The sequence below is a fragment of the Protopterus annectens genome, chromosome 12.part0 (genome assembly GCF_019279795.1).
Source record: "Protopterus annectens isolate FY-2018-M chromosome 12.part0, PAN1.0, whole genome shotgun sequence".
Lineage (NCBI taxonomy): Eukaryota > Metazoa > Chordata > Ceratodontiformes > Protopteridae > Protopterus > Protopterus annectens.
Window position 1 is genome coordinate 104,061,707 of NC_056746.1, and position 144,179 is coordinate 104,205,885.

Sequence of the window (144,179 nt, forward strand, 5' to 3'; positions counted from 1 at the left end):
AAGAGGGGGCACCCTCCAGGGGTGGCTGAGACAACCGGTGCTCGATGCTTAGATGTAGCCGTGGGTGCAGAGGAGGATAACGGTCATTTATGGGGAGGAGAAGCTGTTTCTGCTGATGTGGTTGTCTGGGTAGACAACACCTTCCTCATGAGGTCGAAAGCCCCCAGGTCCCGAGTCGAGGTATCCCCCAGTTCCGAAGAAATGGGAAGAATCCCCGAAACAGGCACCGAAGGTATCGACCCCGAGGACGGAACAGAGTCGATCCGCGCCGAGGCCCCGAGAGGGAGCGTCGGAACCGAAACATCGGTCCGACTCTCGGTCCTGGAACCAAGGATGGATCTTCGGCTCCGAGACTCCGGTACCGGATCGGACGGAGTCGAGGTGAACGGAGCCGACCGAGAAAGGGACGGTTCTGCAACCGAGGGCTCCACAATCAGCAGCTCAGCTTCTTCCGGCTCCGAAGACTAGACAGGTCTCGGAGGAGGAACAGATGGAGATAGTGGAAGGCCTTCAAGTCTCGACACCAATTGAGAGGAGACCGAGATGAGCTTGGATAAGGCCGTATTCTCCATTAACTTCTGCACCACGCGGTCTACATCGGTGTCGGAGAGAGGTCTGGAAGAACGAGTCGAAGGGATCGAAGACGGAGCCGACCTCAACAGAGTCGGTGGAGGGAGCTCCATCACCGGTTCCAAGACTCGAGGCTCGGAAACTGGCAACAGTTGAACACTCGGCCCCGAAGTCTGTGGAACCGGTGATCTAACTTTACTCGAAGAGCTCGGAGCCGATGACCTGGGCTCAGACGTCTTCGATTCCTTCGAGGATTTGGATGCCTGGTCTGAAGCATCCAGAGCCTCCTGAAAGGTAGGTTTTAATAACCCTCTGTCCATGAGTTTCCTGCGCCTATCTGTCATGACCCTCCCACTGAAAGAGTGACAAATTGAGCAGTCCTCTTGCAAGTGGAGAGGGCCAAGACAGTAGACACAGGAACTATGGTTGTCAGTAACTGACATCTTTTACCCACACTGGCAATGCTTAAAACCAGATTTAGCCTTCTCAGACATCTTACAGTTAAAGAGAGAAAAGTCAAGTCCAGTAAATAAGACAAGTCCAGAGAAAATGTCGAATCCGATATAAAATTGTCAATCCAGTTGTCAATCCAAGTAAGGGGTGGTAGGCCCCGAAAAACTCTGATAAGTTTAATTAAACTTAACGGAACCGAGAGATTCTAACCTTACCACACACACATACACTATGTCACTTAAACTTCTTTTAAAATAATTTTATCTGAAAAATATAACAATAAAGTCTTAAATCTTATCTGTAGGTGCTCGAGCTCGACCCAGTGATGCGAACGCAGCAGCGGCCTAGATCTGAGGTAAAGGCAGAGGGGGATTGTGGGTATTAGGTTGTCTCGAGCTTCTTCTCGATGCAGAGCTTGCAAGCGGCTGACACGGAGCCGAGGATCGGCTCCGAACCCATATGTAAGAACAAACGGCGAGATCGAACACTATCACATCAATTATTGTATTAACACTGTCAATTAATCAGTTGTATTTTCCAGCTATAAAAACGCTGGTTATTTCTATTGTCTTTGTTACACTTGAAAAAGCCTGGTAAGACCAGGCGAAAGCGCTCGTGTTTATCCTTTTTCTGTTCATTGGTTATTAAAGCTTTTTGCTGCATTTTGGACTCCACTGGATTCTTATTTACTGAGCTATCGAGTTTCGATTACAGTAACTCAACTTTTGGCTTAAAAATTTATTGGTATACTTTTTTCATTACTTGTCCTTGTGGTTTGGATCAGAAAGGTCTTTCACTGACTTTTTCATGTAGTACACAGCCCGGGATGTCATCTGGTCCCATGGATGCTGTATTCTTGGCTTTAGAGAGTGCGTTTTGTACCTGTGTGGCTGTTATTACTGGAATTTGGCAATCTTCCGGTATTGAGATGGGCCATTTAAGGGGTGAGAGAGGGGTGAAGTTGGCACTGAATTGATCTGCCAGGATATTGGCAATATCCTTCGGATCAGTATATTTAATGCCATTCTGTTTTAGCTCAGAGCAGATCTGAGCATTGCCATTTCGATTCTTGACAGTTATAGAATGCTTTGTGGTTGTCTTTGGAATCTTTGGCAATTTTATTTTCGTAACTAGCTTTGGAGGATTTTATGAGGCATCTCAGTTTCTTACTGAGGCTAGTAAGGGAGTTTTTTGCATCCTGGGATTTTCCTCTTCTGCAAAAGTTTCTTCCTTTTGTTGTAGTGACTAATAAAGGTGTGAGGCGATGCCCATGTAGCTGCAGCACAAATATCATCCATAGACATCCTAGCCTGAAAAGCAGTAGCGGTAGACACCGATCGTGTAGAATGAGCCTTCATTTTAAAGGGCAATTCCTTGCCATTTGAAGTATAAATGAAGGAAATGCAACTAGAAATCCATCTGGACAGAGTTACTTTAGAAACTGGAGCCACAAGTCTATTGTCTGAGAACGAGACAAAGAGTTGATCTGATTTCCTAATATCTTTAGTTCTATGTAAACAGAAACACAATTGTCTGAACATCTAGCTGATGAAACTTAAATTCTGCCCTGTTAGAGAATTCAGCGAAAAACACAGGCAGCTCAAAGGACTGGTTGAGGTTGACCACCGAAGCAACCTTTGGCATAAAGGAAGGATTAGGTCTTAGAGAAACGCTATTCTTGTGAAATACCAAGTAAGGGGGCCGAACCAATAATGCTTGGAGCTAGGAGACCCACCTAGACGAAGTGATGGTTATCAAAATGATTGTCTTCCAAGACAAAAATTTAATGTCACAAGTAGCTGCGGGCTCAAAGGGAGGCGAGGTAAGCCACTAACACAAAACTGAGGTCCCATGGCATTACAGGATCAAAGACTGGAGGTCAAAGTAGCATAGTCCCTTTCAGAAAAGCCCTATAAAGCCTGTGCGTCATTAGATTGGGTTCATTAGTAACATGAAAAGTAGAAATGGCTGCCAACTGCACTTTGATAGCTGCCGCAGCTGATCCCTGGCTGAACAGTTGAGAAAGAAATTCTAAAACTGATGGAATGGGAGTTGTATAGGGATCAATCTGCCTTTCGAGAGCCAAAATGGAGAATCTCTTCCACTTACTGGAATAAAACGTCCTAGTAGAAGGCTTGTGGGCAGAAGACAGAATATGAACCACCTCCGGGGAAAAATCATGAAGCCTGACTAGGAACGTTACTGGAGCAGTCAAGCTGGCAACTTGAGGGTCTGAATGGAGGGATGGAACTGCCCTGACCTACTAATCAGCAGATCTGGATCTGGGTCTAGAATCCATGGATCATCCATTAGATAAGGTTGGAGAAATGGAAACCAGATCTGATGAGGCCAGTGTGGTGCAATCAGTATCATCTTGCTTCCCAAGGATTGTGCTTTCTGAATAACCTTCATTATCAGTGGGACTGGCAGGAAGGCATAGAGAAGACCGGAGGGCCAATCATGAACTAGAGCATCCCTGGGTGCCTCCCACTTTGGGGGGGGGGATAAGGGTGAAGTAGCTGCTGCATTTGGCATTGGGAGGTTGGCAAATAGGTTACAGCAGGCTGACCCCACCTGCGGAAAATCTACTCCACCACTTGCTCGTTCAGGGACCACTCGTGAGGCATCAGAATAGCTCTGCTCAGCCTGTCTGCAATTACGTTGGACTTCCATGGTATGTGCATTGCCACTAGAAAGTGTCAGGAAGACACTGCCCACTGCCACACTCGAACTGCCTCTTTGCAAAGGGGATATGACCTGGTTCCTCACTGTTCAGATACCATACCACTGATATGTTGTCTGAATTGATTGCAATTGTCCCATGAGGAAGAAAGCCCTGAAGTGCTTGCAACGCTAATAGCACTGCTCTCATCTCCAAGACATTGACATGTAAATGGGTCTCGTACTCTTTGCCACATGCCTTGGACTGTCCTGTCGAGATACTGCCCTCCCACCCGATCTGGGAGGCATCCGTGGTCACCATGGCAACTGGAGAAGAGGACCGAAAGGCATGCCAGAGTTGAGATTGCTGGTCTGAAGCCACCAGCGCAGATCCTGCTTGCACTTGTCTATAATCAGAATAAGATAGGAGAGCGGGAGATGCTGTAAAGACCACTGGGCAAAAAGCAGCCACTGAAGAAGCCTCATGTGTAGTCTTCACAAGAGGAACTAGCATAATTGTGGCAGCCGTGGTCCCTAATAACTTGAGGACCATTTTTGCCTTGACCTTCTTCAATGGTAGCAAAGCGTAGACCTGCTGCTGTAAAACCTGAATTCTCTCTTCTGGTAGGAAGGCCCTCTTGAGCACAGTGTCTAATTTGGCACCAATAAAGGTAACACGTTGCGGGGGCAACAAAGCAGACTTTTCCCAATTCAGAGTAATTCCCAGACTTTTGCACAGTGCAATAGTGGTGCCCCTGGTCTGTAGCAGTAGATGCCTGGTGGTGGCAGACAGAAGTCGGTCGCCCAGGTATGGAAACACTTGGAATCCCTGAAGTCTCAAGTGAGCCGTTACCACTGCCATGCATTTGGTGAACACCCTGGGGGCTGTAGTGAGACCAAAGGGCAGGGTGTGAAACTGAAATTATTTGCTCCCAGCCAGAAGCATAAGTGACTTCTGGATGCCTTGACCATCTTGAAAAGGTAGTAAGCATCCTTGAGGTCGATGGAGCACATCCACACATCGTTCCCTAATAACGGGAGAATTGACTGTAACGTGACCATGTGGAACATGGACTTCTCTATATGAAGGTTCAAACGGCCGAGATCCAAGATGGGTTTCAGGTCCCCTGTTCTTTTCTGCACCAAAAAGAATCTGGAGTAAGTCCCTAATTCTACTTGGTCTGCGGGGACAGGCTGGATGGCTCCCTTTGACAGCAACTATTGTACTTCTAAAACTGCGGAATCCCTGTGACTGGGTGGAACACCTGGGATTCCTGTGTTTGGAGGGGGATAAGAAAGAAGGGGAATATGATAACCCCTGGAAATTCTCTCAAATACCCACTCGTCTTGGGTGATGTCTCACCAGGCTTCTGGGTATAAAGAAATGTGACCCCCGACTGGCTCCAGAGACGCACAGTCTGGCCTCCCCTCAGGAGCGCTGGTAGGGAGAACCACGAAAGGCATCGCGGTCCCCCTGGTTACGCGGGCCTCCTCTGCCTCTAGGGTGGCGTCTACCTGAATTTCCACCCCCTCACCTGCCTCTGGAGGGGGAATCACTCTGTGCATCTTGGAAAAACCTCTGAGACTTTCTGAACCACATTTTTCCACCCTTCTGGCCCTTGAGATAAGGTCTAGAATACATGGAAAAACGAACTACCACGGCAGACAGGGTGTTTTTCCTTCCTGCTCACACCTAGTGAGTATGTCCCTCACCTTGGTTCCAAATAAGGATGAACCATCAAAGGGGCGTTGGTGAAAGTAGACTTGAAAGCCTCTGCGAAGCTGCACAGGTGCATCCAGGAGTGTCTCCCAAGACAGACTCCAGAACCCGTAGCCCTGCTTGCTCCATCGGCTGCATACGAGATTAGCCTCATGGAGGAGTTGGTAATGGAATTTAGGGTAGACATCTGAGCACTGACCTTTTGAACCACAGCATCAGAAACCTTACCCTGTAGAGAATCTCCCAGCTCTTTTAGGAGATCTCTCTCGAGCCGTGTAAAATGCGAAAAATAGTTCAGCGACCGGAGTGTAAAGGCCGCTGAGGAAAACGCACACTTCCCATACCTGTCCATGGCCCTAGACTTCTTGTTAGGGGGATGGATGGTAGATGAAGTTTCAGCAAGTTCCTTCTTGGTGGCTGCTGCCACCACCATGGCATCTACTGGAACGCCTTTCGTAAGAAAATCCTTGTCTGGAGGAGTGGACAAAAACTTGTTAGGACTATTAGGGACCGGTTCCACAGTGTCTGGAGTTTCCCACACCTTCTGACAAACAAGATCCAGTAGCTCATCAAATGGGGGAGAAACCCAAGAGGCGGAGGGTTGAGACCAGAAGGCCTTCAGGAACACAGACTCCTCAGAAGGGGATTTGGAGGGCCAGTCGCCTCTCTGCCTCAAGATTTCCAGGATATCTGAGAAAGAGATATCTTCAGAAGACAACTTGGAGGACCCGACTCCTCAAGGTCGGTGTCAGACGTGAGAAACTCATCTTGCGAGTCAACATGCTTCCTCTTGCACACTCTTTCTGGAGGGCTCCTCAGGCAAAAGCTCTGGGGAGACCTCAGAAAGTTGGGGACCACTCATGGTAGTATCCTGAAGTCTTGGGTCTCCGCTGTCCATGGACAGAGGGTGACCAGTGACTGATAGCGTTGCTGGAGGGGGCAGAGTGTCGGTGCCGTAAGATGCAGCTGATGACCTGGCCAGCACGCTCCTCATGACCTCGAAAGCTGAACCCCTGGCTCTGAAGGTCAATTGACCATGGAAGATACAGTAGTAGCCCTTGGAGACGAAGAGATGAGATCCAAAGCCGATGTCAGACCCAAGCTCACCCGAGCTGAAGCACCAAAAGGAAGGCTAGGAGCTGAAGATCGATCTGAGACCTCCCTCTCAGGTCCGACCAGTAAGCCAAGAATCCTGGACCCCGTGGACAGCGCCGATGAGGTCGGAGCAGAGATCGGAACAGAGAGGCCAAAGGGGGCTACTGGAACTGACTTCATGGCATCTGACAGAACTGACAGCTCTGGCTCCGAAAGCCAAAAAAGGCTCGGAGAAGGAACAGCCAAAGAGGAGGGGAGGATGGGCTCCAGGGCCGACTGGGCCATAACCAAAAACAATTTAGCCAGCACCAATGACTGGAGCAGTTTCTGCACCACTCTATCGACATCATCATCAGAGAGGGTCCTAGAGGATAAGGTTGGAGATCTGGAACTCCCTACATAGGGAGAACTATGAGACGGAGAAACCGGTCAAGGAACTGGAGACCGGGGCTCCGAACTAGAATATCTGTCACCGGCTCCAAGATACTGGGAGCCGATGTCAACATAGTCTGTGTACTGCCTTCTGTCGGCACCAAAGCAAATGGAGCTGAAGAAGTAACAGTAGTTTTAGCAATTTTCTCTGGCAGCTCCGAGGGAACTGATGGAGCCGGAGAGCGCTTTTTTGTAGATTTTTTTCTCTGATTTCTTGTCCGGTTTGGAAGGAGAGCATCTGGAACTAGAAGATCTCTCCAAGTCTTCTTCAAAGAAATGTTTCAGTAGTCCTTTTAAGATGATCTCATTCTTCCTCTCTTGCAGTACACGGGGACTGAAAGAGGTAGAACAAGCAGGATTCTTGGAGATGAATAGCCCCCAAGCAGTACACGCAAACTGAGTGCCCATGAGTTAATGACATCTTGTTACTACATTCTACACACTTTTTAAAGCCCGAAGGCCTGTGTTCCTTGGGATCCTTAGACATGCTGACAAGAAAACTCCACACACCACACAGGGGAACACAGGAACACCCTTGCACCAAAATCAAGCACAGAAGAGCGGGAAACTAGAGCCTCTAACTGAAACAGCCTGACCATGGACAACCACAAGGATGACTAGGTCCTCTAATTTAAACAGGCCTAGCCCAGGAAACAACAGACTAACACCACAGAAACAACAAAACACCAACAAATAGGAAAAACTACAACTGGACAGTAGGGAGAACAAGGTCCGCTGACTAAAAAAACGGTCCTAGCCCGTGGAGACAAGGGGCGGATGGGATACGTAACAAACAAAATATTCCCCTGCACGTCAGGAACTGCACGGCTCTAAGTGAATATCTCCAAAAACAAGAAATGAGCCAGCAGCAAGTAGATAGTGTCAAAAAAAGAGTAGTTTAATAAAAACTACCCCAACAGCATAATGGCATCCAAAAACAAACCGGTTTCGGCAGTGGTTAGAAACCTAGCCTTCTTCAGTGTACAACAAGGAGCCAAGACAGAAATGCTGTATTTAAACAGATAAAGCCATGCTGATTGGTTACAAAATAATGAGCATGTGCTGATAATCAAACAGCATAAAATAACAAAAAGTTTTTTGTATGACTGTAAATACATTCGAAAATAGATCATTTAAAGGGCTTGAGTACATACATATCATGATTGGCTATTTATGTATATATTAGTAAAACATATACATAATTCAATATACCAAATATAGAACACCAATTATACATGATCCAATGTTGAACAGAATATGCATGTATGCAAAATGCATAACAAATCAGAGTACATACTACAATATTGGCATAAATTAATCCAATATAAATATAAAATTATATATGTGTATTCTGAATATTGGAACACCATATGTTCAACAAGCATGTATAATATATTCAATTTATAAACAATCATTTAACCCAGGGCTAAATAATGCTCCTAGTTTCGTAATCCATTTCTTTTCTTTAAGATTGAGTTTATTGTGCCAACCACTCTTGATGGTTCTGTCACCAATGATTTTGTCAATAATAGTAAAATGAAATTTAGCAGTGCTGTGTGTAAGAGTGTGTTTGTATAGTGCATTGGTAGTCTTGTGGCATCTAATGTCACTGAGATGCTCAGAGATACGTAATTTAACTGGTCTTGACGTCTGTCCTACATAAAATGAGTGGCAGGTACAACATGCCAGATAAACGGCCCAATCTGTGTTACAGTTGGCAAAAAATCTAATGTCAAAAACAGTATTGGTATTCCTACTGGTAAACTCCTTAGTTTTCAACATGTGCTTACAATTGACACAGTGGCCACATGGAAATGAACCAATAAGCCTATCACCCAAAATTGTAGTTTGATATACTTGTGGTAAGGTGGACTCATAGTGATGTTTGTAATGATTAAAGTGACCAGCCAAATTCTTTCCCTTACGAAAAGAAAAGAGGCACTTATCAGGAACAATGTTTTTAATTCTGACATCAGCCTCCAAAATGTTCCAGTTGTCCCTGATAATCCTAATAAAGTTGTTGGTATTTCTACCGAATGTTGTAGTGAGTCTGAGTTTGTTTGTCTTAGTATGTTTCTTTTTGTATGTTAGTAAATTTGGTCTATGTAGACCCATAGCATAATTCTGAGCCATGGTCACATATCCTGAACAATAGCCACGCTCAATGAATCTGTTATACAAATCCTGAGCATGATTGACATAAGTAATATTCTCAGAACAATTCCGCCTAATCCTAATGAATTGCGATTTAGGGATGTTCTTTGCAATATGTTTTGGATGAAAGCCGGATGCGTGGAGAATCGTATTATATTGGGGGAATTTTCTATGGGTTTCAGTTGTCAAGGTATTATCATTATTCCTAGTTACCAAAACATCCAAAAATGTAATGGATTCCCGATCATAGGTAATAGTGAATTGTATTCCCCATATATTATCATTCAGGTATTCCATAAATTCCTGAAGATATGAAATATCCGATCTCCACACCATCCAGCAATCATCCAAATATCTGCGCCAGATATCAATTTCTGGCAAAAACAAATTATGAGTATCGTCATAGATCATAATTTGTTCAATATAGGCCATAAACAGATCAGCATAAATAGGGGCAAAAGATGCCCCCATAGCTGTACCTCTGATCTGTAGATAACATTCGTGGTTGTAGAAAAAAACATTCTTAGTCAAAACATGCTCAGTTAGATTCAACAGGAGAGTATTAAAACCAGGTTGATATAATTTAGATTCATTGAGCCAAAATTCAATAGCATCAAGTCCACCCCAATGTGGAATATTGGTGTAAAGTGAACTTACGTCCAAGGTACATAGTAACCAATCTGTACCCAACTGCATATCATTTACAATACTCAAAAATTGAGTGGTGTCCTGTATTCGTGATCTTACATATAGTAACAATGGCTTTAGATGCATAGTTAGGAATTCAGAAAGAGGTTCAGTTATCGACCCCATACCTGATACAATCGGCCTTCCAGGTGGATGTGAAAGATCCTTATGTATTTTTGGTAGAAAGTAAATATGTTGTCTAGTAGGATCAGTGATGGTTAAATGATAACACTGATCCTACCAGCAGAAACAATACACACAAGGTAGCTATGAAAATAGCTTTTTTGATCAACAATTTGTTTAAATTTAGAAGAAAAATTATACTTAGCCACGGCCAAGAGCGATACCACGTCTGAGCATAACAAGCGGCAAATGAGATCTGGGATGGGCGCGTTGCAGTATGGGATACCTCTTAGCCATGAGCCAGTTGAAGACTTTGAGCTAGAGTATAGCAGAGTCGGAGCAGAGGTTCAGCTCCAAACCCCAAGGGTAAGAATGTAGGAGAGATTGGACTACATAACATCAGTGATTCCAAAAACACTATCAGGTCACTCCCAGATGAAAGGTTAGGGGGGAGGATTGATGAAGAATGAAATGGACAAAACAGATGCATTGTATATCTGAAGTTGTCATTTACATTGATTCTTCAATGTATGGGCCACAGTCCCCAGCTACACAAACCTTGGGTAGCCCTCATGGAAGGATATTCCAGAGTACCGTGGAAATACACGCAGCTCTTCCTCTAGAGATCAAATCCAACTTGTAACGAGCAATAAAGATATGGGTACTGGACCAAGTGACTGCATCATATATATCAACAGAAGTTCTGGATCAGAAAGCAGATGGAATAGCCATGGATCTAGTGGTGTGAGCTTTTGGAGGTCTGGGCAAAGACAGACCTCACTGGCTGTAAACAAATGGTATGCAATCTGTTAATCATTTTACCAAGGTAACTTTAGAAACTCTTTTCCCAACCTATTAGGGGCAAAGGAAATAAACAGATGATCATTTTTTTCTAAAAAACACCTTTGTTCTATGGCGATAAAAATGGAGCATTCTATGCACATCTAAGAGATAAAGAATGCATTCACCTTTGTTAGAAAAATTAGAAAAGAACACAGGTAAATTGATGACTTGATTGATGTTCATCTCTGAAGGTACTTTGGCCAGAAATGACGGATCAATACACAAGGTGACCATCTTTGTGGAAAACCAAGTACGGGGGGACTTTGAGGAGAGTGCTTAAGAGTTCAGAAACTCACCTCACTAAAGAAATGGCCACTAAAAAAAAACATTTTCCAGGACAAACTTGAAATTGGACATGGCTGAGGGGTCAAAAGGAGACAAGAGTCAAACTCTGCAGTAACAGCATACGATCACAAGGTGGAGTAGGGTCTTTAACTGGAAGTCTAAGCAGAAAAGTACCTTTAAGGAATGCTTTGCACATTTTAGAAGAAATAAGAAGGGGAAGTACTATCAGTATGACAATTCAAAATGGCTGCTAAGTGAACTTTGATAGTGGAAAAACCAGCCCTTTCTTGAAAAACTGAAGAAAGAAAATCAGGAACAGGTGCATAAAAAGGATCAAAGTCTCTCTGATAGGCCCAATAAGAAAATCTTCCATTTACTCTTGTAAATTTTTCTAGTGGAGTCTTTGTGGGATGATAGCAAAACTGAAGTTCCACGGAGGAAAGCCTGGGTTGTCTAACCATTAATGGAACTAAAGAAACCATGCTGTCAACTTGAGGCATGCAGTGTCGAGATAGGTCATCCCTGAGGGATGTGAAATTAGATATGGACCGGGGTCCAGAATCCAAGGTGGATGTAGAAGATGAGACCACAGGAAGGGAAACACACTTGACAAGACCAAAAGGGGTCAAAGAGGATAACCTTGCTCTTCAACCAAAATGCTTTCTGAAGAAATTTGGGAAGGATAAACAAAGGAGACCAGAAGGCCAATCATGGACTACAGCAGCTCTTGGCGATTCCTCCAGGGGTGGGGCATATCAGGGCAAAGAACCTGTTGCACTTATTGTGGGGAGAGATGAATACTCACAGCAAGGCTGACCCCATAGCCAGAAGATCCTCTCAGCCACTGATGGATTGAAAGATCACTCAGGCATCAGAACGGACCTGCTGAGTTTATCTGTTAGGATGATGGATTTTCCCCAGTACGTGTTGCCAAAAGAAAGTGGTTGAAGGAGACCGACCACTGCCACAGTCTCAACAAAGACAATAGGACCTGCATCCCCCGAACGACGTACCAAACTACCAACATGTCTGTTTGGCTAGCAATCGTCCTTGGTGGAAGAAAGCACTGAAAGGCCTGCAGTGCTAGGAAAACTGTCCTCATCTCCAGGACACTGACATAGTCTCTTCTGGAGATCACATGCTTCAGACTGTCCATCCCATGAAATGCCCACCCACCCCAATTGGGAGGTGTCTATGGTCACTGTGGCTAATGGGGGTGGAAAAACAAAAGGATATCCCTGACAAATTTTGCCTGTACCTGCCAATGCAGGGAATCCTTGCAAACCTGAGAACGTTTAATCAGGTAGGACAGAGGCTGAAGAACTGGCCACTGGATAGGTACAGTCCATTGAAGAGCAGGCATGTGGAATTGAGTCAAGATCACGGTAATAGCAGCCGCCACGGATCCTAAAGCCTGAACTAGTTTTGCTGGGGGAGAAAAAAGTCTGTCTCAACTGCAATCTTATGGACTGTATTTTGTTTAATGAAAGGAAGCCCAACTAACTGGTGGTGTCCAGGCGAGTTCCTATAAAGTCCAAGACTTGAACGGGCTGTAAATGGGACTCTGCACAATTGACTTATGATTCCTAAAGACAGGCATAATTGGAGTAAGCAGTTCCTTACCTTCATGGGCATGCTTGGTTGGGGTGGTGAGAAGCCAGTCTTCTGGGTAAGGAAAACTCCTGAATCCAAGCAGTGTCAGGTGAGCTGCTACAACTGCCTTGGCATCTTGAAGGCTGTGGTGAGACTAAAGAGCGGGGCTCTGAACTGGTAATGACTGACCCCTAGCCAAAAGCACAGGAATCAATGGGAGCATATGTTCATTTTGATGTGGTAGTATGCATCCTGAAGATCGATAAAGCACATCCAAACATCCTTCTGTAGAAAAGGTACAATGGACTGAACTGTGACCATCTAGAAGTTGGAGTTATTTACATACTGATTTAGACAGTTGAGATCCAGAATGGGTCTCAGGTCCCCTATTTTCTACAGCACTAGAAAGAGCAGTGAGTAAATTCTAAATCCTCCCTGGTCTGGCTGGACCTCTTGGATGACTCTTGTTTAGCAGCTTTTGAATTTCTAAGGCTGTTAATTCCCACTGACTGGGTTGAACTTTGGGGAGCCTTTTCTGTTTGGTGGGGTTTGCAGAAAAGGAATGAAATAGCCTCTGGATATAACTTTTTGCACCAAAGCATCTCTTGTTACTGATGCCCAGACTTGTGGGTGCAGATACAAGCATACCCGCCCCCCTGACTGGCTTCAGAGAAGAGCAGTTGGGCAACCATTCAGGAGTGCTCCTAGGGCTTATCTGAAAAGGAAATTTAAACTCTTGGTTTTGCAGGCCTCATCTGCTGCGAAGGCGGCATGTTCCATTAGAACATCCCTCCCTGCCTCTGGGGGAAGTTTCCCCATGCAAGTCCTGGAAGGGACTTTCAGAACCACATCTTTTTAGTTCTACACTGGTTCCTGGAAAAGTATCTCTGCGGAGTAAAAAAAAAAAACATATTCCCAAAGCAGATGAGGTCTTGCCGTCTTGCTCGCTACGGCAGAGTATTTCTTTTACTGTAGAGCCAGAGGAGGAAGATCCATCAACTGAAGCACTGCAATCTTGCAGTAGTGTTTTATTCTTCTGTTAAGTGCAAACTTGCAGTTTTAAAAGTACTGTATTTTATTTTTTCTGTTACCTAATTGTTTCACTGAATAGTGTGCTGGGTGTCTCTCTGCAGTTAGTTTCCCACCCACCCTCTCTGTTCTTGTCTTGGTGTTAGTGGCTCTGGAATTGTCCACCCCTCCTGTAAGTCTGAACACTCCTCCTGGGTCCATCTCATTTGCTCATTTAACCAAGTACAGGGAGATCATATTCTGAGTCGTGTGTTCACTCTACTTAATACAGTGAGAAGATTTGAGATGGCAAACCCACTGGTTCTTCCTTCCTCTTTCTCCTTGCACTTTATTAACAAAAACTGCACTTTATTCATCTGCTTTTACTCTATTTGTGTTTCCTCCTACTTTATTTTGCTTTTGCCCATTCTTAAAAGTACTCAATTTTATTTATTCTGCTTGGCAGTAGCCTGATTATTGCAACTGTTATTCTAAATCTTTTGGTTTAAGCACTTGGGATTCATACCAGTCGTTTTACATTAAGAAGGTTTGTGGTCTGCACTGTTGTGGCAGGACAGGTAGCTTACATCCTTCTAAGCTGGAAATTGCTGATTGAAGTCTCAGTGTCTGCTATTCTAAATGTGTATTAGTTCTGGTTTAAGCACTTGGACTTCAGGTCAGTTACTCTACATTAAGAAGGTTTGTGGTTTGCACTCTTGTGGGAAGAGAGGCTGGATTCTGCCCTTCTGAGCTGGGAATTTCTGTTCACAGGCTTATTGTGCCTGCTTATTTGAACTGTTGATTCAGGCCTGCTGAATCTAGCTTTGTTTGTATAACCTGGGCACTGATCCAGGCCGTCTTTTTTGGAGAGGATTCCCCTGCACCCTAGTGGCAGGAGTGTGCAGTTAGAACTTGTCTGATTGAAGACTGCTGGAACAGGGCTCAGTTTTGAACTTACTTCTGGTTTATTGGGTAACTTGTTTAAACCAGTTTGTTCGTTTTCTATTATTTTAGATGTATGTGTTGTTGTTGGTCTTTCGGCTTTTTCCCAGTAAAGGGTCGCCACAGCGGAACTCCGGTCCGCTAATGATTGGTAGTAGATTTTTACAAAACGCCGAGGTGCCAGCTCGACGCCCAACCTTCAACGAAGGTATGCCCATTTACGCACGCATGTCTTTCGAATGCTACCCAACCGCGGGGAGGTCATGCAGACTCAACACAGAAGGCAATCCCAAGCCAAGCCGATAATCGAACGGGAGAACCTCTTGCTGTGAGGTAACAATGCTACCGCCGTACCACTGCGGCACTCTCTCTCTCTCTCTCTAAATATATATATATATATATATATATATATATATATATATATATATATATAAATTGCACTTTATTCATCTGCTTTTACTGTATTTGTGTTTCTTCCTACTTTATTACTAGGGGCATTGACTACAACTCTGATCTGAGATATATAACAATAAGTATCCTTTTCCGTGCATTTAAAGTTTTTTTTTTATTGTATCTGCTTTATTTTCTTAAAAAAAAAAATAAGAAAATATACTTGTTTCCCACCTTTCTAAGCTAGTATAGTCCAGTTTTCAGGTTAGTGCTGAATTCATGGCTGTGTTACAAGTCTCTGTGTTTGCCCACACCTTACTTGGATAGAAGGAAGTTTCTCTATTCACCTGTGAGAGAGGGGAGCTTTGAGCAGTCTATCTGTCCCGGGAGGAGTGGTATCAGCCCAGAAATTAGTACTTTATTGGACATTTTGGGCTAACTTCTATCTCTAATTTCCCTGCTATAAAAACCGCATTTGCCCAGTTTTGCGCACTGGGCAATGCCAGTTAGCCAGGGTACAACTATTCCCGGCTCCACAAAGTCTCCTCTTCAATTTTTCCCCTTGGAACTACACAAACTTTCAACTTAAGCACTCAAACCATTCATTTCTCAGCCCAACACTTGCTCAAAACTCATAGCAAGCAATAATAAACCCTAGCACTAGACTCCCCTATACTGTACAGAAGGACAAGGCTCGCTATTCGACCTTACCAGCCAATCAGTAAAACAGTTCACTGTACCTATCCAGGCATGTCCAAAGGGAAGTTTCACGTGTACTCTCCAGTCCAACTGCTGAATCAGGGCATTTTGAGGCAATGTTACAACCGCCTCATGTACACAAACAACCCTCTCCTCCTACCACCAAACACTAATACATGCGAGAGATGCAATTATACAACCCAACTGGAGGCTAAGCTCTCTCAACCCAAGACTGGATCAGACAGTCAAGAGGAGAAGGGAAATACTTGTATCACATCACCAGTCTCATATACACCCATTAAACCAGCACTGGCAAAAAACACACAAATACATGAAAACATACTCGGAGGCTCTAAATAAAAATCTGCAAAAGCAAGAGACCTCCAAAGCAGACATCCAAGCAACCTACACCCCCCAACACAAACCATGAAGCACATACTTCACAAAACTAGTGTGCCACCCAATCACAACCCTTAAGGCAAAATAACATACCCAACACACTAGTAATAGATGACTCTATAGTCAGGCACACTGACGTCCCCCACACTAGGCTGAACAAGGAGAAGGGTACTGTTAGCTGCCAGTCGGGTGCCAGGATCCGCCACATAACACAAACACTCAGGTCACTCCAGAACAAGTACAAATATGACTCTGTCATTGTCCATGTTAGCATGAATGACCTGAGCTGTACCTCCCTGGACTACATGGAGAGACATGGAAGAGCTCTCTGACCACGTTGCCCAGGCCGGTATGACCCTGACCCTGAGTAGCATCCTGCTCTCACCAAGAATGATACCACAGTATAAAGAAAAAATCATCAATTTCAATAATTGGCTAAGTTTATGGTGTCATTCAAAGGGGATCCAGTCTCTGTCCCCCTGGGATGACATGCTCAACAAGCCACGCTGCTTTGCTAGAGATGGCTTGCACCTGTCACCCTTAGGCTTTTAAATACTGGCCAAGGCTCTTACCAACCCCATAGTGCCGTTTTTAGGCAAGGCTCAAAAGACAAACCCACCGCCATAAATAGCACAAGTAACAAAAAACTGAGGGCAATGCTACTCAATGCCAGAAGTCTAAACCTCAAAATGCACACACTCGAGGCACTTTTCATTATGGAGAAAATCAATATATGTGCAGTAACAGAAACCTGGTTTAAGGCTCCAGAGAGCACCCCAGCACTACCAGGCTACAACTCATACCATACATTTCGGCCACAGAACCCGGATGAAACACAAAAGGTGGGGGCGTATCCATATTCATCAAGGATACCCACACCTCCAGGTAAGTGACACAGCACGATGCTTCAGAGATCATCCACGTGCAACTAACAACAGGCAAAACTGCAATTCAAATTGTACCATCCACCATGTCCCAGGACCCCCATTCCACGTTTCTGGAAAAACTAGGAAACATAAAGGTCCTACCAAACACCCTAATATTGGATGATTTCAATTACCCAAACATTAACTGGGAGAACTACTCAAGTACTAACTCCCTTGCCCAACATTTCCTAGAATTTATAAATTCAAACGCCCTGAATCAACTAGTCAACACTCCTAGCAGAGGTGTCAATATATTGGACCTGGTCATCACCAACATGGGCAACCGGTGTTCCACACTGGGGGTCAACCCCTTGCTGGTTAGATCTAACCATAAACAAATCACTCTGGATATCCACATTCTGCCCCCACTCCCGGTCAAGGAAACCCCCGTGAAAAACTTTTCAAAAGCAAACTTCACGTTACTTAAGACCAAGGTGGAAAGTTTCAAAGCCCTCATGCTAAAGGATAATGCTGTCAAAGCTGCAAAATCTTTTACTAATGCATTCTATGGGCACCTACAAGAATGCATGGATCATGCTATCCCAAGCAAAACCAAGACTCACTCCTCCAAGAAAAGGAAACCAATCTGGTGGACCCCTGCCATAAACAAACTATACAACAGAAGGAGGAAACTAGTACAGAAGAGTAAAGTCCCAAGAAGGGAAGACATCCCTGATCAGTATCAGCAAGAAACTATGATCCCTCATAAAATCATCCAAGGCTAGCTTTGAAAGAAAAATTGCCAAGGACTCTAAAGATAACCACAAGGCATTCTTTAGCTATGTCAAGAATCTAAGTGGCAATGCTCAGATTTGCTCGGAGTTAGTGCAGAATGGCACAAAATACAATGAATCAATGATATCGCCAACATCCTGGCAGACCGGTTCAGTGCAAACTTCACCACCCTCTCACCCCTAAAAGTGCCCATAACCATACCAGAAGAATGCAGAGCTCCTGAAATCACAAATACTTAGGTTAAAACAGCCTTCTCCAAAGCCAAAAACTCAGCATCAATGGGACCGGACGGTGTCCCAGGCTGCATTCTACATGAACTGGAAGACTAACTAACCCCTCACCTAAACACACTGTTTAAACACAGCCTCTCCACAGGCTACGTACCCATAGAGTTGGGCATTGCAATGGCTATTCCGCTCCACAAAGGTGGAGCCACAACAGAACTATCGCCCTATAAGCCTGACTAGCATGGTCTGCAAAGTTATGGAGTGAATCATCATGGAACTCATTAACAGAGATATTGGGGACCTTCAAACACTGGACCCTACCCAGTTTGGCTTTGTTAAGGGCAGAGCATGCCTCCTAAACCTAGTGGACTTCTTTGAGACAGTTACCAAGGCTATACACGAGGGAAAGCTGGTATACACAGCCTACCTAGACCTCGCTAAGGCCTTCGCCACCATTCCCCATTGTTGTATCCTAGACAAGCTCACCAGCCTGAACATAAACCCCTATGTCACAAGATGGGTTGCCAACTGGCTCACGGACAGAGCCCACATGGTGAGAGTTGCGGGAGCTAGGTCCGACTCTAAACCAGTTAGAAGTGGCATTCCCCAGGGCTCAGTCCTAGGATCCCTCCTGTTTGGCATATACTTCTCAGATGTACAGGCAAGCACAGGAAGACTATGGCTGACCAAGTTCGCAGACGACTGCAAACTAGGGGCTGTAATTGACTCTGGCTGACAGACATCCTCCCAAAGGGTCTTACTGAGACGGATATCTGGTGTCAAAATCATGGCCTCAAGCTAAATGCCAAAAAGTGCATAGTCATGCTCTTTGGAGAAAACAAAGTACCCACAAACTACCACAAAGGTGGTAGTCCCCTACATACGGAAGACATAATAAGGGATCTGGGGACCCAGATAGATAGTAATCTCTCCTTTGATAATCACATTGCCAAAGTGGTTAGAAAATCCTTCTATGTGTCCCACCTAATCACAAAAGGGTTCACATCCAGATCAAATTAAGTCATTGTGCCCCTCTACTCATTAGACCCATCATAGAGTACAACGCCCCATTTGGGATGTACCTTACAAGACACCTGCAACAGCTGCCACAGAAGTACCTCACCAAGAGAACCACTGGCCTCAAACAGTTGTCCTATGCAGCTCGACTGAAGAAACTCTAGCTGTACTTGATTGCATACCGCCTACTCAGAAGTGATCTCTGCCTGACATACAAGGCCATGTCCAACCCAGAATTGATGGACATGCTCCACCTAAAGAAAACCATATCCCTTCGAGCCACACGCTCTAGGGATCCAAACCTCACCACAGCAGGACATGTTGAAGGGAAAGATTCCTGCCCCAGAGACTTCCCATGCTTTGGAACAAGATTCCAATCTACATTAGGCAGAGCTCCTCACTAACACTCTTCAAGAGATACCTTGATGAGTGAATGGGAAACAAAGTTTACCCCGGGGATCACTTCAGTGGCTCTGCTGGACAGAGGCACAGGAAAATAATCTAAGGGGGTGGCGAAAGCCAACACATTCTGGCTAGGCTTATAAATGCCTTCGGGCAGATAGCCTAGTACCTACCTATGAACCTATTAATGAAAGAAGACCTGAAAGGATCTGCAAAGTTGCATAACTGCATCCAGGCATGTCTCTTGACAGCTATGCCTGAACTCACTGCCTGTGGAGGAACGTTCCATTGCATGAGATCTCTTCCTCTTGAATGCGTCGGAAATAGACTGAAGAGCGGCCAGCTGCGAAGATAGCTGTTTATACTCTTCAATCGACGAACACAGAAGAGACTTGGAGAGTTCCTTAATCAAGCCCCCTGCAATCTGGTGAAATGTGCCAAATAATTAAGTGAATGTAAAGAAAAGGATAGGTGAAGCATAAACGAGCTTTCCAAACCTGTCCACAGCCCTAGAGTCTCTGTTAGGAGGATGGAAAGAGCTCTGTTCTGCTAGCTCTTTCTTAGTAGATGCCGCCACAAAGTGCAGTTATGTACACATGCCATAAATGTAGATGCTCGAGTGTATTCACTGTTGCAGTCATCACACCTAGGTCATCTGCCTGCATATGTAGCCCTCAGTCGGCCTGAATACCAGAGACTTAGTATTTCTGCATCGGAGGCTGTCACTCCAGGAATGACATAAGGTTGTCAGGGGTATAAAAACAGGCAGCTGATGCCATTAAATTAGTTTTTCTTGCCCCAAATATCAGGAGCCCCCCTAATAGGGAGCTAGGCTATGGTGGGGAAAACACCACCAGTAAAAAGTAAACAATAATACCAATACCCCAGAAAGGGTTAGTAATAGCCATAGACAGGAGGGAGAGAGAGAAACGGGGATGGAGGGAGGGAAACCAGGACTGCAACTGTGAATACACTCCCAACATCTACATTTATGGTAAGTGTACACAACTGTACTATGTTCTTCGTGTTTCACTGTTGCAGTCATCACACTTGGGTGGAATCCCAAAGTTGAAGAAGGGTGGAGGCAGTCAAGAAGAGTTAGGACTGGCTAGTATGCCTTGCAAGACTGCTGTAGCAAATCCTGCCTTGGATTTGGAAAAGATAGGCAGGTGGTAATGCTTGAAGGTGCGCACAGAACTCCAGGTAGCAGCCTCCAGGATGTCCCTGGTAAGGACTCCCCTGAGAAACGCTGTAAAGGTAGATGTTACCCTAGTGGAATGTGTTCTGACCCTCTGAGGGTTTAGTTTCCCATGGTGCTTGTAGCAGAAATGGATGCAGTGTGCTATCCATTTGGAAATAGTTGTTTAGAAATGGCCTTGCCCTCTGCCCCTGTTGCAAAGCCGACTAGTAGCTGGTCAGATTTTCTGAAGGGCTTAGTCCCATCACGGTAGAGTCTGAGCTGTCTGTGCACATCCAAGGAGTGCAGGACCCTTTCCCCTTTACTTTGAGGATTAAAGAAGGCTGGCAAATGGATGGATTGAGAGCCACACTGGACACTTTAGGCATAAAGGAAAGGTTAGTCCTGCAGGAAACCCTGTCAGCATGGAAAATAATGAAGGGTTCCACAGCCATCAGTGCTTGTTGCTCAGACACTCTTCTAGCTGAAGTGATGGCTAGAAGCAAGGCTGTTTTCTAAGAGAGGAATTTTAACTCTATTGATGCAGCAGGTTCAAAGGGGGTAAGCGTGAGCTTTTCCAGTACAAAGTTAAGGTCCCAAGCAGGGGTGGGTGCTTTCCTTGGTGACATTAAGTTGTTTGCCCCTCTCAGGAACTGTTTGATAAGAGGGTGCGAGAAGAGAGGTGGGCTCAGTGTTCTTATTAGCAGAAATGGCTGAGGCATGTATCTTAATGGAGGAGAAATACAGGCCTTTGTGGAGTAGATCTGCTAAGTAATCCAGGATAAGAGGCAGAGAGGGCAGTGTTGTGTCCTCTCCTTTAGACTGAATCCATGAGAAGAACCTTTTCCACTTATCAGCATAGGATTTTATTGTACTGGGTCTTCTGGCTTCAAAAATTACATCCAGCACCTGTTTGCTTAAGGTCACGGGGGAGGGGGGGGGGGGAATTCAACGAATAAGCCAGGCTGCAAGATTTAGGGTTTGCAGTTGTGTATGCAGAATCTGTCCCTCTCGAGAGAGGAGGAGGATTAGATTCTGGTGTAGGTGCCAGGATGGCACCGATGTCAGGCTGCGCAAGAATGGGTACCAGTGCTTGGATGGCCAGTCCAGGGCAATCAGAATTGTCCTTGGTCTGTCCTGTTTTATCTTGAGTAATACTCTTGAAAGGAGCAGCAGAGGGGCAAAGGCATAGATTGAGAGATTTACCCACTGAAAAGATAGGGCATCCACTTTCCAGGCCCTGCTGTGAGGATTCCTGGTGCAGAATTTGCTGAGCTGGTGGTTGTAGGGGGTGGCAAAGAGATCTACCTCTGGGGTCCCCCATTTCTGCATCAGAAGGTTGAAGGTGCTGTGCTCCAATTGCCACTTGTGTGGGTCTAGGAGATTTCTGCTTAAGTCGTCTGCCAGTAAGTTTTGCTTGCCTGGCAGGAGTTGAGCTTGCAGATGGGACTTGCATGTCCAAGGCCGTATTCCACAGGGCCATGGCTAGCCTGCAGAGTGGGTAGGAATGCCCCCCCCCCGCTTGTTGATGTACCACATAACCGTGGTGTTGTCTGTTTTTATTAACAGTTGTCCTGGAAAGATTAGGGATCTGAAAGCTGTCGGGGCATTCTGTACAGCTAGCATCTCTTTTTGGTTGATGTGCAGATGAATTTGATTTGGGCTCCAGTGGCCCTGAATACATATTCCCGTCCAAGTGTGCCCCCCAGGCATAGTCTGACGCATCTGTGGTTAGGGTCTGGGCGGCTTAGGGTTGAATAACTGGCAGTCTCTTGTTGTGGTTGCATGCTTCTGAACTCTGTCCTTATGGTACGAGGAATGACTGTTTCCAGGTCCTGAGAATGTTGGCACCAAAGACTTAAGTACCATTGGAGTTTCCTCATATGCAGTCTTGCATATGGAATCAGCAGTATACACGAGGCCATGAACCCTAGGGCTTGCAGTATTTTTCTTGCAGACAGCTGGGTTCTGGTGGCCATCTGTTTGAAATAATCTGTCAGATAGACTTGTTTTACTGAGGTGAGGAATGCCATCTTGGAAGTTGTGTCCAAGCTTGCTCCCAGGAATACAATCTTTTGACTGGATACCAGTTTTGATTTCTTTTCGTTGATAGTGTACTCCAAGGAAGTGAGAAGGTTTTTCACAAATGTCAGATGCTGCAGCAGCAATTCCGGACTGTCCGCCTGATTCAGGCAGTCGTCCAAGTATGGGTAAATTTGGATATTCCTCTGCCTGCAGTATGCAATGGCTGGAGCCAGGCATTTTGTGAACACTCTGGGTGCAGTAGATAAGCCAAAGGGAAGTGCACAGAACTGATGACGCATAGACCCTGCCCTGAAACACAAGATACTTCCTGCATGATTCCCTTATGGGGATATGCAGATAGGCTTCTATGAAGTCTAGGGTGACTAACCACACATCCTTGGCTAGCATAGGAAGAAGCTGTTGCAGGGTAAGCATTTTGAATTTTGATACCACCAGAAAGGTGTTGAGAATGGAAAGCTCCAGGATTGGGCGCCAACAGCCCTCTTTCCTGGGTACCAGGAAGAGTCTGGAGTAGAATCCTTGACCCCTCTGTTCTACTGGAACTGGCTGAATAGCTGATATTGAGAAGGTAAAGTACCTGGCTTTGAGCCTCTGCCCACTGGTTTGGAGGAAGGTCTGGAAACCCACTTGGGGTTGGCAGTGAATGGAAATAAAATTTGTACCCCTGGGATACAATGCTGAGGACCCACCGGTTCTGAATGATGGACATCCAGTTTTTTGCATGAAGGGCAAGTTTTCCTCCTAAAGGCACAAGCAATTGGGCAGGGCTGGGGAGAGGAGTAAAAACGTCATTGCGAGCTTTTTCCATAAGGAGGTGGCTTACCACTCCCTGCTTTACAAGTGGGGGCAATCCACTGCTTAGATCTCTGCATACCCTGAGACTGAAGTCTGGGTGCTCTGTTTCCCCTGGGTCTGGTTTGAGAAGGCCAGGAGGGGGCTGGAAAGGACCAGTGTTTGGAAGGGCAATGCCTACTGAATCTAGGGGGTTGAGCATGTAAGAATTCTTTAACAGTCTGCATAGACTTAGCTTTTTCTTCCACTTTTTTAAGAACCTCTTCTGCTTTGGTGCCAAACAGTCCTTATTCAAAGGAGCGTCTAGTAACTTTGATTTGACATGGTCTGGCAAGGTCTGCTCCTTCAGCCAAGCAGGTCTTCTTAGTACACAGCCAGTAAGGGCGTCAAAGCTACACTGCAAAGTATGCTTGTTGACTTGGCTTGCAGAGTGCATAAGTTCCTGCAATTCTTTATTTTCTGCACAGTCTGAAAAGGTTGCCGCTTTTTGTTTAATAAGTTCCATAATATGTTGTTGGTACTTTAGCATGTGAAACTGACAATTCAATGTCCTAATAGCAAGAGTTGCAGAGGTATACACCTTCTTACCCCATCTGTCCAAAGCTCTGGAATCCCTGTCCGAAGGGGTGGGATTCTTGGCTGTAGTAGCCTTGATACCTTTAGGCCCCTGGGAAATGATCTCTGGGTCAGCAGTAGATTCTTGAAAAGAAATGTGTGTCAGGTACTTTGCAGTACCTGTCTGGTTTCCTAGGGCCAGGAGGTAAAGTGTCAGGAGTAAGACTAGATTCCATAAAAACATCATCCACAACATCCAGGACAGGAGGTATTGCTAAAGCCCTGTGGCGAGGCAGCTCTAGAATTCTCAGAGTCTCTTTTTGGACTGAGGATAGTCTTGGCATTCCCAGTGGAAATGCTCTCATAAGGTATGTAAGGTTTCACCAAAAGAAAAAATCTTCTGGAGGGGAGGCAGAGGGAATGGATTCCTCTGCATCTGAATCCTCATAAGCAGATAAGGGCATGTTTTCATAATCAGAAATTTCAGAGTCATCTCACTCCTGGTCTATAGAAGCTGAAGGGGACTGGACTCTGTCTCTTAGCAGGGAAGGCTGACTTCCCCTAATAAGCGTAATAAGGTCTTCAGCCATTCTAAGCATTTGTTTTTGTGGTATGGGAGCAGGTGCATGCGCTTTGGTAGTCAGTTTTCTAGGCGTAGTGCGTACTCTGGGTCTAAGAAACTCGGTAGTTTTGGTTAAAAAAGAAGTCGTCTGTCTGAGTCCAACATCGGTTGAGCGAATAACTGCCTTAGAAGCCGGTGCCTGCTAGGTGGCTCTGGACCCATCCAAGGTAGAGAGATCCGCAGGTTCCACAGTCGATGAGTCTCGTGGCATACCGGACTTCAAATGGGTCTCAGTAGAGGCCTGTGAATCCATTGAAGCGGGCATCAGGGGCTGCAAAAGCACCTCACTGAGTACCGGCGGACTGGTGACTAGCTTAACGGAAGCGTCGTCGGCAGTTTTGGACCTATGCGGTCTATCTCTGTCTTTATCTTTACGTTTTTTCAAAATATCTGTAGTAGGATGGCTTACCAAAGCCATTTCAGAATACGGAGATCGAGAGCGAAAGAATTTAGCGACAAAGAGAGCCTGATGAATGGTTTGGGTGTTAAATAAGGCACAAAACTGACAGTGAGGGAAGTCGTGGTCTGGGCCTAAACAGGTGACTCAGTAAGAATGAAAATCTCTGTGAGGTATTTTGCTTTCCACAGGCAAGACAATTGTTAACTTTTTCTGATATCGGTTCGAGCAAGAAAAAAGGATCCACAATGAGGTACTTAGCTTTAGAAAACTTCAAGATTATTACATTTGTAAACGAAAATTCAGGTAGCAGCCAGCCGGCACTTGCGAACTGCTTTGTGCTCCTCGGCAAGAAAGACTGATGTAATGGCGTTGACTGCCTGTTTTTATACACCTGACATCAGTCCTGCAGCAACAGCATCCAACGCAGAAATACTAAGTCTCTGGTATTCGGGCCGACTGAAGACTATCTGTAGGCAGATAACCCAAGTGTAATGACTGCAACAGTGAAACATGAAAAACATCCATGGCATCCACAGGAATTCCCTTACTCCAATGAAGTCTGTCTTTAGGCAGAGTGAGAAATTTACTGGGGAGGCGAGGGATGGACTCTACTGTATCTTGTTCCTTCCATGCCCAGCGAGAGACAACATCAATAGGTTATCCACCAGAGGAGTAACCCAAGATGTAGATGGGTGGACCAGAAGGCATCTAGGAACACTTGGACTCCTCGTGGGAAGGGGGATCAGAAGACCATCCACCTTTCTGACCAAGGACCTCTAGAATGTCTCCAAAGGAGGCGTCTTCTGGTGGAGACCTTGGGGACCCCCTCCCCTTCATCGAAGTCAGTGTCTTTGGTTAAAGATTCCAGAGGGAAATCTATATGCCTCCTTTTGCAAAATCGCTATTGGGGGACCTCCTCAGTGGGATGATGTGGAGAGGTATTGGAAGACAGGGGAAGTTCCTGCAGAGGAACTGCTTGAAAGCTCAAACTGGCTGGCTGTCTCTGGAGAATAGGTTGAGGAGGCTCAGAACTTGCCTACAAAGGAAGCAGGGTGGTAGGATCTGAGGAGATAAGAGTACACTGGACTCTCAGGTGATAGCCCTCTCCACCAACTCAAAGGCAAAAAGGACTGGGGCAAGCCTTTGCTGGTCTCATCGAAGCCGAAGATTCAGGCATTGCCGAGCCCCGACCTTGCATGGGCTGTTCCTGCCTCAAGGGAGGAGTTGGACCCGAGCTACCCATTGCCAAAATGAAGTGACAGCACTGAAAACTTTGAAGCCAAAACCATTATCCCAGATCTGGTGCCAAAGCTTTGACTCTAAGATGTGTCCTGCCCTACTGGTATTGGTGCCAAACAAGTCATGGATACAGTCTGAGTCCGAGATCTATCAGTCTTCGGATCCAACACATTGACCCCTAGAATACTCAGATCTAAGGGCTCCAAAATCTCTGGCTGGATCAGAGAAGGAGGTACAACTGGAAGAGGTACAGGCTGAATGCTCACAGATCTGATGGGAGATGGAGCTGTACACCCCCATTTGAATCAGAGTCCTGAGGAACATCCTCAGCATCTTACCCACACCTGGCTTGGAACGGCTCTGGCAGGACTGGATAAGAGGATGATGTGGAAGGGGGACGTGGCATTCCCTTTGGATTTTCTTGTAATAAGGGTGATTGCAGCTGTGGGGAAACAGGGGCTCTAAGCCCAAGGAAATCGAAGCACTCCCAATGTCGGATCCGATCTTTTAGCTAGTTTAGCTGGAGGCTCCAAGGCTGAAGCAGGTTTCGGAGATATGGCAAGAGAGCATTTTCTATGCTATCTGGACTGTGAAGGATTTCTGTTCCTTACTGGGGGGTTTGAGCAACTGAGACAGAAGCAGTAGAGGAGGAAGCATATGTAGGCAGCAACCCTTTTAACATACATCAGTTTGCTGTAACAAATCGCTTAAGGCCACAGAATTGAAGCCACACAAATCTGACGGGTGGAGTCAAGGTGGGCCACACTTCAACATACACACTCCATATGGGAATCCGAATTGAGTACGTATGCCCAAAGGACTGTTCTTTTTAAAACCTGTTGCCTTTTCAGCCATATCGAGAAGGTAAAAAAAAATACCCTATGAATGGGTGGGAAAAAATTTCACAGGAGGGAAGAAAAAGAAGGTCCATACATCTGATTAGGCAAACGAGATCAGGGGTAATTCAAGCAGGAAATGAGAATTGTCGGTAGGGCAGGAATCAGAACTCTTGGATCCAATGCTTTGGTATAAAGCGCGGAGGTCAGATCCAACCGGGTCAGACAATTCACGTGCTGAATCAGATGAAAAAAAGACAACATCAGATCAGACCCTTTCACTGGTCCAAAACAAGGAACTTTCAATGGCTACCATCTTTTTAGTCTGTAGGTATGTTAAAGCTCCTCCTAATGGAGTCTGAGTCAGAGTTACAATACTGACATTTGTGGAAAAGGTAATGCTGGTGTTGATACTGTTTTGTTACTTGATGAACATGCACTCAATGTCTGTTACACATGCAAACAAAATAACTTCATTAAAGGCAGCAAGGATCGCGATTCCCAGGCGTGCAAAAGCTCAAGAAAAGAAATGGTGGGCAAGGCTGGGGGCACAGTGACATAATTTATGTACCTGGCACATCAGTCACTTCAAAGAAAATACAGCAATATCCTTAAGTACGGGATCTTCAAAGTTTCTTTTTTAATTTTTTTTTTTAATTAAGAATTCTGACTGATGAAAGAATCCTAACAAGAATGCAAATAAAACAGTGTACCTGCCTTTACAAGATTGTTCATTTATAATGCTCTGTTTCAAAGTTTTTATTTATAAAACATATTTATAAACTCTTTCCCAGAATACATTTAACAAGTGAACAGCTTTGTTGCTAAGCACATCTACATAAGCACAATGAAGAGGATTTAAGTATTCAAAATAATCTATGGGAATTCATGAATCGTATATGTTCCTAAAGTGAAAACATGATCAAATACAATCCTGTTGAGGAAACAGATGCAAAATAGTTATCAATTTTCAGTTTCACACACATTTGCTAACTCTTGCTTTGAAATATGCCTCAAAGTAAAAAATTCTCTTCAAATTGACTGTTACTATATCCCTTAAAAACTAGCTTTCAAGCATTCTGGTTCAAACATTTCCCTTATGTTCTTCCCATATTACGGAAACGTATAACTCCCTGAAATAGAACTCTGAGACCTGCAATGGAAAATTCAGTTGATTTGTGCTACATTTAAACAGAACATTATTCTACAAGAAATTAATCTTGCAATAAACTTTCTGGTTTAGGGTAACCAAAAAGCAAAAAGTCTGGTTCATAAAGCCTGTATAGTTTTCTTCGCCATTCAATAGGAATTTTTGCAAACCAGTCTTCTTCCCAGCTGCTGGCTGTCCTATTTCGGTAGCTGGGTGGGAACTGCACCTTATTTTCCAGATTTAAAAGCTGAAGCAAGTACTCCGCATCTTCAGTCAAAGTCTCTAGCTTTCCAATAAAGTCATAGTTTATCTGACACGGATGGCAAAGGCGGTAAACCTGTCTCCAGTGTTCATTAAAAGGAACCCTACGTTCAGTCTCAGGATCCAATAAATACTGGACAAATGCATTAAAGGAAGGTTTATTTCCTGTGGCAAATGCTTCACTGACAGAGGCAGGTGGTTCTGTTACATTTGAATAAAGTTTCAATATTTGCATTCCAAATTCTTTGTAAAAACCTTCATTTTCCAGTTCAAATTTACTACGAAAAGCTGATATCAGTCTGACAAAGGGGTCACGAGTAAACAGAAACTTTGTGTACTTCTTCAATTTGATTTTCATAAGATGTTTTGAGAACTTCCCATAACGTTTCCAGAACTTGTTAAAGGTGAAGTGAGAACTTGTATTGTGGACATTCTCCCTTGGAATATCTAGGGGATTACTGTAGGGTTTGCCATTATTTTGTACACTCTGGCTCAACACAATGAGTATCCGCTTCCAGTTAGTACATGCCACCTTGGGTACGTAACAATAGATAATACCATGCCGATCATCCACTATCAGGTGATCCAACTCTTTGTTGGGTATGTCTTCAAATGAGCGATTTTTGCCGGAAAACTGGAGAGTAGAATTTCTGCATAAACTATGCAGCATCTGCTTTCTCTCATTCTGAAGCTTCATGTAGTCCATATTTATACGTGTGCTACGAGTAGCCCAGTCATAACCACGTATGATCTCTTCTAGTTGTCCTGATGCTTGCTTGTTGGACAACTGTGGAGTCCTTTGGTTGTCATTTTTATTCACAGTCTGGTTCTGAACTAAAACTTTACTAAAAATTTTATCTGTAAATTCATCTACACCTGACATAAATGTCTTTATGTTAGAACCATGAAATGTTTGCTCTGCAGCAGAAAGGCTAGCAAAGTGCGACAAAGACTGTTGCTTTGAACTGACACTGTGAAAGTAGAGTTGTGCAGCTCCAACATCATCCCAGTAGAAAATAATCAACAAAATCATGAAAAGGGACCCAAGTATGAGGAAAAATCGGAACATCTTCAGTTTGGTCATTCTGTTTGGTCCAGGAGGCAATTCTTCAACGTCATTTTAACCCCACTAATATCACGATGTCAGAGCAAGCGGCCTAAGACCTAAAAGACAAAACAAATGCATAAACATTTTTACAGTTAAATATATCTGCAACAGTACTTGTTGCTATAAAACATTTTAATGCCAGCACTTCTGTTAAGCTGTGAGGAAATCTAATAAGCTGAGGGAATATTACTACAAATGCAAAACAAACTATGTAAACAATGTGAGATGGGACAACATAACATTAATTATTTAAAAGCTACAAGCAAAAGCTCTGGCACTGTATTTGCCTTTTCAGTAAAGTGGAACATGCAAACGAATTGTGCAAAAAGGTGCACAGCTGTTTTTGCCACTGTAAAAAACATTCTAGTTTGAAAGTGAAAGCAAACTTTGCTATACAGACACCTGTGATGTTGCAAAGTTTAATGCTGCTTGGAGATGTTGAGTTGCATTACAAGATGATGCCTTATTATGCCAATTAGCAAGTGGCAAGTTGAAAATTCTTTCTCCACTGAATTTATAATCATGGAAATAAAGGCATCCTCTAAAATTCAAATTAAAGCTACAGGAAATCCTTGTTTTGGGATTTGTAGGCTGATTAATTCAAAAGTTAAGGTGTTCCGGGCTGACAAGTATTAATGCGGGGAACAACTTTGGAGAGAGCTCAGGCTGTATTATACCACCTTTAGAGAAATACCTTGTGACCCTATTGGACAATGAACATTCTCAAACAGAGTATTAATGTACAGTTATCTCCTGGTTAGAAAAAAAATCGGTCATTCCAAGGTAGAATATAAAGCTGCTGTGAAGCACAAACATAAAAAAAGCAAACTGACGCTACTTTTTACACTCTCTAAATGCAGCTTTGCTATTTACTGAGCTTAAAATAAAAATTAACAAAAAGTAAAAAGTAAGGTGTTTGTGTGACTAAATGAGAAAGAAAGAAACAGACTAAGACAGAAACAGTGTGAGACACCGAGTGCACAGCTGTTATCTTCGCTCAAGAATTCTGGATATGTGGAAAAAGATGTGAAATGTGGTATGCTTGTTAAATACTTTACTCCGCCGTCATTAGGCGGATCATTGAATATAATGATCCCTCTGGCTTGTATCTGTCCAGATACATGCAACACCTACACAGATACCTTACTAAAAGGATACACGGGCTAAACAACAGGTCCTGCATGGATCGACTCAAAGATCTGTCACTATACTTGGCATCCTACAGACTGCCAAGAGCTGTGTCAGGCAGACCAGGCATCTTCCAACCCCTAAACAATGAATTTACTGCTCATCAAGTCAAATGGCATCAGAACTACTCACTATGTCTAGTGATCCAAAACTCTTCCACCACACCAACAGAACGGTTTAGCGGGACAGATGCATCTATCAGAGGATACCACTGCTCAGGAACAAACTCTCCATCCACATAAAACAAAGTTCATCCCTGGCCATATTAAAGCATAGCTTAGATCTAAGGAAGAAAAATAGAAGATTTACCCCAGGACTGCTTCCTGTAACACTAATGGACAGAAACAGCTCCTAAGTGCTTTACGCCATGCATGGGTCCCCTCAGATTTTCTAAGGTATGACTGCAGTTATTCTCATTAGGGATAATATATAATTTCGACCATGGCTTGGGTAAGGCCAATCTATAACCAAATAGGACAGGCTATTTCAAGCACAAAAAAGGAAACTGGCTAGGCTTGCAATGGGCCACAAGGGCAACTAGCCCAGTACTTATCTATGAACCTATAAATATATTCCCAGTTCACTTAAAAATTAAACAGAGGAACAGGTTTTCCAGCATCAACTTTCTAGACTATAAAAAGTATGAAACTAATGTTTGGCTGTTCTGAATCTTCAGTAATGTCCCCCCCCCCCCCAAAAAAAAAAAAAAAAAATTCAAACACTTAAAAGAACAGAAAAAAATTACAGACAGCTGAGGGGCATGGAGAATGTAATGCCTCACACTGTACGATTTTTTCATTCATTTAATCACAATGAGAAACCTATGTCCCAAATTCCGAGAGAGAGACGTCGCTCCGGTGGACGGCCGCGGTGCTGCAAGAGACGTCGCTCCGGTGGACGGCCGCGGTGCTGCAAGAGACGTCGCTCCGGTGGACGGCCGCGGTGCTGCAAGAGACGTCGCCCGGTGGACGGCCGCGGTGCTGCAAGAGACGTCGCTCCGGTGGACGGCCGCGGTGCTGCAAGAGACGTCGCTCCGGTGGACGGCCGCGGTGCTGCAAGAGACGTCGCTCCGGTGGACGGCCGCGGTGCAAGAGACGTCGCTCCGGTGGACGGCCGCGGTGCTGCAAGAGACGCCGCCCGTGGACGGCAGCGGTGCTGCAAGAGACGCCGCCGGTGGACGGCCGCGGTGCAAGAGACGTCGCTCCGGTGGACGGCCGCGGTGCAAGAGACGTCGCTCCGGTGGACGGCCGCGGTGCAAGAGACGTCGCTCCGGTGGACGGCCGCGGTGCAAGAGACGTGCTCAGGTGTTAGGCCTATCTATAAAAATAGGCTTACAAAGAGTTACTGACTGTGTAAGAAATTTACTCTGGTGTAAGGCCTACCTGTAAAACTAGCTTATATAAAAGAGTGAGCACTTACATCAAGAGTAAGTCTTCTGGAATCAGGCCCCTAGTGTACTCAGAAGAATGTAGCTGCAACTTCTGGGCAAACTGGGTGTACATACATTAAATACTTACACAACTTATATTTTGGACATAAAATACATCCTCCAACAATTACATATGCCACAGCAAGTTTTAATCATTAAGGAGAGGAACTATTTTACATCAAAAATATAAACAATGCACACAGTAAAACAAAAAAAAATGCAAAGTAATTTAACAGACATGCTATTACCTAAATATAATAACGCCTCTCAAGGTAGTCATTATGAGGGAAAAATAGACCTTCCAATGATACAGAGACGAAGCACGTCATTACTGCAAGGATAACACCCACCTTTTTGGGCATTACTGCTTGTGTAAGAACTCTAACAATTACATTTTACTATTAAAATCCAGACATGGAAAAATCCCATTGTATTTTTTTTCAAAATGTATTTATATACGACTATCATTAGAAACATTAGAAAGTTTCATTTGTTTCTATGTCTGACTAAAGCAAAGTTTATTAAGTATTAAAAATCAGTTGAGACAAAAGCTTATTTCGTTTCACTGTGCTGTCTGGGTTATTGGGGTGTCAACTTCTTGCGTTCCGTGGACCTTTCACAGGAGCTCTCCTTGTGGCCCCCCTATCTGTCAGGAGTGCCATCCTTGATCTGTCTTTAGAGGCTGCCTTGACTAGTTCGGAGGGTCTTCCTCGTTCCGTCTAGGTGCCAAGGGGTGTGCAGATCTAAAGGCTGCCATGGGTTGCTCAGACTTGCCCTGTAAAAACTAAATTGATTAAATTGGCAGCTGTGCATGTCCCAGCAATTACTGCACTCAAAGAGCAGCAATTACAGTGGTGCAGCAGTAGCGTTGTTGCCTCACAGCAAGAGGTTCTCTGGTTTGATTCTCGGCTGGAGTGCCTTCAGTGCACAGTCTGCATGTCCTCTCTGCATTCGTGTGGGTTTTCTCCAGCTGCTCCGGTTTCCTTCCACATTACAAAGACATGCATCTGGAGCCTCTGCTAAAAAAATTGGCTTTGTTCCAAGTCGGACTTTCTTGGTAAACAAATGTTAAATATTTATTTTATTTTTATTTAAAGAGTTTAAAACAGTTGCCCTGCAAAAACAATCAAATGATTAAAAATCTTATCTGGGAAGGTCTCAGTGAGTTCAGAAATCTCAGTGTATAACAAAGTATCACTCAGAGTTCGATTCTTCTTCATAACTGTGTAAATAGCACAGCCATTCCACAGATTCCTAACCAACAGTTTATCATGTAAATTATTTAGAGCAGTCTTACAGCAGTATTTGCAACCCAAGTACCTCTTACAAAAAGTACAGTTGCACCAGCCTTACTTACCTGTAACAGTAGATGCACGAATTTCATACAGACTCAGTGGCATATGGATTCTGTACCTGCACACATACCCACAGTGGTATCTTTTCAGGGCTCAGTATCCCTCCTCTACCTCTCTGTGATAAGGGACTGGCTAAGCCTCTCCCACCAGCAGAAGCCTACCCTCTGTCAAACAAAGTCAGTTATTTAGACTTTTAGAGCCAAGTAGGAAGAAACAGGAAGGACAGAAGAATGGATTGCCTGAAACCAACCAAGTCACAGCTACAAAATACCAACACAAATAACTAAGGTTGGACACCATCAAACTATATAAACAGGGTTGGAGTGAGGCAGTGTGAAATTTGAACATGTATTGTTACAGGTAAGTAGCACCTGTGCAAATGCACTATGTTCATCACCTCCCTCAGCCTCAGTGGCATATGGGTAGAGTCCCAAAGTTTACTCTACCTGGGAGGAGAAAGGATCAGGATCTAGGAGCCCCAGGAGAAAGTATTGTTGCGTAAAATCTTACTACAACTTTAGATGTCCTTTGCTTCTATATGCTGCTGTATCCATAACATAAGGGAGTCAAGCCTTTGGTTGACTCGCGTACGTCCGGCCATTTTACAAAACATAGATGCTACTGCAAAGGTGCATGTGACATTTGGTGTCTCACTTTGTGGATGTTAGTCATAAACAGATATTGGGTACAAAATGGACGTCAGCACGCACCTACCTCAGAACTGTCTGCCACCAGAATCGGCAACTATGGAGTGGGTACTCAGGAGTTAGGCAAGGGGGAAGGCAGAGTGGGAAACTATACAGTAGCATATAGAAAAGGACGTCTAAAGTTATGGTAACAATACTAAGTCCTTTTATTCATATACTGCGCAAAATCTCCTGTTATTAAGTTTTGGGGGAGGAAGAGAAGCATTTTCCATAAAGCCATGAAGGATGGCTCTAGAAATTATGTCTTACAGTATTTGGTGAAGGCATGGACAGAGGACCATGTAGCTGCTTCTAAACTGGCAGCTGTATCCAAATCCTTGAAGAAAGCCCCAGAGGAGGACAGTGCCCTAGTGGAGTGTGCCTTTACTGGGAAGGGGAGCCTTCTGCCATGGGCTGTATAGCAAAAGGAGGAGGTTTTAGAAATCAAGACAAAGAGCCTGCCTTGGCCAAACAGTACTGGAGTTGTCTTTGTACATCCAAGGAATGTACGATCCTTTCAGCAGAATTTTGTGGTGAAGGGAAAAAGGTTGGGAGGTTAATGGCCTGATTAAAGGAAAGCTCACCGACCACTTTAGGCATGAAGAATGGTTAAATACTTAAACACACCCTGTCCTTATGGAAAACTGTAAGACGATGCAAGGCCATGAGGGTTTGCAGTTCAAAAACCCTTCTGGCTGCAGTAATGGCCTCCAAGAGTATAGTTTTCCATGTACAGTACTGGAGACAGCAGTCTTTGGCTGGCTCAAAGAGTGATACTGTCAACCTTTCCAGAACAATTTTTAGATCCCAAGGAGGAGGGATGAGCTTCTTTGGAGGTCTAAGGTGCACCCTTTCAAAAATGCCCCATCACCCACAATGTAAGGTTCAGAGTGGACAGTTGGGGGTGTAAGAATGCTCCCTTCTCCTGTGTGAGCAGGTCCATCTGGTGGGGTAACTTGTCATGATTGCCTTGGGTAGATGGTGTAATAGAGGGAACCAATGCTGCCTTGGCTAATAGGGGGTCACCAACAACATTTGTGGTTGTTCTTTCTGAATTTTCAGCAGAACTTTTTGTATGAGAGGGAAGGGGGGTGGATAAGCGTACATCCCCTTCCAAGGGAATGAAAGAGCAACTACCCTCTATGCTTTGGGATATGGTACCCTGGAGCAGAATGTTGTAAGCTGTCTGTTCATGGGGGGGCAAACAGATCCACATCCATAATACCCCATCAATGTACCAGGTCTAGGAACACATCCCTGTTTAGCATCCATTCGTGTGATTTAGTCATGATCCTTGCTTTGAGTATCTGCCATCACATTGTCTGCTGAATTTATGTAGATGGCTAGGATGTTGACTTTTCTCTCTAGGGTGATTTCTCATGTCTGCAGAGCCAACCTGCACAGGACGTGGGACTTTGTCCCTCCAGTATGATGATGTACCAAAGCACAGTGGTATTTGTCTGTGTACCATCTCAGCGTGCCTGGCAGGAGACCATCTTTGGAAAATTCAGACGGCTAATTTCAAGGCCATCACCTCCTTGATATTTATGTGGGTTGGGTGAGGGTCCATGAGTTTCTCACTCTCCATTCCCCTAAGGTTACTCCCCAACCTGTGTCTTAAGTATCTGGAAACAGGTCCTGCTTTGGGGGGGGGCAGGGGTTGTAGGGGCACACCTGGGTTGGCCTTTATCTGGGCTATCCACTAATTCAATTCCCTGGAAAGGCATGGAAGCATGGGAATTCATGAACACCAGGGGGTGCAGATTCTTCCAGACTGTTCTCAAGTACCACTGGAATTTCCTCATGTGAAGTTTTGCAAGGGGTACTATTGGGATGGTGGAGGCCATGAATCCCAGGAGCCTGAGAAACTCCCTGGCTGATGGAGCTTTGAGAGGGAGTAACCCCTTGAAATAAAAGAGAATTTTTTTTTCTGGGGGAAGAGAGGCCATCATTTTTCCTGTGAGGATCCTGCATCCCAGAACACATGATCACGTGAGGGTATCAGGGATGATTTTTTTTTAGGTTTATAGTGAACCCCAGACTTTCCAAGAGGGAAATAGTGAAGTCTAGGTGTTGTAAGACCATTTGAACTGACAGGGCCTGTATCAGGATATCATCTTGATACGGGAAGAGTTGGATTCCCCTTGTTCTGGCAAAGGCCATGACTGGTGCTAGGCACTTTCTGAACACTCTTGGGGACGCAGAGAGACCATATGGCAAAGCAGAGAACTGAAAGTGTGCAGAACCCACTGAGAAGTGAAAGAACTTCCTGAAGAAGTAATGGATTGGGAAGTGCAAGTAGGTGTCCTTTATATCCAAGGATACCAAGAAGGCCTGGGGAAGGATCAGGGGAAGAAGGGTAGGAAGAGTGAGCATCTGAAAGGAGGGTACCTGCAGGAAGGTGATGAGATGGGACAAATCCAGGACTGGTCTCCAGGGACCTTTTTTCATGGGAACCGGGAACATTCTGGAGTAACATTCCTTTCCTCTTACATGAGGCGGTACCTATTGTTTCTTGTGTGAGGAGTTCCTGTAGAACAGGAGAAAAGTTGGTCTCGAGGGGGCTGCAGAATGCCATTGGGAGTAGGTCGGGATTCCTATACCATGAAGTATCCCTGTTTTATTACAGACAGGATCCAAGATTCCTGGGTAACCTGATTCCAAGGAGGGAAGGACAGAGAAAGACACATGGAAAGAGGGGTGTCTGGATCCAATGCCTGGCAGTCACAGGCTACCAGGCTTGGTCTGAAAGGGCTGTTTGGGAGCAGGAGTAGAGGGAGCAAACCTAGAGGAGGACAGTTTCTGGAATGTCTTATGCCATTGGTTGGCATCTGTCTGGCAGGCTTTCTCACAAAGGAGGTTTTGGCAGGGTAGTTCATATGAAAATGAGGAACTGGGGAGACAAAAATGTGCCTCAGATCCTGCAGCTCCTTATCCTTCTCTTGAAGGGCTATGAAAAGTTTGGCAGCTACTGAACCAAATAGAGCTTTGTTGTCCAAGGGAGCATCCGTGAGTTTAGACAAGGTCATCAGGGAGAGGCTGCAACCTAGCCAGGAATATCTCCTAGTGACAGACCCAGAGGCAGCAGCTCTAGATGAGGCCTCTACTGCATCGCAACTGCACGTAATAGAGTGCTTGGTCATTTGAGTGCAAGATTTCAGGACAGTAGAGATTTTTGCCAAGGCCGGGGAGTCAAGGTCCCCAGGTTGTTTAGCCACATCAGAAAGAAGAGCCAGTGAGTATTTGGCCATGTGAGTTTGGTAGTTAATGGTTCTCACTGCTAAGTAGCAGATGTGTGGACATTTTTGCCTAGGTGCGCCATTAATTTGCTCTCCTTGTCGGAGGGAAGGAGGGGGCTGGAGGGGAGTAACTTGGAGGTTTTATCTGCAGCCACAGAAATGATGGAAGGGTCTGCAGAAGGAGCCTTGTAAAGAAAATGTGCATCCTCAGGGACTTTGTAAACCTGTCTGGGTGCCTGGGTGGGAGGTGGGAGGATTGGGAATCTGGGTTTTTTTGAAGCAGCCAGGAAAGCAGGATGCACTGGAGGTACAGCAGACAGGTTAGGAGACTCCATTTGTAAAAGATCATACCTTTTTTTGGGTCTCAGTGATCCTGGCTGCTGTCCCACTTGAAAAAATCTTTCATCCGAACAATAGTCTCCCCAAAGATAATGTTTTCCCCCTGGGGAATCTGTGCCATTAGGCTCCTCCTCCTCTGGGGAAGCAAAACACCAGAGGGGATGCAATTTGTAAAGTGTAAGTAAGGGATTCATCCCCTGAAGAATCCACTTCTTCACTGGAGATGTCGGTAACAAGTTCACCCTTAGGGGTAAGATGCAGTACAGGCCTGGCCAGAGGGTTCGGGTGTCAGAGAAGGAGTAATGCTTCGTCTTTTGCTGCTTCTTTTTGTGGGACTACGATGCCGACGCATCAGAGATGTGATGTAGAGACAGAGAACCGGATGCATGGCGGCACTCCACAATGTCTGAGGAAACATCCTCGCAAACTATAATTTAAGAAACCCCATGCAGTCCATCGGAAATTATGAGCTGAGTCCTCATCCCCCAGCGACCAATTCAGTCACCTGTGATTCCCTCTGGGACATGCCAGTGGCTTCTTTGATGGCCTCCTCCTGGGTATTCGCCAAAGGAAGATCCAAGGATTCTGGCTCAGACTCGGGGCCTTCACCGGCCTTGAGAGGTACGGCTGGAATAGAGGGTGCAGCAGTCAGTTCAGGCTGTGATTTTTTTGGCCTTTTTGACTGGCAGCTCATCCGAGGAACCCAATGTCAGATCCATTTCAATAGTCAGACATTTGAGTCGCTGGTTCTCCAAGTAAAGATTTAAAGCTGCAAGGTGACTTCCAAGGATTTGGGGGATGAAGGCCTGACAAATATCACAAGTGCAGTCATGTTCTTGGCCTAAAAAAGACAGGCAGAGCTCATGTGAGTCCCTACGTGGAATCTGCCTTCCACACCTACACTTGCCTTTTCTACCGGACATGAAAACCCAAAATAGTAGCAAAAAGGTAATCATAAACCCAATTGGGTACGCATCTGAAGTCAGATAAGACAAATTCACTTTTCCAAAGCAGCAGCGACTGGAGATGGCAGTCACACAGGTGGCAGAAAAGTTGAGGTAAGTGCGTGCTGACAGTTTTGTACCAGACATCCGTTTATGACAGACGTCTACAGAGAGAGAAGCCAGACGTCACAGGCACCTTTGCAGTAACATCTATCTTTTGTAAATGGCCGGACGTACAAGAGTTGACACGAGGGAGATTCCCTTATGTTATGGATACAGCAGCATATGAATAGAGGGACATCAATCCTTACAATACCTGCTGTGGAACTTGAGAAAGAATCCAGTTTGCAGTGCTTTGTAAAGGTATGAATACAGGACCAAGTTGCTGCCTCTGACACTTCCTGAGTCCACTCCTTTCCAGTATGCCACCAAAGATACGGCTCTGGTGGAATGTGCCTTAATCTTGCCAGGAATAGCTTTACCAAGGTGGGAGTAACAACAGCGGAGGACAACCAATGAGTAATCACTTACTTCAAGACAACCAATGAGTAATCACTTACTTCAAGACAATCAATGAGTAATCATTTACTTAGATACTGGCTGATCCTTCTTTGCCCCAGAATAGGAAATATGACTGGATTAGTTCTCTCAAGGTAGTACCTGAGCTGTCTGTGCACATCCAAGGTATGCAAAATCTTCTCTACCTTGTTTTTAGGTTTCAGAAAGAAAACATTGGAGACTGATGGCTTGATTCATTGCAAATTCAGAAAAAAAACTTTTGGCATGACAAAATGAGTTGTATGTAAAAAAAAAAAACAACCTTGTTCTTATACAAAATCAGATAAGGCTGGCTCATCATGACAGCTTGCAGCCCAGAGACTCACCATGCAGATGTCAGAGCGATAAGCAAAACAGTTTTCCAAGTGAAGAATCTCAAATCAGCCCGAAAGGCAGGTTCAAAAGGATAGCAGGTAAATTTCTCAAGAACAAAGTTGAGATCCCAAGGAGAAGGAACTTGCTTGCGAAGGGGGTTTTCAAGTGCAACACTCCTTTCAAAACCACAAAAAGATGAAAGAGGGGGATCCTATGGGCAGACGAGCTGAGATGCCCACAAGATGTACCCTAACATATGCACAAGATAAGCCATTTCTGAGAAGTTTACACAAATATTTTAAAACCAGAGGGGTAAACATACTGGGCCCTCTGATATTGGTTAGGCACCACCTAGAAAACCTCTTCCACTTTAAACACAAGACTTTCTAGCGGTAGGTTTTTCTCCTCCTTCAATACCTGCTGCACCATCCTCAATGAACAAGTGACTCATCCACGCTGCTAGTAGCAACTGCTCTAGGTTGGGGTGCACCAGTCACCCATGACACTGTGTGACCAGATCCAGATTGTGATAATGTTTGTGGTAATTGCCCTTGGCTAATTCCATTACAAGGGAAAATGGAAATTTGCCAAGGCCAAAATGAGGTCAACACAATGATGTTTGGTGATTCTTTTTGAATCCTACCTTGGGAATGGGTGGAAAGTGTAGAAATGCATAAAAGAACATTCCAGTCAAAGGGAACAAGAATGCTTCTGTCCTCCCAGCATATGGCTAACGTAACTTTTTCCAACTGCCTGATTTGAAAGGAAGTGAACGGAGCTATACGAAGTGTTCCCCACATCTGGACCAAATCCAGGCAGACTTTTGCCCAGAGTTTCCATTCAAGGGTCTGTTTCTGTTTAAGGGTTCTGCTTGGCCTGTCTGCCACTAGGTTTTGCTCCAACAGGATATATGAAGTCTAAGGCATTAGAGAATGCTGTAAGGGTAGCTGCCAGGCCATCACTGCCAAATGGCAAAGAGGGTATCCCTTTGCTCATTTAGGTACCACATGACTGTGGTGTTGCCTGTGACTAATAAAAGGGGACCTGGACACAATAAGTGGCGAAGAACTTTTAAAGTCTAAATAACTGATAACATTTCTTTGACATTTATGTACGCTGCAGTGTCCAAAGTCCACTGGACACAACTCCCCATGCAAAATTTGACCAATGTGTCTGGACTGAGTGAACTGGAGCCTGAAGGGGAGAAGGGCAAACCTGGATTGACAGATACCTGATCCCTGCACCATTGTAACTCATTTCACAAAATCCAGCACTGGTACTTGGAGCTCCAAACAGTAGGAGGTGCTGGATCCAACATTTTTTTAAAAGTACTATTGAATCTTCTCATGGAGTCTGGCCAGAGCTGTCATGAAAATCATTGATACTATGAGGCCTAGAATTTCAAGAAATTCTCTTTCAAAGGCAGCTTCTTGAAGAGAGAAATACCTGATTAGTCAGGACTTTGTCTTCTGTTAGAAAGGTCATATTTTTTCTGTGTCCATCATACACCCCAGGAAGACAATTTTTTGGTGTATGTGAAACAGGACTTTTATAGGTTCAACTTGGAAGTTGGGAGCAACTGGAATGTGATCATACACATCCTTTAGACGTAAAGTCACCATGAAACATAGGTCTGAAAGAAAGGGCAGGACTGTGTGCAGGATAAGCACTTTGGACTTTCAGAAAGCTATTCAGGCAAGACAAATCTAACACTGGTCCCCAGCTAGCTCCTACTTGGATACCAAAAAGATTCTGGTGTAAAATCCTTTTCGCCTTTGTGGTGCAGGAACTGGTTGTATAACCCCTGCTTATAACTTGTGGAGTAGTACTGGAGAGAACAGATGTGTCTAGTCTGGTGGATGTGAGGAGATTTCCATGAAGGAGAGAGAATTTTATGTCCACTGCTAAAGAGTACTGTCACTGAATTATTCTCAGCAACCACTTGTCTCTGCCCATTTACGACCAGGCTGCTGGGCTGAGCAAAACATAATGGTCATTCCTTAGCAAGAGATTGATCCTTTTTGTGAAAGGAATTAGAAGTTATGTACTCACCATAACGTTCCATCTGAGTAGGTGACTTCATTTGGATGCAACCTGTGGGTATCGGATCCGACCTCGGATCCGAGCCGGCATTTCAAAAGCTTAGGCTCCGAGCTCCTAGCTCCTCCCTCTTACCCATAACCCCTTGCCAAGCCCTGACTGACCTCAGATTGAGTTTGCCTAACTAATACTGACTACAGTACATGCACCAAGCATAATACTCGCTCTATAAAGGTCAGGGGGATGGAGGGGGGGATGGTTGCATCCAAATGAAGTCACCTACTCAGATGGAACGTTATGGTGAGTACATAACTTCTAAATCTGAAGTAGGCAGACTTCATTTGTCTGCAACCTGTGGGACAGAGTCCCCAGCTACCTGAATTTTGGGCGGCCGTCATGGAAGGATGTTCCGGAGCACCGCTGAGCCAAAGGATGCTCTTCCCCTGGAAACAACATCCACCTTATAATGAGAAATAAAGGTATGAGGCGAGGCCCAAGTAGCTGCCGCGCAGATATCATCCAATGACACACGGGACTTAAAGGCGGCTGACGTGCAGACTGCCCTAGTAGAATGAGCCGTAACCCTCTGAGGAGCAGGTCTACCTGAAGTGTCATAAGCCTGCAGAATACAATTAGCAATCCACCTAGATAGTGTGACTTTAGAGACTGCTTTACCCAAAGCAAATTTAGCAAAGGAGACAAACAGCTGATCTGATTGCCTGTGACCAGCTGTCCTGTGAATATAAAATCGTAATTGTCTATGAACATCCAAGGAATGCAATTTGTATTCTCCTTTGTTTGAGTACTTGGGAAAAAACACAGGTAAATTGATTGATTGGTTGATATTAGATTCTGAAGAGACCTTCGGTAGAAAAGATGGATTGGTCCTGAGGCACACCCTATCTGGAAAGAAAGAAAGGTAAGGCGGCTTGACGCATAGAGCCTGAAGTTCAGACACTCTTCTGGCTGAAGTGATAGCTACTAAGAAGGCAGTCTTCCAGGAAAGGTACTTTAGGTCTGTAGAAGCTGCAGGCTCGAAGGGAGGAGCAGTAAGGGCTTGCAGAACTAAAGATAGGTCCCAAGGTGGTACAATCTCCTTGACTGGAGGCCTCAACAAAAAAATCCCTTTGAGAAATGTTTTGCACAATTTCGCCGTCATGAGGGGAGCTGTCTCATGACCAATGTGATAATGCGAGATGGCTGCCAATTGTACCTTAATCGTGGAAGAACTTTCCCCTTGATGAAAGAGGTCTGTTAAAAAATCCAGCACTGCTGACATAGGTGCTGCGAAAGGATCCAAAGTTCTCTGAACTGCCCAAATAGAGAATCTCTTCCATTTACTCCGATAAACCTGCCTGGTGGAAGGTTTATGAGCTGCCACTAAGATGGCCTTGACCGGTGACGAGATACCGGGAGTCCTAATCAAGGATGGAACTGGAGCAGCCAAGCTGTCAATTTCAGGGTGCGTAGATTGGGAACCGAAATTCCCAGAGGATGGGAGATGAGATCTGGAATCGGATGCAGAATCCAGGGTGGATTGATTTTGTGAGACCATACAAAGGGGAACCAGGGTTGACGAGGCCAGAACGGGGCAATGAGAATCATTCTGCTCCCCAAACTGTTGGCTTTCTGCAGAAGCCTCTGCATCAGAGGTAGTGGAGGGTAGGCATAAAGGAGACCGGGAGGCCAAGCATGCACCAGCGCATCTCTCGGGAATTCCCCTGGTGGGGGAAGCAGAGCGAAGAAATTGTCGCATTTGGCGTTTGAGGGAGAGGCAAAAAGATCGCAACAGGGTTGCCCCCAAACGGCAAAAATCTTCTTCGCTACCTGAGGATTGAGAGACCACTCGTGAGGTGAAAGAATGGTGCGACTGAGTTTGTCCGCAAGGATGTTGGATTTTCCCGGAATGTGCGTTGCTACCAGAAAGCGTTTGGTGGAAATTGCCCATTCCCAGACTCTCATGGCCTCTCGACAAAGGGATAGGACCTGGTTCCTCCCTGTTTGTTGATGTACCAGACTACCGACATGTTGTCTGTCTGAATCGCAATAGTCCCTGAAGGAAGAACGTGGTGAAGTGCTTGCAACGCTAGGAGCACCGCCCTCATTTCCAGGACATTTATATGCAACGACGTCTCTGTGGGGTTCCACGTGCCTTGGACAATCTTTCCCGCAGAATGCCCCCCCCACCCGAGGCAAGAAGCGTCCGTGGTCACTGTGGCTCGGGGAAATGCAGCACAAAAGGGTCTCCCTGTCAGGGGCTCCGGAGAAAGAAGCCACCAAAGAAGGGAATCCTTGCACGCTTTGCTGACCGCTATCGGAGTGTTGAGAGAGGAACAGAGAGGGGACCACTGAACCTGAAGGGTCCATTGAAGAACCCTCATGCGTAAGCGCGCATGAATAAGAAGCGGGATAGCTGCCGCCATCGAACCTAGGGCCCTCAGGACCGAAGCTGCAGTCGGAAATGGTTGCAGGACCGCTGCTACATGACACTTCAGGTTAGCAATTCTGTCTGGAGTGAGGAAGGCTCGCATTGACCTGGTGTTTAGCCTTCCTCCTATGAAATCTATAACTTGTGTGGGGTGCAGTAAAGATTTCTCCCAGTTGACAGTAATGCCCAGCCTTGGGGCTAGCCGAAGAAAGTAGTCCCTGGCTGAGCACAGAAGATGCCTTGATGATGCTGTCAGGAGCCAGTCGTCCAGGTACGGAAAGACCTGTAATCCCTGGAGCCTCAGGTGGGCCGCTACCACCGCTAGAACCTTGGTAAACATCCTGGGGGCTGAGGTGAGACCAAAGGGGAGGACCCTGAACTGGTAATGACTGGCTCCCAGCCGGAAGCGAAGAAACCTCCTGGACCGTCTGTCCATGCGAATGTGGTAGTACACGTCCTTGAGGTCGATGGAGCACATCCAGTCGTTCTCCCTCAAGAGGGGGAGTATAGATTGAAGGGTGACCATCCGGAACTTTTGCTTGGTTACTGACAGGTTCAGCAGGGAAAGATCTAAGATTGGTCTTAAGTCCCCCGTTTTCTTTGGCACCAAAAAGAACCTGGAGTAAAACCCTGACCCGGTTTGATCTGGGGACGACTGGATAGCTCTTTTTTCTAGCAGCTGTTCGATTTCGATAGCTGCTGCCTCCCTTTGGTCGGGTGGAACATCTGGGAGGCTGCGAGATCTGGGAACTTTGCAAAGGGGGATTGTATAACCTCTGGATATCACGCGAAGCACCCAACGGTCTGATGTGATGGACTCCCAAGAAGTTAGGTGCCTCGAGAAACGCCCCCCGACTGCCTCCAGAGACGGGCAGCCGGGCAACCCTTCAGGGCTGCTGCGTGGGTCTCTCAGAGAACGGTTCTCTGGACCCAAAGTTTCTAGGAGCCCCCCTGCCTCTAGGCCGGCGACCTCCCTGTCCTCCTCTGCCACGGGAGGACTGGTTATCCGGAGCAGGTTGGGACTGCTGCGATTTCCGGAACCACATCTTCTTCTGTCCTTTTTGGTTCTTCGAGAAGGACCTCTGGGGAGCTGAGAAGCGGACTCCGACGGCAGACAGCGTCTTCCCGTCCTTTTCGCTCTGGACCAGTGTTTCGCGAACAGTCTTGCCAAACAAGGCAGAACCATCAAAGGGGCCATTCGCGAAAGTCGCCTTGAAGGGCTCTGCGAAATCACAGTGGCGGAGCCAGGCCTGCCGCCTCATGACTAGGCCTGCTCCGCTGGCTCTAGCGGCTCCCTCGGTAGCGTGAGAAAGTAGCCGCATAGATGTGTTAGAAACCGCTCTAAGAGTGGCCATTCGGGTGGAGTATACCTGCTTATCCTCACCCGACATGGACTCTGGGGGAGATGCAGCGTATTCTTTAATCAGATCCCGCTGCATCCTGATGACGTGTGCCATGTAGTTCAGCGCTCTCAAAGAGAAGGTTGCTGAACTGAAAACTCGCTTCCCAATGCGATCCATCGAGCGGGACTCCTTGCCCGGAGGATGCATAGAGGGACTCTCCTGGGCCAATTCCCTCTTAGTGGCTGCAGCCATCATCATGGCATCTACTGGGGGGGCCCTTGCTCCAGTGAGTGCGGTCCGCCGGAGGGGAAAGGATATGGTCAGGACGCTTGGGAACAGGCTCAACGGTGTCCGGATCCTTCCACGCTCTGATGGATATAAGGTCCACCAGAGGGTCGGCAGGGGGGGACACCCAAGAGGTAGATGGGCCCGCCTCGAATGCCTCCAAGAACACAGACTCGTCTGAGGAAGCCTTGGGGGCAGACCACCCCCCCCGATCCTTAACATTTCCATAATGTCTCCAAATGAGACATCTTCAGGGGGTGATCTTGGGGAGCATTCCCCTTCATCCAAGTCTGTGTCTTCGGTAACGGACTCGGGGGAGTCCATGTGCCTTCTTTTGCACTTACGCTTCCGAGGTACTTCATCGGGGGGGCTGTCCGAGGAGTACTCTTCCGCAGCTGGATGTTCCAAGGGAACTACTTGGGACATCGAGGCGGGCTGTCCCTGGGACCGGCTGGTGGGAGCCTGGCCCAACTGCAAGGGAGTGCGGGATGGAGCCGTGGCAGGGACCGGGGGTCCGGACGTCCTCAACAGTGCCCTTTCCACTACGTCGAAGGCCGAGGGGGAGCCAGCTTCTCTAAACCCCGAGAGCCGACCCCCACTCGGATCAGACGCACGGATCGGAGCCGGAGCCGAAACCGTCGGATCCGAGAGACCGGTGTGCTCCGACCTGGACGGAGCCGAAGACACACCAGCTCCCTCGGATCCGAGGCTAGGTCCTCGGCTCCGAGAGGTCGGGTCCGAAGTACCCGAAGCACTCAAGGGATGGGACGGATCCGAGGTGCGCCGACCTATCGGATCCGACCCACCCCCGGATCCAACTCTGCCCGGCGCCGACAACTCCGAACCCATGGTATGGGTCGGAGAAGGAGCCAAAGGGGTCGAAGCCCCTCCCGGATGGGGGGGGGGGCTAGGAGCACTCCCATTTGCATTTGGGCCTGGATGAATTTCCTCATCATCCGGTCCATATCTGCTTCACTCATGGAGAATGTGGATCTGGTGGAGGCCACCGAAGCGGACCTAGATAGCCGCCTTGGGGACCTCGCTGAAGGGCTAGCCTCCTCCTCCTCGGGCCCAGGAGAGAACAGAGGGGAGTGGAGCCGAGGAGGAGGAAAGCTAGAAGGCACAGGGGAGGCCCGCTTAGATGGAGGAGCCGAACTGGAGGTTTCAGCTCTCCGTTTGTGGTGCCTCTCCCTGTGCCTCTCCTTCTTCGCTCTCTCCCTAGAAGACACTCTCTCCTCCGGCATCTTAGAGGGAGGTTGAGTCCCAGCCGGAGGAGGAGAGCCCACAGCAACTGCTTGCTGAGTAGAAGGGGCAGAAGCCGAAGCGGTATCTGGAGGGAGAAGTCCCGCCAGCACCAGCTTCGACCTCCGCTCCCTCAAAGCTCGGGGGTTGAACCCTGCACAAATGGTACAACCAGATGACAGGTGTTCAACCCCCAAGCATTTAACGCACCGAGTGTGGCCATCCGCTGGGGACAGCTTATGGCCACACTCGGTACATTTAGAGAATACAGCCTTATGGGCTTCAGACATGATAAGCCCTAACAGGCCTAAAACAAACACACACACACAAACTACGCAAAACCCGAGAAAAGTTTAAAATAAAGAGAGAGGAAAGCCTAACACAATCACTTCTAACTAATTAAATTAAAAAAGTTAAGGTTTTAGCAAATTTTTCTGTCAGAAAAACTTATCTGCACTAGGAGCTCAAGGAATCAGTCGCAACTTGAAAGCGGCAAACGAAATCTGGGGTCAGTCAGTGCTTGGCAAGGGGTTATGGGTAAGAGGGAGGAGCTAGGAGCTCGGAGCCTAAGCTTTTGAAATGCCGGCTCGGATCCGAGGTCGGATCCAATACCCACAGGTTGCAGACAAATGAAGTCTGCCTACTTCAGATTCCCTTTTATTTGGTATGAAAGCATTATCCTCTGGCCATTCCCTCTTGATACCCTGATTCTTGTTAGGTAGGGAATTTTGTTAGTTCTGCCCTCTGAAGTCAGACACCTTAAGGAAAAATCTGGGAATAGGAAACATTCTAGCTACCCCATGCATCAATTTATTCTATCATCTCACTGTTTGAGAATGGACCAAACACAAATTCAGAACTTAAAACAAGCTTTCAAAATCTAAATCCTCAGGAAAAAAATGTTGGTTATGTAACCTTTTCAATACAACAGAAGTAGCTGCATTTCTAGAAATAATATCTGCACCTTTTAATACACTCCTCAAAGCAAGTCACTTCTGTTCAACAGGCAAAGATACACAAAGTCATCTAAACTGCAAGTACATTGCACTATAAATTTCCACACAAAGCCCTGATAATTTAAAATTCTAAAGATTAAATTACTAGACTGAGCGAACTATTTTCCCTGAGATTCTAAGCACTTGTCAATTTTATTGGATGATGTACGGTTAAAAGAAGACAGGGCTCTCTTATTAGAATTGGCAGAGACAGAAACCACAGCTGGGTCAGCAGACAATGGAACAAAGAGAACTGCAAGTCCAGAGTACACCTTACATTCCCTCAAAGCCTTTTCAGGAACTGGTTCACTAGCCAAAGCGGTTTTACGTGCAGTTTTATAGACATCTTCTGAGGCTGGTAAGACAGGAAGAACTGCCAAGATATTTGGAATTTCACCTTCAATAAGATCATAAACGCTACCAATCTCTAGCTCCGTTCCAGGCTGCCTCAAGTCAAATGCACCTCTAAACATAGCTAGCATCTGCGATAGGTGAAAACTTGCTTAGGTTTTTGAATTGATCACCTTCTAAAAATAATTAAACTAGATGGACTCAGTGTTCACACTAATGTCTGCGTCAGAGTCTCAACTGTGGCACTAGACCGATCACCAGAGAAGGTAGTCATTCTGAACAGTAGCAACACAGTCTTCCAGGATTAGCTGACTTGGCTAAGGAAACCACACCAGACCTGCACATAGTAATAACCTGTCAGTTGTGTGGTGAAGTCTCTGTTTCTTCTTACTATAAACTACACTGCAGGACAAAACAGCTGGGGACAGAGTATTATGTCTGGCAAGTGGTCTCTTACCCCAGATCTCTCCTGCACCTAGAGGGTTTGGTTCTTCCATACCTGTCCCCGGTACTGGAACACCCCTAGAGGATGTGTTTGACCCTCGTACTACAAAAGACTAAGGGTGACAGGGAAAATGTAGGTGGTCTGCAGGCCGGCTTAAGGCAAAGTACAGTTGTGTACCTACCATAAATGTGAATGTTTGAGTGTATTCACTGTTGCAGTCATTACAATTGGGTTATCCTGCTAGCAGGCTACCCGCAGTCGGCCTGAATTCCAAAGTCCTGGTCCAGCGTCGGTTGCTGTCGCCTCCTCCCTGACGTCAGTGCGCCAGGGGTATATAAAAGATGCAGCCGATGACATTTTTTTCAGTTTTTCTTGCCCCAGAAGTCAGGTGCCCCCAAAAGGGTAGGCTAAATTATGCCAATAAGCATGCATGCACTAAAGTAAACTTTTCCTTCATCTACAAGCAAATACACCACATTGGTTGTATAGAATAGAGAAGTACAGATAGGTCCCAGCAAAGGAAAGGGGAGATGGTGGGTCGGTAACCTGGACTGCAACAGTGAATACACTAACAACTACATTTATGGTAGGTACACAACTGTACTATGTTCATCGTGTTTCAATGCTGCAGTAATTACAATTGGGTTGAATCCCAAAGCCAAGGTTGGAAGGCTGGGGCTAAATAGGATTAGGAGAGGCTATGAGGCCCTGCATAACTGCAGTGGCAAAGCCTGTCCTGGATTTAGAGTAGAGAGGTAAGTGATAGTGCTTTGTAAAAGTGTACACTGAACTCCAAGTTGCAGCCTCTAAGATGTCTTTGGTTGATAATCCTCTGAGGAAGGCTGCTGAAGTGGCTGCTGCTCTGTTTGAATGTGGCCTAATGCCCTTAGGCACTGGATTTGCCATGCTGTGAATAGCAGAAACGAATGCAGTGGCCTATCCACTTTGAAATAGTCTGCTTTGAGATGGTCTTTCCTTGTGATCCTGCAGCATATGCCACTAGAAGTTGTTCAAGTCTTTCTGAAGGCTTTGGTTCTGTCCAAGAAGAAGCATAGCTGCCTGTGAATGTTCAAAGAATGCAGAAGGCTCTCACCCTTATTCTGTGGGTTTGGATAAAAGGTAGGCAAATGAATTGTTTGGTTAAGGGCCACACTGGACACTACTTTAGGCATAAATGTCAGGTTTGTCCTCAGAGAAACACGGTCAGGATGGAAAATGATAAAAGGTTCCACAGCCATGAGTGCCTGTAACTCTGAGACTCGTCTTGCAGAGTTTATTGCTAGGAGCAGAGCTGTTTTCCAGGATAAGAATTTTATATCAGCTGTAGAGGCTGGCTCAAAAGGAGGCAGGGTGAGTTTCTCCAAGACATAATTGAGGTCTCATGCAGGTATTGGTGCTCTCCTTGGAGGTCTTATGTTTTTGGCCCCTCTGAGGTACTGCCTTAGTAATGGATGAGAAAAAATAGGTGGTTCTGTATTGTAATGAGCTGAAATGGCAGAGGCATGAATCTTGATTGATGAAAAGGATAGGCCTTTGTCCAGCATCTCAGTTAAGTATTGCAAAATCTGAGGAATATCTCGTACAATTGTGTTAATTCCTTGTGCCTGGTTCCAAGCACAGAATCTCTTCCATTTTTCTGCACAAGTCTTTCTGGTGCTAGGCCTCCTGGCCTCCAAAATAACATCCATCACTGCTTTAGAGAGTGGTGTGTTTTGAATGGCTACATTAACCATCATGCTGCCAGATTTAAGGTCCTGAGTTGGCTGTGCAGGATCTGACTGTTTTGTTGGGTCAATAAGTGAGGAATTTGAGGTAATGTCTAGGCTGGGCATTGAGACATGTTCTTTAGGATTGGGTACCAGTGCTGGCGGGACCAGTCTGGGGCAATCAGTATCATTTTTGGCTTCTCTTGTCTGACCTTTGGGAGTACCTTGGGGAGGAGAGGCAGTGGAGGAAAGGCATATAGTGTTAAGTTTTTCCAGCTGAAAGATAGAGCATCCACTTTCCATGCTTGCTTGTGATAAGTCCTTGTGCAGAATCTCTGTAGTTGGCAGTTGTGAGGGGAGGCAAATAGGTCTATGTCAGGGCATCCCCAGTTCCTTATTATCATGCTGAAGACTTGTGGATCCAATTTCCACTCGTGGGGATCTATTAGGTTTCTGCTTAGTTCGTCTGCCAGAGTATTTATCTTTCCTGGCAGGAATTGTGCTTGCAGATGTACTTGGTAAATCGATGCTGTGTCCCACAAAGTCATGGCTAGTCTGCAGAGGGGGTAGGAATGTGCACCTCCCTGCTTGTTTATGTACCACATGACTGTAGTATTGTCCGTCTTTATCAATAGTTGTCCTGGATGAAGTAGATCCTTGAAGGCTGTCAGGGCATTCTGAACAGCTAGCATCTCATTTTCATTGATATGTAGATGCATCTGGCTTGTGGACCATGTGCCCTGAATACATCTTCCTGCCATATGGGCCCCCGGGCATAATCTGATGCATCTGTTAATGTCTGCCTGGCTGTGAATGGCTGTCCCTTGTTGTGGTGACAGGCCTTTGCCCACCATCGAAACTCCTGTTGTAGGCACGGAATGAGGGTAATTTTTGTTTCCAGGTTGTGGCAATGTTGAGTCCAAACACTTTTTAGATACCATTGCAGTTTCCTCATATGCAGTCTTGCATAAGGAATTAGCGGAATGCAGAATGCCATGAAGCCCAAAGCCTGCAGAATTTGTCTTGCAGATAACTGGGTCTTTGTTGCCAACATTTTGAAATAAGTAGTCAGTTGTCTTTGTCTGGTGTGAGATAAGCCATCTGGGCAGTTGTATTTAAGCTTGCACCCAGGAATATTATCTCCTGAGAGGGTACTAGCTTTGATTTCTTTTCGTTTACTCTGTATCCTAGGCATGTTAGTAATCTTTTTACAAACGCCAGATGCTGTAGTAGAATGTCCTTGCTCTCTGCTTGAATAAGGCAGTCGCCCAAGTAGGGATAAATTTGTATTCCTCTTTGTCTGCAAAATGCACTTACTGGTGCCAGGCATTTTGTGAAGACCCTGGGCGCAGTAGATAAGCCAAAGGGCAGTGCAGAGAATTGGTAGTGTATTGAGCCAGCTATAAATTTGAGGCATCTTCTGCATGATTGTCTGATTGGGATAAGTAGGTATGCCTCTTTTAGGTCTAAAGTCACAAACCAAGCCTTCTTGCCCAGCATGGGCAGAAGCTGCTGCAGAGTCAACATTTTGAAGTTTGGAATATCCAGAAATGTGTTTAGAATGGACAGGTCCAGTATTGGTCTCCAGGCTTTGTCCTTTCTGGGCACCAAGAACAGTCTTGAATAAATCCTAGTCCCTGCTCTTGTTGTGATACTAGCTGAATGGCCCTCATGTCCATGCGGGATGAAACTTGTTTTTGTGCCTCTGCCCATTGGTTTTGTGGCAGGTCTGGCATACCGTTTGCCCTTGGCAGGGTGTGAAAGTGGAACCTGTAGCCTTGTGACACTATATTCAAGACCTATTTGTCCTGGGTGATCATGTGCTAATTTTGTGAAAGTGCTAGTTTTCCCCCTAAAGGAGCTGCCAGAAGAGTGCATGGTGCTGGCAGGGGGAAGTCATGGAGACTGTTTCCTGCATGGCTGTGATTTATCTTCTCCTCTTTTGGAGGTAAAAGCACCCCCTTGTTTAGACCTGTATGAGCCTTGAGGCTGGCATCTGCCGCTGGGGCTTCTGTATCTGCCTCTTTGTGGCCTGTCTGACAATGGAAAGGACCAATTCTTTGTAGGCCAGTTCCTGCTAAATCTGGGAGGCTGTACCTGTAAGAAATCCTTGACTGTTTGCATAGATTTGGCTTTGTCCTCCATTTTCTTCAACACTTCTTCTGCTTTAACACCAAACAAAGTATCCTGCTGTAATGGAGCATCTAGTAATTTTGCTTTAACATGATCAGGCAGATTCTGTTCCTTTAACCAAGCATGCCTCCTAATAACAGGACACGTATCAGCCCTGCAGGAGGCCTCCAGAGAATCAAAACCACATTGCAAAGTATGATTTCCCACTTGTTCAGCTGCATGCAATAAATCCTGCATTTCTTTGTCTTCTGCACATTCAGAATTTGTCAACATTTTCTGTTTAAGCAGTGACATAAGGTATTGCTGATATTTAAGCATATGAAACTGAGAATTTATGGCCCTTACAGCCAAGGTAGCAGAAATGTAAATCTTTTTCCCCCATCTGTCCAGGGCCCTTGAATCCCTATCAGAGGGAATAGGGGTTTTTTTTTGCTGTGGAAGCCTTGACCCCTTTGGGACCCTGAGAGATAGTTTCTGGGTCAGGTCAACAGCAGGGTTTTTATAAAGAAATTTATGTGAATCAGGAACCCTGTAGTATCTGTCTGGCTTGACAGGAGCTGGTGGTAAAGAGTCAGGAGTCAGACCAGACTCTGAAAAAACAATCTACAATGTCTAAAACAGGAGGGATAACAAGAAGCCTGTGCTGAGGTAGTAAAAGGAAGTCTCTGAGCCTTTTCTCAGATTCTGAGTAATCTTGGCTCTCCCAGTGGAAATGCTCCCTCATAGTATGCAGAGTCTCCCCAAAAGAATAATCCTCAGGAGGAGAGGCTGAAGGGATAGATTCTTCAGCATCAGAATCCTCATAGGGAGGAAGATAATATTCCTGTTCAGAAGAGGAATCAGAGGAAATGGTAACCTGATCTGAAGATTCATATTCTGTCTCTTGCCTAGGCCTCTTATCAGGAGGGGGATGGGAACCCCTGATCAAAGTAATTAGGTCTTCGGCCATTTTACGCATCTGTTTTTTAGGCATGGAGGCCTGTCCAGGGGAATGTTGTACTTGTTTCTTTGTCTTTAGAGGTGCTTTAGTCTTTACCTTTGAAGCTGAAGTCGTTTTCACATATAACTGTGTAGGCCTGAAAACACCCCCCAGAAACCGATGCCTGCTCAGCGGCTCTGGACCCATCTGAGGGAATAGTTTCCGAGGGTCCAATACCTTGAGTTTCCAGTGGCCTAGTCGGCTCCACGTGGGAGTCGGAAGTGGCCCTGTGGCTCTGAGGTAGCGGGAATCAGGGGCTGCGAAAGGGCTTCACTGAGAACCGGCGAACCGGTGACTGGCCTAAGCAGAAGCCTCGTCGTTGGTTTTGGACCTTGGATGCCTGTCCTTTTCTTTTTCTTTGCGCTTTATATAAACTCTGGCAGTCAGCTGTTCCGATGGCATTATATAATTAAATCTTCTGCCAAAGTAATGAAATGCAAAATCGTACCGACGTTTAATAGTGCGTTGGTTAAATCTAGCACAAAACTGGCAACTAGCAATGTTGTGGTCAGGGCCTAGGCAAGGAATACAGTAAGAATGAAAATCCTTATGAGGTATTTGCTTCACACAAAGAAATAAAATTGTTAACTTTTTCTGACATCAGTCTGGAGCAAGAAAAAAAAGTTTCCCCAACGGTGTACTTAGCTTTATAGAAGACTTCTGATCTGAAATTCAATTTCGAAAATCTCAGGAGTCGGCCGACCGGCACTTGCGAACTGCTTTTGCTTCAGGCACCGCGCGGCAAGAAAGACTGAAGAAAATGGCGTCAGCTGCATCTTTTATACCCCTGGCACACTGACGTCAGGGAAGAGGCGAAAACAACAGAGACCGGACCAAGACTTTGGAATTCAGGCCGACTGCAGGTAGCCTACCAGCAGGATAACCCCACGTGTAATGACTGCAACAGTGAAACACGAACATCCAAAGTTCCTTGGACCCGCTTTGCCTCTGGGCAGGCGTCCATTCTGTCCTCCTCTGCATCTGAGGGAAGAAGAGCCCCGAGTGTCCCAGGAATACTGACTTCCTGAACCACATCTTCTTTTGCCCTCTCTGGTACCGGGTTAGAAAAGTGGATTCCGACGGCAGACATTGCCTTCCCATCCTTCTCACTCTGGACTAATGTCTCTTTGACTGTCTTACCAAAGAGTGTAGAGCCATCATAAGGGGCATTGACAAAAGACGCCTTGAAGGGCTCGGAAAATTGACATAACCTGAGCCAGGCATTGCCCCTCATGGACCAGACGCCCTAGTCGCTCCTTCTGTAGCATGTGAAAGGAGTCGCATGGACGTGTTAGATACTGCCTTTAAAATGGCCATCCTTGCGGAGAACAAAGCCTTGTCCTCCTGCGACATGGACTTGGGGTGAGACTCCTCCTGCGACATGGACTTGGGGCGAGACTCCTCCAAGCTCCGTCACCAGGCGAGACTCCTCCAAGCTCCGTCACCAGGCGAGATTCCTCCAAGCTCCGTCACCAGGCGAGACTCCTCCAAGCTCCGTCACCAGGCGAGACTCCTCCAAGCTCCGTCACCAGGCGAGACTCCTCCAGCTCCTTTACCAGGTCACGTTGGAGTCTGGTGACATGGGCCAGGTAGTTCAGAAACCTAATTGAGAAGGTAGCTGAAGCGTAAACCCGCTTCCCTAGGTGGTTCATCATCTGAGACTCTCTGTCAGGAGGGTGGACCGAGGAACTCTCCTGAGCAAATCCCTTCTTAGTGGCTGCTGCTACCACCATGGCGTCTATGGGGAAGCCCTTGTTCCATTCTGGTCTGTCTATTGGGGGGGAGCTTAAGATTTTATCTTGTCTTTTTGGAATAGGTTCCATGGTGTCCGGTTCCTTCTATGCCTGCAAGGTGACCAGATCCAACAAAGGATCTGTGGGAGGGGACACCCAGGAAAGTAGATGGGCCCGTGCCGAAAGCCTCCAGGAACACGGACTCATCAGAAGAAGGTTTGGGGGCAAATCAACCTCCCCGTTGGCGCAGGATTTCCATGATGTCTCCAAAGGAGACATCCTTGGAAGGTGACGTAGGGGAACCTTCTCCATCATCCAAGTCCATGTCCTCGGTGTGGGACTCTGGGGAGTCCAAGTGCCTGCTCTTGCACATATGCTTGCGAGGTACCTCTCCAGTGGGGCTCTCTGGGGGGAGCTCACAAGCCACATGATCCTTGGGGGAACTGTCTGGGGCTCCTCGAGCATGGGCTGTCCCTCTGGTAAAATGATGGGGACCACAGACAGAGCTGAGGGGGTCTGGGTGGAGTCCGAGGGGGCAGTCAGGGGGTGGAGAGAACCCTTTCTACCACAAACGCCGAAGGAGAGCGTACCTCCTGGGAAACCAATAAGGAGACCGGTCTCCCCAGGTCCAACAAGAGAATCGGAGCCGGGCCCCCGGTGGACGGAACTCCATGGGAGAAAACCTAGCCTGACAAAGTCTGAGCCGAAGAAAAAGGTTCCACTCCTGGATCCGACACCCAAGCTCCGGCTCAGAGAGTGGCTCGGATTCGGGCAGGTCAGATCCGAAATACTCCAGGCAGCTTTTGGCGTCGCGGAAGCAGGTACCATCGGCACTGACCCCCTTGACCAAGGCCAACCTCTGATCCAAATACTCCGAACCCGAAGGTCGGATCGGAGAAGGAGATATAGACTGGAAAAAGGGAGGGGGGCTGGCAAGACCCCCATCTGGATCTGGGTACGGATAAACCTCATTTTATCCAGACCCATGTCAGACAAGGACTAGGTGGATCGTGAAGAAGGCCATGGAATCTGACCTGGCGGGTCGGGGCACCGAGGTCCAAGAAACTGGACGCGTCTCCTCCGGCTTCGGGAAGAAGCTTGGAGATCAGAGCTGAGAGGAGTCACGGATCCATGGCGTCTTTGTAGGTGAAGAGAGGTCCGGAGACCTCTTTCTCTTTTCCCTCGTCTTTGACTCTCTCTCCCTCTCTCTACCTCTCTTCTGCTCTGCTACCACAGGTTTTGGTACAGGAGGTTGTGTCCCAGCCTGGGAGGGAGGAGAAGCCAGAGGAAGGAGAGGCGGCCAAAGCAGCCACTATGACCGAAGCCAGAGACGAGGAAACAGACTCTGAAGGGGGAAGAAGGCCTTTGAGGGCCAACTTGGCCCTTCTATCTTTTATGGCGCGGGGGTTGAAGCCCACACATATGCTTCAGTCCACACTCAGATGGGCCATACCCAAGCTCAAAACACACAATGTGGCCATCCGCAAGGGAAAATTTATGGACACACACTGTGCAATGCTTGAAAACGAGCTTTTCAGCCATACTAACACAGTAGAAAGAAAACCTAATTAAAAAAAAAAACAGGCAGTTTCTTTCTGACTGACACACACACACACACACACACACACACACTCGTATACAGAGAAAACACTGAGAGGGTGGGAAGGGAAGCTACAATGTGCACAACAGTACAAACTTACTCTAACCTAAAACTCGACACACCAAGCAAGGGGAGGAGAAAGGGGACCTATACTAACACTGACAAAAATTGGAAGAAAAAAGCTACTCACAAAGGTTTTACCCACTTGACTAGCTGGAGCTCAAGAGACACAATGCTAAAGCTATTCGCGGCAAACGTGATCTGGGGATGGAAGGTAGTGGAGGTGTATTATGGGTAAGGGAAGGAGTTTGGAGCTTTGAGCTGATGCTAGCAAAGTTGCCGGCTTGGATCCAATACAGATCCGTAACCCACAGGTTGAAGACCAAATAAAGTAAACTACTTCAGATCAAGGCATCCTTCCTCGGTCTAATGAGGGCAGATGCAGTAAGAGCAGGTGTTTTTGGTGTGTTGGCTGGAAATGCAAACAGGCTGCAACCTGTACGGCCCACAAAACAAAAGATCTCTGTGGCTACTACCTGAATGAATGACCATATTATAGGGCATTAAGAGACACTGGCTCAGCCTGTCTGTAGGCATCCTGTTTCAAGAATGTGCGTTGACTGGCCCACTGCCATATCTCCATAGCTTCGTGAAACAGGTAATAGAGTTCTGCTCCTGTTACTGACATATCCAGACTACATCCATATTATCAGACTAGACAGAAATCACATCCTGAGGCAGAAGGCCCTAGAATGAAAGCAGCAGTGGTCTCATTTCCATAGCACTGATGTGTAAAACAAATCATCAAGATCGCCACATCTCTTAAATTATCTGCACATTGAGAGCCCTCAACCCCTAACATAGACACATTACAGCACCCCCCCCAATGGCTACGACCATATACAGAAAAAACCTGGCGGTACTACCTTAATATTTCCCAACTACCACCACATTTTCTCCAACAAACCAATACCAAAATGTTCAGTAGGCCTTAATTCTTTACATCTGTCAGTTTTCAGGAATTTAATATGTACTAGTGTGTTTTACATCCAGCGTAGCTGTGTTGTCGCCAGGAAGGAAGATATCCTATTCTACCTGGATATCCATAACAAATCCACAAGAAAAATACTATTATGTGACATCAATATCCAATAGCACAGTTAGCACCACACGATATATTGAGACATCAAATTCCTTAGACTGGATCCTAGAAACAGACCCTAGCATATTCACAACCACAAGTACCATGTCAGACTCTCAGTAAACAATCAGCCATCTCACACATCCACTTAAACAGCATGTTTATAAAAACACATAACCCATCCAAGTTTAACTCAGATACATTAATTACTAACCAGTCATCCATTAACTGGGACATCTTAAAAGTCCTCCCCTTAGATGATGCTGTAAATGAATTCAATACAACTTCCCTAAATATCCTTTCACCTCCCACCGCGAAACAGACTAAAAATAAACAATGCAATTTGGCTATCCAAAGAGAGTAGAATGCTAATGCAGGACACAAATAGCATGGAAAGAACAGCAGAAATATAAAACACATTTCGAAAACTCCAGAATACACCACAACCATACTAAAAAGCAACTAAATGAAGCCAAAAACTACACTTTAACAACATTCAGAGCAATAGTAAAATACAACCCTAACCGAATTCTGGTCAGCCATTAAAGAACTCTTACAACCCGGCCAAAAATTCAACCTTAACCCCTCTCCCAATAACTCGCCACTAAAAAGTACAGTTGTGTACACTTACCATAAATGCAGATGTTTGAGTATATTCACTGTTGCAGTCATCACATTTGGGTTATCTGCTTGCAGTAGCCCTCAGTCGGCCTTATTATTAAGTCTTGGGTCCTGCATCTGTTGCTATCTCATCTTCTGTGACGTCAGGTAGTCAGGGGTATAAAGCATGCAGCCGATGCCATTACCTCAGTTTTTCTTGCCCCAGTTGTCAGGTGCCCCCCTAATGGGAAGCAATTATATATATATATATATATATATATAAGCAAATACACCTAAAAGCTTTTAAGCATAGTTAAAGAGAGTAGAGGTAAAGCCAAAAGAAGTCAGGGGGCTGGAGGGAGGGTAACCAGGACTGCAACACTGAATACACTTATATCTACATTTATGGCAAATGTACACAACTTTACTATGGTCTTCGTGTTCACTGTTGCAGTCATCACATTTGGGTAGATTCCCAAAGCTAAGGATGGGAGGCGAATTTAAATATTAGGACCGGCTAAAAGGCCCTGCAAGACTGCAGTGGCAAAGCCAGCTCTGGATTTAGAGAAGACTGGTAAATGGTAATGCTTGATGAAAGTATGCACAGAACTCCAAGTAGCAGCTTCTAGGATGTCCCTAGTAGGTACACTTCTGAGAAAGGCTGTAGAAGTAGATGCAGCCCTGGTTGAATGGGGTCTAATCCCCTGTGGGATAGGTTTCCATGGTGCTTATAGCAGAAATGAATGCAATGGCCTATCCATTTAGAAATGGTTTGCTTTGAAATAGCCTTCCTCTCTGCCACTGCAGCAAATACCACCAGCAGTTGTTCAGATTTTCTTTGAGGTTTAGTCCTGTCCAAGTAAAATCTAAGTTGTCTGTGCACATCTAAGGAGTGCAGTATCTGTTCCCCTTTGTTCTGTGGATTAGAAAAGAAGGTTGGCAAATGAATGGACTGATTAAGAGCTACACTGGATACCACCTTGGGCATGAAGGAGGGATTGGTCCTGAGGGACACCCTGTCCGCATGAAACATAATGAAAAGGCTCCACTGCCATAAGGGCCTGTAGTTCAGATACCCCTTATTGCTGACGTAATTGCTAAAAGGAAGGCTGTTTTCCAAGAAAGACATTTTAAGTCTGCACTTGCAGCTGGCTCAAAAGGAGGAAGAGTGAGTTTTTCCAATACAAAGTTAAGGTCCTAGGCTGGAGTTGGGGCTCTCCTGGGTGGTCTTAAGTTTTTGGCCCCTCGGAGAAACTGCTTGAGCAGTGGATGAGAGAAGAGGGGTGGGTTCTGTGTTCTGTGTTGTAATGAGCTGAAATGGATGAGGCGTGAATTTTGATGGAGGAAAAAAGAAAGGCACTTGTGAAGCATCTCAGTTAAGTATCAAAGAATCTGAGGTAAACTGGGCACTGCTGTGCCCATCCCTTGAGTTTGGTTCCAGGCACAGAATCTTTTCCATTTTTCAGCACAAGATTTTCTAGTACTAGGCCTCCTTGCCTCCAAAATGACATCCAACACTTGTTTACTGAGGGATGGTAACTGAGAGATCAGGTAATTAGCCAGGCTGCCAGGTTCAGGGTTTGAAGCTGAGGGTGCAGAATCTGGCTCTCCTGCTGTCACAGCAGGGTAGGGGTCTGAGGCAGGTGCCATGGAGCCAGCAGTAACAAACTGCGCAAGAGGGGGTACACCAGTGTTGGCATGGCCATTCTGGTGCAATCAGTATCGTCCTTGGTTTGTCCTGAGAGGCAGAGGAGGAAAGGCATAAACTGAGAGAGTTTTCCAACTGAAGGACAGACCATCCACTTTCCAAGCTTGTTTGTGAGGAATGCTTGTGCAGAATTTATCCAATTGGTAGTTCTGGGGGGAGGCAAACAGATCTATATCTGGGCTCCCCCATTTGTTTATCAACCTGTTGAAAATCTTTGATTCCAGTTTCCACTCGTGTGGGTCCATGAGATTTCTGCTGAATTCGTCTGCCAGTGTATTTGGTTCTCCTGGCAGGAACTGAGCTTGTAGATGCACTTGGTAGTGCAAGGCTGTGTTCCGCAGAGCCATGGCTAGTCTGCAGAGGGGTTAAGAATGGGTACCCCCTGCTTGTTTATGTACCACATTACGGTAGTGTTGTCCGTCCTTACCATTAATTGTCCTGGAAGAATGTGGTCCTTGAAGGCTGTCAGAGCATTCTGTACAGCTAACATTTCTTTTTGATTGATATGCAGGTGCATTTGACTTGGGTTCCATTTGCCCTGAATGTACTTCCCTGCCAGGTGAGCTCTCCCATGCACAGTCTGCTGCGTCGGTTGTTAGTGTTTGGGTGGCAGGCGGTAGAGTGAATGGTATTCCCTTGTTTTGGTGGCAGGCCTCTGCCTACCAAAGAAACTAACTGTAGGCAAGGTATGACAGGGCTCACTGCTTCTAGATCCTGCGAATGTTGACAACAAAGGCTTTTTAGATACCACTGTAGTTTCCTCATATGCAGTCTTGCATATGGAATTAGTAGAATGCAGGAGGCCATGAACCCCAAAGGCTTGTGGTATTTGCCTTGCAGACAGCACGTTTTTTGTGGCCATTAGTTTAAGTTGTCAAATTAATTTGTTTCTCTGGCGCGAGGAAAGCCATCTGGGAAGTTGTGTTCAAGCTTACATCCAAGAATATAATTTGTTGACAGGGTACCAGATGTGATTTCTTCTCGTTTATGGTGTACCCCAGACAAGTTAGCACCTTTTGTACAAATGCCAGATTATTCAAAAGTACGTCTTGGCTTTCTGCCTGAATTAGACAATCATCCAGGTATGGGTGTATCTGAATATTTCTTTGCCTGCAAAATGCAATGACTGGAACTAGGCACTTTGTGAATACCCTGGGCACAGTAGATAAGCCAAAGGGCAGTGCAGAGAACTGATAGTGCATGTAGCCTGCTTTGAAACGTAGGTATCTTCTGCAAGATTCCCTGATTGGGATTTGCAGGTAGGCTTCCTTTAAATCCAGTGTTGCCAACCAGGCATCTATGCCTAGCAAAGGAAGTAACTGGTGAAGAGTTAGCATCTTGAATTTTGGAATCACCAAAAAGGTGTTTAATATAGAAAAGTCCAGTATAGGATGCCATGAGCTGTCTTTTCTGGGTACTAGGAAAAGTTTTGAGTAGAAACCTTGTCCCTTTTCCTCTTCTAGTACAGTTTGAATAGTCTTTATGCTTAACAGAGAGAGTACTTGCTTTTGAGCCTCTGCCCACTGATTTGGGGGTAGATCTGGCCAACCGTTTGGGGTTGGTAACGTATGGAAGTGAAATCTGTATCCTTGGGAAACTATATTTAAAACCCATTTGCCCTGGGTAATGAGTTTCCAGTTTTTTGCCTGCAGAGCAGTCAGTTGAGAAGTGCTTGGAAGTTTTAAAGTTAAGTCATTCAGACAGGTTACCATAGGGGGGAGTCTTACTACTCCCTTATTTGGAAGTGGGAGCCCCCCACTCCTTAGCCCTGTGCATACCCTGGGACTAAAGCCTGGGTGTTCTGCTGGTTCTGGGTTTGGACTGAGAAGGCCTGGAAGAGGCAGGAAAAGACCAATTCTTAGAGGGCCAATGCCTACTACTTCTTCTGCTTTGTTGCCAAACAGGTGGTCCTGATTTAAGGGAGCATCCAGCAATTTAGCTTTAACATGACCTGGCAAAGATTCCTCCTTAAGCCAAGCATGCCTTCTAAGTACAGACCCAGTGACAGCAGCCCTGCAAGATGTCTCTAGTGAATCAAAACCACATTGCAAAGTTTGCTTTCCAACCTGTTCAGCAGAATGCATTAAATCCTGTAAATCCTTACTTTCAGCACAGTCAGGAATCAGCATCATTTTCTGTTTAAGCAATCCAATAATATGCTGCTGATACTTTAACATATGAAACTGGCAGCTTAAGGCCCTAATGGCCAAAGATGCAGAAGTGTATACTTTCTTACCCCATCTATCCAGCGCCCTGGAGTCTCTATCAGAGGGGGTAGGATTTTTGGCAGTAGTAGCCTTAATGCCCTTGGGCCCCTGTGAAATGGTCTCAGGATCCGCAGTAGGATTTTTAAAAAGGAACTTGTGAGAGTCAGGAACCCTGTAATATCTATCAGTTTTTCTGGGAGCAAGAGGTAAAGAGTCAGGGGCCAAGCTAGATTCCGAAAAGGCATCATCAACAATGTCCAGTACAGGAGAGATAGCTGAAGGCCTGTGCTGGGGCAGGAGTAAGAAATCCCCAAGCCACTTTTGAGAATCAGAGTAATCCTGGCTCTCCCAGCGAAAGTGCTCCCTAAGAGTATGCAGGGTTTCACCAAAAGAGAAATCCTCTGTGGGGGAGGGGCAGAGGGAATACAGTGCTCTGCATCAGAATCCTCATAGGTAGATGAGGGTAAATCCTGGTCAGAGGAAAAGTACAGTTGTGTACCTACCATAAATGTAGATGTCGGAGTGTACTCACCGTTGCAGTCATATCTCTTGGGTTATCCTGCTGGCAGGCTAGCCGCAGTCGGCCAGAATTCCAAAGTCTAGGTCCGGCGTCGGTTGCTTCCCTGACGTCAGTGCGCCAGGGGTATAAAAGATGCAGCCAACGCCATTTTCTTCAGTTTTTCTTGCCACAGATGTCAGGAACCCCAAATAGGTAGGCTGAAAATATATAAATAAGAAATGCATGCACAAAAATAACATTTCCCTTATCTAAAAGCAAATACACCAAAAAGGTTGTATAGGCTAGAGTAGTGCAGATATGTCCCAGCAAAGAGAAGGGGGATGGTGGGTGGGTAACGTGGACTGCAACACAGTGAATACACTCGAACATCTACATTTATGGTAGGTACACAACTGTACTACGTTTATCGTGTTTCACTGTTGCAGTCATTACCTCTTGGGTTGAATCCCAAAGCTGAGGATGGGTGGCTGGGTTAAAGTGGATTAGGAGAGGCTATGAGGCCCTGCAGAACTGCAGTGGAGAAGCCTGCTCTGGACTTAGAGTAGAGAGGCAAGTGGTAGTGCTTTGAAAAAGTGTGCACTGAACTCCAAGTTGCAGCCTCTAAGATTTCTTTGGTTGGTACTCCTCTGAGGAAGGCTGCTGAAGTGGTTGCTGCTCTGGTGGAATGAGGCTTAATGCCCTTAGGCACTGATTTTCCATGTTGAGAATAGCAGAAATGGATGCAATGGCCTATCCATTTAGAAATAGTCTGTTTTGAGATAGCCTTTCCTTGTGATCCTGCAGCATATGACACTAAAAGTTGCTCAGTCTTTCTGAAAGCTTTAGTTCTGTCCAAGTAGAAGCGTAACTGCCTGTGTATGTCCAAAGAGTGCAGAATTTTCTCACCCTTGTTCTGTGGATTTGGGAAAAAAGGTAGGCAAGTGAATGGTTTGACTGAGAAGGCCACACTGGACACCACCTTAGGCATAAATGTAGGGTTTGTCCTCAGAGAAACCCTGTCTTGATAAAAAATGATGAAAGGTTCCACAGCCATGAGTGCTTGTAACTCCAAGACTTGCAGAGGTTATGGCTAGGAGCAGAGCTGTTTTCCAGGATAAGAATTTAATATCTGCTGTTGATGCTGGCTCGAAAGGAGGCAGTGTGAGTTTTTCCAAAACATAGTTGAGGTCCCAGGTAGTTGAGGTCCCAGGCCGGAATTGGTGCTCTCCTTGGAGGCCTGACGTTTTTGGCCCCTCTGAGGTACTGCCTTATTAAAGGATGAGAAAAGATAGGTCGTTCCATATTGTAATGTGCAGAAATGGCAGAGGCATGAATCTTTATTGATGAGAAAAAAAGGCCTTTGTTCAGCATCTCAGTTAGGTATTGTAAAATCTGAGGAATATTTGGTGCAGACGTGTCAATGCCTTGTCCCTGGTTCCAAGCACAGAATCTCTTCCATTTTTCTGCATAAGATTTTCTGGTACTGGGCCTCCTGGCCTCCAAGACAACATCCATAACAGCTTTTGAAAGAGTATTTTTCTGATTTGCTACAGTATTCGCCATGCTGCCAGATTTAAGGTCCTGAGTTGGCTGTGCAGGATCTGATTGTTTTGTTGGGTCAGCAAGTGAGAAGATTGAGGCAATATCCATGCTGGACCTTGAGACAAGCTCTTTAGGATTGGGTACCAGTGCTAGCGTGGCCAGTCTGGTGCAATCAGAATCATTTTTGTCTTCTCTTGTCTGACCTTGAGGAGTATTCTGGGAAGGAGAGGTTGTGGGGGAAAAGCATATACTGTTAAGATTTTTCCAGCTGAATGATAGGGTGTCCACTTTTCATGCTTGCTTGTGGTAAATCCTTGAGCAAAATCTTTGCAATTGACAGTTGTGAGGGGAGGCAAATAGATCTATGTCTGGGCATCCCCATTTCCTTATTATCATCCTGAAGACTTGTGGATCCAGTTTCCATTCTTGGGGATTCATGAGGTTTCTGCTTAGTTCGTCTGCCAGAGTATTTGTTTTTCCTGGCAGGCATTGTGCTTGCAGGTGAACTTGATAAGCCAATGCTGTGTCCCATAAGGTCATTGCTTGTCTGCAGACGGGGTAAAAATGAGTACCTCCCTGCTTGTTTGTACCGCATGACCGTAGTGTTGTCTGTCTATCAGTAATTGTCCTGGATGAAGCAGGTCCTTGAAAGCTGTCAGGGCATTTTGAACAACTAGCATCTCTTTTTGATTGATGTGAAGATGCATCTGGTTTGCAGGCCATGTTCCCTGAATACATTTTCCTGCCATATGGGCTCCCCAGGCATAATCTGATGCATCCGTTGTCAGTGTCTGTCTGGCTGTGGGTAAACTGAATGGCAAAACCTTGTTGTGGTGACAGGCTTCTGCCCACCATCGAAACTCCTGTTGTAGGCAGGGAATGAGTGCAATTATGTCTCCAGGCTGTTGCAATGCTGAGTCCAAACACTTTTCAGATACCATTGTAGTTTCCTCATATGCAGTCTGGCATATGGAATTAGTAGAATGCAGGATGCCATGAAATCCAAGGCCTGCAGGATTTTCCTTGCAGGTAAGTGGGTTTTTGTTGCCAATTTGTTGAAGTAGTAGTCAGTTGTTTTTGTTTGTCTGGTGTGAGATAAGCCATCTGGGCAGTTGTATTTAAGCTTGCACCCAGGAATATTATCTCTTGAGAGGGCACTAGTTTTGATTTATTTTCGTTTACTGTGTACCCTAGGGCAATTGGTAATCTTTTTACAAACACCAGATGCTTTAGAAGAATGTCTTTGTTCTCTGCTTGAATTAGGCAGTCGTCCAAGTAGGGATATATTTGAATTCCTTTTAGTCTGCAAAACGCAATTACTGGTGCCAGGCATTTTGTGAAGACCCTGGGCGCAGTAGATAAGCCAAAGGGCAATGCAGAGAATTGGTAATGCATTGAGCCAGCTATAAATCTGAGGTATCTTCTGCAAGATTGTCTGATTGGGACATGCGGGTTATGCCTCTTTTAGGTCCAAAGTTACGAGCCAAGCCCTCTTGCCCAGAATGGGCAGTAGCTGCTGAACAGTCAACATCTTGAATTTTGGAACTTCCAGAAACGTATTTACTATAGACAGGTCCAGAATTGGTCTCCAGGTTTTGTCCTTCCTGGGTACTAGGAAAAGTCTGGAATAAAAACCTTGCCCCTGCTCTTGTTGTGGTACTTGCTGAATGGCCCTCATGTCCATGAGGGCTGTAATTTGTTTTTGTGCCTCTGCCCATTGATTGTGTGGCAGGTCTGGCATGCCCTTTGACCTTGGTAGAGTGTGAAAATGGAACCTGTAGCCTTGGGACACTATGTTCAGAACCCATTTGTCTTTGGTAACCATTTGCCAATTTGGTGAAAAAAGTGCTAGTTTTCCCTCTAAGGGGGCAGTCAAAAGAAATCTGCTTGGAACTGGTACAGGAAAGTAATTGGGACTGTTTCCTGTAAGGCTGTGATTTGTCTTCTCCGCTTTTGGAGGTAGCAGCACCCCATTCTTTAGGCCTGTATGAGCCATGGGGCTGAGATCTGCCTCTGGGACAGCTGTATCTGCCTCTTTGTGGTCTGAGACTGGAAAGGACCAGTTTTTAGAAGGCCAGTTCCTGCTAAACCTGAGTGGCTGTACCTGTAAGAAATCCTTGACTGTCTGCATGGATTTTGCTTTATCCTCCATTTTTTTCAACACCTCTTCTGCTTTAGTACCAAAGTATCATGCTGTAATGGTGCATCTAATAATTTTGCTTTAACATGATCAGGCAGATTTTGTTCCTTTAACCAAGCATGCCTTCGAATAACAGAACCTGCAACAGTGGCCCTGCAAGAGGCTTCCAGTGAATCATAACCAACATTGCAACGTATGCTTTCCCACTTGTTCAGTTGCATGCAATAAATCCTGCAATTCCTTGTTCTCTGAACATTCAGTATTTGTCAACATTTTCTGTTTAAGTAGCGTCATTAGATACTGCTGGTATTTAAGCATATGAAATTGACAATTTAAAGCCCTTACAGCCAGGGTGGCAGAAGTGTAAACTTATTTCCCCCCATCTGTCTAGAGCCCTAGAATCCCTATCAGAGGGAACAGGGTTTTTTGCTGTGGAAGCTTTAACCCCCTTGGGACCCTGAGATATAGTTTCTGGGTCAGCAGCGGGGTTTTTATATAGGAATTTATGAGAATCCGGGACCATGTGGTATCTGTCTGGCTTAGCAGGTGCAGGTAAGGAGTCAGGGGACAATCCGGACTCTGAAAATACATCTACAATGTCTAGAACAGGTGGAATAGCAAGGGGTCTGTGCTGAGGAAGAAGCAGGAAGTCTCTGAGCCTTTTCTTAGACTCAGAATAATCTTGGATCTCCCAGTGGAAATGCTCCCTCATAGTATGCAGTGTTTCCCCAAAAGAATAGTCCTCAGGAGGAGAGGCTGAATAAATGGATTCTTCAGCATCAGAATTCTCTTAGGGAAGCATAGAGTAATCCTGTTCAGAAGAGGAATCAGAGGAAATAGATACCTGATCAGAGGAATCATACCCAGTCTCTTGCCTAGGCCTCTTATCAGGAGGGGGATGGGAGCCCTGATTAAAGTGATTAGGTCTTCGGCCATTTTGAGCATCTGTTTTTTAGGCATGAAAGTCTGAATAGGAGAATGCTGTACTTGTTTCTTTGTCTTTAGAGCTGCTTTAGTTTTTGAAACGGAGGATGGCTTAACATATAGTTGTGTAGGTCTGAAGACACCCTCAGAAGCCGATGCCTGCTCAGCGGCTCCGGACCCATCTGAGGGAATGATTTCCGAGTGTCCAATACCTTGAGTTTCCAGAGGCCCAGTCGGCTCCACGTGGGGGTCGGTAGCGGCCTGTGGCTCTGAGGTAGCGGGTGCCAGGGGCTGCAAAAGCGCCTCACTGAGAACCGGCAAACTGGCGACTGGCCTAGAAGAGGCTTCGTCATCGGTTTTGGACCTCGGATGCCTATCCTTGTCCTTGCGCTTTTTGTAAACTCCAGTTGTTGGCTGCTCTGCCGGCATTATATAATTAAATCTTCGGCCAAAGTAATGAAATGCAAAATCGAACAGACGCTTTATAGTGCATTGGTTGAATCTAGTACAAAACTGACAGCTAGCTACGTTGTGATCAGGGCCTAGGCAAGGAATACAGTAAGAGTGGAAATCCTTATGAGGTATTTGCTTCTCACAAGTAATACAATTGTTAACTTTTTCTGACATCGGTGTGGAGCAAGAAAAAAAGTTTCCCCAACGGGGTACTTCACTTAGACTTCGGTTCTGAAATTCAACTTTGAAAATCTCAGGAGTTGGCCGACCGGCACTTGTGAACTGCTTTTGCTTCGGGCACCAGGCGGCAAGAAAGACTGAAGAAAATGGTATCGGCTGCATCTTTTATACCCCTGGCGCACTGACGTCAGGGAAGAGGCGACAGCAACCGACGCCGGACCTAGGCTTTGGAATTCTGGCCGATTGCGGGTAGCCTGCCAGCAGGATAACCCAAGAGTAATGACTGCAACAGTGAAACACGATGAACATCAGAAATTTCAGAATCCTGGTCAGAAGTATCATAAGCAAATTCAGTCCTAGGTCTCTTAGAGGGGGAAGATTGGCTTCCCCTGATTAAAGTAATAAGGTCTTTAGCCATTCTTATCATTTTGTTTCTTAGGCATAAAGGCCTGACCATACGGTCTGGACGTCGGTTTTCTAGTCATAGTTCGAGTTTTAGGCCTTGAAGAAGAAGATGGCGTTGGTTTAATATGCAAGTCCCTAGGCCTGAATATACCCTCACAAGCCGGTGCCTGCACAGTGGCTTCGGACCCAACCAAGGTAGAGGCATCCGCAGGTTCCACAGTTGAAGCATCTCGCGGCATACCAGACTCTGAATGGGTCTCAGTAGAGGCCTGCAAATCTGAAGTAGCAGGTATCAGGGGCTGCAAAAGCGCCTCACTGAGTACCGGCGAACTGGCGACTGGCTTAGGAGAAGCGTCGTCGGCAGCTTTGGACCTAGGCAGCCTGTCTCAGTCTTTATCTTTGCGTTTTTTCGGAATGTCTGTAGTCGGATGGCTTACCGAAGACATATATGGATAATTGAACTGAGTACCAAACTATTTAGAAGCGTAAATATACAGACGAGGAATGTTGCTTAAATAAGGCACAAAACTGACAACGAGGTACGCCGTGGTCAGGGCCTAGGCAAGGAATACAGTACGAATGAAAATCTTTGTGAGGTATTTGCTTTCCACAAGAAATACAATTATCAACTTTTACTGACATCGGTTTAGAGCAAGAAAATGTTTCCCCAATAGTGTACTTAGCTTTAGTTGAAGACTTTGGTTCTGAAACTCGAAAACGAAAATTTCAGGAGTCGGCCGACCAGCACTTGCTAACTGCTTCTTCTTCAGGCACCGCATGGCAAGAAAGGCTGATGTAATGACGTCGGCTGCATGCTTTATACCCCTGACGTCACGGAAGATGAGATAGTAACAGATGCAGGACCCAAGACTTTGATAATCAGGCCGACTGAGGGCTACTGCAAGCAGATAACCAAAATGCGATGACTGCCAACAGTGAAACATGAAGAACATCTGCAACAGAATTCAACTTTTATTTTCCAGACAGTATAGCACTCCTAACAAAGCACTCCCCAACATCCAATCCCAACCCTGCCCAACAGCCATACATCATCACATTCACCATCATAGGTGTGTACTAGGCTAATGCCCCTGGAGCCTTCACTAGCCTAGCCCATAGACGTGCCCTGGCATTGTGCCACCCGATGTAGTTCCCAGTGCCTCTATCAAGTAGAGCCACTGCCGTTGATCCCCGGGGTGACCTTTCCATTTCCCATCCACTCAAAATTCCATAGGTTCACCTTCAAACCTATGCCCACATCCCATAACTCAAACCATTCAACTACTGACCTTCTAAGTGCTGAGTATCTTAAAATAGCAGTCAATAGCATTCCCTATCCTGCATCAATTCTTATAAATAGCATCAATCCAGGAATCCCACACTCTCTCTCGGGGGGGGGGGGGGTCACATCATCTCACTACACAAATGAGGGAATTCAATAGACATCATTAACTTCAGATCTGTAACAATCTTATCCTTGCCCATCCCCCTCGCCAAAATACTAGGAAAAAAAATTAGCAATTGCTTTTGAATACAATCTAATGCAGGAAGAACTCCTACTCCCCCATACAACATGGCTTCTAACCCTCCATAGTACTAACACTGCACTTCTAACTTTTACAGACACTGTCAATAAAGCTAGAGATAATGGCAGACTAGTCTCTTCCTTATTTCTAACCTATATAGATACTGTTAATAAAGCTAGAGATAATGACAGACTAGTCTCTTCCTTATTTTTTAACCTATATAGATACTGTTAATAAAGCTAGCGATAATGGCAGACTAGTCTCTTCCTCATTTCTTAACCTATATAGATACTGTTAATAAAGCTAGAGATAATGGCAGACTAGTCTCTTCCTTATTTCTTAACCTATATAGATACTGTTAGTAAAGCTAGAGATAATGGCAGACTAGTCTCTTCCTTATTTCTTAACCTATATAGATACCGTTAATAAAGCTAGAGATAATGGCAGACTAGTCTCCTCCTTATTTCTAACCTATATAGATACTGTTAATAAAGCTAGATATAGTGGCAGACTAGTCACTTCCTTATTTCGTAACCTATATAGATACTGTTAATAAAGCTAGAGATAATGGCAGACTAGTCTCTTCCTTATTCCTTAACCTATATAGATACTGTTAATAAAGCTAGAGATAATGGCAGACTAGTCTCTTCCTTATTTCTTAACCTATATAGACACTGTTAATAAAGCTAGAGATAATGACAGACTAGTCTCTTCCTTATTTCTTAACCTATATAGCTGTTAATAAAGCTAGAGATAATGATAGACTAGTCTCTTCCTTATTTCTTAACTTATACAGATACTGTTAATAAAGCTAGAGATAATGGCAGACTAGTCTCTTCCTTGTATCTTAACATATATAGATACTGTTAATAAAGCTAGAGATAATGGCAGACTAGTCTCTTCCTTATTTCTTAACCTATATAGATACTGTTAATAAAGCTAGAGATAATGGCAGACTAGTCTCTTCCTTATTTCTTAACCTATATAGATACTGTTAATAAAGCTAGAGATAATGGCAGACTAGTCTCTTCCTTACTTCTTAACCTTTATCAATACTGTTAATAAAGCTAGAGATAACGCCAGACTAGTCTCCTCCTTATTTCTTAACCTATATAGATACTGTTAATAAAGCTAGAGATAATGGTAGACTAGTCTCTTCCTTATTTCTAACCTATATAGATACTGTTACTAAAGCTAGAGATAATGGCAGACTAGTCTCTTCCTTATTTCTTAACCTATATAGATACTGTTAATAAAGCTAGAGATAATGACAGACTAGTCTCTTCCTTATTTCTAACTTATATAGATACTGTTAATAAAGCTAGAGATAATGACAGACTAGTATCTTCCTTATTTTTACACTGGTCGAAATCCTTCGACACTGTTTTACACAGCAAACTAAACTTCAACTGTCCTCACTAGGTCTCTCAGCTCACTCTTCTACAGTTCAAAATCTACTTGTTCAAAGGTATCAATCAGTAAAATGGCACTCCACCTTCTCTCCGTACCTCTCAAATCACTGCCTGTGTACCACAAGGCTCTATCCTTGGTCCATCCTCACCAACACCCTTCACACATCCACACAACAGGTCTCTCTAATTGAATAGGCAGTTGACTCCACACTCATATGCACATCAGACACCTGGCACATCTCCAAAAAAAATTACTCAAGAAAGCTTGAACAGCCACGGAATCATGGCTTTGTAACTCACAACTCATGGTTAACCCCCACCCCCCGACCCATCCACCCACAAAAAAAAAAAAACCTTACCTCAAATCCCTTTCCCATTAAAAAAAATTCTCATGGCAAATTATTAGGGATGATACAGAATGATAATCCTAAATTTGACCTACATATAAAAAAATTGCATAAACAGACCAAAACTAGAAATGTTTTACAAAACTAAAGTTTCACCAAGACAGCTAAAAAAAAATTGATGCACTCACCATAAAATTTCTCAACCGACTGGTATGGATCTGAGACTCTGATGCAATTTTTCTGCTTCTATTAGATCATCAGATCCAGCAACTCTCAAGTTCCTCCTTTACCCACAACACCCTGCCAAACTAACATACCTCAGATTGAGTTTGCAGCCTAGACAAAGGGACAACCTATTAAAGAAGCTGACAAATATAGAAATGAAAGAAAGCTGGCGCACAAAGCAAGGAACAAAGGTTTCTGTACACCTCTTAGATCTTTCCAGAAGCAAAGGAAGGGGACAGGAAGTAAAGGAAGAATGAAAATGGCAACACAGATGAAATGTTACGGTGAGTATGCAACTTTTTTCTCTGATGTTTTTGCCCTTTTCATTAATTTTTAACTGACGGTCCCCAACTACTGTAACCTTTGGAGGCCCTCATGGAAGGATATGTACTTCAGAGCCAAATGCTGCTCTGTCCCTGGAAATCAAACCTAATTTGTAACAAGCAATAAAGGTCCGAGAGTTGGTCTAAGCTGCAGCAGCACAAATGTCATTGAAGAAAACCCTTGTCCAAAAGGCTAAAGAAGCTCTAAGAGGCTTGGGTAAGGACTTTTTTTTTTTTTTTTTACTACAAAGGAAATACAGTTTCCTACCTGGCCAATGTAAGTTTGGATACTGGTTTGCCCAATCTGTTAGGAGAGAAGGAAACAAATAGCTGGTCAGCTTTCCTGAAGTCTTTGGTTCTGTGAAAATAAAAATGAAGTTGCCAATGTACATCCAAATGGTGCAGCATGCACTCTCCTTTATTTGAAAAGCTAGGAAAAAAACTGGTAGATTAATGACCTGGTTTATGCTGGACTCATAAGCTACTTTACGAAAGAAAGATGGAGCTGATTTTGTCAATTTTCATTCTATCCTCATCTAATGGGGTTCAGATCCGATCCTTTGGATCCAATTCGGCCATTGCTTAAGCTCGTGGCAACCAAAACCTCTACAGCTTCTCCCCTACCCACAACCCCAAATACCTCAGATCTTTTCTACCTTGCATGAAAGACGTGGTGACTGTTGCTCTTGGGCAGATAACTGTTTAATTTGGTAATTTTATTGTTTTTATAGTTAAAACCATATTTTTCTCAAGTCCTTTCTATCCCTGGGAGGTTGGCTTAATGGTTAAGGTGTTTACTTACAGACACAAGGTTTGATTCTCACTTGGGGTAATTGGCTAGACTTAAAATGGACTAATAGTTAAGGTGTTTGCCTTGCAAACACAAGGTGCAAGGTTTGAGTCTCACAAGGGATAATTGGCTAGGCTTAAAATGGCTCGCAAGGGCAGTTAACTTAGTACTAATCTATGAACCTATGAAACCTATAAGGGCAGTTAGTCTAGTATGAATCTATGAACCTTACCTTTTTTGCCTTTATATTACCTCCGTTTAATATTTTCTTAATTCTGTGCAATTTGTACCCTTGAATATTATCACTAGTATTCCTTTCCTCTGTTCTACACTTAGTGTAGATTCTTATTACTACTACTGGTAATTCTCTGTCCTTTCCGTACCTTTCCCTAAAAGGGAGTTTAGTCTCTCAGTACTGTTTTTTGTTTGGTAGTGTGTGTACTGTGCTTTACTTTTTCTAACTTTGGCAGAGAAAGGCCTAGCTGGGTTCAAAAAATGCCTCAAGTACTGGCATAAGATTCCTATATCAGATGCCGACACTGTGTACATTTGTCTTGGTCCTCTTCATCTACAAGAGGACTGTGCGATTGGTCATGAATTTAATCCCAGGGCACTTGTTAAAAGAAAAAATAAATTCTAAAGGGTTTGCTTCCTTCTGCATTTGGAGAGGCTTTATCTGGAGCATCAAAATCTCCTTTTCAGAGTCCATCTACGTCATCCTCCAGATCCTCGGAGCATTCAAAAAAAAAAAAAAAAAAAAAGAAGAGACCTCAATAGTCTCTGACCTCATCACCGGATCCTAAAAAGAAAAATATTAACGGATCTGACCAAAACAACAGATCCTAAGCATAAAAAAATCATCAGATCTGACTTCTTCAGATCCGATAAAAATGTTACCGGATCCAAACACTTCTTCCAGCATTAGTTACCTGCCAGGAACTATGTATTCACCATCTGTGGACCTGGTAACCTCCAAGGTATCCTCACCTTTTCAAGAGAGACCCAGGTCCCCCCCCTTTGTGTTTTCCACTCGCTCTTCCAAGAGTCTAACAGAAGAAGATGTGGAAAGACTAGTGAGAAAGATTCTCTCAGTGCAGAGTCAGATGGGTGCCTTATTGGCTCCTACCTCTTCGGGTAAGAAGGTCCACTCTTCTGCCACACCCCCTTTACCAGTTCCTCTTCTGACTCCAACTCTCTCAGAATCCCTGGATCCGAGCTGCCAATCTCCATCTCACTTGGATCCAAGGAAACCATTATCCTTGGATCTGAAGTTCACTCTGAGCACTTTGGTTCAGTCTGATCCACAGAGCTCTTGCAGCCAAAGCCTCCTGGTTGGATCCAAGGTGTTGGAGTTGACTCCTAAGTTGGAGCAGTTTCTATGCCTCAGCACAGGTTAGCTCTGCTCCAGCTTAATACCTCAGGGGATTACCTTTGGAGCAGGGAGGGACAGCGGTCCAAAAGCTTGTCTTTTCAGATCTGAGGTCTTCTCCCTCTGTGGAGCCGTCTGTCTTTGAGGCTATGGAGAGAGCACTGTCTGCATCAGCAGCTCAGATGGATCCTACCCCCCTCTGATCTGCAGTCTACATCACTGATGTCTCTGCGTTGAGAGTCTCATCATTATTTTCCACAAGGACAGACAGAACAAAAAATCCAGGCTTCCCAATAGGGTATCCCAATGTCCTTGGATACTTCCCCAGAGCATCCCGCTGAGGAGGTCCTCAAGAAAAAGACGTGTAAGAGGAAGCACTTGGACTCCCCAGAGGAGTCTGTCAGAGAAGATGCCGATTGATAAAGGTGAAGGGTCCCTACGGTCATCTCCTGAAGATGTCTTATTTGGAGACCCTGGAAATCCTTTAGCAGACAGGTGACCGGATGCCCAACAACCCATCATCTAAGGAGTCTGTATTCATGGAGGCTTTCAGTAATGGCTCATCTACCTCCTGGTTGACTCCACTCACTGACGAGCTCGTCAAGTTGATCGGTTGGCTTATGTGAAAGGAACCCAATTCCACTGAATCTGTACCTCAGAGATCAGACAAAATCCTGGTACCACCTGTGGACAAAGTTTTGGGTGGAAGGGGTGGGTGCCTGTTGATGCCATGGTCGTGACAGTGGTCACTGAAAAAGAACTTGCAGAGGAGAATTCCACTGTTCACTCCCCTAAGAGGGAGTCTCAGGTGATGGACAGGTTTGGGAAGCATGCCTATGCTTCAATGCCCTTCGCCTTAAGGTCACTGAATTATCTGGCACACTTCACCAGATTACAGAGGGACATGATCAAGAAGGACGGGATCAAGAGGCTCTCAAATACCCTCTTGGAATTTGTTTCTGAAGTGCAATCCTCCATAACTTCTCAGCTGGTTGCCCAGCAATCCATTTCCATTCTTCATGAGGCTCATTTCGCATGTAGCCAAAGAAATCTTAAGGGCAGCAGGTTCAGGCATTTCTAATCAGGAGGCATGCCTGGATGTGCTTGTATGACTTTGCAGGGCACTTAAAGTCTTTGCTCATTAATGCTCCTTTTGACAGCATGTCTTTGTTTGGCCCCAAAGTGAAGGACATATTATCCAGGTGTGAGAAGGATAGAAAGACCCTCTCTGCAGTGGGCATACATTTTTCAGCCCCTCAAAGAACGTTCTCTAGGAATCAACAAGGTTGTCAAATGATGCGTTTCAGAAGTCTCAGGGTCCTTTCCAGGACACATGTGAAGGAGTTTCCCCCAGGGGCTGAGGAGGGGACTCCAAAAGTTTGACACCACCCCAGTGGCAGAGGTGGCCTGTAAAATCAGGGATACAGAGACTCTAACAGACCCTACCAGCATGCCTGAAAATATGTCCGATTGTCTACCCCTGTAAGCAATTGGGGGACGATTATCCCTGCACCAGACAGCCGGGCTAGACAGAGATACATGGGTGGAGAGGATGGTTTCCTGAGGCTATATAATACCCTTTTTCCTTCCACCTCCTATTTCAAGAAAAATCCCTGTTTCACCCAGTCAGAGTAAACAAGCAGCAATCCAAATACAAAAGCTGCTAGAAAAAAAAAAAAAAAAAAAAAGAGACATCCAAGAGGTCCCACCAGAGCAGATGGAATCCAGAACTTACTCAAGGTTCTTTTTAGTGCCAAAGAAAACACAGGACTGGTACCAAATTACTGACATGTTGTCCATTTGAATTGCAATCATCTCTGAAGGGGATCTCAGCAACCTGAACAAGTGAGTTCAACGTATCAAGTTCTGGATGGTCACAGTTCAGTCCATTCTCCCTTTTTGGTCAAGGATGACTGGATGCTCTCAATAAACCTTCAGGATGCGTACTATCACAAAGATGAACAGACGATCCAGAAGGTACTTAACTCTTCTGGCTGGGAGCCAGTCATTACCAGTTCAGAGTTCTGCCCTTTGGTCTCATCACAGCCCCCAGGGTGTTCACCAAATGCATAGTGGTTGTAGCAGCTCACTTCCAACTGCAGGGATTCCGGAGGTTTCCATATATAGACAACTGCCTCACTGCCACCCCAACCAAGTATCAGTTAATAAGGGCAGGAGATTGGCTTCTCCAGACGTGTTCTCATCTGGGGATAACCAAAAATGACAAGTCTCTACTGGAACCAACTCAAAACTTTTAATTCTGTTAAACAGAACGTTAGTGATAGCTTCTCTGCCTGCCTTCCTCAGGGGATCAAACTATAACATCACAGGTCAGGAAAATGATCTGCAGTACCAAGACTTCAGACCACTTTGTCCTTCAAGATCTGGGATCAATGTCAGTGGTAGTAACACTGCTACTATTAGCCAGACTGTATGCGAGGATTTTACAGTGGATGCTAGCAACACAATGGTCGATACTGTGCCAACCCATGTCAATTCTGATCACCCTGATATGCAAGAGAGATCTAAAGTAGCAGATTCAGTCAGATCAAGTTCTACAAGGCTGCCCCGTTCATTCCCCTCAGCCCAAAGCCAGTGACCACAGATGCTTTCCAGTTTGGGGGGGGCATTTTCTGGGGAAAACAGTCCAATGCACTTGGCCTCCCAAAGAGGCCAACTTGCATATCAATGTCCCAGAAATGAGCAGTGCTTTTACCATTGCAGGTCCTTCAGGATGCACTCCCTTCAGGGATGATTGCAATTCAAATGGACAACACGTAGGTAATTTGGTACATCAACAAACAAGGAGGGACCAGATCTTACCCTTTGTGTCAAGAAGGGCTCAGAATGCTGTGATGGATGAGCACATCCAACCACTTTTTCATAGCAACAAACATTCTGGGAAGTCCAATGTGACAGCAGATGAGCTGAGCAGGTGCATTTTTCTACCTCACGAGTGGTGTCTCAACAAGAACGTGGGGACTTTTCGTCAGTGAGGTCAACCTTGCTGAGATCTATTGGTTCCTCCCTTAAACAACAAATGCAGCAGCTACTTTGCTCTAATCTCCCCACAGGGATGCTCTTACTTTATATGCCTGCCCCCCCCCCCACCAATCCCGCTAATTCCAAATTCCTATAGAAAGCTGCCATGTTGAAGAGCAAAGTCATCCTCATTGCGCCTTACTGGTCTCGACAGATTTGGTTCCCCTTCCTTTGGACTAACGGGCTCCTCCAACCTTGAAACCCGGGGATCAGACTCCAGACCTCCTGTCTCATTCGACAGGCATAATCCATCCACACATACCAAACCTCAAGCTGACTGCCTGGTTTCTCCAATTATATTGATAGCCAGACAACCTATGCTCTCTTATCCAGTCCGACATATACTTTTATCTTCCCATAAAACTTCTACACGTAAGCTTTATTCCAGTAAATGGAAAAGGGCTCATTAAAATAATGTTGATCCTTTTTCACTTGCCATGCATAACATCCTTGAATTTTTGGCCCTACTTTTTAAAGAAGGAGCTAGTTCCTCAACCGTTAAGGATCAGTTAGTAGCGATATCGAATTTTTACATTGGATTTGAGGGTTCCTCTGTCACTTTTCATAAACTCTGCAAAGCCTTTTTTGTGAAGCACTCTACTTCAAAAAGACCTCATTTTAAAAATCCTACTCCCCACATGGACTTGAATCTGGTACTGCAAGTTCTTAGTCATTCCTCATTCGAACCAACGGCTAAGTGTGACCTTAAATACCTTTCTTCGAAACAATTTTTCTGGTAGCCGTTACTTCTACCAAACAAATTTCCGAGATTCAGGCCTTGTCTTCAAAAGCTCCATATCTGACAGTTCAAAAGGGTAAAGTTGCACTGCGAACCAATGCTTCCTTTTCTTCCTAAAGTGCTGTCAGAATCTAATATCAATCAATCAGTCCATTATTTTGCCAGTATTCTTTCCTAAATTTGCTAACAAAGGTGAATACACGTTACATTTATTGGATGTTCACAGACGATTACACTTTTATTTACACAGAACAAAGGACTTCAGAAAAACTGACCAATTGTTTGTTTCATTTACAGAAGTAAAACTGGGAAAGCCATTTGCCAAAATAACTTTAGCCAGATGGCCGAGTGACTATTTAATTTATAGCAAATTGGGCATTACTTTACCAAAAAGTACAGTTTTGTACCTACCATAAATGTAGATGTTCGAGGATTCCCTTGCTGCAGTCCTGACTATTGGGTATAGTCCACGTCCCAGTCGGCCTGAATACCAGAGTATAAGGCTGACGTCGGTCATGGCGCCTTAGACTGGGTACTAATGCGCATGACCGACGTCATTTCCTCAGTCTTTTCTTGCCCCAGATGTCAGAAGACCCAAAAGACAAGTCCCAAAACAACCTGCACCAATAAACATGTACAATATATACAGTAATATATATACAAAAATATAAGCATGTAAACTCACCTACACAACCACCCTGAAACACAGAGGGAAGGAGGGAGGGTGGCAAGCAGGAATCCTCGAACATCTACATTTATGGTAGGTACAAAACTGTACTATGTTCTTCGCCTTCCCTTGCTGCAGTCCTGACTATTGGGTAGAATCCCAAAGCAGAGGTAAGGGAGGCTGGCAAATTATAAAGTAGCAGGAGCTGACAACATGCCTTGTAAAACAGCTGTGGCAAAACCAGCTCTAGTCTTAGAGTATATAGGCAGGTGATAATGCCTAGAGAAAGTATGCACTGAACTCCAAGTAGCTGCTTCCAGAATATCCTTAGTTGCCACCCCTTAGAAATGCTGTTGAAGTGGCAGTAGCCCTAGTGGAATGAGGCCTAATCCCAGCTGGAACCTCTTTGCCATGATGGGAATAACAAAATGCAATGCAAAAGCCAATCCACCTAGAAATAGTTTGTTTTGACACAGGCTTGCCCTGTGAACTCAAAGCAAAAGAAACAAGTAACTGCTGAGACTGCCTAAAATCTTTAGTCCTGCTCAAATAATAACGCAATTGCCTGTGTACATCTAAAGTGTGCAAAATCTTTTCCCCTTTATTTTGAGGATCTGCAAAAAGTAGGCAAATGAATAGTTTGGTTTAAAGCCACACTAGAAACCACCTTCGGCATAAAGGAAGGATTAGTGCGTAATGAAACCCTGTCCTTATGGAAAACCAAAAGGGCTCTACTGCCATAAGGGCCTGCAACTCAGACACCCTTCTTGCAGAAGTAATAGCCAACAGAAAAGCAGTCTTCCATGACAAATATTTCAATTCAGCAGTAGCTGCAGGCTCAAAAGGTTGTAGAGTAAGTTTTTCCAACACAAAATTGAGATCCCAAGCAGGAGTAGGAGCTCTACGTGGGGTCTTATATTCTTTGCCCCTCTAAGAAACTGCTTGAACAAAGGATGCGAAAACAAAGGTGGGTCACAATCATAGTGAGCTGAAATTGCTGCAGCATGAATCTTTATGGAAGAGAAGGACAAACCTTTGTCCAATAATTCAGTAAGATATTGAAGAGCCACACTCAAATTAGGCTCTGAAATCTCCAAATTCTTTGCTGTACTCCAAAATAAAAATCTCTTCCATTTTTCTCACTCTCCTAGTACTAGGCCTTCTAGCTTCCATAATCACATTTAAAACTTGTTGAGGAAGCTGAGACCTACCGTGCTTCAACACAGAATATGCCAAGCTGTGAGATGAAGAGATTGAAGCTTGACATTGAGCAGATGACCGTCCTTCTGAGATAACAGATGAGGAATCAGAGGTAAAGGCCATGGAGGCTTCTTTACAAGACTCCTTAGAAGTGGGTACCAGTGTTGCCGAGGCCAATCTGGAGCTATCAAAATCATCCTTGGCCTGTCTTGTCTGACCTTTAGTAATACCTTTGGAAGAAGAGGTAGAGGTGGAAAGGCATAGACATGAAGGTTTTTCCAACTGAAAGACAGAGCATCCACTTTCCAAGCTGTGTGATGAAACCCCTTTGTGCAATACTTTGGCAGCTGGTGGTTTAGTGGAGAAGCGAACAGATCTATGTCTGGAGTTCCCCATGACACTGGCAATTTCTGAAATACATGAAGATCCAGTTTCCACTCGTGGGGAACCATGATTTGTCTGCTTAATACATCTGCTAGGGAGTTCTGTGCTCCTGGCAGAAACCTTGCCTGAAGAGTCAGTTGCAGGCTTAACGCAGTCTCCCATAAAATCATTGCTTGCCTGCATAGAGGATAAGAATGTGTTCCCCCTTGCTTGTTGATGTACCACATGACAGTTGTGTTGTCTGTCAGAATCAACACCTGCCCTGGAAGAAGTAACTCCTTGAACGCCATCAATGCAAACTGGACTGCTAACATCTCCTTCATGTTGATATGTAGATGCTGTAGTCTGGCAGGCCACTTGTCTTGTATCCACTTTCCATTTAGATGAGCTCCCCAAGCAGTGTCCGAGGCATCTGTCGTTAAAATCTGACTCGCCTCTGGCCGGGTCACAGAGAGTCCCTTGTTTAGGTGACATTCCTGAGCCCACCACAAGAATTCCTTTTGAAGGCAAGGTATTATTTGAATGACAGTGTCCAAATCTTGGCAGTGCTGTGTCCATACATTTTGAGATACCATTGCAGCTTCCTCATATGCAGTTTGGCATTGGGAAGCACCAGAATACAAGATGCCATGAACCCTAATGCTTGAAGGACTGTCCTTGCAGTCAGCACGGACTGATGAGATAGTTGATGGAAGTAAAGTGACAGACTCTTTTGTTTGTCCGGGGTTAAAGGCCATCTGAGCTGCTGTATTCAGTCTCACACCCAGAAAGCACATGTCTTGAGAGGGTACTAGACTGGACTTTATTTCGTTCACAGAATACCCTAGGCATCTTAGCACTGCTATGACATATTCCAGATGCTGTAGAAGGTGTTCCTTTTCTTGAGCCAGAATCAGGCAGTCGTCCAAGTAAGGATAGATTTGAATGCCTTGAAGCCTGAAGTAAGCTATCACTGGAGCCAGAACCTTTGTGAATACTCTGGGCAGTAGATAAGCCAAAGGGCAATGCAGAGAACTGATAATGAAAATCTCCAGTTCGAAACCGCAGATACTTTCTGCAACTTAGCCTTATAGGCACATGAAGGTAAGCTTCCTTGAGATCCAAAGTTACCATCCAGTGATCCTTGCCCAGCAGAGGTAACAGTTGCTGTAACGTCAACATCTTGAACTTGGGAATGTCCAGATAAGTGTTGAGGATAGATAAATCCAGAATTGGTCTCCACGTGTTCCCCTTCTTTGGTACTAGGAACAGGCGAGAATAAAATCCAAGCCCCTTTCTGATACAGGGACTGGCTGAATGGCCCCTATCTGGAGTAACTGAGAAACTTGCTTGTGAGCCTCTTTTCTTTGTGGAGGAGGAACATCTGGCATGCCTTTGAAAGGGGCATTGTGTGGAAATAAAATCTGTAACCGTGATGAATAATATCCAGCACACATCTGTCTTGAGTGATTAAATCCCAATTTTCTTTGAAAAGAGACAATCTTCCTCCCAAAGGAGCTGCCAGGCGAGAGTCCACTGGCAGCTGAAAAGGCAGGTCATTGGTTCTGCTTACGAAAGGACTGACCCCTGCCCTCACCAGAAGTCTGAGCAGGTGAACTGTCTGATCTAGGCCTAAAGAACCTTGAGCCCTGCCCCTACCACGTCTAGACCTACCCCTAGACTGGGAACCATAAGCAGGATATGTCCACCCCTTAGCAGGCCAATTTCTACTAAACTTGGAGGCTGCACCTGCAAAAATCTTTAACAGTCTGCATAGACTTAGCTTTGTCCTCCATTTTCTTTAAAACTGCTTCCACAGGCGGTCCAAACAACACATCAGACTGTAAAGGAGCATCCAAAATCCTAGTCTTAACATGCTCAGCTAAATTCTGATCCTTCAACCAGGCATGTCTGCGAAGAACAGAACTAGTAGCAGCCACCCTCGAGGAGGCCTGAACAGCATCAAAACCACACTGCAAAGAATGCTTACCCACTTGTTCAGACACATGAACCAAATCCAGCAATTCTTTACACTCAATACCTTCCGCCAAAGCATCCACCTTAGATTTCAATTGTGAAAGGAGATAATTTTGATATTTCAGCATATGAAACTGACAATTCAACCCTCATGGCTAGAGTGGAAGAAGTATATACTTTCTTACCCCACCTATCCAAAGCCCTTGCCTCTTTATCAGAGGGTACAGGATTTTTAACCACAGAAGCTTTAACACCTTTAGGCCCCTGAGAAACAGTTTCTGGGTCCGCCCTGGGACTCTTAAACAAATACTTATGAGCTTGGGCACCCTATAATACCTATCAGGCTTAACAGGAGCAGGAGGCAAGGAGTCAGGGTTCAGAGAAGCCTCTGCAAAACATCCTCCACCACATTCAACACAGGAGGAATAGCTAAGGGCCTATGCTGGGGCAAAAACAAGAATTCCCTAAGCCTTTTCTGGAGTCAGAGTAATCTTGGCCTTCCCATTTAAAGTGCTCCCTCATGGAGTGAAGAGTCTCTGAAAATGAAAAATCCTCAGGAGGAGAAGCTGAAGGAGTGGAATCATCCACATCAGAATCAGAATAAGTAGGAAACTCTTGCAAGTCTTCCACAGAAGACTCTGAAGCCTGTGAACACTGTTCAAAACTATCAAACTCCTGTTCCACCCTAGGCCTCTTATCAGGTGGGGCATAGAACCTCTAATCAGAGTAATCAAATCTTCTGCCATTTTAAGCATATGTTTCTTAGGCACAGAGCCGAAATGCTAGGAGAAGCCCCCACAGAAGCTGAACTTGGCCTACCTCTAAAAGAAGCTTTGGCAACAGAAGGAGAGGCCCTAACTACCTTGGGAAGAGAGGGAAGAACAGTTACCTGAGAAGCCCCTCAGCCTGGCCTACCTCCTGAGAGGGCACATCCTGTAACAGTAAAGTATCTGCCTGAGACTCCATAGAGACTCCTGGCAAAACCTCTGGCTCCCTGAGCCTTCTAAAGGACCGGCGTCCGGGACTGCGGTTCCTCACCCTAGGCTTCACTGTTTTGTCCTTGCGCTTCTTGGATGAAGCAGGCGTCGGAGCATCCGGCGGCATATTATAATTACAACGCTTCCCAAACACTAACCTAGCACAATCAAGCCTCCTCTTAATAGTGCGCTTGTTAAATCTAGCACAAGAGCGGCAACCAACAACGTCGTGCTCAGGCCCTAAACAAGGTATACACAATGTATGATAATCCCTATGCGGTATCTGCTTCCCACAAGAAATACAGTTATTCACTTTTTCTGACATCCGGTTAAATACTGAGGCAAGAAAAACCAAAATGTTTTAGCCAACTCTGTTTTCGGTCTGAAACTCCGGTTTCGAAAATCTCAGAACGCCAACCTGCACTCGCAAAATTGCTTCTGCATCGGACCATGCGGCAAAAGACTGAAATGGCGTCGGTCATGCGCATTAGTACCCTGACGTACTGACGTCAGTCTAAGGCGCCATGACCGACGTCAGCCTTATACTCTGGTATTCGGGCCGACTGGGACGCGGACTATACCCAATAGTCAGGACTGCAGCAAGGGAAGACGAAGAACATCCATTCAACCCTCTTCCTTGGAAGACTCCTGGAAGAATAAGTGGTTAGAGATCACTACTGCCCTTTATATTACGCTCCAGATGTAGTATTCTCCTTATCTAAAACCATTCAACCCCCATCCTAAGTGGTTAGAGATCACTACTGCCCTTTATATTACGCTCCAGATGTAGTATTCTCCTTATCTAAAACCATTCAACCCCCATCCTAAGTGGTTAGAGATCACCACTGCCCTTTATATTACGCTCCAGATGTAGTATTCTCCTTATCTAAAACCATTCAACCCCCATCCTAAGTGGTTAGAGATCACTACTGCCCTTTATATTACGCTCCAGATGTAGTATTCTCCTTATCTAAAACCATTCAACCCCCATCCTAAGTGGTTAGAGATCACTACTGCCCTTTATATTACGCTCCAGATGTAGTATTCTCCTTATCTAAAACCATTCAACCCCATCCTAAGTGGTTAGAGATCACTACTGCCCTTTATATTACGCTCCAGATGTAGTATTCTCCTTATCTAAAACCATTCAACCCCATCCTAAGTGGTTAGAGATCACTACTGCCCTTTATATTACGCTCCAGATGTAGTATTCTCCTTATCTAAAACCATTCAACCCCCATCCTAAGTGGTTAGAGATCACTACTGCCCTTTATATTATGCTCCAGATGTAGTATTCTCCTTATCTAAAACCATTCAACCCCCATCCTAAGTGGTTAGAGATCACTACTGCCCTTTATATTACGCTCCAGATGTAGTATTCTCCTTATCTAAAACCATTCAACCCCCATCCTAAGTGGTTAGAGATCACTACTGCCCTTTATATTACGCTCCAGATGTAGTATTCTCCTTATCTAAAACCATTCAACCCCCATCCTAAGTGGTTAGAGATCACTACTGTCCTTTATATTAAGCTCCAGATGTAGTATTCTCCTTATCTAAAACCATTCAACCCCCATCCTAAGTGGTTAGAGATCACTACTGTCCTTTATACTATGCTCCAGATGTAGTATTCTCCTTATCTAAAACCATTCAACCCCCATCCTAAGTGGTTAGAGATCACTACTGTCCTTTATACTATGCTCCAGATGTAGTATTCTCCTTATCTAAAACCATTCAACCCCCATCCTAAGTGGTTAGAGATCACTACTGTCCTTTATATTACGCTCCAGATGTAGTATTCTCCTTATCTAAAACCATTCAACCCCCATCCTAAGTGGTTAGAGATCACTACTGTCCTTTATACTACGCTCCAGATGTAGTATTCTCCTTATCTAAAACCATTCAACCCCCATCCTAAGTGGTTAGAGATCACTACTGTCCTTTATATTACGCTCCAGATGTAGTATTCTCCTTACCTAAAACCATTCAACCCCCATCCTAAGTGGTTGGAGATCACTACTGTCCTTTATATTACGCTCCAGATGTAGTATTCTCCTTATCTAAAACCATTCAACCCCCATCCTAAGTGGTTAGGGATCACTACTGTCCTTTATATTACACTCCAGATGTAGTATTCTCCTTATCTAAAACCATTCAACCCCATCCTAAGTGGTTAGAGATCACTACTGTCCTTTATATTACGCTCCAGATGTAGTATTCTCCTTATCTAAAACCATTCAACCCCCATCCTAAGTGGTTAGAGATCACTACTGTCCTTTACATTACGCTCCAGATGTAGTATTCTCCTTATCTAAAACCATTCAACCCCCATCCTAAGTGGTTAGAGATCACTACTGTCCTTTATATTACGCTCCAGATGTAGTATTCTCCTTATCTGACTGCAAGGCAATTATTCACCCCCTTTTTTCTTCCTCTGCAATGCAAATATTTCTTTCTAGGAAAAAAAAAAAAAAAATCAGCAAACAAGATCTGAGGTATTTGGGATTGATGCACTGTGGGTATCGGAGGTATTTGGGATTGATGCACTGCGGGTATCGGAGGTATTCGGGATTGATGCACTGTGGGTAAGGAGAAGCTTGAGCGGTTTTTGGTTGCCACAAGCTGTAGCAATAGAGCTGGAGGGACTGGATCTGAACCCCATTACTTGGGGAAGAATAAAAATGAACAACACAGACGGAACGTTATGGTGCATACATAACTTCTTTATTTGTTTGCAAGGATACCTGGTCTTTGTGAAAAAACAGGTAATGAGGCTTATAAGATACAGACTGGAGTTCAGATACTAGACTGGCTGTGAAGAAAAACCCATTTTTCTGGTTGTCAAGGCACAAATTTCAGTTTGGTTTTGAAGTTTCAAAAGGAGCTTCTGTCAAGGCCTGAAACATGATAGCTAAATCCCAAAGAGGAGAAGGGGCCTTTAACGGAGGTCTAAGTTAAAAGGCTCCCTTAAGAAAGGCTTTACATAGTTTAGAAAAAGCCAAGGTTGAGTTATTTTCATCCAGGTGGAAATTCAAAATGGCAGCCAACTGCACTTTAATAGTAGAAAAGCTAGCACCTTCACTGAAAAAAGAAGTTAAAAAACTCAAGGATAGACGGCACAGGTGCTGTAAAAGGATCCAGGTCCTTGCTAACAGACCAGAAAACAAATGGGTATGGGCCCAGCGCTCCAACGCCATCCATTTTCAGGGCTAGTTGATTTAGCAGGCGAGATGATGCTCTTCCACACACCCATGTCCCTCTCACCAGGCTGGATAAGGAAAAGGACTTGTGACCGCAACAGAAACTGTGGCCATACCCAGGACCGAGAATTTATGCAAACCCCGCCTTTGTCTTTTAACTGCTGGGCAGAGAGAAAGTACAGTTGTGTACACTTACCATAAATGCAGATGTTTGAGTGTATTCACTGTTGCATTCATCACACTTGGGTTATCTGCCTGCAGGTAAGCCCCCGGTTGGCCTGAATACCAGAGTCTTGGGATTTCTGCGTCGGATGCTATCACCTCTTCTATGACGTCAGATAGTCAGAGGTACAAAACGTGCAGCCGACGCCATTACATCAGTTTTTCTTGCCCCAGATATCAGGAGCCCCCAAAATAGGAAGCAATCAAATGGTGTGGAACACCTCCAGTAGAAAGTAAATACCATTGCCATAAGATATGTCCAAAAAAACAATATAGCCAACATCCAGGCTGACAGGTTCAGTGCAAACTTCACCCCCAGAAGGGCCCATAACTATACCAGAAGAATGGAGTGCCAATGAAATCACAGAAACTCAGATTAAAACAGCCCTCTCCAAAGCCAAAAACACAGCATCAATGGGACCGGACGGTGCCCCAGGCTGCGTCCTATACAAGCTCAAAGATGAAATAACCCCTCACCTAAACACACTGTTTAAACTCAGCCTCTCCACAGGCTACGTGCCTACAGAGTGGCGCACAGCAACGGTTATTCCACTCCACAAAGGTGGAGCCACAACAGACCCCGGGAACTATCGCCCTATAAGCCTGACTAGCTTGGTCTGCAAAGCTATGGAGCGCATCATCATCATCATTATTATTAACAGAGACATTGGAAACCTCCAAACACTGGACCCTACCCAGTTCGTCTTTAAGGGCAGATCATGCCTCCTAAACCTGGTGGACTTCTTTGAGACAGTTACCAAGGCTACAGAAGAGGGAAAGGTGGTCCACACAGCCTACCTAGACCTTGCAAAGACTTTCAACACCATTCCCCACTCGGGTATTATAGACAAGCTCACCAGCCTGAACATAAACCCCTACATCACGAGATGGGTTGCCAACTGGCTCACGGACAGAACCCACATGGTAAGAGTTGCAGAAGCTAGGTCTGACTCTAAACCGGTTACAAGTGGTATTCCCCTGGGCTCAGTCCTAGGACCCCCTCCTGTTCGGCATATACTTCTCAGAGGTACAGACAAGCACAGGAGGACTATGGCTGACCAAGTTCGCAGACGACTGCAAACTAGGAGCTATAACTGACTCTCTGGCTGACACAGACATCTTCCAAATCATACCTGGTGTCAAAACCATGTCCTCAAGCTAAATGCCAAAAAGTGCATAGTCATCCCCTTTGGAAAAAACGAAGTACCCACAAACTACCACATAGGTGGTAGCCCCCTAAATACAGAAGATGTAATAAGGGATCTGGGGACCCAAGTAGACATTAACCTCTCCTTTGATAATCACATTGCCTAAGTGGTTAGAAAATCCTTCTATGTGGCACACCTAATCACAAAAGGGTTTGCATCCAGATCGAAAGAGGTCATTGGGCCCCCTCTATGCATCATTCATCAGACCCATCATAGAGTACAATGCCCCATTTGGGATGTACCTTACTTGCAACAACTGGAAAGACCACAGAAGTAACTCACCAAGAGAATCACTGGCCTCAAGCAGATGCCCTATGCAGCTCGACTGAAGAAGCTCCAGCTGTACTCGGTTGCATACCACCTACTCAGAGGTGATCTCTGCCTGACTTACAAGGCCATGTCCAACCCAGAATTGATGGACATGCTCCACCTAAAGAAAACCATATCCCCTCGAGCCACATGCTCCAGGGATCTAAACTTCACCACAACAATAAATAGGACGTGCTGGAAGGATAGATTCCTGTCCCAGAGACTTCCCATGCTCTGGAACAAGATTCCAATCTACATTAGGCAGAGCTCCTCGCTAACACTCTTCAAGAGAAACCTTGACGAGTGGATGGGAAAAGTACAGTTTTGTACCTACCATAAATGTAGATGTTCGATTGTTCACACTGCTGCAGTCATTACACTTGGGTTTATCCTGCCGTCAGGCGGTCCCGCAGTTGGCCTGAGTTCCAAAGTCTTGGTCCGGCGTCGGTTGCTGTCGCCTCTTCCATGACGTCAGTGCGCCAGGGGTATACAAGATGCAGCAGATGCCATTTTCTTCAGTTTTTCTTGCCCCAGATGTCAGGTGCCCCCAAATAGGCAGGCAGTACATATTGCTAATAAAACACACACACAAATATTTTTGCTAATAAAACACACACACAAATATATATACACAAATATATATATATATATATATAAAATAAAGACAATACCATCAGTTACCAGCAAATACACCACAAAGGTTGTATAGGATAGAAAGGTATAGATCAGTGCAGCTAAGACAGAGGGGATGGAGGGAAGGTAAAGTACAGTTTTGTACCTACCATAAATGTAGATGTTCGAGTGTTCACCCTGCTGCAGTCATTACACTTGAGTTATCCTGTCGTCAGGCGGTCCCGCAGTCGGCCGGATTTCCAAAGTCTTGGTCCGACGTCGGTTGCTGTCGCCTCATCCCTGACGTCAGTGCGCCACGGGTACATATATTGCAACTGACGCCATTTTCTTCAGTTTTTCTTGCCCCAGATGTCATGTGCCCCCAAAAATGTGATCCAAATTAGTACCAAAAGGTGGGAACACTGTACAAACACAAAATCCCTTCAGCTAAAAGCAAATACACCAGTAAGGCCTAGCAAAGATTTAGCCAGTAAATCAGAGGGGTTGAAGGAAGGGTAACCTGGACTGCAGCAGGGTGAACACTCGAACATCTACATTTATGGTAGGTACAAAACTGTACTATGTTCATCGTGTTACCCTGCTGCAGTCATTACACTTGGGTTGAGTCCCAAAGCTAAGGTAGGGTGGAGGCATCATAGACGGTTAGTGGAGGCAATGAGGCCCTGCAGAACTGCAGGGGCGAAGCCTACCCTGGACTTAGAATAAAGAGTTAAGTGATAGTGTTTGGTGAAGGTGTTCACAGAACTCCAAGTTGCAGCTTCTAAGATTTCCTTGGCAGGAACCCCCCTGAAAAAGGCTGTAGAGGTAGCTGTTGCCCTGGTAGAGTGGGATCTAATGGTAGGAGGAACTGGTTTCCCATGATGGGTATAGCAGAATCATATGCAATGGCCTATCCAATTAGAAATGGTTTGCTTGGATATGGCCCTCCCTTGAGAAGCTGTAGCATAGGAAACAAAGAGCTGGTCTGTTTTTCGGAAAGCCTTAGTTTTATCCAAGTAGTAACAAAGCTGCCTGTGAATGTCCAAGGAATGCAGGAGTCTCTCACCTTTGTTCTGTGGATTAGGGTAGAAAGTGGGTAGGTGGATGGTTTGATTTAGAGCTACCTTGGAAACCACCTTAGGCATGAAGGAAGGATTAGTTCGTAGAGAAACTCTGTCTTGATGAAAAATGAGGAAAGGTTCCACTGCCATAAGTGCCTGCAATTCTGAAACTCTCCTAGGTTCATAGGTTCATACTAGGCTATCTGCCCGAGGGCATTTACAAGCCTAGCCCATAGTTTTGTGGCTTACGCCACCCCTTTAGTATGGGGAACTATACCCATTATTTTGCTGTGCCTCTGTCGAAGTTACTGCCAGGAGCAGGGCAGTCTTCCAAGATAGGAACTGAAGGTCTGCAGAAAAAGCTGGTTCAAAGAGAGGTAGCGTTAGTTTTTCCAGAACAAAGTTGAGGTCCCATGTTGGTGTAGGAGCTCTTCTAGGTGGTCTAATGTTTTTTGCCCCTCTGAGGAACTGCTTTAGGAGAGGATTTGAAAATAAAGGTGGATTCGTGTCGTAGTGAGCTGAAATAGCTGAAGCATGGATTTTAATTGAGGAGAAGGAAAGTCCTTTATGCAACATCTCAGCTAAATACTGCAGAATGTGAGGCATATGAGGCTGAGTTGTATCTTGACCTTTAGCTTGGTTCCAAGCAGAAAACCTTTTCCATTTGTCCGAGTAAGCCTTCCTGGTGCTTGGCCTCCTGGCTTCTAGAATAACATCCAGTACTGCTTGTGAAAGAGGGGCTAGTTGGATACTTAACTGATTTGCCATGCAGCCAGACTTAAGGTTTTGATCTGGCTGTGTAGAATCTGCTCGTCTTGCTGCGTGAGCAAATGAAGTATTTGAGGCAATATCCATGGTGGGCTGTGAGCCATATTCTTCAATAGAGGGTACCAGTGCTGGCATGGACAGTCTGGGGCTATGAGAATCATTTGAGGTTTCTCTTTGACCTTCAAAAGAACCTTTGTGAGAAGAGGTAATGGAGGAAAGGCATATGCTGTCAGGTTTTTCCAACTGAAGGAGAACGCCTCCACTTTCCAAGCTTGATGGTGGAATGTCCTTGTACAAACTTTTGTCAGCTGGTAGTTGTGAAGACTGGCAAACAGCTCTATATTTGGTAGGCCCCATCTTTGAGTTATCATTGTAAATATTTGTGGGTCTAGCTTCCACTCGTGGGGATCTTTGGTGTTTCTGCTTGGGTCGTCTGCCAAAGTGTTTTTCTGTCCTGGCAGGAATTGAGCTTGTAACTGGACTTGGTAGGCCAGAGCTGTGTTCCATAAGATTATTGCTTGCCTGCAAAGAGGGTAGGAATGTGTGCCCCCTTGTTTGTTTATGTACCACATTACTGTGATGTTGTCCATCTTTATTGCAAGTTGTCCAGGCTGTAGTGGATCCCTGAAGGCTGTCAGAGCTTTCTGTACAGCTAGCATCTCTTTTTGGTTTATCTGCCGTTTTCTTTGTTCTGCAGTCCATAGGCCTTGAATGCATTTGCCCTGCCATGTGTGCCCCCCCAGGCATAGTCTGAAGCATCTGTTGTGATAGTCTGCCTGAGTGGGGGCAAGGTGAAAGGCTGACCCTTGTTGAGGTGACATGCCTATGCCCACCACAGAAATTCCTGTTGAAGGCAGGGAATGAGAGATATCACTGTGTCCAAGCTGTGGCTGTGTTGAGACCATACGCTTTTTAGGTACCACTGTAATTTCCTCATATGCAGTTCTGCAAATGGTATTATCAGAATGCAAGATGCCCTGAAGCCCAAAGCCTGCAGAATTTTTCTTGCAGTTAATTGGGTCTTCGTTGCCATTGTCTTGAAATACTGAGTCAGTTGTAATTGCTTGTTTGGTGTAAGATGAGCATTCTGGGCCGTTGTGTCCAAGATGGCACCCAGGAATGTCATTTTTGTGAGGGTACTAGTTTTGACTTCTTTTCGTTTACTGTGTACCCCAGACAATTCAGTAGATGCTTCACAAAAAACAGATGTTGTAAAACCATGTCTTTTCTTTCTGCTTGGATGAGGCAGTCGTCCAGGTATTGAAATATTTGAATTCCTCTTTGTCTGCAGTATGCAATTACTGGTGCCAGGCATTTTGCGAATACTCTGGGCGCAGTAGATAATCCAAAGGGCAGTGCAGAGAATTGATAATGGGTTGAACCTGCAATGAAACTGAGGTATCTTCTGCAACTTTGCCTGATAGGGACATGCAGGTATACCTCCTTGAGGTCCAACGTTACCAGCCATGCTTCCTTGCCCAACATGGGAAGTAGCTGCTGTAGTGTTAGCATCTTGAATTTGGGAACTTGTGTTTAGAATTGAAAGGTCCAGAATTGGTCTCCAAGCATTTTCTTTTCTGGGTACTAGGAAGAGTCTTGAGTAAAATCCTTGGCCTTGCTCTTGAGTTGGTACCCTTTGAATGGCTCTCATGGCCATGAGAGCTGTAATTTGTTTTTGAGCCTCTGCCCTTTGATTTTGTGGCAGGTTTGGCATTCCTCTTTTTATTGGCAAGGTGTGAAAGTGGAATCTGTATCCTCATAAAATTATGTCTAGTACCCATTTGTCCTTTGTGACCATGTGCCAGTTGTCTGCAAATAGTGCTAGTTTTCCCCCCAAGGGGGCTGACAAAAGAGCTTTGTTTGGCCAGCTGAGGTGCAAGTCATTGAGTTTGCCTTCTGGTGGGTTGAGACCTGCCTTCTCCCTTCTGGGTTGAGACCTGCCTTCTCCCTTCTGGGTTGGAGTGCCCCATTGGCAAGGTTTATACTGAGCTTGTGGTTGTCCTCTGCCCCTTGGGCGCCTGTATTTACCCCTCTGAGGCCTGTCAGTGGCTGGAAAGGACCAATTTTTTGTTGGCCAGTTTCTGCTGAAGCGAGGGGGTTGTACTTGTAGGAAATCTTTGACTGTCTGCATTGATTTTGCTTTAACATGATCAGGCAGACTTTGTTCCTTTAGCCAGGCATGCTTACGTATAACTGATCCAGTGACAGCTGCTCTGCAGGAGGCCTCTAAAGAATCAAACCCACATTGCAAGGTATGTTTGCCCACCTGCTCGGAGGCGTGCAACAAATCCTGTACTACTTTCAATTCAGATTGTTGAGGGAGGGTGGTTATCTTTTGTTTTAACTGAGAGATCAGAAATTGCTGATACTTAAGCATATGAAATTGACAGTTAAGAGCTCTCATAGCTAAAGTGGCTGAGGTATAAACCGTTTTCCCCCATCTGTCTAGTGCTCTAGAATCCCTTTCAGAAGGTACTGGATTTTTAGCCATGGAAGCCTTAGCCCCCTTGGGACCCTGGGAGATGGTCTCTGGGTCAGCTACTGGGCTTTTGTAAAGAAATTTGTGGGAATCAGGTACTCTGTAGTATCAGTCAGGCTTGGTCGGGGCAGGAGGCAGAGAGTCAGGGTTGAAACTGGATTCTAAATAGACATCATCTACAATGTCCAAAACAGGAGGGATGGCTAGAGGTCTGTGTTGGGGGAGTAAAAGAAACTCTCTGAGCCTTTTCTTGGAATCAGAGTAATCCTGACCTTCCCGGTGAAAATGTTCCCCCATAGTGTGTAAAGTTTCCCCAAAAGAGTAATCTTCTGGAAGGGAAGCTGAGGGAATAGAGTCCTCAGCATCAGAATCTTCATAAGGATAGAAGGAATAGTCTTGGTCCTCAGAGGAATCCGAAGAAATAGACAGTTGTTCAGAGGAAGCAGATTCTTCTTGTCTAGGCCTTTTGTCAGGAGGAGGCTGAGAACCCCTGATAAGAGAAATCAAATCTTCAGCCATCTTGAGCATCTGTTTCTTAGGCATGGGGCCTTGAACAGGAGACTGAAGTGAAGCCTTTTTCGGTTTGGAAGGAGTCTTCGACTTGGAAAACGTTTTGACTGTAAGAGTCGTCTGTCTGAAAACGCCTTCAGAAACTGATGGCGTTTCAGAAGCACCGATGTCCTTGGAAGGTAAATCATCGGTAGGGCCGGAAGTAAAAGGCTGCGTCGGCCTAGTACATTCTGTCAAAATATCTGTAGCGGTCTCGGTTTCTTGAACTGCGGTAGTCAGAGGCTGCATCGGAGCCTCACTGATAACCGGAGACCGGATCAACTGAGGCCTCGGAATCGGGCTTAGGCCTGGGCTGTCGATCCTTATCCCTGCGCTTTTTGTGCGCGCCGGTAGTCGGTAGCTCCGACGGCATGTTATAATTAAATTTTCTGGCAAAAAAGTGTCGTGCGAAATCAAATCGTCTTTTAATAGTACGTTTATTAAATCTAGCACAAAAACGACAAGTGACATCGTGATCAGGGCCTAGGCAAGGTATGCAATAAGAATGAAAATCCTTATGAGGTATTTGCTTCCCACAAGAAATACAATTGTTAACTTTTTCTGACATTGGTCTGAGGCAAGAAAAGTTTCCCCAACGGGGTACTTAGCTTTATAGAAGACTTTGGTCTGAAATTCGAATTCAAAAATCTCAGGAGTCTGCCGACCGGCACTTGCGAACTGCTTCTGCTTCAGGCACCGCGTGGCAAGAAAGACTGGAGAAAATGGCACCGGTTGCAATATATGTACCCCTGGCGCACTGACGTCAGGGATGAGGCGACAGCAACCGACATCGGACCAAGACTTTGGAAATCCATCCGACTGCGGGACCGCCTGATGACAGGATAACCCAAGTGTAATGACTGCAGCAGGGTAACACGATGAACGTCCTGGACTGCAGCAGTGTGAACACTCGAACATCTACATTTATGGTAGGTACAAAACTGTACTATGTTCATTGTGTTACACTGCTGCAGTCATTACACTTGGGTAGAATCCCAAAGCTGAGGCTGAGTGGCTGGTCTATAAAGAGTTCGGATTGGCTAGGAGGCCCTGCAAAACTGCAGTGGCAAATCCTGCTCTGGATTTAGAGTAAAGAGGCAAGTGGTAATGCTTGGTAAAGGTGTGCACTGAACTCCCAAGTTGCAGCCTCCAAAATTTCCTTGGTTGGTACTCCTCTGGGAAAGGCTGTTGAAGTGGCTGTTGCTCTGGTAGATGTGGCCTAATGTTATTAGGGACAGATTTCCCATGCTGTGTGTAGCAGTAACGAATACTGTGTCCTATCCGTTTGGAGATAAATCTGCTTTGAAATAGCCTTGCCCTGTGATCCTGCAGCATATGCTACAAACAGTTGGTCAGTTTTCCTGAAAGCTTTTGTTTTGTCCAAGTAAAAGTGTAGCTGCCTGTGTATGTCCAAAGAGTGCAGAAGTTTCTCCCCTTTATTCTGGGGGTTTGGATAAAAGGTTGGCAAATGGATGGTTTGGTTAAGAGCCACACTAGATACCACCTTTGGCATAAAGGTAGGGTTTGTCCTAAAAGAAACCCTGTCCTGATGAAAAATTATAAAAGGTTCCACTGCCATTAATGCCTGTAGCTCTGAGACTCTTCGTGCTGAAGTTACTGCCAGGAGCACAGCTGTTTTCCATGATAAAAATTTTAGATCTGCTGTATTGGCTGGCTCAAAAGGTGGCAGGGTCAGATTTTCCCAAACAAAATTGAGGTCCCAAGTTGGTGCTCTCCGGGGCGGTCTTATGTTTTTAGCCCCTCTGAGGTACTGCTTTAGCAGGGGACAAGAGAATAAAGGAGGATCAGTGTTGTAATGTGCTGAAATGGCAGAGGAGTGGATCTTAATTGATGAGACGGATAGGCCTTTGTCCAGCATCTGAGTTAAGTATTGTAAAAACTGATGAATGTTTGGGACAAGAGGGTCAAGGCTTTGAGCCTGGTTCCAGGCGCAGAATCTCTTCCATTTTTCTGAGTAAGATTTCCTGGTGCTAGGCCTCCTGGCCTCCAAAATGACATCCATACAGCTTTAGAAAGCGGTGTTGCCTGTTTGACTAATGAATCCGCCATGCAACCAGGTTTAGGGTTTTGAGCTGACCGTGCAGGATCTGATTGTTTTGTTGAGTCAGAAGGTGTGAAAATCGAGGCAAAATCCATGGAGGGCCTTGAGCTAAGTTCTTTAAGACTGGGTACCAGTGCTGGCATGGCCAGTCTGGAGCAATCAGGATCATCTGTGTCTGGCTTTTATGAGTACCTTCGAAAGGGGAGGCAGCGGTGGGAAGGCATAAACTTTTAGGCTTTTCCAGCTGAACGAGAGAGCATCCACTTTCCATGCTTGTGTGTGATAAGTCCTTGTGCAGAATCTTTGTAGTTGGCAATTCAGTGGGGAGGCAAAAAAATCTGTCTGGGCATCCCCATTTTTGCGTTACCATGTTGAAGATTTGTGGATTTAGTTTCTATTCGTGAGGGTCCATGATATTTCTGCTTATATGCAGAGTATTTTTCTTTCCTGGCAGGAATTGTGCTTGCAGATGAACTTGATAAGTTAGAGCTGTGTTCCACAAGGTCATGGCTTGCCTGTATAGGGGGTAAGAAGGAGTTCCCCCTTGTTTGTTTATGTACCACATTACTGTGGTGTCTGTCTTTAGTAATAAATGTCCTGGATGCAGAAGGTCCTTGAAAGCTGTTAGGGCATTTTGAACAGCCAACATCTCTTTTTGATTGATGTGAAGATGCATTTAGTCTGTGGTCCACTTGCCCTGAATACATTTTCCTGCCATGTGTGCTCCCCAGGTGTAGTCCGAAGCATCTGTTAGTGTCTGCCTGGCTGTGGGTAGAGTGAAAGGCTGACCCTTGTTAAGGTGACATGCTTGTGCCCACCATCGAAACTCCTGTTGTAGGCAGGGAATTATTGGTATTACTGCTTCTAAGCTGTGAGAGTGCTGAGTCCAAACACTTTTTAGGTACCATGGTTATTTCCTCATATGCAGTCTGGCATATGGAATTAGTAGTATGCAGGATGCCATGAATCCCAGGGCCTGCAGAATTTTTCTTGCAGGGAGATGGGACTTTTTTGCCATTAGTTGAAAATATTGAGTCAGTTGTCCTTGTTTGTCTGGCGTGAGATAAACCATCTGGGCCTTTGCATTTAAGCTGGCACCCAGGAATATTATCTGTTGTGAGGGCACTAGTTTTGACTTATTTTCGTTTACTGTGTACCCTAGAGAAATTAGCAACCTTTTTACAAACACCAGATGCTTTAGAAGAATGTCCTTTGTCTCTGCTTGAATGAGGCAGTCGTCCAGGTATGGATATATTTGAATTCCTTTTTGTCTGCAAAATGCAATTACTGGTGCCAGGCACTTTGTAAAGACCCTGGGCACAGTAGAAAGCCAAAGGGCAGTGCAAAGAATTGGTAGTGCATTGTACCAGCTTTGAATCTGAGGTATCTTCTGCAATTTTGTCTGATAGGGACATGCAGGCATGCCTCTTTGAGGTCCAGAGTAACACGCCAAGCTTTTTTACCCAGCATGGGAAGAAGCTGCTGTAGTGTCAACATTTTGAATTTCGGAACATCCAGGTAAGTATTTAGAGTTGAAAGGTCTAGTATGGGTCTCGAGGCTTTGTCCTTTCTGGGGACCAGAAAAGAGTCTTGAGTAAAATCCTTGTCCTTGTTCCTGCTGTGGTACTTTTTGAATAGCTCTCATGTCCATGAGGGCTGATATTTGTTTTTGAGCCTCTGCCCATTGATTTTGTGGCAGGTTTGGCATTCCTTTTAGCCTTGGTAAGGTGTGAAAGTGGAACCTGTAACCTTGAGACACAATATTCAGAACCCATTTGTCTTGGGTGATTGTTTGCCAATTTTGATAAAAAAGTGCTAGTTTTCCCCCTAACGGTGCTGCCAAAAGGGAAGTGCTTGGCGTACGAAGGGTGAAGTCATTGTGACTGTTTCCTGAATGGTTGAGATTTGTCCTCACCTCCTTTTGGGTTGAGGTACCCCCACTGTCATCCTCTGTTAGAGCCTTGGGGTTGAGATCTGCCTCTTGGGCGTCTGTATGTGCCTCTCTGTGGCCTGTCTGACACTGGAAAGGACCAATTCTTTGTAGGCCAATTTCTACTAAATCGAGGTGGCTGTACCTGTAACAAATCTTTGACTGTTTGCATAGATTTAGCTTTATCCTCCATTTTCTTTAACACCTCTTCTGCCTTAACACCAAACAATACATCATGCTGTAAAGGAGCATCCAATAATTTTGCCTTAACATGATCAGGTAAACTGTTCTTTTAACCAAGCATGTCTTCGAATCACAGAACCTGTAACTGCAGGCTCTACAAGAGGCCTCTAAAGAATCAAAACCACATTGCAGAGTATGCTTTCCCACCTGTTCAACCGCATGCAATAAAACCTGCATTTCTTTATAGTCAGGAGCTTCTGAGCTTGTAAACATTTTCTGTTTTAACTGAGCCATTAAATATTGTTGGCACTTAAGCATGTGAACCTGGCAATTTAAAGCCCTTACTGCTGAAGTTGCAGAAGTGTAAACTTTCTTCCCCCATCTATCCAAAGCTCTAGAATCTCTGTCTGAGGGGACTGGATATTTTTGCAATGGAAGCCTTAACCCCTTTGGGACCCTGGGAAATGGTTTCTGGGTCAGCGGAAGGGTTTTTATAAAGAAACTTGTGAGAGCCAGGGACTCTATAGTACCTATCTGGTTTGGCTGGAGCAGGGGGCAAAGAATCAGGAGATAAGCTGGATTCAGAGAACACATCATCCACAATATCTAACACAGGTGGAATAGCAAGGGGCTTGTGTTGAGGCAATAAAAGGATGTCCCTGAGCCTTTTCTTGGATTCAGAATAATCCTGACTTTCCCAATGGAAATGCTCCCTCATGGTATGTAAAGTTTCCCTAAAAGAGTAATCCTTAGGAGGAGAGGCTGAAGGGATAGATTCTTCAGCATCAGAGTCCTCATTGGGGGGGGGGTTAGAGAGTATCCCTGGTCTGAGGAGGAATCAGAGGAAATGGAAACCTGACCAGAAGAATCATAGTCTGTATCTTGCCTAGGCCTTTTCTCAGGAGGGGGATGGGAACCCCTGATTAGAGTAATGAGGTCTTCGGCCATTTTGAGCATCTGTTTATTAGGCATGGAGGACTGTCCAGGAGAATGCTGTACTTGCTTCTTTGTCTTTAATGGTGTTTTTGTCTTGGTTGGTGCTTAATGGTAAGTTGTGAAGGTCTGAAAACACCCTCAGAAGCCGATGCGTGCTCAGCGGCTCCAGATCCATCTGAGGGATTAGTTTCCGTAGGCCCAATACCTTGAGTTTCCAGAGGCCTAGTTGTCTCCACGTGGGAGTCGGAGGCGGCCTGTGGCTCTGAGGTAGAGGATGTCAGGGGCTCAGAAAGCGCCCGAGAACCGGCAAACCGGCGACTGGCCCTAGAAGAGGTTTCGTCGTCGGTTTTGGACCTCGGATGCCTGTCTCTATCCTTGCATTTTTTATGAATTGCGGTCGGTTGATCAGATGGCATTGTATAATTGAACCTTCAGCCAAAGTAGTGCAAAGCAAAATCAAAACATCGTTTTATAGTGCGTTTGTTAAATCTGGCACAAAACCGACAACTAGTGGCATTGTGATCAGAGCCTAGGCATGGAATACAGTAAAAGTGGAAGTCCTTATGAGGTATTTGCTTCCCACAAGAAATACAATTATTAACTTTTTCTGACATCGGTCTGAGGCAAGAAAAAAGTTTCCCCAACAGGATACTTAGCTTTATGGAAGACTTCGGATCTGAAATTCGACTTCGAAAATCTCAGGAGTCAGCCGACCGGCACTTGCGAACTGCTTTTGCTTCGGGCACCGCGTGGCAAGAAAGACTGAAGAAAATGGCGTTGGATGCATCTTATATACCCCTGGCGCACTGACGTCACGGAAAGAGGCAACAGCAACAGACACCGGACCAAGACTTTGGAACTCAAGCCGACTGCGGGACTGCCTGACGGCAGGATAACCCAAGTGTAATGACTGCAGCAGTGTAACACGATGAACATCAGAAAGTTTACCGCAGGGATCACTTCAATGTGTCTGCTGGACAGAGGCACAGGGAACTGATCACTTCAATGTCTCTGCTGGACAGAGGCACAGGGAACTAATCTAAGGGGGCGGCGAAAGCCAACACATTCTGGCTAGGCTTATAAATGCCTTCGGGCAGATAGCCTAGTACCTACCTATGAACCTATGAAAAGAGGATAGGTAGAAAGTATAGAAAAACAGGGGGCTGGAGGGAGGGTAACCAGGACTGCAACAGTGAATACACTCGAACATCTACATTTATGGCAAGTGTACACAACTGTACTATGTTCTTCGTGTTTCACTGTTGCAGTCATCACACTTGGGTCGATTCCCAAAGCGGAGGAAGGGTGGAGGGTAGTCAAGTAGTATTAGGGGCTGGCTAGCAGGCCTTGTAAGACTGCTGTGGCAAATCCAGTTCTGGAATTAGAAAAGATAGGTAAGCGGTTTTGCTTGGTGAAGGTGTGTACAGAACTCCAGGTTGCTTGCAGCTTCCAGGATGTCCCTGGTAGGGACTCCCCTGAGAAATGCTGTAGAGATTGAGGTAGCCCTAGTGGAATGAGGTCTGATCCCCTGTGTGGTAGGTTTTCCATGGTGTTTGTAGCAGAAATGGATGCAATGTGCTATTTAGAAATGGTTTGCTTTGAAATGGCCTTGCCCTCTGCCCCTGTAGCAAAGCTGACTACCAGCTGGTCAGATTTTCTGAAAGGTTTAGTCCTGTCAAGGTAGAACCTGAGCTGTCTGTGCATGTCCAAGGAGTGTGCAGGACCCTTTCCTCTTTATTCTGAGGATTAGGAAAAAACATTGGTAAATGGATGGATTGGTTTAAAGCCACACTGGATATCACCTTGGGCATAAATGATGGGTTAGTCCTTTGGGAAACCCTGTCCGCATGGAAGATAATGAAGTGTTCCACAGCCGTAAGGGCCTGTAACTCAGACACTTTTTGCTGAAGTGATGACTAGAAGTTAAGGCTGTTTTCCAAGAGAGGAATTTTAACTCTGCTGTAGCAGCAGGCTCAAAAGGGGGGAGCGTGAGCTTCTCTAGTACAAAGTTAAGGTCCCAGGCAGGAGTGGGAGCTCTCCTTGGGGGTCTTAAATTGTTAGCTCCTCTCAGGAACTGTTTGATCAAAAGGTGAGAGAAGAGGGGTGGCTCAGTATTGTAATGAGCTGAGATGGCAGAGGCATGAATCTCAATCGATGAGAAGGATAGGCCTTTGTGGAGCAGCTCTGCTACATAATCTAGGATTTGAGGTAAGGTGGGCACGGCTGTATCCTTTACTTGAGACTGGCTCCAAGAACAGTATCTTCTCCACGTTTCTGAATAGGATTTCCTAGTACTAGGCCTCCTGGCCTCAAGGATAACATCCAGCACCTGTTTGCTGAGGGTTGCTGGTGATGTAATCTGAGAATAAGCCAGGCTGCCAGGTTCAAGGTTTGCAGCTGAGGATGCAAAATCTGTCCCTCCTGCTGGGACAGCAGAGAGGGGGTCTGATGTACGTGCCAGGATGGCACTGCTGTCAGACTGCGTAGGAGTGGGTACCAGTGCTGACGTGGCCAGTCTGGTGTAATAAGGATGGTCTTTGGCCTGGCCTATTTGATCTTGAGTGGTACTTTTGAAAGGTGGGGCAGAGGGGGAAAGGCATAGATTGAGAGGTTTACCCATGTAAAGGATAGGGCATCCACTTTCCATGCTTGGCTGTGGGGAATTCTGGTGCAAAATTTGCCTAGTTCATAGTTTCTGGTGTCCCTCACCTGTGTATTAGAAGTTTGAATGAGTTGGGTTCCAGTTTCCACTCGTGTGGGTCCCCATTAGATTTCTGCTTAAGTCGACTGGTATTGAATTTTGCTTGGCAGGAATTGAGCTTGCAGGTACACTTCATAGCTCAAGGTTGTGTTCCACAGAGCCATGGCTAACCTGCAGAGTCAGTAGGAATGAGTTCCCCCTGCTTGTTTATGTACCACAACTGTTGTGTTTTCCGTCTTTATCAAGAGTTGTCCTGGCAGGATAAGGTATTTGAAGGCTGTCAGTGTATTCTGTACAGCTAACATTTCTTTTTGATTGATATGCAGGTGAATTTGTCCTGGGCTCCATTTGCCTTGAATGCATTTGTCTGCCAAGTGAGCCCCCCCCCCCCGTGCATACTCTGATGCATCTGTTGTCAGATTTTGGGCGGCAGGGGGGTTGAGTGAAAGGGAGTCCCTTGTGGTTGCAAGCCTCTGCCCACTAAAGCAACACTGTCTTTAGGCAAGGAATGATAGGAATCACTGTTTCCAGGTCCTGAGAATGTTGACACCAGAGACTTTTTAAGTACCACTGAAGTTTCCTCATATGCAGTCTTGCATATGGAATTAGTAGAATGCATGAAGGCCATGAACCTTAGGGCTTACAGTATTTTTCTTGCAGATACCTGGGTTTGGGTGGCCAGTAGTTTGAAGTAATTTGTCAAATAAACCTGCTTTTCTGGAGTGAGGAATGTCATCTGGGAAATTGTGTTCAAGCTTGCTCCCAGGAATACAATCTTTTGGCTGGGTAACAGATGTGATTTCTTTTCGTTGATGGTATACCCCAGAGAAGTTTGGAGTCTCTTTACAAACATCAGGTGCTGAAGTAGCAATTCCAGACTGTCCGCCTGAATCAGGCAATGGTCCAAGTATGGGTAAATTTGAATATTTCTCTGCCTGCAGTATGCAAAAGCTGGAGCCAGGCACTTTGTGAATGCCCTGGGTGCAGTAGATAAGCCAAAGGGAAGTGCAGAAAACTGACAGAAGTTTGAGAAGGATAGGCCTTTGTGGAGCAGCTCTGCTACAGCTCTCATGGCCATAGCCTGCCCCGAAACTTAGCTATTTCCTGCAATGGGGATGTGCAGATAAGCTTCTTTTAAGTCCAGGGTGACTAACCAGGCATCCTTGGCTAGCATAGGAAGCAGCTGCTGGAGTGTAAGCATTTTGAATTTTGGTACCAACCAGGAAGGAGTTGAGAGTTGACAGATCCAGAATAGGGCGCCAAGAGTTCTCTTTTCTGGGCACCAGGAACAGTCTGGAGTAGAAACCCTGCCCCCTTTGCTCTGTTGGAACAGGTTGAAAAGCCCCGATGCTAAGAGAAAGCACTTGCTTTTGGGCCTCTGCCCACTGGTTTGGAGGAAGGTCTGGCAATTCGCTTGGGGTTGGCAGAGAGTGGAAGTAGAATCTGTACCCCTGGGATACAATGTTTAAGGCCCATCGGTCCTGGGTAATATACTCCCAGTTTTTTGCATACAGGACAAGTTTTCCTCCTAGGGGTGTGGGAAGGATGAAGGACAAGTCACTGTGAACTTTTTCCATAAGGGGGTGGCTTACCACGCCCTGTTTTTGATGAGGGAGCACTCCATTGTTTAGATCTGTGCATACCCTGAGACTGTAGTCTTTGTGGTCTGTTGCCCCTGGGTTTGGACTGAGAAGGTCTGCGAGGGACTGGAAAGGACCAGTTTTTTGAAGGCCAATGCCTACTGAATCTAGGTGGCTGTACCTGTAAGAAATCTTTAACAGCTGGCATACATTTAGCTTTTTCCTCCATCTTTTTAAGAAATTCTTCTGCTTTTGAGCCAAACATTCTTGGTTTAATGCAGCATCTTGTAATTTTGCTTTGACATGGTCTGGCAAGATTTGTTCCTTCAGCCAAGCATGCCTTCTCAGAACAGACCCAGTGACAACAGCCCTGCAAGATGCTTCTAAGGCATCAAAACCACACTGCAAAGTATGGTTACCAACTTGGTTTGCAGAATGCATTAACTCTTATAAGTCTATTTTTTGCACAATCGGGAATAAACACAATTTTTTGTTTAATTAGTTCCATAACATGCTGCTGGTACTTCAACATATGAAACTGACAATTTAAAGCCCTGATGGCTAGAGTTGCAGAGGTATATAGCTTCTTACCCCATCTGTTTAAAGCCCTAGAATCCCTGTCTGAAGGGGTAGGGTTTTTGGCTGTAGTAGCCTTAACACCTTTAGGTCCCTGGGAAATGGTCTCTGGATCCGTAGTGGGATTTTTAAACTGAAATTTGTGAGAGTCATGTACTCTGTAGTACCTGTCAGGCTTTCTAGGAGCTGGAGGTAAAGTATCAGGGGTAAGACTGGATTCCATGAATATCTACAATATCCAGGATAGGGGATATAACTAGAGGCCTATGCTGAGGCAAGTCTAAAAATTCCCTGAGTCTCTTTTTGGACTGTGGGTAGTCCTGGCATTCCCAGCGGAAATGCTCTCTTAGGGTATGCAAGGTTTCACCGAAAGAAAAGTCCTCTGGGAGGGGAGGCAGAGGGAATGAAAACCTCTGCACCAGAGTCCTCATAGGTAGATAAGGGTATGTCCTGGTAATCACAGGGGTCGAAGTCATCAGACCCATGGTCTGCAGAATTCGAAGGAAAATCAATTATTTGTCTTTTAGAGGGGGGAAGGCTGGCTTCCCCTAATTAAAGTAACAAGGTCTTCAGCCATTCGTAGTGCGAACTCTGGGCCCTTAAGTAGTTTGAGTCATTAACAAAGTAGTCGGTTTAATACGAACATCGGAAGGTCTGAATACACCCTCAGAAGCCGATGCCTGCAAAGCGGCTCCAGACCCATCTAAGGTAGAGACATCCCCAGGTTCCATAGTCGAAGAAGCATCTCGTGGCATACCGGACTCCAAATGGGTCTCGGTAGAGGCGTGCGAATCTGCAGAAGCAGGTAACGGGCTGTGAAAGCACCTCACTGAGTACCAGCGGACTGGTGACTAGCTTAATGGAAGCGTTGTCGGCAGTTTCGGGCCTATGCGGTCTGTCTCAGTCTTTATCCTTGCGTATTTTCGGAAGATCGGTAGTCAGATGGCTTATCGAAGCCATTTCGGAATACGGTGAATGAAAGCGAAAGAATTTAGCAACAAAAATAGCCCAATGACAAACAGTTCAGGCGCTGAACAAAACAGAGAGTGATGGACGTCGTGGTCTGGGCCTAAACAAATGACGCAGTAAGAATAGATTCATAGGTTGGTACTAGGCTATTAGCCCTAGGGCCTATACAAGCCTAGCCATAACAATTCCCCGGATATTTCTTCCCAAAATATTTACTTCTCTGGACCCCTGTCTAGCAGGGCGACTGACATGATCCCCTGGGTGAATTTCCTATCTCCAATCCAATCAAGGTTCCTTTTGAAGAGGGCCAAGGAGTGCTCTGCTTGACATGTATGGGCAAATCTATTCCAGAGTATGGGGAGTCTCTGGGTCAGGAACCTATCCCTCCAGCTTGTTTTGTTCATTGTGATGACAAGGTTTAGATCCCTGGAGCGTGTGGCTCCGAGGGATTGGGATTTCTTTAAGTGGAGCATATCCAACAGCTCAGGGTTTGACATGGCCTTGTATGTTATGTTGATCGCCTCTGAGTAGACGATATGCCACAGAGTATAGCTGGAGTTCTTTTTAGATGGTCAGCATATGGCATCTGCTTTAGACCAGTGATTCTTTTAGTGAGGTATTTTTGTGGGCTTTGCAGCTGTTGCAGATGTCTTGTGAGGTACATACCAAACGGGGCATTATACTCTATAATGGGTGTAATGAGGGATGAGTACAGTGGGACAATGACTTTTTCTGGATGAAAAGCCCTTAGTGATAAGGTGTGCCACATAGGATTTCCTAACTGTTGTGGCGATGTGGTTATCAAAAGTGAGACCACTGTCCACCTGTGTCCCTAAGTCTCTCATCACACTTTCAATGTTTAGTGTACTGCCACCTACGTGGTAATTCATGGGTACATGTTTTTTTCCAAAGGGGATAAATATACATTTCTTGGCATTAAGCTTGAGCCCATGGCTCTGGCACCAGGCATCTGTTTCTGTAAGGCCCTTTTGTAGGATATCCACATCATTTGGGGATTCAATAATGGCTCCCAGTTTGCAGTCATCTGCAAACTTTGTTAGCCAGAGTCCCTTAGTGTTGGCCTGTACTTCAGAGAAGTAGATGCCAAACAAGAATGGCCCCAGGACTGAACCCTGAGGTACTCCACTTGTCACTTGTCTGGAGCTGGATTTGGAGTCGGCTACTTTTACAGTCTGGGTTCTGTCAGTAAGCCAGTTGGCAACCCATCGAGTGACGTAGGGATTTATGCCCAGCTTAGTAAGTTTATCTATGATTCCAGTGTGGGGGATGGTGTTGAAGGCCTTGGCGAGGTCCAGATAGGCTGTGTGGACCGCCTTACCCTTGTCCACAGCTCTAGAGGCTGATTTGAAGAAGTCAATCAGGTTCAGGAGACAAGATCGGCCCTTCACAAACCCAAACTGGGTGGGGTCCAGTGTTTGAAGGTTGCCAATGTCTTTGTTTATAAGTTCCATGATAATGCATTCCATGCCCTTGCAGATCAGGCTCGTCAGACTGATGGGACAGTAGTTCCAGGGATCCAAGGTGGATCCCCCCTTGTGGAGTGGGATAACTGTAGCTGTGCGACACTCAGTGGGGACGAAGCCTGAGGTGAGGCTATGATTAAACATGACACTTAGGCGAGGTATCAGTTCATTTTGTAGTTCATGTAGTACACAGCCTGGGATGTCATCTGGTCCCTTGCATGCTGTATTCTTAGCTTTGGAGAGTGCGGTTTCTACCTGTGTGGCCGTGATTACCGGAATTTAGCAACCTTTTGTTATTGAGATGGGCCCTTTACGGGGTGAGAGGGGGGGTGATGTTGGCACTAAATCGATCTGCCAGGATACTGGCAATATCCTTGCGATCAGTATATTTAATGCCATTCTGTTGGAGCTCAGAGCAGATCCGAGCATTGCCATTTAGATTCTTGACATAACTATAGAATGCCTTGTGGTTGTGTTTGGAATCTTTGGCAATTTTATTTTCGTAACTAGCTTTTGAGGATTTTATGAGGGATCTCAGCTTTTTACTGAGGTTGGTGAGGGAGTTTTTTGCATCCTGGGATTTTCCTCTTTTCTGCAACAGTTTCTTCCTTCTGTTGTACAGTTTGTTTATAGCAGGGGACCACCAGATTGGCTTACTTTTTTTGGAGGAGAGCATTTTGGTTCTATTTGGGATGGCACGATTCATACACGAGTGGATGTGCTCGTACAGTGCCTTAGTGTAGGATTCTGCAGTCGAACTTTCAGATCCCATCTGCATGGGTGTCATGAAGTTTGTCACTTCTGACTTTAGTAGCATGAAGTTAGCTTTGGAGAAGTTTTTTAAGGAGGTTTCCTTACTGGGGGGTGGGGGTGGGATGTGGATGTCAAGGAGGATTTGCTTATGGTCAGACCTGATCAATGAGGGGGTGGACCACTTGTGTGGAGCATCTGTCTCCCATGCTGGTAATGACCAGGTCTAGGATATTGGAGCCCCTGGTGGGACAATGGATTAGCTGATCCAGGGCATTGGAATTTATGAATTCCAAGAACCGTTGGGAAAAGGAGTTTGTACCAGAGTATTTTTCCCAGTTAATGGCAGAGTAGTTGAAATCACCCAGTATTAGGGTGTTTGGTTGCATCTTAATATTTTCCAGTATGTTTAGAAAGGTGTAGTGAGAATCTTGGGGTATTTGCTCTCTGTGAGGTATTTGCTTTCCACAGGCAAGACAATTGTTAACTTTTTCTGACATCGATTAGAGCAAGAAAAAAGGATCCCCAACAGGGTACTTAGCTTTAGAAGACTTCAGGTTTGAAACTCTGAAAACGAAAATTTCAGGAAGCAGCCGACCAGCACTTGTGAACTGCTTCTGCTTCGGGCTCCTGCGTCGCAAGAAAAGCTGATGTAATGGCATCAGCTGCATGCTTTATACCCCTGACAATCTGATGTCGTGAAAGAGGCGACAGCATCTGACGCAGAAATCCCAAGACTCTGGTATTTGGGCCGACTGGGGGCCACCTGCAGCCAGATAAACCCAAGTGCGATGACTGCAACAGTGAAACACGAAGAACATCACCAGAGGACCAAATCATGGACTAGAGCAGGGGGTTCCCAACCATTTTTGACTTGCATACCCCTTGGCAGTCCATTTCCCTAAAATTGTACACCTCATATTTTAAATATAAATATTATGACATACGCTTAAAGCGAAGCAGTGGCCACTGCAAAACAATGCATGGTGCGTACAGTATTAATTACTTTTGCATTCATGATCATGTGCATGTTGCCCGAAAGGTATCCAACATTCCACCATTATCAATTTTCAATTAAACATGTCTCTGGCCAATGGGATAAAAAAGGTTTGTTTCGAAAAGCTCTACACAAAAGGGGAGGGTGTCCTCAGGGAAGGTCATTTCACTGGATCCCTAATCTGTCATATTGTGTTTGCCTACACAGCAAAAAAAACAAACTTATTGCAAACACCCAGGAGCAATTCAGTCTGTAAGTAAAGGAACCAAAACATGTGGGGTTAGTCCCAACAAGCTGCCCATGCACACAATCTCAATATTTACCCATACATCTTCAGGCATCATGTTTAATAAGACAATTGCACTTCAGAGAATTTCTCTCTCCCTCTAACCCCCATTTCTTAGCAGCTCTCAAGTTACTAAAGAATAAGGCCAACTGGCAATGTCTGTCTTAGACCCATTAAACAGGATTGTACTTGTTTTACAAACCTGTATTTGCTCCTCAAGAGAACTCCTGTCACCATGAAAGTATGACCATCCCTGCTAATCCCATAAGGGTTGACTACATCTGTATAGTTTTTGCTGGCATTTTCAGGAAGGAGACTGGCATTAGAAAACTGACCAAACAAAAGTTTATTAAAATAATTTTATTATTAAAATATATCTCTATTAAATTTCTAATTTTAAGAACAGATATATCCTCTATGATGGGAATTACAGGTCTCCCCTCTCTAATGCACAATTATTCAAACTGGGCTCCATATTGAAATACTGGGACTCTAAATACTGTGTGCCCACAGGCCGAAAAAAACCCCAAAGCCTAGGAAAAAACAAATATTGAAGATCACACTTCTTTGCAGAAGGACAAGCCTCCTGAAAACCCCCCACCCTCCTGAACTTATGCATTCCAACTAGGACATCAACATACCCTGGAGAAAAGAGAATATTCCAAGACATGGCCATCTTGGACCTGGTATACATAAGTCCACTTTTCAGCCATTCAGTCTTCTGTGTTTCCTAACTCGGTCTAACGGGTCTTGACATTTCAAATGGTTATTTAACAACTGTCATATGATAGTGGCAGATGCAGATATATGGGAATGTGTAAAATACACACAAGCATCAAGTGTATCTTAACAAGTACTAGAAATCAAGTCTGGAGAAGACCCATCATTCTCCCCACACCAATCCCCCAAGTGCCAAGCAGAATCCAACATCTAAAATAATAATAATAAAAATGAGGACAGAACACTACTTAGCACCTATCAAATCTTTCCTTAGCCCTCTTATCACTCACAAGAAAAAGACCACACATCAAAGATACAAAATTCAGTTATCACAGCTAACCTTGTAACAGAACTATTAATGCACAGTTTGTACACCACTTAGTAATCAAAGGCGCATCCAGATTTATTAGAATCTTTGCAAGTAATATGTATGTTTCAGTTATCGATTTTACACATCCCTGTACTAATATTCAGAAGATTAAACTTAAGTGGAACATTTTTTTAAACCTTCCACCCCTCCAGGTCTTTTTTTAGTTTTCCAATTATTTTCACAATTATCATGCCCATACAATACTGGATCAGAAACCACTTCTGTTGGTTACCTGACTGATGCCCCCGCTCAGCCAACCCTTATGGGTTTGGACTTTTTTAGTAGAGAAAGCAGCTCTTAAATTTAGTTTTGCCTTGCCTTTGATCTGTGGACACTTAAATTAATCTCTGTGACAATACATCAAAAGCTCTCAGTCAACCCCCTAATGGCAGAATGAAATGTTCCAACTGGCAGATAGAAGAATGACGGACTGTCAGGCAACAGAGCATAAAAGTGTAAAACATACATTTTTTTTTATTTCACTAATTTCTCTAAAGCTTTTAACAACTGTTCTTTCTATGCTATGTTTATGTTTCCATTTTATTTTTATTTATTTGTTACACAGGTAAAGCGGTAGGCGGTCCAGTACAAGACTTCTCAGCCATAAACCAAGCCATTGGCAAACTACAAGTTAAACCAGCATTCATAAACATAGCTTAAATTTCTTGACAAAGTGGGTAAGATATGGTTCTTCCCTGTTTGTTGACATACCAGACAACGGATGTATTTGCTTGCCTGAATAGCAATCTTACCTGATGGGAGAACGTCTTGAAAGGCCTGCAATGCAAAGAGGACTGCTCTCATCACCAGGACAATGATGTGTCTTGGCCTCTTCGGCAGACTACATACCTTGGGACTGTCCTTTCCAAGCATACCTTGGACTGTCCTTTCCAAGCATTGCCCCCACCCCTCACCCCAACTGGGAGGCAACTGTGGACATGAAGAAAACAGTTTTAATAAATCCACCAAAGAAGATACTTTGTGCATGCTTGAGTAATCTTGACTGGAGCAGATAACCGGTGTTGAAGAATGAACCACTGGACAGAGTGTCAACTGAAGAATCTGCATGTAAAACCAGGCCATGAGGAATGAGGAGATGGCAGTTTTCATCGGGCCAGCAAGACTAATCAGGCCAGAAGAGTACAACGTTTAACCACTTTCTTGACTTGGACCTCAGTGTCTGTATTCAAGTATAGGGAAGAGAGGCTATTTGACTGTCTCCAGATGAGCATCTATGAACTCCAGGCTTTGCGGAGGTGTGAGGTGAGATTTATTCCGACAGTCAATGATTCTCACATGAACATACAACTGGAGCTAGCCCCTTGCCTACTGAAGTCGATGCCTGGCTGGGGTAATTAGGAGCCAGTCGTTTAGATATGGAAACACTCAGAATCCCAGTAGTCTCAAGTGAACACCCTGGGGGGCCATGGTGAGACCAAAGGGGCAGTGCTCTGAACTGGTAATGACCGGCTCCCAGCCGGAAGCACAGGTATCTCCTAGAGTCTGCTCATTTTGATGTGACAGTACGCATCCTGAAGATCTACAGAACACATCCAATTATTCTTTTGCAGCACAGATAAAAAAACATCCGAAACTTTGAATACTGTACAAACTGATTTAACTTGCTGAGATGCAGAATTGGTCTCAAACATCCTGTCTTTTTTGGCAATAAGAGGAATCTTGAGTAATTCCGGATACTCTCTGATCAGGGAACCTCTTAGATGACTTTTCCAGCAGCACTTTTATTTCCAGAGATGCTGCTTCCCTCTGACCAAGTGGAACATCGGGGATTTACTTCACATTGTTGGGAGGGTTAGAGAAAATAGTACAGTATAATTTCCGGATAGGATTCTCTGCACCAGGAATCTCTTGTAATACACAGCCAGGCAAATGTCCCCTAACTGCCACCAAAGGGGAACAGCCAGGGCTCGTTTCAGAAGTGCTGATAAGGGTAATCTGAAAGGGAAGCACAGATTCTGTGGGACACCTCTGCCATGAGGACAGTGTCTTCTACATTCAAGTTCCCCCCTCTGCACCTGGAGGAAAACCATCTCCACATGAAGCATGAAAAGGCCCCTTGGATTTTCTAAACCACATTTTTCTACCTCCTCACTGAGGCTTATAGAAAGGTCTTTGAGGGACTGAAAAACATACACCCAAGGCAGACAGGGTCTCTCTCTCTCTCTTGTTCACATCTGGAGAGCATGTCTAACCATGATGCCAAACAGGGGAGAACCATCAAAAGGCACAATGATGAACAAAGACAACTTAAAGGGCTCTTCAAAGTCACAAAATCTTATCCAGGCAAGTCTCCTGATAGCTATGCCTGAGGTACCTTCTGCTGCTTGGGAGAGCAACCTCATGGATGCATTTGAAACAGAATCTCCTTGCACATCGGGCCATCCTCCAGTCTACTTCCATTCTTGGCTGACATGAACCCCAAAAAGAGATTTGGCAAGCTCTTTAGTCAGATCTCTTTGCAGCCTTGTAAAATGTGCCAGATAACTTAGTGACTGGAGGGGAAAGGTTGCTGAACCGTAAACGCACTTCGGAAATCTGTTCAAAGCCCTGCGCTCCCTGTTATGGAGATGGACAGGGAAACACTGTTTTGCCAGTTCCTTCTTAGTGGCTGCAGCCAGAACCATGGCATTGATTGGATCTCCTTTGCTTCAGTGTGCACGATCCTTAGGGGGTGCTAAGATCTTGTTTTGTCTTTCGGTATTAGCTTTACAGTGTTCAGCTCCTTCCACTCCTGGCAAGAAACTAGATTGAAGAGATCATCGCCAAGTAGTAACCCAAGCAATAGATGGGCCAGACCCAAAAGTCTTTGTTTCAGGAGTTCCAGGATGTCTCCAAAGGAGATGTCTTCAGGTGGTCATATGGGTGACCCTCCCACCCCGACTTACTCTTATCGGACTTTTTGCTAGGGGTTTGAGCCTCAGCAACTGAGAGAGCAAAGCAAGATGGAAGATGACCTCTTAAAACTAACTTGTTCCTCTGATCAGTTAAAGCTCTGGAATTAAAACCAGAGCAGATGGAACAATCAGCTTCCAAATCAGCGGGGCCTAGGGAGTGCACACATTCCTTGTGGGCATCTTATTTGTCAAGTTCATGACTACAAGTAATGCACTTTGATTAGAAGAAAAAACATTTAAGCTTTAAAGATAGAAAAATTTTTTTTTTTTTTGCAAAAACTAGAAAGGAAAGAAAAGAAAGAAACAAAGATAGTGAAAAACTATCAACAATGGTAGAAAGAAATACTCAAAACAAGTAATGAAAGAGGAGTACCAGCAATGGTACTTGGAGAGGGTACCAAAACTGGTAGCTACAAAGGAAGCAGAAATCAGCTAAAATTAGTTCAAAAGATTATAGGGGGAGGTAGAAGTACAACAGAATATAAAAGGTAGAACTACAGCTCTCTCACAATAACAGGCCATAAGTCCAAAAAAGCTAGACAGCAAAGGGTTCTGCATCTGAAGCTGATGGCAGCAAATGAGATAGTCAGGTTGGCAGGGTATTATGGGTAAAGGGAGGAGCTCGAGATCTTTGATCACATGACCTGGTAGAAGTAGCAGAGTCAGATAAGAGTCTGAGATCTAAGCCCATAAGTTGAAGAATGAATAAAAAGGACATCAGATCTACACTTGCCACTACTTACCTCCGCCCCCTCACTACTTTATGGCACTCCCATCCTTACTAAGCTTCAGGCATCACACAAAACTTGATCAATACTATAACATTGTGGCTAAATTTGCAGCAAATACCCTTTTCATATATAAATGTGTGTGTGCGCGCGTGTATTATATATACAGACACACACACACACACACACACACACACACACACACACACACACACACACACACACACACACACACACAAATACATGTTCCTAACTGCCGTTACCATGTTAACTCTGTAACCTATTACTGTTACCATGTATAACTCTATTCTGTGACTGTACGGAGCTTTTTTCCCCAGGACTCCACTAGAAACAGACACTAGCGGTCCAGTCAGACTTTTCTAGTAAACAAATGTTAAATAAAAAAAAAAATAAAATATACACACACATATGCATGTACATGTGTGCGTATATACATACACACAATCTCTAGACACACAGTTATTCAAGCACACGTACGCACACACATATAATGGACTCTTACAGAAGGCAAGTAAGAGAAAATGGAAAACATGTAAAAGTAAGAGAAAACTCACCCTTCTCTTTCTTTTCTCCGAGTCCTGTAACCTAAAAACAAAGCACAGTATCTGTAAGAAGGAAACTTGTAGGTATAAATATCAATATTCTAAAACACACAGTATTGTATTTATGATGTTCTGACACAACAAATAATGATAAAAAGTAGTGCTCCGCAAAATATTTACATAAAACTATCAGTGCACTACATGGAATGGTGCCAAAAGCTTTTTTATTTTTTATAAGATACAAGAAGCAACTGTTACAGTTTGCCATACTTTTAAACCTCACAAATACCAAAAGACAAAGTGCTGTCAAATAACTTTTGAATTTGTAACACATTTGGTGTTTCCTTTTCCACGCCTAAGGTGACTTTTTTTAATACCGTTCAATGTGGTTTTCTAAAGAAGTTCTAAAACAATCATTCTTGGCCTCACCATCAATGACTGGCATACAATATATATGTGAAAAGGCACTACCGGCCCTCAGACTGAACGAATCACACCAACTATATCTATGCAATGTTACACCCTGTTCCAGGAAACACTTTATGGATCAAAAAGCAACTTTTGGCCCTTTTCAGACTATAAACTCAAGAAAAGTAAGTTATACCATAAAATGTGTACTCTCAAAGAAGAATTGGAATATCACCAGTTCTACTACATTCAACTAAGGCTGGACTCTGCACTTACACCAAAGAGTTCCATACAACTAAAAAAAGTTAAAGAAAAACAAATCTAGCACACAAGTAAAGAATTCAAATAAGCATCCCAAACAGGAGACAAAATCCTATATTTGGTCCTCACCAATATGAGACAGCTCTGTTCCCACCATCTGGAATTTCTGCAATAGTCAAACTGGACAATAAAATCAGTCAGATTAACCCGAAGACTGAAGCTAGAAGCATCTTCAAATACATCATTATTCTGATATTAGGTGAATTCTAATCTACTAAAACTGAGTGAGAACATGGCTAAATTCAACATTCACTTCCAATCCAGTCCCACGACCTCAGTGTATTCAGAATCCATTACCGCCAAATTCTGTGCACATGTGGATAACAGAAAAGATGTGTACCCTTCCAAAGAAAATAAAATGCCAAATATAATATACCCCTATGTGGAATCCAAACACAAACAGGCTCTATAATAAAATAAAAAAAAAAATGTATACAGTTATAAATGTAATTCTCAAGATGTCAAAAACGTTCTTGCTAAACTTGGCAAGGAACTCCAGCATCAAATCAAAATCAACAGCAGCTAAACACAAGGTAAAAAATAGTCACCCAGGCAAAAGACAATCACAAAGCTTTCTTAAACTATGTTCAAAAACTCAAACAATGCCCAGCACTACACAGAACTAAGACAACATTGCATACCCAGGCCCTAAGGACAAAGCCAATCTACTATCAGACATATTTAATTATAACTTCACCCCCCCAAACATTCCCAGATCACATACCCACACCTACACCCCCCTCAAAGCACCCAAGAACAAGTCCTTAAAAGCTCTTTCCAAGCACAAGAACACTGCTTATATGGGCTACAAAATACCAAACTGTTTACTAGTCAACATGAAAAGTACAGTTTTGTACCTACCATAAATGTAGATGTTCAAGTGTATATACTGCTGCAGTCACCACACTTGGGGTTATCTTGCCGTCAGGAGGTCCTGCAGTCGGACGAATCCCAAAGTCTTGATCCTGCGTCGGTTGTCGTCGCTTCTTCCCTGACGTCAGTGTGACAGGGATATAAAAGAGGCAGCCAACGCCATTTTCTTCAGTTTTTCTTGCCCCAGATGTCAGGTGCCCCCAACTAGGAAGGCAATACAGATAACTATGCAAAAACACCCCAGTAGATAAACAATAGTACTAGCTGTTAGCAAATACACCATATAGACATGCATCCAATTGATTGATGTATATGGAGTTATAACTAACACCCTGGTATGTAGAGGGGATGGTGGGAGGGTAAACTGGACTGCAGCAGTATATACAGTCGAACATCTACATTTATGGTAGGTACAAAACTGTACTATGTTCATCGTGTTATACTGCTGCAGTCATCACACTTGGGTAGAATCCCAAAGCTATGAACGGGTGGCTGGTACTAGACTGGGTTAGGCGAAGCTAGGATGCCCTGCAGGACTGCAGTGGCAAAACCAGCTCTAGTTTTTGAGTATAATGGAAGGTGGTAGTGCTTGGTAAAGGTGTGCACTGAACTCCAAGTAGCTGCCTCCAGAATGTCCTTGGTTGGAACCCCCCTGAGAAAGGCTGCTGAGGTTGCTGTAGCCCTGGTAGAATGGGACCTAATATTAACAGGCACTGCTTTCCCATGGTGCGAGTAGCAAAAGCGGATACAATGTGCTATACATATGGAGATGGTCTGTTTTGAAATAGCCTTTCCTTGTGAACCTGCAGCATAGGATACAAAGAGTTGGTCAGTTTTTCTGAAGGTCTTTGTCTTATCCAAACAGTAATGTAGCTGTCTGTGAATGTCCAAAGAGTGAGGGAGCTTTTCTCCTTTATTCTGGGGGTTTGGATAAAAGGTGGGTAAATGAATGGTCTGATTCAAAGCCACACTGGATACTACCTTTTGCATAAAGGTAGGGTTAGTTCGTAGAGAGACTCTGTCCTGATGGAAAATGATGAAAGGTTTCACTGCCATGAGTGCCTGTAGTTCTGAGACCCTGCGTGCTGAGGTGATAGCCAGCAACAGAGCTGTTTTCCATGACAAGTATTGTAGTTCTGCTGAGAAGGCTGGTTCGAAAGGAGGCAGTGTTCATTTTTCTAAAACGAAGTTGAGGTCCCAAGCTGGCGTTGGGGGTTTTCTGGGGGGGTCTTATATTCTTAGCCCCTCTGAGAAACTGCCTTAGTAAAGGGTGTGAGAATATGGGAGGATCCGTATTATATTGAGCTGAAATGGCTGAAGCATGGATCTTAATGGATGAGAAAGAAAGGCCTTTGTGTAGCATCTCAGTTAAGTATTGCAGTATTTGAGGAATGTTTGGTATCCCAGGATTTTGGCCTTTAGCCTGGTTCCATGCACAAAATCTTTTCCATTTGTTTGAGTAAGTTTTTCTGGTGCTGGGCCCCCTGGCCTCCAAAATGACATTCAGGACGTCCTTTGAGAGAAGTGTTGATTGATAATTCAAGGTATTCTCCATGCAGCTAAAAGTCCTGAGCTGACTGTGAAGGGTCTGAGAGTTTTGCTGAGTCAACAGGAATGGGAATTGAGGTAAGATCCATGGAGAGCTGAGTCAAGTTCCTTAGTAATGGGTACCAGTGCTGACGTGGCCAGTCCGGAGCAATGAGGATCATTTGTGGTCTCTCTGATCTGACTTTCAGTAATTCCTTGGCCAATAGAGGTAGTGGTGGGAAGGCACAGACTGTCAATGCTGTCCAACTGAAAGATAGGGCATCCACTTTCCAGGCTAGGGAATGATAAGTCCTTGTGCAAAATTTCTGTAGTTGGCAATTGTTGGGGGAGGCAAATAGATCTATGTCTGGGCACCCCCACCTTTGAGTTATCATTGAAAATACTTGTGGGTGTAGTCTCCACTCGTGAGGATCTGCCATATTTCTGCTTAATTCGTCTGACAATATGTTTTCCTTTCCTGGCAGGAATTGTGCTTGCAGTTGCACTTGGTAAGTCAATGCTATGTTCCACAAGGTCATTGCCTGTCTGCATAAAGGGTAGGAGTGTGTTCCTCCCTGTTTATGTACCACATAACTGTGATGTTGTCTGTCCTTATTAGTAGTTGTCCTGGATGCAAGAGGTCCTTGAAGGCTGTCAGTGCATTTTGCACGGCTAGCATCTCCTTTTGGTTGATGTGTAGATGCATTTGTTTTGCAGACCATTTGCCCTGTATGCACTGTCCTGCCATGTGTGCTCCCCAGGCGTAGTCTGAAGAATCTGCTGTCATAGTTTGGTTTGCTGGAGGTAAGACAAAAGGAAGACCCTTGTTTATTTGACATGTTTGAGCCCACCATAGGAACTCTTTTTGAAGGTAGGGAATGAGAAGTACACTTGTTTTGAGGCTGTGCCTGTGTTGAGCCCATACACTTTTCAGGTACCATTGTAATTTCCTCATATGCAGCTTTGCATGTGGAACTAGTTGAATGCAGGATGCCATGAACCCCAATGCCTGCAGGATTTTTCTTGCAGTGAGCTGGGTAGAAGTTGCGATCTTTTTGAAGTAGTCAGTTGTTTTTGTTTGTCTGGCGTGAGATAAACCATCTGGGCCGTTGTATTTAAGCTGGCACCCAGGAATGTTATTGTCTTGTGAGGGTATCAGTTTTGACTTCTTTTTGTTTACTGTGTACCCTAGGCAACTTAGCAGCTTTGTTACAAATGCCAGATGCTGTAATAGAATGTCCTTGCTGTCCACTTGGATCAGGCAGTCCAGATATGGATAAATTTGTATTCCTCGTTGTCTGCAGTATGCAATTACTGATGCCAGGCATTTCTTAAATACTCTGGGCACAGTAGATAAGCCAAAGGGCAATGCAGAGAATTGATAATGCGTTGTACCTGCCAAAAATCTGAGATATCTTCTGCAATCTTGTCTGATAGGGACATGCAGGTATGCCTCTGAGGTCCAACGTTACCAGCCAAGACTCCTTGCCCAGCATGGGAAGAAGCTGCTGTAGTGTGAGCATTTTGAATTTGGGTACCTCCAGGTATGTGTTTAGGACTGAGAGGTCTAAAATGGGTCTCCAGGCTTTGTCCTTTCTTGGTACTAGAAATAGTCTTGAGTAAAAACCTTTACCTTGCTCCTTTGTAGGTACCTTTTGAATTGCTTTCATATCCACGAGAGCTGAAATTTGCGTTTGTGCCTCTGCCCAATGGTTTGGAGGCAGATTTGGCATGCCTCTCATCCGTGGTAAAGTGAGAAAATGAAATCTGTAGCCTCGGGTAATAATATCCAGAACCCATTTGTCCTTTGTTACGATGCACCAATTTTGTGGAAATAGAGCCAGTCTTCCTCCCAAAAGGTGCTGCCAGGGCAATTTTGCTTGGCAGGCGAAGAGGGAAGTCATTGTGTTTGTTTCCTGAAGGGTTGAGATCTTTCGTCTCCACCTCTGAGTTGTTGTATGCCATTGTCTAGGCCTGAAAGAACCTTGTGGCTGGCCTCTGCCCCTTTGGCGTCTGTACCTACCCCTTTGGGGTCTGTCTGATGCTGGAAAGGACCAGTTTTTTGATGGCCAGTTTCTGCTGAAACGAGGAGGTTGTACCTGTAAAAAATCTTTAACTGTCTGCATACATTTTACCTTTTCTTCCATTTTCTTTAAGACTTCCTCTGCTTTGACACCAAATAACACATCTTTCTGCAATGGAGCATACAATAACTTTGCTTTGACATGTTCTGGTAAGGCTTGATCTTTTAGCCAAGCATGTCTACGAATTACAGATCCTGTGACAGCTGCTCTACATGAGGCTTCCAATGAATCAAAACCACACTGTAAGGTATGCTTTCCCACCTGTTCTGCTGCATGCAGCAAATCCTGCATCTCTTTGAAATCAGGTTGATCTGTCTAAGGGATCATTTTCTGCTTTAACTGTGTAATCAAGTACTGCTGGTATTTTATTATGTGGAACTGGCAGTTTAAGGCCCTCATGGCCAAAGTGGCAGACGTATACACTTTCTTCCCCCATCTTTCTAATGCTCTGGAATCCCTTTCAGAAGGTAGTGGATTCTTAGCAGCAGAGGCCTTAACCCCTTTGGGACCCTGGGAAATGGTTTTGGGGTTTGCAACAGGGCTTTTATATAGAAACTTATGAGAATCAGGAACTTGGTAGTATCTGTCTGGTTTAGCTGGTGCAGGGGGTAAGGAGTCTGGGTTTAGACTAGATTCGGAGTAAACATCATCCAAAATGTCTAAAACTGGAGGAATTGCAAGGGGTCTATGCTGTGGAAGAAGAAGAAACTCACGGAGTCTTTTCTTAGAGTCAGAGTAATCTTGGCCTTCCCAGTGGAAGTGTTCCCTCATGGTGTGTAAAGTTTCCCCAAAAGAGTAGTCTTCGGGGGGGGGAGACCGAGGGAATTGTCTCTTCAGCATCTGAGTCTTCATAAGGAGGGAAGGAATAGTCCTGGTCCTCAGAGTTAGCTGAGGAAATGGATGCTTGGTCAGAGGAAGGATAATCTTCTTCCAGTCTAGGCCTTTTGTCAGGAGGGGGTTGGGAACCCCTGATAAGGGTAATTAAATCCTCAGCCATCTTAAGCATCTGTTTTTTAGGCATAGGGGCCTGTGGGGGGTCTGGGGACCTGGTTTCCTAACTTTTAAGGGAGCTTTAAGTTTAGCATAAGACTTAACAGAGATAGCCGTCGGTCTGAAGACACCTTCAGAAACCGAAGGTCTGTCCAAAATCTCCGGATCACCGTCAGGGATGGCGTCCAAGGGGTGAGTTGGAACCGGCTCCTGAGGCCCAGCTGATTCGGTCTGGGAGCCCGTCAGAATTTCTAAATCAGCGGTAGTCAGGGGCTGCGTAGGTGCCTCGCTAAAAACCGGAGAACCGGCAGCAGGCCTTGCTGAGGCCTCGGTATCTGGTCTTGGCCATGGTTGCCTGTCCTTATCCTTGCGTTTTTTAGTCATTGCTGATGTCGGTTGTTTGCTATAGTTAAATTTTCTGCCAAAATAATGTCGGGCGAAATCCGCCCGACGCTTGATTGTACGTTTGTTGAACCTAGCACAAAACCGACAACCAGAGACGTCGTGGTCTGGGCCTAGGCAAGGAATACAGTAAGAATGAAAATCCTTATGAGGTATTTGCTTCCCACAAGAAATGCAATTATTAACTTTGTCTGACATCGGTATGAGGCAAGGAAAGTTTCCCCAACAGAGTACTTAGCTTTAGAGAAGACTTCGGGCTGAAATTCGATTTGAAAATCTCAGGAGCTAACCGACAGGCACTTGCGAACTGCTTCTGCTTCGGGCACCACGCGGCAAGAAAGACTGAAGAAAATGGTCGGCTGCCTCTTATACCCCTGTCGCACTGACGTCAGGGAAGAAGCGACGACAACTGACGCAGGACCAAGACGTTGGGATTCGGCCGACTGCGGGACCGCCTGATGGCAGGATAACCCCAAGTGTGATGACTGCAGCAGTATAACATGATGAACATCAGGAACTATTCAATATCAGGCTTTGTGCCGGACAAATGGAGGGTAGCAACACTCATGCCCTTGCATAAAGGTGGGGTGTCAACAGGCCTAGTTAACTACAGATCCACAAGTCTTACCAGCCCCATCTGTAAAGCTATAGAGAGGATCATTATGAAATTAATAAACAAGGACAAAGGTAACCTACAAACTTTTACCTAAGCCAGTTCCATTTTGTTGAGGGCAGATCCTGCCTGCTTAACCTGGATGACTTCTTTAAAAAGGCTACTAAAGCAATGGAGGAGGAAAAATGGTAAACGCCACGTATATGGTAAGTACATAACTTTTCATAACAACAAATCTGTTGTTTTTTCTTATTTTCTTCTGGTTCAACATATGGGATGTTAGAACCGGTCAGATCCCACAATTCCCTCCTCCTAGCTGACTCACCTTAGATTGAGCTTGTGGACCGATTTCAAGTGGTCTCTTACAATCTTAGGAATTCTTAGGAAGATATGAAGAAAAGAGGATATTGTATGTTATCCATTACATAGGAAAGTGGAATAAGAGACAGACAGCGTCCCAACAAAGCCTGATAGAGACCCATAAGATGAAAAATGAATCTGTAAAGGGGGAGGGAGGGAAAGGAGTTGAACCAGATGAAAATAAAACACAGATTTGTCATTATGGTAAGTACATTACTTGTATCCAATGCCCTTTTTCATCTGATTCAACATGTGGGACAGATTCCCAAACAACCAAAAAGGGCCCTGGGTGGACTCAAGGACGAACATTCCTGAGAATGCAGAGCCAAAGGATTAGCGAGTTCTAGACAGCACTTCTAACTTAAAATGAGCTACAATGGTATGAGCCATACACCATGTCACTGCAGCACATACATCACTGACAGGTACTCTTTTGCAAATGCTGTTGCAGCTGCCATTGCTCTAGTACAGTGAGCCTTAGGGTTTAGAATGCAAACACAGCCCTTTTGCCTTAGAAACAAAAGAAATGCAATATGCTAGCCATCTAGAAAAAGTGTAACTTTTGGCACCTGTTCTTCCAGTTTTGTCTTGGAAAAGGATATAAAATATAGTCTGATCTTCTGAAGTCTTTAAGTATGGGGTAAATATAGAGCCTGAGTTGTCTACAGACATCCAAGTTATGTAGGGTACATTCTCCTTTGTTAGCAACGTTTGAAAACAATACTGGCAAATCAATCTGTTTGTTGGTTCAACTTAGATTCCGATGCCACCTCTGGAAGGAGGGATTCGTCCTCAGTGAACCTCTGTCCTTGTGGAAAATAAGGAAGGGAGGCTTGCATGAAAGTGCCTGTAGTTCTGAAAGTCATTTTGCTGATGTAATGGCAACCAAAAAGTTTTCCAAAAAAAGGAAATTTACATCTGCTGAAACTACAAGTTCAAAGGGTTTGCGGCTCAAAGACCGAGTGAAAACAATAACTGGAATCTCCTATAAAAGGTTCAGAAAGGAAATCCAGAATTGCTGTTAGATGGGCTGAAAAGGGTCTAATCCCTCTGAGGATGCTCAACCAGAAAATCTTTTCATTTGCTTCTGTAAGTCTTTTTGATCGATTCCTTCCGAGAAGACATTATGTGGCCTACTGGGGAAGAAAGCCTGGCTTCCCTAGTGATCGTTAAAATTGGAGAAACCATGCATTTAGTTTTAGTGACTGTAAGATCAGGTAGAGGCATCCCAGAGGGGTGACTGAGGAGATCCATGGTGGGAATCCAGAATCCACAGTATGTGCAGTAGATGAGGCCAAAGAAAGAGGAACAAACTTTAGAGGCAAAAAAGGGCAATGAGGATTACCCTGGTTTTGCACTTCATGGCTTTCTGAATGAACTTGGTGAGAAAAGAAATTGGAGGAACTGTGTAAAGGAGACCTGGAGGCCAAAATACACCACAGCATCTCTCAGTTACAGTCTCTGTGGAGGGATGAGGGCAAAATAATTGCTGGATTGTTGGCTGAGGTACAAAGCAAATAAGCTGCAGCAAGGTTGGCCGCAGTGGCTGAAAATCTCCTTTGCCACTGTTCTGTTGACAGACCACTCATGATGCATTACTATAGTTCTGCCCAACCAGTCTGCCTGTATACTGGACATCTCAGGAATATGCACTGTTACCAGAAAGCTATTTGAAGATGTCACCAAACATCAAACTTGCATGGCTTGCCGGCAAAGAGGGTATGAACATGTTCTGCCTCATTTGTCGACGTGCTAGATCACTGATATGGTCTTTGTGAATGGCAATCACATCCTTGGGTAGACTAAAGCCTTCTATGCTAGGAGGACTGCTCTCATCTTCAAGACACTGATATAATGTTTGGCCTCTATTGACAACCACATCCCTTGAACTGTCTTCCCTTCAAAATGCACCCCCCCCCCACCCACCTAAATGTGTGATTCTCGCATACCTGCGCAAGACCGATTCTGGTGTGAAGGGGTAAAGTTTCTGTGACCATTGTATTGCTAATGTCCACTGTATGACTTTCGTGTACTATCTGGCTAATGGAAGCAGTGTAACAGAAGAGGCAATCAGCCCTAAGGGACGTAGAATGTGTTGTGCTTGTAACAGAGAGTGTTGAAAAGCTACAAACTTTAACAAGTTGACTCTTGCAACAGGGAGTTTTGCAATTTGCTGGACAGCATCTACCTGGCAAACTATAAATTATATGTTCTGAGAGGGTGGCAATTTTAATTGATATTGCCAACTGGTTTGCAAGAGACAGAAGGTAGAATTGGTGCTGCAACAGTAGATCCTTGGAAGCAGTAGTTTGAAGCCAATTGTATTAGTATGGGAAGACCTGAATCCCTTGCAGAAAGAAATGAGTTGTTACAACTGCCATCATCCTGGCGAACACCTAGGGATTCTGACGAGACCAAATTACACTGCCTTGAATTGCTCATGACTGGCTCACAGCCAGAAATGGAGAAACCTCCAGGATTCCCTCTGGATTTTGATATGATGGTAGGAATCCAAGAGATTGATACAGTACATCCAATCATCCTTCCTGAACAGAAGTAAAATGGACTGCATTATGACCATTGGAATTTTGTCTGTTTCACATATTGATTAAGACGGCTAAGATTCAATATTGGTCTGAGATCCTCTGTCTTTTTTTGGAATTAAAAAGAACCTGGAATAGACTCTGGATCCTAAATGGTCTTGAGGGACCAGCTGAATGATCCTCTTGTTTAGCAACATGGAATCCACAGCAGCAGAGGTAAACTGATCGGATGGAGTATCGAGAATCTTTAATCTTTTCTTTGGGGAATCCAAAAAGGGTATTGCATAATCTCTGGTGATGACCCTTAACATTCACAAATTGGAAATTATGGTTTGCCAGGCTAATAGGTGTAAAGAAGCATTCCCCAACTACCTCCAGAGTGCAGCAGTTGGGCAAGCTTTCAGGGATGCTGGTAAAGTTTCTCAGTGAAGGGGACCACAGAAACCTTAATTTTTGCAGTCCACCTCTGCCTCATGGGCAGAATCCACTAGGATTGCCTCCTTTTCTCTGCCTTTGGGAGGTCTATCCCCAGGAGTGTTCTAATAAAAGCCTTGGAACTTTTTGAACCACATTTTCCTAACTCCTTTCCGATTCCGAGAAAAAGATTTTTGAGGAGCAGAAAAACGGATCCCCACAACAGACAAAGGTCTTACTGTCCTGTTTGTTCCTGGCAAGCATTTCTTTTACCTTCGGTCCACACAAGGTGGAATTGCAACAGAGGTCCATTTGTAATGTATTGAAGCTCTCTGCAAAATCACAGCTGTATCCAGGCATGAAGTCACATGGTAATACCTGTGCCGGCTGCCTTTGATGTATTACCAGCTGCATTAGATAGTCTCATGACCACATCTGAGGAAGATTGCAAGGTAGACATTTGGGTATTTTCTTTCTTCTGGATGTCTGTAGGTAAGCTTCCTGAAAGGCTGACAGCTCCTTGATAAAGTCCCTTTGGAAAAATGTCAGATGTGCCAGATATTTCAGCACTCAAAGTGCAAAGGCCATCAAAGAATGTCTGTTTCTCCAGTCTGTCCAATGCCCTTGACTCCCTGTTAAGGTGATGGAAGGAGGAACTTTCTTCACAGAGCTCCTTTTTTTGCGGCTGCTGCTACCACCACAGCATCCACCAAGGGGGCCTTGGACTAATTTCTCCAATCCTTTGGGGCAAATAAAATCTTTCCAGCTTTTTCAGAATAGGATCTGCCACATCAGGTTACTTCCAAGCCTTCTGACAGAGGAGATCTATTAAGGCTTCAGGAGGCAGGACCACCCAAGATGTCAAAGGGCCAAGACCCAAAAACGTCAAGGAACACAGACTCATCAGAAGGAAGTTCTGTGGACTACCTGCCCACCCTCGGAGTCATCATTTCCAGAATATCTGGAGATGTCTTGGGGGGGGGGTCTGGGGAACCTTCTCAGTCATACAAGTCCATATCTTCAATGACAGACTCTCTATATGCTTCCTCTTCCATGTTTTTTTCTGGGGGATGCGTCTCAGGGGCTCTGATGGAGAAACCTCAGGGTCAGACAGGGAGCTCAAATGCTGAGCAGTCTTGAGGCTGACTGGGTCTACCTGTCCCTGTCGATTCAAATAAGAGGAATGAGGTATAGGATCCAATGGGAGTCAAGATGAATCCAAATTTGTTGTACCCACCAGTCATCTTCATCCAGCAAAAGCCCTTTCCACAGCCTCGAAAACAAGACATGGGTAATGGAGCCAAGGAAGAACCACCCCATCAGCAAAGTCAATAGCTTTCACGATTCTAAAGGAGGTCAGCTCCAATGAGGACCTCAGAACTGAGCTATCCAAAATCAAAGCTCTGCAAAGCAAAGCAATGGCTCCAAAAACTGAGTTGACTCTATTGTCAGTGCTCAGACTCTGACGGTCTGGCTCTGGGACTCTTCTCTACTTGAAGGTAATGGTGTTGAGAAATTGAAGGAATATGTCAAAGCCAAAATTCTATGGCTACTGAATCAGACGCTGATGCAGCAGAGGGGTTCGGACCTACATGCATCAACTTCAGAAAGGTAGACTGCATCAGAACTAGTATGGACAGTGTCAATGGGCCTGATCCCAGTCCTCTCCTCAGGGAAGAGGCCAGAAGAACCCCCCAGCTGAATTTATCTCCTCAGAAATGTTCTCATCATATGACCAGCATCCATTTAGGTTAGGTTTCTGGTGAACTGAACAGACCTTGAAGACAAAGCTATAAACAGAAGTCTTGAAGGTAGCTTTTGAAGTACAGTGGAATGAAGTCGGGGGGGCTGATGGGATCCTAGCTGCAGTTGTATCAGACTACCTCAACTTAGCTGCTAGACCTGGAATAGCAGCTGGATCAAGAGACCGTTTCTTCGGTCTCTCTGCCCTTTCTTCCTGCTTCTTGCGTTTCTTCGGTCTCTCTGCCCTTTCTTCCTGCTTCTTGCCTTTGTTTACATCTAGATTTCTCTCTTCCTCCAACACTTTTTCTCTTTTCCCTCTTTTTGTCTGAAGGAGAGGTGGAAGGTGCATGGATTCAGCAGACATTCTGGACCCTGTAGCAGGGGGAAGAAGTCTCTCACGAATGATTTTTGTCTTCTGTGCTCTGAGGAGCTGTGGTGCCAAAGGCAGCACAGATACTGCAGCTCTCCTGCAAGTGGGAGGAGCTAGACCGTACACACAAACTGGATGGGGGTATCTTGTGCCCACTGGGTGAACACTTTTGGAAACTAGTGTACTTTTCAGACAAAAGTCAGTATAACACTATTTTACTTAACTGCTACTCTACAAAGACCCATGGAAAACATTATGCAAACTGTAGAAAAAATATACTAGTAAGTTCTATCCGGTGCACTCTTGAAATAATCTATCTAAAGAAGTTATTTTGCAAGCCTAAGTATCTAAATGTACTAATCCCAAACTAACAACTATCCTACAAGGATAAGTAAGCAGAGAATCAAAAAAGACTACCACTTATTGTGAAAAAGGTTGAGCTCTTGGCAAACACATTAGTTTGGCAGGAGGCAAATGAGCTAAGAGGAGGGAATTGTGGGTTGGGGAGGAGTGTCAGCACTCTCATCCAATACTATGGTATAAGGTGCCAAGGTCAGATCCAACCGGATCAGGTATCCCACATGTTGAATCAGATAAAAACAGACATCAGACCTAGACTTCACAAAGGCATTCAACACCATCCCATACTCTGGTATCATTGATAAACTCTACAAGCTAAATGTTAATTCCCGTGCAATTAGACAGTAAACTGTCATGCAAACAGATCCCAAGAAATTAGGGTAGGTGACTCTCCCACCACTAAAAGACCTGTCACCCCAGGGTTCAATGCTTGGGTCACACCTGTTTGGCATTTACTTTTCAGCGGTCATATTTAATGTTAAGAATTTTTGGCTGACCAAGTGTGCAGATGACTGTACACTTGGTGGCATGGTATCATAAACTCTCCAGAGGACACCAAGACCCCCTAAGAGGCCTTTTTCAAACAAATAGCTGGTCCAAAGACAAAAAGTGAATGCTAAAAAAAGTGTGTAATAGTCTCCCATCTGCTAGCATGACTTCTCCTGTAACTATCACATTGACAACACATCCTAGAAGAATGATCCAGTAGTTTGAGGCCTGAGAACATAAACGGACAAACTCTCCTTCGATCACCATGTACCCACTACTGTAACAAAGTAGCCTTTCAATGCACAGCTCATTAGTAAGGGTATGATGTCTATGTCCAGAGAGATAACCATGCCACTGTATCTGGCACTTAAAGCCAATCAATAAGTATAATGTCCCTTCAGTATGCACATGTCCAAACACTTAATGCAACCTGAATGACCACAGTGCTTTCTCACCAAGAAATCAAAGGACCTAAATCACTAAAAACTACATTGACAGACTCAAAGCCTCACCCCTCTTCTTGGTATCGTACAGGCTACTAAGGGACGATCTCTGCCTCGCACACTGAGCCTCAACAGTCCTTACCCTCTCAGAACTACTACACAACTGCAAGTCCAATGGTGGCACAAACACTCACTCATGAGATCTTAATATCTTCTACAACAAACAGAACATTGCGGAGGGACAGTAATGTATCACGGAGAACACCAATTCTTTGGAATCATCTTCCTCTCCACATAAAACAAGTAGCTGTATTACTCTACTCAAATGTCATCTGGATAAATGGATAGAAAAATGCAAGTTTAGCACCCTTGCCCTCCATGGATAAGGGTAAAGTACAGCTGTGTTAAGTAAACTTACCATAAATGTAGATGCTTGAATGATCACTGCTGCAGTAGCCTAAACTACCTGTGTTACATCCTGCTAAGCATATAAAAGACAGCCAGATTCCAAAGGTTTCAAGGCACCATCCATGTGCCCAAACCATTAGTTAGCTTGAGCTAAGTTGTCTAAAGTCAGGTATGGGTTTTCCTAATGCCGGACAGAGTGCTCCTTTTCAAGATTTTGAGGATCAGCTTTGGTTAACCGTGTTTCATTGCTGGTCAGATAAGTCTCCTTTGGGGAAATAACATTCCACTTATCTTTTTACATGAAGGTCTCTTTGAACCAAGGTATCTAGGAGACACCCAGGAAAATAATCCTACAAGAAGTTAAACAAGAGATTTTGGGATGTTTTTCTGGTGCCCTGTCTGTGCAGGAAATCTCTCACCCAAGTGTGAAATTCCAGTATGTCATTTAAAAAGGAAAACATGAACACCTTGCAGTCTGCAGTAAGCTATCACTGGAGCTAGAAACTTTGTAAATATCCTTGGAGCAGTAGATAATCCAAAAGTAATGCAGAGAACTGAAATTGTGAGCCAGACACAGAAAAACATAATAAATGTCTTAAATGTGGAGCAATGTTTAGGTGATAAGCATCTTTTAAACCTAAAGTCCACAGAAAATTTTAAATGGGAATAAGATGTAAAAAGTTAACAGATAAACATTTTGAACTGGGCATAATCATAAAATGGTTTAAAAAGGAACGATTTATAACTGATCACCATGAATCTCTTTTCTTTGGCACTAGAAACATTCATGAAAAAAGTCCTCCTGCAATGCGAAGAGGAGGGACCACCTCTATCACCCCCTGAATCAGCAGATGCTGAATGACACGAGAGAAGTAAGAGTCGTTTGACTTGGCAGAACAGGAATGCCTTGAAAAGGAAGGAGATTCCCACTGCCATCTGTATCCATGATGAATCATTTTCAGTACCCATTTGTCTGAAACTGTCTGTTGCCAAAGACAGAAAAAAGAAGTTATGTACTTACCATAACGTTCCATGCGAGTTGTTTATCTCGCCTTTATTCTCACTGATGGGGAGCCGAGGCGATAGCAAAGCTCAAGATTTCAGATCTTGTTTGCTGCAAGTAACAGTGTGTGTGTGTGTGTGTGTGTGTGTGTGTGTGTGTGTGTGTGTGTGTGTGTGTGTATGTATGTATGTATGTATATATGTGTGTGTGTGTATATATATATATATATATATATATATATATATATATATATATAAACAACTCACATGGAACGTTATGGTAAGTACATAACTTCTATATGTGAAGTTGTTAAATCTCGCCGTTTATTCTCACTGATGGATAGCGTCCCTAGCACCCACAATCCTGGGTGGCTCATGGGAGTATGTTCTTCAGTACCGTGGAACCAAATGAAGACCTGTCCCTTGAAGCCTTATCTACTTTGTAATGCGTGATAAAGGTATGAGGCTTAGACTAAGTGGCTGCAGCGCAAATATTGTCAAGGGGCAATTTAGCTTGAAAAGCAGAAGACGTATAGGCGGCTCTGGTAGAATGAGCCTTAGGTTTGTGTGTTAATGGCATGCTCGCATTTTCATAAACGAAGGATATACAATCGGATAACCATTTAGATAAGGTTGTTTTAGCCACTGGATTGCCTTTTCTGACTTCTGAGACGGATACAAAAAGTTGGTCTGATTTTCTAATATCCTTAGTTCTGTCAAGATAAAATCTGAGCTGTCTGTGAACATCAAGTTTGTGCAGCATGTATTCCAATTTGCTAGAGTGGTTGGGAAAAAAGACTGGCAAGCTCAATGACCTGATTGATATTTGACTCAGAACAGACTTTAGGTAAAAATGAGGGGTTTGTTCTGAGAGATGCTCTATCAGCATGGGAAATCATATAGGGTGGTCTGATAGATAATGTTTAAAGTTCTGACACTCTGCGGGCAGAAGCAATGGCCACAAGAAATATAGTTTTCCAGGATAAAAGATGCTGGTTCAAAATGGGGAAGAATAATTTGAGACGGCATAAAGTTTAAATTCCAGGGAGAACAGGGAATTTTGATAGGAGGTCTCATATGAAGAATGCCTTTAAGAAAAGTCTTAGATAATTTATGGCCCATAAAGTACAGTTTTGTACCTACCATAAAAGTAGATGTCCGATAGGTATGCATCTGCAGTCCTAACATATGGGTTGTCCTGCCTCAGGCAGCCCCTCGGTCGTCCGGATTCCAAAGTCTGGGTCTGGCCTCGGCTGATGTCGCACTTCACCCGACGTCATAGCTGCTGGGGTATAAAGGCATCAGCCGACGCCATTTTCCTCAGTGTTTCTTGCCCCAGATGCCAGGTGCCCTCTAGGAAGGCTAAATTTGGATAAATGCAAATAATTCCAAACAGTAGAGAGCAAAAATTATATATATATATATATATATATATATATATATATATATATATATATATATATATATATATACAAAACAAATACACCATAATAATTTCCCCCAGCTAGCTAAAAGAGGGATAGATACCCTAGGAATACCACAGAGGGGAAGGAGGGTGGGTAATCCTGACTGCAGATGCATACCTATCGGACATCTACATTTATGGTAGGTACAAAACTGTACTATGTCCTTCAAGGATGCATCTGCAGTCCTAACATATGGGTAGAATACCATAGCCAAACTGGGGGAGGAGGCACTAAGATAAAGATGGTGCAGTCAAGATCCCTTGCAACACAGCAGTTGCAAAACCTGCTCGGGATCTGGAGTATAAAGGAAGGTTATAATGCTTGGCAAATGTATGCACGGAGCTCCAAGTAGCAGCTTCTAAAATGTCTTTGGTAGCCACTCCTCGTAGGAAAGCTGTAGTGGTGGCTGTAGCTCTTGTGGAATGAGGTCTGATATTTTCAGGAGTTGTCTTTCCATGAAAAGAGTAGCAAAATCGGATGCAATTTCCTATCCATTTTGAGATGGTCTGTTTTGAAATTGCTTTTCCTTGCATTCCTGTTGCGTATGCAACCAGAAGTTGGTCAGTTTTTCTGTTGGTCTTAGTTCTGTCCAGATAGTAGCGCAATTGTCTGTGCACATCCAAGGTATGTAGCAGTCTTCCCCCCCTGTTCTGTGGGTTGGGGAAGAATGTAGGCAAATGAATCGCTTGGTTCAATGATACTCTGGAGACCACTTTTGGCATAAAGGTAGGGTTGGTTCTCAGAGACACTCTATCCTGATGGAAGATAAGGAAGGGCTGTACTGCCATTAATGCCTGTAATTCAGATACCCTTCTTGCTGAAGTGATTGCTAGCAGGAAAGCAGTTTTCCAAGACAAGAACTGTAAATCTGCTGTTGCTGCTGGTTCAAAAGGGGGCAGTGTTAACTTTTCCAGCACAAAGTTGAGATCCCATGTAGGTAAAGGTGGTTTCCTTGGAGGCTTTACGTTTTTGATTCCTCTCAAGAACTGCCTGAGTAGAGGATGAGAGAAGACAGGAGGATCCATGTTGTATTCTGCTGAGATTGCTGATGCATGAATCTTAATGGAGGAGTAGAACAGGCCATTGTGGAACAGTTCTGCTAAGTATTCCAGGATGTGTGCTATGTTTGCCAATGAGATATTTTCTCCCTTTGCAGCACTCCAAATGAGGTATCTTTTCCATTTGGCTGAATAAGTTTTCCTTGTGGAGGGTCTGCGAGCCTCCAGGATAATGTCCTTAGCCCTCTGAGATAAATCTGGGTTATTTTGTTTTATGCAATATTCCAAGCAGCTAGCTGCAGAGTTTTCAAGTTTGGATGTAGGATCTTGTAGTTGTTCTGTGTTAGAAGTAAGGGACATAGAGGTAGAGGCCATGCGTGTGTCCGAGACATGCTTCTCAGTAGCGGGTACCAATGCTGCCTCGGCCAGTCTGGGGCTATCAGGATTACCCTTGGCTGATCCTCTTTGATCTTCAGTAGGACTTTGTACATCAAAGGAAGAGGTGGGAATGCATATGCTGTCAGGTTTTTCCAGCTGAAGGAAAGGGAGTCCACCCTCCAAGCAAGTGGGTGGTATGCTCTTGTGCAGAATTTCTTCAATTGGTGGTTGTGTGGGGAGGCGAACAGGTCTATCTCTGGTAGTCCCCATTTCTTTGTTATGGTTTTGAAGATATCTGGATGCAGCATCCATTCGTGAGCATCCGTGGTAGTTCTGCTTAAGGGGTCTGCTAGTGAATTTTCTTTTCCTGGTACAAATCTGGCCTGAAGTTGAATGTTGAGATTCAGGGCCACATTCCACAGGTCCATTGCCATCCGGCATACAGGATATGAGTGTGTACCTCCCTGTTTGTTGATGTACCACATGACTGTGGAATTGTCCGTCCTTATCAGCAGGTGACCTTGTTGAAGGAATGGTCGGAATGCCTGGATTGCATGTTTCACTGCCAGCATCTCCTTTAGATTTATGTGTAGATTCAGCTGGTCTTGGGTCCATAGGCCTTGTATGCACTTGTCCACCATGTGTGCCCCCCAGCCTAGGTCTGAGGCGTCCGTGGTGATGGTCTGGATTGGATGAGGTTTGTGGAAAGGCAGTCCTCTGTTCAACTGACAGGCCTGAGCCCACCACTGGAATTCTTGCTTCAGGCATGGAATTATTGGAATCTGGGCTTCTAGACTGTGCTTGTGTTGAGACCATACATTCCTTAGGTACCATTGCAATTTTCTCATATGCAGCCTGGCATGTGCAATCAATATTATGCAGGATGCCATGTAACCCAGGGCTTGCAGGACTTTCCTTGCAGTAAGCTGAGTTTGTGTTGTTAATGTCATGAAATATACTGGTAGTTGCTTTTGTTTTTATTCTGTGAGAAAAGCCATCTGAGTTGGTGTATCCAGTTCTGCACCCAAGAATGTTATCCTTTGGGATGGTACTAGTCTTGATTTTTGCATGTTGACTGTGTATCCCAAGGCTTGCAACAGTTGTATGACCTTTTCCAAATCTTTTGTTAATTTTGCCTTGTTGTCCGCTTGTATTAGGCAGTCGTCCAGGTATGGATAAATTTGAATTCCCTGAAGCCTGCACTGAGCAATTACTGATGCCAGGCATTTCGTGAATACTCTGGGCGCAGTAGATAAGCCAAAGGGCAATGCTGAGAATTGATAATGCTCTGATCCTGCAAGAAATCTGAGGTGTCTTCTGCAATCTGGTCATATAGGGACGTGCAGGTATGCCTCCTTGAGATCTAGAGTCACCAGCCAAGACTCCTTGCCCAGCATGGGAAGAAGTTGCTGGAGGGTCAGCATTTTGAATTTTGGAACAATGAGGTATGTGTTCAGAGCGGACAAGTCGAGAATAGGTCTCCATTGATTTTCTTTTCTTGGTACAAGGAAAAGCCTGGAGTAAAATCCTTGGCCTTGTTCCATAGGCGGTACCTTTTCTATAGCTCTCATCCTTAGTAAGTTGTTGATTTGTCTTAGAGCGTCTGTTTTTTGGCTTGATGGTAGGTTTGGCATTCCTCTCTTTTTTGGTAGAGTGTGGAAGTGAAACCGGTAGCCTTTGTCTATTGTTTGTAAAGTCCATTTGTCTCCTGTAATGTAATGCCAATTGTGGGAAAATAAAGCTAGTTTTCCACCCAAGGGTGCTTCCAGTTGTTCCCTGGTAGGCGGAATCAGAGCCAAGTCATTGTGTCTGTCCTGTGGAAGTGGTTGTAGTTGAATCTGTGGCAGTACTTCTCTGGTTGGTAGGTTGCCACTGACGTCCCCTGTAGGCACCACTGGATTGACCTCTGCCTCTTGGGCGTCTATTTCTGCCTCTCTGTGCTCTGGAGGTGTCTGGAAAGGACCAATTCTTCGAAGGCCAATTTCTGCTAAACCTCGGAGGTTGGACCTGTAAGAAATCCTTGACTGTTTGGACAGATTTTGCTTCTTCCTCCACCTTCTTTAGAACCTCCTGTGCAGGGGGGCCAAACAAACTTTGTTTCTCCATAGGAGCATCTAGGAGTTTTGACTTAACATGGTCTGGTAAGGATTGTTCTTTTAACCAGGCATGCCTTCGAATCACTGTTCCAGTCATAGCTGATCTAAAGGAAGCCTCCAGTGCATCATAGCCACATTTTAAGAAATGGTTACTGACCTGCTGAGAGTTATGTACCAAATCCTGAAGGGACTTGCGGTCTATAGGTTCAGGAGAGGACAGTTTTTTTATTTAGCTGGTCTAACAAAAATTCCTGGTACTGAATCATGTGAAATTGACAGTTTAAGGCCCTGGCCGAAAGAGTAGCAGAAGTATAAACCTTTTCACCCCATCTCTAATGCTCTAGATTCCCTTTCAGAGGGGAGAGGATTTTTGGCAGAAGCAGCTGCTACAGCTTTAGGGCCCTGTGAAATGGTTTCAGGATCTGCAACAGGAGCCTTATACAAATGGTAGTGTGTGTCCGGTACCCTGTAATATCTGTCAGGCTTGGCAGGGGCCGGAGGAAGAGAATCAGGGGCAGTACAGGCATCATTGTATGCATCATCAACAACTGTTAGTACTGGAGGAATGGCTAAAGGCCTATGCTGTGGTAAGTGTAAGAAAGTCCTTAGCCTTTTTCTTGAATCTGAAAAATCCTGGCCCTGCCATTGAAAGTGTTCCCTCATAGCATGTAAGGTTTCCCCAAAAGAAAATTCTTCAGGAGGAGAGGCAGAAGGAATGGAGTCTTCTGCATCGGAATCCTCATAAGGAGAGTATGGGCCTTCCTGAGGGTCTGAGATATCTGAGTCATCCGAGGAATAGTCTGTAGAAACAGGTTCGGGGGGTTCAGTCCTAGGCCTCTTATCTGGAGGGGGTTGAGAGGCCCCGTCTGGGTGAGGTTGGGATCCCCTGATCAAAGAAATGAGATCCTCAGCCAGGCTGAGCATTTGAGAACTAGAGGTAGGCCTGTGTGAGGGAGTTTTACCAGGTAAGGCTCAAAGAAATGAGATCCTCAGCCAGGCTGAGCATTTGAGAACTAGAGGTAGGCCTGTGTGAGGGAGTTTTACCAGGTAAGGCCTTAGAAGATTTAGCTGCTTTAGCCCTGGAAAAAGCCTTGATAGACATAGATGCAGGGGGTCTAGCAGCTCCACGTGCAGGGGTAGATATGTCTAAAGGAATAATATCTGACAAATCCTGGGTGCTAGCTTCTGTAGGAGCAATTTCAGTAGCCGATTCAACCATGCTCTGTGAAGCCTCGGCTATCGGAGGCCTGCTTTCGACCGAAGGAAGAACAGAGGACTCTGTTTCAGCCGAAACAGAGACACTCGCGGTTGGCCTAACCGTGGTTTCAGCCGAAACCGCGAGTGTCGGTCCTTTTCCTTGCGCTTTTTAGCTAATTGCGTAGTCGGAGTCTCAGACGGCATTTTGTATGCAAAAGCGGGACAAAAAAACTCCTCTGCAAACTCCGACCGACGTCTAAGCGTCCGTCGGTTGAAGGAAGCACAGGCTAAACAAGCTGATACGTCGTGGTCCGGGCCTAAACAAGGAAGGCAGTAAGAGTGGAAATCCTTATGAGGTATTTGTTTCCCACAAGTTAAACAATTATTTACTGTCTGACATCGGCTGAGGCAAGAGTCCCCAACGGGGTACTTAGCTTTTTAGAAGTCTTCGGTAGTAGAAATCTCTGGATCTGACCGACCGGCACTTGCAAACAGCTTCTGCTTCGGGCACCGCGCGGCAAGAAAGACCGAGGAAAATGGCGTCGGCTGATGCCTTTATACCCCAGCAGCTATGACGTCGGGTGAAGTGCGACATCAGCCGAGGCCAGACCCAGACTTTGGAATCTGGCCGACCGAGGGGCTGCCTGAGGCAGGACAACCCATATGTTAGGACTGCAGATGCATCCTTGAAGGACATCATCTGTGCCACCAAACCCAAGGTGAAAATGTGAGATGGCAGCTAACTGGACTCAAACTGTAGCAGCTGCTGCCCCTTCCTTAAAAATTTTTGTCAAGAATTCTAAAATAGATGATAGCGGAGCTCGGAAAGGGTCAATGTTCTGCGTGTGGGCCCAACTTAAGAACCTTTTCCATTTACTGCCATATAATTTCCTGGTAGATGGCTTGTGAGAAGACAAGAGAAATTGTCTTGTATCTTCTGAAATTGAATGAAGCCTTGCAATTAGGTGAAGTGGATTAGCCAAGCAGTCAGTTTCAGGGACTGCAGTGAAGGATGAAGGTCCCTGACAGGTGCACGTCAAAAGGTCCGGAACTGGGTCCAGGATCCATGGATCTTCCGACAGATAATGGTGGAGAAATGGAAACCAAATCTGTCAAGGCCAGTAGCGGGCTATGAGTAGAACAGTCCTTCCCAGCAATTTTGCTTTCTGTAAAAATCTGGGTATCAATGGGAAGGGTGGAAATGCATAAAGGAGACCCGGGGGCCAATCGTGTAAAAGTGCATCTCAGGGGATGACCGGGAGGTGGTATTACAGCAAAGTAGCTTCTGCATTTTGAATTGATGTGGCTGGCAAAAAGGTCGCAGCAAGGCTGGCCCCATTTACAGAAAATCAACTTCGCAACCTGTTTGACAGACCACTCGTGAGGGAGCAATATCGCCCTGCTTAGCTTGTCCGCTATCACGTTGGATTTCCCCGGGATGTGCATTGCTAACAGAAAACTCTTGGATGACACAGCCCATTGCCAGACCCTGAGGGCTTCTAGACAAAGGGGGTAAGGCTTGGTTCTGCCTTGCTTGTTCAAGTACCAGACTACTGACATGCTGTCAGTCTGAATTGCAATAGTTCCCAGAGGGCGAGAATCCTGAAAGTACTGCAACGCCGGAAGTACTGCTCTCAACTCTAGAACATTGATGTGCAGATGTGATTCTTGATCTGTCCATGTGCCTTGGGCAGTCTTTCCCTGAAAATGCCCGCCCACCCTATCAGGGAAGCGTCCGTGGTCACAGTGGCTACTGGGGGGGGGGGGGGGGACAAAGGGTCTTCCGATTGTGACATGACATGAAGAGATGTCGACCACCACCGAAGGTCTCTCTTGCAAGAATCCGTGATAAGAATCATGTGGTGCATCGGTAGTTTCTGGTACGACCACTGAGCAAAGAGGAGCCATTGAAGAATTCGCATATGCATCCTTGCAAGTGGTATAGCCAGGATTGCTGCAGTCATCAAACCTAGCACCTTCAATACCTCTGCTGCTGTAGCTTTGTTCTTTGACACCAGTGAGCTGATGTTTTGGCGGAGAAGTGAGACTCTTTCGACAGGGAGACAGAGTGGTAGCTGAGGTATCTAACTCTGCTCCTATAAAAATGGTATGCTGCGATGGCGATAAGGGAGACTTTTTGAAGTTGATTGTAATGCCTAATTGATGGCAGAATGTCAGAGTGTATTGTGTTACCCGAGTCAATTGATGCCTGGTGGTAGCGGTGAGGAGCCAATTGTCTAGGTATGGAAACACCTAGAATCCTAGACATCTCAGGTCATGGCTGTAGTGAGACCAAAGGGTACGGCTCGAAACTGGTAATGATTTGCTCCAAGCCAGAAACGCAGATGATCGCTGGAGCGTCTGTTCATCTTTATGTGATGGTACGCGTCCTTGAAATCTATGGAGCACATCCAATCGCCTTTCCTTAGGAAGAGAAGAATGGACTGAAACGTGACCATTCGGAACTTCTCTTTCTTTACGAACTGGTTAAGTCCAAGATAGGTCCCCAGTCCCCTGTTTTCTTTGGTACCAAAAAGAATCGAGTAAGTTCCGAATCCAACTTGGTCTGTGGGACTGGTTGGATGACTCTTTTCTAGCAATCTGTGGACCTCTACGATTGCTTGTTCCCTGAGATTGGGTGGAACATCTGGGATTGTCTTTATAGGAATGGGAGGGAAAGAGAACGGTATGAAATATCCTCTGGAAATGATGCTTTGTACCCAAGTATCTGATGTTATGTTTAGCCAGGCTTCTGGGTACAAAGACAAGTGACCCCCGACTGCCTCCAGAGCTGAACAGTCGGGCCCCCTTTCAGGGGCGCAGGTAGGGTTGACCGGAGAACTGACCCGTCACCCTGTTGCTGTGGAACCCTCTACCGCTGCAGCGGCGTCTTCCGTTATAACCACCCTCCTCTGCTTCTAGAGGGGGTTTCTCCACATGTGTCCTGAAAGGCTCCCTGTGCTTTTCGGAACCACATTTTCCCTCCCCTAAGGCCCTTGAGGTAGGGCCGAGTAGGGGTAGAAAAACGGACTCCAACGGCAGATAAGGTCTTGCCTTCCTGCTCACACCTGGCTAATGTTTCCTTTACTTTGGGCCCAAACAGTGATGAGCCATCGAATGGGGTATTAATAAAGGAAGACAAAGGGTTCCGCAAAGAAACAGACGCATCCAGGCTTGTCTTCGAAGAGCAATGCCCGAACTAGCGGCTCTACTTGAACTATCAGCTCTATAGGATACGAGACGCATGGACGAGTTTACCACTGAGTTTAGGGTAGTGATCTGGGCAATGACTATCGGCCACCCCTGCAGATACCGTACCCTGGAGAGTATCTCCTAGCTCTTTCAGATCATCTCTTTGTAGTCTCAAAGTGGGTTAAGTAGTTCAGTGATCGCAGAGAAAAAGTCGCTGAACTAAACATGCGCTTCCCATATCTATCCATGACCCTAGAATCTCTGTTAGGGGGATGGATAGAGGTGGATGTCTCAGATACTTCCTTTTTGGTGGCTGCAGCTACCACCATGGCATCAACAGGCACTCCCCTTTGTCAAAAATGGCTTGTCCATGGGGCAGACATGAATTTGTTGGGCTTACGAGGAACAGGTTTCATGGCCTTTGGTGACTCACACGCCTTACGAGACATCATTCCATGAGCTCATCGTAAGGCGGAGACACCCAAGAAGTGGAAGGTTGAGACCCAAAAGCCTACAGGAGCACGGACCCATCCTCAGTAGGGGGTCTTGGACTGCCAATCGCCCCTCTGACTAAGGATCTCTAGTATCTCTGCAAAGGTGATATCCTCAGAGGGGTATCAAGGGGACCCTTCTGACTCATCTAAGTCCATGTCAGATGTCAAAGACTCCTGTGGGGTGTCTAAGTGCCTCCTCTTGCACAGTCTCTTCCTGGGCACCTCCTCAGTGGGGAATCTGGGGAGGTCTCAGAAGAGCAGGGGACGCCCTGTGGGGGTACTTGAGGCTCGGGGTCTCTACGCTTAGAGGGACAGGTAGATGAAGAAGCAGACACAGGAGCTTGAGGGGAGAGGGAAGGCTGAACCAATGCTGACACTGTCTTTGGAGACAAAACTCTCCTCATAGCATCCGAGCTCATCCGAGCCAAAGCCCCGAGAGGAAGAGTTGGCACCGACAAATCAGTTCGCCTATCCTTCCCGGACCAGACGGGAGAGCGTCTGCTCCTAGAGTCCTCGGTCGGTGCCGAGGACATCATGGAGTCGATAACACCGGTGCGGGTATCGGCTCCAAGGGTTCAACAACCATTGGTTCAGTTTCCTTTGGCTCAGAGAGTCCAGTACGGCTCGGAGGAGTAGACAAATCCAGTTCCATGGTCTTCGGCACAGACGAGCTGGTCAGGGCCGACAAAAATTTGGCAAGTCCTGGTGCCTGTAAAAGCTTCTGCACTAGCCGATCCATGTCCAAATCTGAAAGGCTGATTGAGGACTTAGCTGAATGCACCAAAGGTGCTGACTGGAGCAGAGGGGAAGGAGGACCTTCAGAGACTGGCTCCAATACTGAGAGCTGGCTCCGAATCAAAGGTACACTCAGTTCCAAGGTCTGTGGAACTGATGACCCCCCTCCTGAAATTTTTGCCTTTTTTGGTCACTTTGTCTGAAGATCTGGATTTTGAGGATGTGCTAGTACCCTCATGGCTACTCAACACCTCAGAAAAAGATTGCTGTAGCAATCCCCTGTCTATTAGCTTCCTCCTTCTCTCCAAGAGGACTCTTGAAGAAAAAGAATGGCAAATGCTGCAAGTGTCTTGGAGGTGTTTAGCCCCCAAACAGTAGACACATGGAATGTGTCCATCAGTGACATAAATTTTCTGCCCACAATCTGGGCATTTTTTGAAACCCGATTTAGGATGGGATTTCTCCTTTTCATCCGACATAGTTAAATAAAACAAACAGTAAACTGCAAAAAGTAAGACAGTAAAGTCCTTACTCACTTGTAAAGACCCACAAAACAACTAAGCCCAAACTGAGCACTATCTATAACAAATAATTATAGATTACAAATATAGGGCTAAAGAGGCCCACAGAGAAAAACCCGACTATTAGAAAGACTAATAAGAGTAAACAGGGCTAAAGGGCCACAAAAACCAAGGAGCCAACAGGGCACTAACTATTTAAAACTATTTAAACTATAGATTATATTATGAAATTACCTAATACTAACACACAACTATCTTCGTAACAAAAAGGAATGTTTTTTTTTTTATAAAACCTGCTGTTATTTTTCCCACAAATGGTCCGAGCTTGCTGGATCACCGAGATCTCTCTTGCCGTGGCAAACTAGATGAGGTAATTTCAGCAGTGCGTTGTGGGATAAGGGGCTTGGTCTCGAGCTACTGGCAAACTTTGAGCTTTGCTATCGGCTGTGTCGGAGCCGATGATAGTCTCCGAACCCATCAGTGAGAATAAACGGCAAGATTTAACAACTTCACAAAGGTACAGAATTTTTGAGAAGAAAAAAAACTTGCCAGAGTGGGAAGGTAGACAGGATTCTTGAGATACTTATTCAAACTTGTTAGACTGTCTTTTATTCTGTAAGTGTGTGTGTGGTGGTGGGGGGGGGGGGGTGGTTGGTCTTCATTTCTTCTCTGACATTGCTATTTAAACATCTGCTTACCAGCAGTTTGCAGTGTCTGGTTACTCTGCTTTCTGAAAAGAGTTGTAGAGGTAGCTTTACACCACTTACCAACTTTTTGCCTCTCACTTGCGCGGAACAATGAAAATGGCGTGCTCACTTCCTTTTCTGTTTCTCTGAGACACTGAGACACCAATAATTCTGGTGGTGGATTGAATTGCTTGAAGATTTACTTTTCATGGTTTGAGTGAGAGAGATCAGTCAAGAACAACAAGATGAGCACAAGGAACCCCACCCTGAGCTGAAAAGTGAGTATGATAGATGCTGCCAGGACATCGGCATTTATTCTATGCAATTTGGCCTACTCATGGTTTGTACTCAGATTATGGTGGCAAGCATTGCATTTTCCATTAAGAAATGACTGATAAATGTGATGAGCTTTTAAATTTGGCACTGTAGCAGCAGAAGATGACTATACTAAGCTAACACAACCAATACACTTGCTCACATGTGGGTATCCTTGAAAGGATGCAGCTGGTCTCGGGTATATCCATTTGTGTTCACAAGCATGCTGTTCACTAGACTACTGAAGAATCTAGCTCACCTTTATCACCATCTCCAGAGCGCTCTCCAGTTTGTTAGATGCATTTCTTATGAGAAATGTAGTAGGTAAATTGAGGCTAAGGGAATCAAAGCCCACCATACAAGTGGCTCAACAATGACCTCAAGCCTTAGTATTACCTGTCACACAATGTATATGTTTCAGATTTGTCTTACAGAGAGATATGTCTGAAGTATGCATTTTCATTTTAAGTCTCGGTGGAAGTTTACACCTGAAGTGCCATTTGTGGAAGTAGTGGCCTTTAAAAATTAGCTCATGTACAGTCAATGCCTTTTTGTGTGGGGGTGCAAGCCGTTGCACAGATGTGGCAATGAAAAAGCGTAGCACCGTAAGATATTTAAAGTGTGCCCAGAGTTCGTTACTTCTCACCCGCCTGAATGTGCAGAGGCAAATGTCTTCCATAAACAAAACACCCAAGCTCCGTGGTGCATGAATATTGATGACAATCTCATTCTCAGCATTGGCACACTATATGCATATTCATATACCAGGGAAATATTTTTTTCTTCCGGAGAAGTACTAAAAAAAGAGGAGGAAGAAACAAATGATAGTAGCACTGGCACGTAGTTATCACGTTCTCCAGGAAGGACTGATGCAGACAAATTACCTGCGTCACAGCCATGGACTAAAACTAAATGCCAAGAAATGCCTAACAGTATCCTTCAGGAAGTCATCCACTCCTGGTAACTATGCTGACAACACATCCCTAAAAGTTACCCCATTAGTCAGGGACTTGGGGACACACAGACTGTAATCTAGCCTTGACTATCATGTCCACAGTAGTGATGAAAACATTCTATACTGTGCCACTGTATTCAGCATTCATCTGACTTATCGAGTACAATGCCCTCTTTGGTATGTACCTAACCAAGCATTATCTAGCAGTTGGAATATCTACAGTGGTTTCTCACTAAAGGAATACAGGAAAGTCTGGCAGCAGTAGCTGATATAACAAGGTTTACTTAAAAGTGTCACTTTTTCCATAGAAAAAAACCCTACCCAAAAAGAAAATACGTTTACCAGGGGATAAATAGTTTTACATTTTTTTCCACAGAAGTAAAATATAACACTCCTGGATAACAGTTACTAAACGTCACGCGACAGTCTACAAACACTTTTTCCTAGCTTAAACTTAGAAAATTCACAGTTTGTGTCAAACTTAAAAGGTGGAAGGTTTCCCCTCCCTAAAGGGAACTTCTCTACCCAACAACAGAAATCATCAGTTGACTGTCAATCCTTGAAAGTCCGCAAGAAGAGCACTCTTTTGCAGCAGGAAAGCCCTGAAGGGCTTGGAGCCCAAACCACTCTTCAACTCTGCCATAGCTGGTTAATGGTTTGGGTGTGTGAAAAGTGCCCTTAAGCTTTAGAAGCTGACCTGCTTTTATATCCTTAGTAAGCAATAACCCATACAGTTAAGGCTACTGAAGCAATGGTCAGACAATGAACATCTTCATGTCTTTGTACGTCCCTTATGCCTTACCCAGGTTGGCTGCCAGTTCCTCTGTAGTATACAACAGAACAGTTTTCGAAAGGCTTCTCTCAGTACCTGTTAACATTACACCAATGACTAGAAAGCATTCTGCTCTCTTCCAAAGACCTCTCAGCACCTGTTAACATTATACTAATGAACAGAAAGCATTCTGCTCTCTCCCGAAGATCTCACAGCACCTAACATTAGACCAATAAACAGACAGCATTCTGCTCTTCCGAAGATCTCTCAGTACCTGTTAACATTAGACCAATGACCAGACAGCATTCTGCTCTCTCCAGATCTCTCAGTACATGTTAACATTAGAATAATGAACAGACAGCATTCTGCTCTCTGCCGAACATCTCTCAGCACCTGTTAACATTAGACCAATAAACAGACAGCATTCTGCTCTCCAGATGATCTCTCAGCACCTAACATTAGACCAATGAACAGAACAGACGGCATTATGCTATCTCTCGAAGATCTCTCAGCACCTGTGAACATTAGACCAATGACCAGAAAGCATTCTGCTCTCTCCAGATCATCTTTCAGTAGGTGCTAATATTAGACCAATGAGCAGACAGCATTCTGCGCTCTCCAGAAGGCCCTCTCAGTACCTAACATTAGACCAATGACCAGACAGCATTCAGCTCTCTCAGCACCTGTTAACATTATTCCAATGAACAGACACAAACCAATGAACAGACAGCATTCTGCTCTCTCCCGCAGATCTCTCAGCACTTGTTAACATTAGACCAATAAACAGACAGCATTCTGCTCTCCAGATGATCTCTCAGCACCTGTTAACATTAGACCATGAACAGAAAGCATTCTGCTCTCCCGAAGATCTCTCAGCACCTAACATTAGACCAATGAACAGAACAGACGGCATTATGCTATCTCTCGAAGATCTCTCAGCACCTGTGAACATTAGACCAATGACCAGAAAGCATTCTGCTCTCTCCAGATCATCTTTCAGTAGGTGCTAATATTAGACCAATGAGCAGACAGCATTCTGCGCTCTCCAGAAGGCCCTCTCAGTACCTAACATTAGACCAATGACCAGACAGCATTCAGCTCTCTCAGCACCTGTTAACATTAGACCAATGAACAGACACAAACCAATGAACAGACAGCATTCTGCTCTCTCCCGCAGATCTCTCAGCACTTGTTAACATTAGACCAATGAACAGACAGCATTCTGCTCTC

At 44.9% G+C, this 144,179-nt stretch overlaps 1 protein-coding gene across 1 annotated transcript; it reads right to left on the reverse strand.

Annotated features, from left to right (window-relative positions):
* Nucleotides 1-27,644: 27,644 nt before the first annotated feature.
* Nucleotides 27,645-113,854, reverse strand: CHST12 (carbohydrate sulfotransferase 12). Its single transcript, XM_044089130.1, has 2 exons — nucleotides 113,807-113,854; nucleotides 27,645-29,603 (listed from the first exon to the last, which is right to left on the reverse strand). Exon 2 carries the CDS (start codon nucleotides 29,521-29,523, stop codon nucleotides 28,243-28,245), a length of 1,281 nt encoding a protein of 426 aa, XP_043945065.1. The 5' UTR covers nucleotides 29,524-29,603; nucleotides 113,807-113,854; the 3' UTR covers nucleotides 27,645-28,242.
* Between the last annotated feature and the right edge of the window lie 30,325 nt (nucleotides 113,855-144,179).

Bases quoted from the DNA above. Each gene is read 5' to 3' on its own strand.
- CHST12 (XM_044089130.1), bottom strand. From the start codon at position 29,523: ATGACCAAACTGAAGATGTTCCGATTTTTCCTCATACTTGGGTCCCTT.